The sequence below is a fragment of the Oryzias latipes genome, chromosome 4, assembly GCF_002234675.1.
Source record: "Oryzias latipes chromosome 4, ASM223467v1".
In the NCBI taxonomy this organism is placed as follows: domain Eukaryota; kingdom Metazoa; phylum Chordata; class Actinopteri; order Beloniformes; family Adrianichthyidae; genus Oryzias; species Oryzias latipes.
Window position 1 is genome coordinate 17,280,633 of NC_019862.2, and position 143,472 is coordinate 17,424,104.

Sequence of the window (143,472 nt, forward strand, 5' to 3'; positions counted from 1 at the left end):
TAATTATTAATTACATTGTAATAAGGCAAACTTATGTAACATATTCCTTGTTGTTATTTGTTTAACTATTTCTATTGGAGACGTGACGTGAATTTGGACCACATTCATAACTCTAATTATAATAAATATTTTCAGACTGTTTTATTGTTGTGATAATCGCCTGGCTTTGTGAAGTTCAGCTGAAAACAGATGTTCGTAATTTCCTCTCAAAGCGGAAATAATTCAGATTTATTGTCGCTTTCATGGCTCAGCCTGAGCAGGAGATGTGTGAACTTTGAACCGGGGAAATATTCCAAATATCCGAGCCTGCAAACACACGGAGAGGTGAGGCGCTAGAGAGGAGGAGAGGCAGGAGAGGAGGTGGTGCAGTCGAGCACACAGAGTCAGGAGAGCTCGGAGGCGGCAGAGAGGAGGTGACAGTGGAGAATGGAGAGGAGCACGTCCGCGCGGCGAGCTTTGACCGAAGAGAAGCCCTTCCCTTCTGGAGCGCGCGCGCCGAGAGACACCGGGAGGAATTAGCCGAGAGGGGAAGGAATGGCCGATCCTCTGCGGAGGACTTTATTAGCCAAACTCCGGGGGAAGAAGTCCAAGAAAGGAGCGACGCTCGGCGGTGGATTCGGCTCCGCCGCTGCGGCGAATGGGGGCCACGAAGGTAAAGCAAAAGTTTCGCGAGACTCCGACGAGGCTAGCGGGGTAGTTTCGCTCGCAGGGCTGGATCTCTCCGCCGAGAGAATGAGCACCTACGAGAACTGCGCTGAAGGAGCGACGCAGCCGAGCGGGGGGGTCGTGGTAGTCCCGCACAGTTGCGCAGCTGAGTTGGCCGCCTCACCGCCGAGCACCGGGGGCAGGGTTAACAAGGAGCTCCCGGGGGTCCCACTTCAAAGAGACGCAGTGTTAGGGGGGGAGGAGGTCGGGAGCCAGCCGGGGTTCCCGCACGTCCCGCGGAAACACTCGGTGTCGTTCCCGCGGCAGTGCAGGGTCGGGGACTCGATCGGCTTTGGGGACAACTCCAACCCTGTTTCATCGAGAGCGCAGGTACAGGCGGGGGCCCTTCAACCCACAGAGGGGAAGGGGGGGCAGCCCCCAGTGCAGGTGTTAGCATTACAGGAACCCAGCAACCAGATTCTGGAAAAAGACGACCCCAACTCCAGAAATATGGAAGTTTTACCCCCAGATTTGGAAAACTGGGGGCCCACACAAACTTTCTTCCCAACGCAGTTACATATATGTGTGTCTCAGGAGGAGCCCCTCCAGTGCCCTTTAGACAGTGAAGATGAGGATTACTATGACAATGAAAATCTTCCCTTTTATGAAACCCCCAGACCAAAATTGGACGGTGACAGAGTTGAGGGTTCAGAGCCCAGGCAGGGCAGAGGACAGGCTGAAAGCGCTCAGGAAACTGACAGGCTCAGAAACCGGCTGCAGGAGGCCTATTACCTCCTCATCAACGCCATGAACGATATCAACCTGGATGTCCAGCAGACTAACAGCGGCGTAGCTGAGCGGCAAGCCGCCTCCTCCTGCAGCAGCCGCTCCAGAGACAGCCTGTGCTCCAGGTTGTCTGTCAAAATCATCGACAGCGACTCCTGGTCATCAGGAGGCGACCACAGTCCTCAGCAGGTGTCTGACACTGACTCACTCCTTCTCTGCCTTGCCGGAGCTCTGGAGTCAAAGGGGAGGCTTATCAGTAAGAGTGTGACCAACCTATCGTTGACCAAAAGGCCCACGTTGTTGCGGTGTGCAAGTGATGGAGCCATCAGGTATCAAAGCGGGCCCTCTGCTTGTGCTCAGACTTCTGGAGTCCAACATGCACACGATGACCAAGAGGAAGCAGAGACTAAAAAGGATGATGGTGTCACGCAAGCAGGTGAGCTGTCTGAACCTCAAATGCTTTGCAGAGACGACAGCAGCGAGGAGTTGCTGCAAGGCTGTGGTGAGCAACTCAATGAGAGCAGCAGCTCGGTTAACAGCCTGACAGGGTCTTCCGACAGCAACTCTGAGGCTGCGCCACATCCTGGTCAGGACGGCAAGCAGGACTCAGTCCAAGTCCGAGCGCGGGTGTGTGGGTCAGCCAGCAAAGCCCACGGTGTTACGGTCAACAAGATGCAGGAGTGGATGCACAAGGGGCGCCTGCTGTCGTCCGAGATGAAGCAGCGGATTGAGGGCTCCTCTCTGCCCCACCAGGACCGTCTCCGTCCTCAGGCTCCCCCCGTCTGCTGCAAACCGGCGCTCCAAGGCGGAAAGTCCGCCAAGGCCAAATCGCCTCAACACCAGCCAGGTAGGGAGGTGATCCGGCGGGGCCTCGACTCCAGGAGATCCTCTGAAGTCAGAGAGACCTCATGCTTCCTCCTCTCCTCTTGATTACCGTCATCCTCCTCCACTCATAGTCAGCTCCGTCTGCTGGGGGTCCACTCCACTTCTGGATGCAAAGCAAAAGGACGAGACCCCTCAGACCTCTTGCTTTCTTTTAAAACCCCTTTCCCTGGTGGCGGGTTCTGTCCTTTACACTAATATAGGTGCATTTTAACATAAAATTAATCACACACCCGGTTGTAGGGCAGAATACTCACAGTGTACATCAGTAACTACTAACTCAAACGGCTGGTAGTGGGTTACATGTGGTGTTGGGTTTTGTGGGTGTGTTTATGTGATTATGATGACATGCCAAATGATTTAGTTCCAAACAAAAGCAGGTAAACATCTGTATCAGAAAACTGCATGGTGCCTCATTTTTCTGTTTGGAAAATCTCACTGATATTATCTGACTGAATATTGTTGTTTTGTTTTTTCAATAAGACTTTTAATCATGATTATGCTGTTTTTAGACAAAATCAAAAACGGGGACACAGTTTGGCATGGAGCAACCCCGCTCCCTTTCCCGTCACCCGTAACAGAGTTATCTGTATAAACGCACTCCCGCCGGCTTACAGCCCTTCACACCCCCAACATAACATTACCGGCGCATCAAAAATGGCGATCAATATTGGAGCTATGCAGATGCCAGCTCGGACGAGGAAAACGAAGACGTTCATGGATCTAGTCATCTATAAGTGGTTACATCAGAATGGAGCAGAGCAGGGAGCTTGTGGCCCACCAAAAGCATTTCTTATTTCATTTTCTTTTTCAAATGGCATTTTTTTTCTGCTCCTGATTCACTATCATTTGATCGAATAAATACTGAGAACTGCAATTTTAAGCGCAATTTTCTTTACATACTCCTCCAGCATCTAAAAAATATCACAAGAACTTTTTAAAAACATTTTAAAAACATCCATTTTTCCTTGGAGTGGGTCTTTATTGTGTGCTCCTTTTATTTTTGTAACAGTCTTGGTAAACGTCATGTTTGTCATTAGTCATGTTGGTTTCTGGAAGGGGTCAGAAGCATCAACTCTTTTCACAGAGCCATATCTCCTTTTAGCTTCCAAAGTGGTTTTGTATTAGCTCTTTTTTTTGTTGTTTACTACAGCAAAAAGATGATTTGCTCTGCGTGCCGCCCGTCCTCGCCTGCATTGTTAGAAACCGTGTGTGGCAGCTGGCCAAGGGGCATCTCTGTTGACTTCTTGCCACCATTGGCTTATTTCAGCTCCAACTACTCCGCTCTTTCCTTCGCTGGTTTTTATTTGAAATAAAGTCAGAGCTCTGTAGATATTAGTTTCCATGCAACCCTCAATTTTCCCTCTCATTTTTTCCCCGTTTTGCTTCGCTTTCCCTCCTTCCTTGTTCCTGCTGAACATTTCCACAGCTGTGGCCAGAGGCATCCAAAGTGGGGGGAAAAACGCTGCAGTCGTTTTCAGTGGTAGTTGTGTGTGTATGTGTGTGTGTTTGTCTGAGAGTAGGGGAGGGGGGCGATTGTGCTGTCATGTCCCCTTCCTCCCCAGTCATTTGCACTTGACAGCCCCATGGTAACATGCATTTTAAAGAGACTTTGGATTGAATTTTTCAGATGCCATCCCTGTTGTTTAACTTGTTTGGTTTGTGTCACTTAATTCCACACCATGACTGAACAAAATGAAGAGTGATTAAGTATTTATCAAGGTCAGCCTTGGGCTTATCGTACCACTGATGGCCTCTCAGTATCATATAAAAAGCCATTTGAAATAAAAGGCCAAAGCTCTCAAAGGCTTTTGTGAATTACTTGGGTTGGGTTAATCACCTTTTAGATTTGTGGACTTTTCTCTAATTCAAGTATGTATTTATGTACTTTTAGTTTTTTGAAAGCACAGCCTCTTCCTCCTCTGGTTTTGAAAGTTATACTAAAATGCAAAGTCGTTGAAGAACATATCAAGCTCAAGTAGTTTGTAGCTACCTTGTTCTTGTCCTGACTTGTCTTTTAAATTTAATTTAAACCTTCTATAATTGTGTATTTTTGTGTTGAGGCAAATTGGGAATGAGTGTAGGTAAAATCAGGCCACTGTTTACACATAGAGGATTTGCTACAATAAGGGGCTAGCTCGTCTGCAAAGAGATGGTCTCTAATGCTAATAATAAGAATATTTTACCACCAGAAGCTAGCATGTCGACGTAGCTCAGCTAACATCTTAGTATAGGTTGACAGTGCTTAGCTAAATTAAAGTTGACTAATTTGAACTAAATGTATTAATTCCTAGTTTACCTTGACTTAGGTAGATTTACCTAAAAATATTAAACCGCAGTTTACATTGTCTTAGCTTAACCATAGATATGGCTTAGTTTCTGGCCAACAAGTCATTTAAAGCCTCTTTCACACCATATAACACATATTGTACACCAATATTATCATTTTCTTGTTAGGATTTCTATTACTGCTTCTCTTAGCTTTGGGGTTTTTGTGTTAAATGTTTTAAATAAGAACATAAAAACTAATTATGACTTCACAAAAAAGATAACTAAGTAAATAAAAGTTTTAGTATGTAAACTTCTGAATTTTAAGTTTGAGGATTTTGTGAGGCTTTGGACACAATCACTGCTTTTTCGTTTGTTTCATTTCAAGCTAACTAGCTTGTAAACCTAAATTAGAATAATGATTTTACTTTAAATTATTTGATTCTCATAAACTATAAAGTGCATTGCAAATTAAATCCAGCATGTTATAAAATTCCTGTTTATCTGAACTCTGTAGTGCTGTAATTTATGCAATAGGTCTTGTTTGTACAGATGTTCAGGACTTTACACGCATATGCAGGTGACATGAAATCCCTTTAAACCGTTGTCGATTCTTGTCTGAAGGTTTCGGTATCTCGTTTCTACATTGTTCCATAAATATAAAATGTGCTGCCTCACATCTCTGGGGTATTTTTCTGTTTTTTATTTGGTATTTTGCACATTTTCAACGTGACTTGAGGAGGTACAATGATTTGTCTTGTCTCGTGTTTTGTACGCGGACAGATTTATGGAGGATGCTTGCTCTAAACACGGATCAGGTGATGGAGGACAAAGCTGAGGTATCAGGTTAATGTTAGATTGATTTACAACATATGAGTCACGGTAATGATCATTGCTCAGCAGCATCAGCTGCCTTTTTTATTTTTTTGGGAGTTTTGGACTTTCTTGTGTGTCCATGTGGGTGTTTTTTCTGTTCTCTTTTTCCGGTAGAATAGATTCCCCAAAACTCTACAAAGTAGAGAAGAATTTAGATTGGAAGCCAACAAACATATCAGACAGCTGTGCCAGGTCGCATCAGCGGGACGCAAGTGTTGACATGTGATGTAACCCCGAGCGATCCCAGCTCTGTCCTGGTGTAAAAAGAAAAATCGACACAGAGAATCTACATTAGCATATGAATGAGTGTCAACAGGAATGTATGGCATATAACAACAGATTCCCTCTGTAGGGGCTCAGCAGCCCTGTATACACAACAAAGTTTTGTTCTCTTGGAAAAAGAAAACTAGCTGGTGTGTGTGTGTGTGTGTGTGTGTTTGGGTCTTATTATAAAGGAGTCTGTAAAGAAAACAGAATTCAGGAAAGAAATTAAAGTCCTCTGGGAAAGTGGATCAAGTGCTTTGTCTTAGTGGAGGAAAAGATTTAGCCACTCACAAGGTTTAGACGTGTAAATAATTGGTCTTACTATCAGACTCACATGGCACAGGTCCACACAGGCCCATGCAACTCTATCCTTGATAACCTTCGAAAGTATAACATTCTTCACCGTGTCAGCACGATCGCTGCCTTTCTATGAGCTTCATCACAAAGAGCCTTCAGGTTAGGGATGTGAAATGGTTCGGCATCAAGTGGAAGTTTTTTCTTTTTTTTTTTCTTTTTGGTAAGCATCGTGTTTACATTCACAAAGAATGTGATGCTGAAACTTATCAGCATGTTTTTTTGATTGCTAGGTCCTATTCTTTCTGCTTGAGCATACATGGCACAGAAAACACCAATGTAAATTCCCCTAAATCGTCAGGCAATCAGTACTTTTATGAAGGGAATTGTTGTTAGCATTCATGTTTACATTTTTTACCAATCTTCTCTATACCAACAGAAGAAACCCAACATAACTTAAGAAAAGCTAACTGTGGTTGGAATTGGGTTTTAAAACCTTTTCAGACTTTGTTGTCAAAGTAAAAGGTTCTGAGTTTCTAGCTGAATCTTACCTTCAAGTGTTTTCAGTGAAACAGCATCTAATAAATGGTGGACACTGTGTGCTTTGCAGAAGGCTGTTTGTGCTGCTTCGTGTGGGTTGTGTCCACACTTTAGTCCATAAATAAGTATTCTTTGCAGAACTTAGATTTTGATGAAGTCTTCTAAGTCAATTTGTTGCCAGACTGCACTGAATATTTCTGCTTTGAACTGTGGAGGTGGAAAACCATGGTTTTTCTTAAAATGTTAGTTTTATTTGGATAAAGGTGACCTTTTGGGCACCAATTTTTAAAAAACCTTTTTCCTTTTTTGCTTTCCTGTTTAAATATTTTTTAAAACTTTATTGGAAAGCACCCTAAGACATTCCACTTTCAAAAAGTCCTGCAGAGCAAACAGCTCAAATCAAACATTAAAACACAGATGTGCTGCTATAAAAAAAAGGGAGCAGACACTTGGCAGCTTTTAAAAAAGAGTTAATGTCTCAATGATTAAGCTCAACATTATTACATATTAATATATATTTTTTGTTGGAAAAGCTGTTGCTCCCGCAAAGAAGTGTGACAGTGGAAGGTGGTGTAAATCTGCGGGCTGGAATGCTGTTCGTGTCAGAACACGCTTCCCTTTTCCAGCTAAGAAAGACCCCTTGGAGGAGACAGGCATTCCAGCAACAGCTCCACGCACAACCATCGCTTTCCGTCTTTTCTTTCTTCCTTTGCTGGGGCTGTGAGTGTCTGGAGAAGCTTTGGTTTTACTAGGTATCCTTTCCTTAAATTATGATGAATTTACAACAAAAAAAAGTGCTGGAAAAAAGACAAATTTTAGCTCGGGAAAGGTTTAAATCCAGCTGCTGTTGCAAGTTTCTTGTTAAATATAGAAGCAGAAAAGATCATCTTAAAAAAAAAAAAAAGGAAAAAGCAAACTTGCCTCTGAAAAGTGACAGAATGATAACAAGCATCTTATCAAGGGAAAAGGAGTGACACAATCAAATTTAGGTCTTCACTGATATTTAAGGATCAACAGAAGTCAGCGGAGCCCTACTCTGCTTTTGGATCTAAGTCCTGTAGGACTTTTCTGGATTTCACAACACAGAAGAACAGCAGCAGGTTTAATTGGCAAATCCCCTTTCACGTTTTCTAACGACAAAGTAACTTCTGTCCGAAATAATAAAAAAAATATCCCCCAAAACTATAACCTTCCCAAATGTATTTCCACCTAGAGCGGAGAGCTTGTCATTATTGCATGTGGAGGGGTTCGCCCGAAAGCTGGCAAGGATCAAAACAGTCTTTTATTCCAGGTTGCTATACAAGTTGGAGCAGGACCCTGCCCTCAGCAGCGCGAGTTCCCTGTCACAAACACGCATTTGACTACTTCTCTGGGCTGCTGCTCAACAAGGCCTTGTGTGTATGTGTGTGCGTGTAGGTATTTGACGAAAAAGCTGTTGACATACTTATGACCAGGCTGGAACTCCTTTATCCATGTCTTCAGGGCTTTTAAATGACCAAGTATCTACATTATTGAGTCTTTTCACCCGCCTACTTTATGTTCTCAGCAGTTTCTTGCTTTGTTTTCTTCCTAAAGCTAAAGCAGTTCAATGAGCACTTCTGTCAAGGAAGTCTCTAAAAGAGTGTGGCTCATTTTAGTCCCTTTAGACGGCACAAAACAGGCACCATGTTTGTGGTTTTCTGATACAGAAGTTCTCTTAAACTTCAAGGCTGAACGGGACTTCCTGTATTTCAATTTTCCTCACCGAATTTAAATGTTATTGTCTCCTGGCAACACTGCTTAAACTCTGTCTGTCTGCTTCTCCATCATTCTTTCAGCTTTCATTGAGAATGCCCAAATGGCGCACGCCAACGGTCGATCCACCAGCGAGCTCTCGCCATGGAAGCCACAGCAAATCAGCATCACTGTCTCCAAGAAACGCAACTGGCTGCAGCAGAGCTACCAGGCGAAGAACTTCTGCACCAGAGAGGATCTGCATGGGATGCTGGGAGTTGAAGAGGAGGACAGCCAGGGCTCTCATCAGCCACCGCCTCCCCCCAGTCTCTCCCCGGATGGTCTGAGATTCTCGGCAATAGTGCCGCCACGGCCAGTACGCCTGCAGCTACCTCAGGTTTGCTTCCCCTGCAGAGGTTGGAAACTTTGGTTTTAAAAAGCTCCTGTGGTAGCAACCTGTTAAGAAGTTATCAAGTCTTTGTTGACAAGTCCAAGTCAAGTCTTATATATAAAACAGGCGGTCCCTAGTCGCAAAACATCACTGTGTTGTGTCTGTGCTACCCCTTCTTCACAGTAAAGCTTTTCTTTTCTTGGTTTAGATGGGCGTCAGTCAGAAAAAGGTGTCACCTCAGTGTCGGAGCGTAGATCCAACAGAGGAAAACGATGCAGACGATGAGGGGGAGATCTGGTACAACCCCATACCAGAAGACGACGTACCTGACATCTCCCACCGACCCTCGGTGCGGGTGCTGCTCCCACAGGACCCCCACAGGAAACTGAGCAGAGGGAGGGATGCTGTTCAGGTTGGGAGGACCCTGGAGGGACCCAGTGGAAGTGGGCAGGAGGTCCGCGTGGAAGGCCTCGGCAGCAGTTCAGGAGATGTGAGCCAGGGGAATGCTGCACATTCCACACAGGCTCCACATCCCCACAGACAGATGCCTGTGTGCAAACCTCAGGAGGAGGGCGGGGCTTCTGCAAGTAGACTAACAGGTAAGGGACAACAAACTACCTTCATCCTTCCTGTGTTCGTTGACAGTTGTCTTCTCTGCTTGTCTGAGATGAGGATTTATGTCTTACTTTTGTGGTTTTGCGACCATCAATGACAGCTATCAAACTTCCCAACCAAGAATTTGCAGACTTGGACACCTATAGCTCTGAAGCACGCCCAAAACACCCTTAAAAGTTAAAGAAACATGTCCAACAGACCAGAGGTCAGGTAGCTTTTAGGGATCTAGATAATCTGTGACAATGGTTGTGCTTTGAGTTGTTGCGTTGGTTTTTGTGCAAACAGACAGCATCACGCATTTCCCGTCATATCCCAGGATATTTGGCGTTCCTCATTAGTTAAACTCAGACAGACATTGGACTGGAGGAATTCTGAGCTGACATTCCTGAGAGCAAACGGTATCCATCACCTTCTGACTGCGGACAAAAGGCTGGAACTTTTTTTTTAACTAACAAGGTTCTTTATCCTTTATAGAAGTTTAAACTGATTTGTTTTTAGTTCAATTATTAACTTATGATCCAAAATCTTTATTTTATAACCAATTTTTTTGGTTGCAAAATCAGATTTTGCAGAATTTGTGTTTAAACAGCGCTGGAACTTCAATAGCAACAATGACTATTTTTCAAAAATTAAAAGTTAAACTAAAGCATTGTTTTGTCTAATATAAATACAGCAATTGGCTTTACGGGAAACTGAATCAACAATTTGATGAATGAATATTAAAATTAAAAAAAAAAAATCTTCTAATTCAATTTAAGTATTTTCTTTCATTAAAATTCCATAAATACCAGTAGATAGATACATTAATATCCATGCCTTTCTGGCATTATTTGCATACATTTTTCTAAGTGCACTGTTTTGTTTGCCTGCTTTTGTTTCCAGTTTTTTCTGTTTCTTTTGCAGCCTGTTTTGTGGTAGCTTTGTTTGCATCTTCTTGGGTTGAGTCCATAACCACCATTATTTGGTATGGCTCAAAGCCAGCATGAATAGTCTGGTTAATACTTGACCTGTCAAGCTCACAGCAACCACCGTATAGCAGGAATGACTGCTTAAAAAAGACGTCTGAAATAATTTCCCTTCACAAATGCTCCAGCCTTTTGACTCTCAAACTAGATCAAAATTTAGATTTTTGAACCATTAGGAAAGCAGTTTATGTCTCAAGAAGTAACATAGAACAAACTTTTCCCTGACAAACATTTTTTTACTTTTCTGTCTTCATTGGCTGGCTTTAAACTCCCAGGTCCTGCCAGGTCGTAACATGTGGTTCAATGAAAACACCCGTCCTGAAAGACTTTCCTTATGGGATTAGGATTAAACCAGCCCTGAAAGAGTCTCACTGTACCGGCCCAGAAAAACCTCTGATCGGGCAGCGCAGAGCTATTTCAGTTCTGTTACTTCTTGTTTCTTTTAAGAAGTTGCAGACGCAATTCGCAGTGTTGGTGTCGTTCCAGCCTTCCGGGCTTCATAAGCGGATGAGTGGACAGAATCTGCAGCTTGTTCAGTAAATTAACTGCAGAGTAAATCTATCCTCTGAATTCTTTAGAGCTGTGTATCTCTTTCAGTATCTGTTTACGTGTTTATTTCTTATAGCAGCAGTCAATAGCAGCTCTGTGATCTCATTATTTTTACTCATTTGTGCAGCATTTTTTTTTCCTACTCCGGAACCGTCTCCCTCCCTGATATATGTTGACTTAGCCATTGATTCCTGCGGGTTTGGTGACGCCATCCCACACTTCACTGGAACAGAAAAAGAGCTGCACGCCTGGCGTCTTGTCACCAACACTCATTACTGGTCGTTTTGTGGATACAGTGGTTCCCTTTGCTCCACCTCCACTGGAGTTGCTACCTCCACAGTTTCCTGTGTCGCTGCGAACAGTTTGCTTTGGAGTGACTCTCTTCTTTTAACCAAAGGGGGGATGGTGCCTCGCGTGATCCAGTCCTTTGATTACAAGGTCAAACCATTACTTTGTAAAACCTCAAAGCAAAAAAAAAAAAAAACACAACTTACATCAAACTGATGGAATATTTATGGACGATTTGTAGATTTAAGAAACTGAATACATTTTTATGATCGTTAAGGCCGTAAAATCAAAATTATTGATGGTTCTTGTTATAGAACTAGGATCTTCATGGAGTTTCAGTTCATCTTCATGCCAGTTTCTAATTTAATTCTTCAAAATAAAGCTCATACTTCAGAGGTTTACAGAACATTTATATATCAATATATTTATGTTTTTTTTCCATTTCAGAATGTCTTTTTCTCGATTTCGTAGGAAAGTTTTTAAACAATTCTTATTTAAATCTTTCCAAAAGTGGAACTTAATTCATTAAAATTGTTCATGTTGAAAGAAAGAAAGAAAACCTTTTTTTCCAACACGATTACAATGATGCAAAACTGAATAAAGAATTTCATAAATATATATCACATATTTCAAATAAAGATATTTTTAAATTAAAAAAGTACTTTTTCAGGTTATAGTGCCAAGAAAGAAAAATAATGTCTCTCAATTTCTGTCTCACTCAGCAGATATTTAGAGGTTTTAACCAGAAAAAGATGCTGCACAGCATTTCACCAAATGTTTGTGGTCTTTATGTATGAAGTGATGACAGAAAGGTGGAAGCAAAAAAGCCTTTGACATGTTCTTTTCTAAAATTCACACACAATAAACAACAAAAGGTAAACACTGAAGTTTTACATATCCACTTTCAATTTTTTGTTTCTTTTTCAAAAGTGAAATAATCTGGGGAAAAGTTATCTCTAAACTATTACCCAGTGATATTGTGGTAAAGTGACATAGATTCAGCCAAATTTTCCCTTAGATCCCCCTGAAATGTGTTTTTACCATATAAAGAAGCATTTAACAACAAACATTCTTCCGTCCAAGATGACAGAAATGCCAACACAAGTACCGATGCTTTAAAGGGCAATATTTAGCAGAAGAAAGTGTCTTTCCAGTAGGTGTGCAGTAATGTGAGTTTGTATCTGAGGAAAAAGACCGCACGAAAAACATGATAACTTATTTGCAAAAGAAAGGACAAATTTGATTTATTGTTCATGCCAACTTAACTATGCATACAAGGTATTAACAAAAATGCTACATTTTACCAAACCAATGCAGCCAAATACAGAATACTTTTAATGATGTTTTAGGGGATAGTTGCTACAGATATTCAAGAAATACTTTCATTTGGACACTTTATGACAATTTTGGTGAAATTAATTAAAGGTTTGAAATTAAAATAAACAAAGAGTTGACAGAACAAATTGTTGTCCTCATAAATCAGTACAAAAATAGAAATATATTTAATGAATACAGCGTTCCCTCAAAGATTCCAGGGGTTACAATCTTGCAGTTATTCTTGATATTTTAAGGCTGTAAAACCCCTCACTACACACTTTATGCACTTTTTTTAGACAGACATGAACATTTTCACACATTTCTGTCTTATTTAAACAGTCTCAATGTTTAAAGCCTTGTAGAAAAACGAGTCCACTATTATAGAAGAAAGCCAAAGATTTGCTCGCGATTGAAGAATTATTTGAATTTCTATTTGAATTGAATTTATGTAAATGTGGCGAACTGAACGCACTCTGTACTGGAGACACAGCACGGGGGGACATTGATTGGCCATGGTCTACAGCCATTCAGGATGCAGAACACAATGCACTGTTAAAAAAGCATCCAAACTTCTCCTCTACGAGTTAGTGGAATCCTTTCAGCATCCGTAGATAACTTGTCAGCCTCCCTCTTTGGGAAGAGCTTCTTTGACTTGATGGTCTGTTATATTTGCCCATTTTATGGTCCCTTCTTTGACTCCATTATTCAGAATGAGTCCATACAGACTCCACCTGAATTGCAGGACAAAAAGACTTTGACAGAGCTCTCGTTGATTGAGCAAGAATAAGAGCGTCTGCTGAATTAATGGCGGCGTGTACATGTAGACGACACTGACTATAGTTGGCCTTCTGTCCGGATGGTTGCTTCTTTTTCCATCACCGGATACACTCTAGACTCCTCGTGTGCTGCCTATTGACTGACTTTTTGTCCATCTGAATGCTCTATTTGTATGGACAATAATGATTGATGGACTTTTCTTGGGGGGTGGGGGTGTTGATCTCAGCACTGCATTCCCAATCTCTTGTTCCCTTGAGAGCTTGTTTGGGGTATAAGACTTGGCCTGCTCTCAAAATGGGATCAAAGCTATTTTGGGAAAGGGGGGGGGGGGGGGTTGTTGTGGTCGCTCTGGTAGAGGCATTTGAGAAGTAGCTCTGGGGTGATAAAGTTACAGAGTGAGAACCTAATCTTAGCTGTTGACTGCATGGCTGGCTCCTGAGGAAGTCAACAACTCGAGTAGCACTTCCAAACCAGAGCAGATTCCACAGCTCATCGCTAGAAGTGAAGTTCAGGTCACGCCGTTTTTCTCTCTTGACCTTTTCCCTGGAACAGCAAAAGAAAAATACTGACTGTTATCGTTTTAATGTGTGAAGAATTTTACTTGCTAGAAATAGAACAAAACCATTTTTTTCAGTGGACAGAAACAAATTAGTTTTTGTCCACTGAAAAAAAAGCTTTTAAATATAAAAGAAATAATGATCATCATTTTCTATTGTGTATTATAAGAAGTAGTTTAAATCACAGAATTTCTTCTAATGGGGATGAATAAAGTATTATCTATCTATCTATCTATCTATCTATCTATCTATCTATCTATCTATCTATCTATCTATCTATCTATCTATCTATCTATCTATCTATCTATCTATCTATCTATCTATCTATCTATCTATCTATCTATCTATCTATCTATCTATCTATCTATCTATATCAAAGAAAACATCAGAGGAAAATTTATAGAAAAATCCCATTGGAAGTCTCTTTATCCTCATTTGTTTATCAGCACTGAGCTTTATATTAGACCTTTGGATGTGTTGACATTATACTTTCTAAACACCCATTCTTGAATGTGCATTTAGCTCAGGGTCTCGTATAATTCAGGCAAGAGTTTTAACCTGGAAGCCAGAAACAGGCATTTATGCACATTTATGTAGACTTTTTATTGAAAGTGGTCGCTAGAACGATCACTACCAAGGGCGGTGTGAGCATAGCTTTAGAGGTAAAAGGTGAGAAACGATTAGCAAGAATTTCATTGTCAGCAAGTGGCACCATGCCATTGGGCGCGCAGTGAAGTTGCACCATCTCTATGCCATCAGTTTATCCGAGGAACTTGACTTTTTGTTGCTTTGCTGGACTAAACCTCCTACTAAATAAATCTTTTATAGCTTCAACTTGGTGTGATCTTGGCTGTAAACTTGGTAAAACATATTTCCAAATTTCCATTTTTTTTAGGAGAGCATAACTAAAGAAAATGAGGCTTAAATTGCATTTTTGAGTATTTTTCCCCCAAATGGTTGTGAATCAGGAGCAGACAAAAAAATGCTGTTGTGAAATACACTGGGTGGACCGTATGCTTACTGCTCTGCTCCATTCTTATGTTTCCACTTGTAGACGACTATATCCATGTACGTCTTTGTTTTCCTCATCCGAGCCGGCATCTGAATCAAAACTGTTTGACTGGATGGTTCCAATATTCCACCTGTAATGTAAGATTGGGTGTGAGGGGCTTTAAGCTAGCAGGAGAGCGTGTAAACAGATGAGTGATAGAAAGGGGGAAGCAGGCAACAACTCAGAGGCACATTTCTAGTGAAATACTGCTGCTCTGCAGAAACAATGATGTAAAAAAACAACACCGGTATTTTTATTTTAGCAAAAAAACAGCATAATCGTAATCAAAAGACCAATGGCAACTCTTCAAATAGATCAAAAGATGGTTGGAATTGGTCCCTCTCAAATTAATGAAAATAATTGTATGCTCCCAAGCAGCATAGTCCAGCTGCTGATGACAGAAGAAAATGTTTCTCTCTTCGTGACCTCCTTTTGCATTACAGTGACGGGCGAGTTGGATGTGAGTTGATTCCGTCAGATTACACTTACTGGTCGATTTTAATTGGTGATGGTGACAATTGATTTTGATGTGGGTTTTTTTTTAGCTCTGCAAATCTAGTCTAAGTTGATTTTTATTTCAATAATTGTAAATAGTTCTTGAGCTGGACAACAACCAGCAAAGCAGCCTCTCTTCCGGCTGCGTTACAGCAAAGCCGAAATGCCAGCAGCAGTGGGTGAGCTCTGCAGCGTGGGGAGTGCTTTGGCACGGCGCCACATTGTGCATGCGAGATATATTAGCAGGGGTTTTGTAGCCTTTGTAATGAAACGACTGGACTCTGCAGGTCCTCCCACCACTGACTGATTCAGAGCCAAGAGGAGAGGAAGCTGCTCACCGCTGAGTCCCAAGTCACAGGGTGAAGAAACGAGAGGACAAACAGGCCATTTACACTTGTATTTGCTCTCTGCATGTTTGTCAGCGCGCACCCGTCTTTGCAGTTCTTTTTCTTTTTTGTGTTCGCACACATGCTTGGCTGGCACGCTCATATGCAGGCGTTCAAGTGAGTACAAGTGGTTTTACGGGGGCAATCAGGAACAACAGATCATTGTCTCCCTCTAAGGCTTATCTGAGTTTGCTCAGCCTAGTTTTCTCTCTCCCTCTCACACACACACCTACACATTTTTACAGTCTTGTCAACTCTGCGCCTAATATCTGTTTAATTGGATGACGGCTCAGATTACCTGATTATTATTTATATGGTGGGGTTGACTAAAGAGCTAATCTGTTTCCTGATAGAGGATGGCAGAAACAAATATTTGAGAAGTGTCAGTTGGTGCTTCACACACATACACACACTCATTCTGCACCTGTTTGGTGCCAGCGCTGAGAAAAGCCAGTGTAATAAATTCCTGTCCTTTGTAAGGAGTTGTCAGTGGCCGGGTGCCTGAGGGGCAAGGCAGGGTCAGCGGGGGTGAGAGTGGGTGTAGCTAAGTCTTTATGAATGCAGATTTACACGCACTCTCTCTTTTGTGTTACAGTAATATTGGAAGAGCATGTCAAAGAGCTGGGAGAGGGTGGGGGTGGGGGGCTGCCAGGCTCAGGTGTCACCCGGCGGAATGTGGACCTTTTGGCCTTTCTACCCCAGAACACGGCCCTGGAGGGCTAAGTGTCAAACCGTCGCTCCTGAACCTCAATCCAGGAGGTTTTGCATTACTTGGCTCGCTGTTGCCAAAAGGCCAAAGGCTACATGCGATCCAGCGTTGTGTGTCCTCACAAGGGTGTGGAGCCACAGTCATTAACATTGCAATGGTCATTAACTTAGTCAGAGGCGGCATCAGTGTTGGACTGTCTCAATTTTTCTAAAGCTTTTATTTTGAAAAACTTTACTTAAAATGTCAGATATCAAGTCCTGGATATAAACCCAATTTCACTGCTGCATTAGCCGATGCTCTCTTTGAAGCGTTCACTTTTGGATCATAGAGAATCAATTAAAGACCCACTCTGATGAAATAGAGAGGGAGAGGGTGTAAACATATAGCTCTTAGCTATGAGTGACGGGAAGGGGGGTGGGGTTGCTCTGCGCCAACACAACTAAGAGGCTAATTTCTAAAGAATTACTGCTGCTCTGCAGGAACTATGTCCAGGAAAATGACACAGATTTATTTAGCCTAAAAACGACATATACATACTCAAAAGACCACTGGGAAAGCTTTTGAAGTAGATTAAAAGATGATCAGAGCGGGACTAGCAAACAGCACTTTGTTTGCTATTGATGTATGATAAAATTTGAAAATAATATTTTGTTTTAATTTCATGGATTTGAAAAACATTTCTGTCTTTCGGAATCCTAAAATAATCTCTTAATTTTGACTTTTTGTGATACAATGATTCATGAATCTCAACAGAGTTAAGGTGAAGTTTTACCAAGTCAATTTTTTATACAACCTCCTTGCTGAGACATTATAGAAAAATGCTGGTTTTTCCTTTGTTTTTCTCTGACTCTCTTGTGTTTACATTAAAGCAAGTTCTTCAATGGGCAATTCATGACCTACAGGTTGAAAGAATTCTACGCTCATTTTACATTTTAAAACCATTCCATATATGTCATGCTGTTTAGTAAATTAGCGCCTCGAGAGCCCTCCACCTATTTTCTCCCTTTTCAGAGCGCCACTGTGTCTATGGCTGGCAGGAAACCATGACAGGGAAGGCTGCAAAGCTCAACCAAAAAAAAAATAGAAAGTGGGGTGGGGGACGTGGTTTGAGGAGGAATGTGAGAGAACAGCTGTGTTCATTTGTACGTTTACCAGCTGGCTTGCCAGCCTTCCAGTTGACCGTCAAGACCTCTCAGTGCATGGACAAGGGGGGCTTTTGTCCCTCATCTTCTGGCTACACCCTGCCCTGCTCCAGCCAAGCATCTTCCCCAACTCTCCATCCTGCTGCACCCGATCTGTCTCCTTCTTTTCACTCCCCAGACCTTCCGCCCAGAATAGCACAGCAGGTCCCCTCTGTAAATAGATGCAGGGATGTTGGGAGAGTCAGGCTGCTTGTGGACATTTGTTTATCTGACAAAACCGGAGCTTTTCTGAACTAACCAAAATCTAACTTATGACCCGTACGACGCAAGAACGGTGCTGGCTTACCAAAAGAGAATTTAATTTCAGATAAAATATGTTTCTATAAATATACGTACATAATTTGTTGACAAGCAATTTTAACACAACTAGGTAGAGCTTTTATTTGTAAAATTCGAACATTTTGCAAGTATTTTCTATGAGTCTTAACTAGAATAACATGTCACCTGGTTCTTATTTATCCAGCTAACGTTTTCTTGAAGTTGATTCATGGTATTTGGACTTAAAGTTTTCTTTCTTTGAAAGAAAGAATACTTTTAGTCCAGATGCCATGATTTAACTTCAGGGCAACTGTTATGCCTGTGCCGTTACACCTATGTCTTCTCAACAAGCAGTGGTTCTTTTAGCTAGGGCCTCAACTCCAACAAGACTCAACAGTCTTCTAGTATGACAGAATGTTGAAGATGTTGAACTCTATTAAATAAAACCACTTGATGATGCATTATATGAGAAAATTATACCTATTGCACACATTTTCTATAGTTTTATGACAATTATTTCTGTCGGTCCTCATGTACACCTTAAAATGTCCTAATATTTACAATTGTGCCTCTATGCCTCAGGTGCAATAAACTTTAGGGTTAAATGTGTTCGTTGCCGTGATTTAATCTAGTCCTGTCTGGTTATTTCCTCCCCAGAATGTCTTGACCTGCCCAATGTTGTTGGCTTCTCACCTCCTTCAAGCCCTAACCCGACCAAAAAGAGCAGCTCCATCAACTGGTCCTTCCCCGACAAGATCAAGTCTCCCCGTACAGTCCGGAAGATCTCCATGAAAATGAAGAAGCTCCCCGAGCTAAGTCGCAAACTCAGCGTTAAGGGGACCCAAAGCAGCAACAACAGTAGTAATGGAAGCAGTCAGCTGGAGCCCAGAGCCCAATCCCCGCGGGCCAACAGCAAAGGGTCCGAGGCTTTTGCACAGACTTCTGGACCTTTGCGGTTAGCGTCATCTGGAGTGGGCCAGGCCAGCTGTAATGTGATCTCGCGCTACCACCTTGATAGCAGCGTTTCCACACAGAATAGCTACAGCAAAAAGAAAAATAACGGCAGCTCAAAGTCTGCCAGTAAAGGAGGATACCTGAGTGACGGGGACTCACCTGAGCTGGTGGCCAAATCTGGAAAGCATGGTACTGCTGAGGGTAAGGGAGGGAGAACCAAAGAGACAGAAGGAGGTCTTGGGAGCTCGAGACTGAACGGCACAGAGCTGGACATTGATGCTTTCCGTCATTACAGCTTCACAGAGCAGCCCAAGTGCACTCAGTACATTTCTGGACTGATGAGTCTTCATTTTTATGGAGCAGAGGACCTCAAGCCCCCACGCATCGATTCTCGAGATGTGTACTGCGCCATCCAGGTGGACTCGGTTAATAAAGCCCGGACTGCACTCCTCACATGTCGAACAACTTTCCTGGACATGGACCACACCTTCAACATTGAGCTAGAGAACGCCCAGCACTTGAAACTGGTGGTGTTCAGTTGGGAGCCCACGCCCAAACGCAACCGGGTGTGCTGCCACGGCACTGTGGTGCTGCCGAGCATCTTCAGGGTGACACGGTTTCACCAGCTAGCGGTGAAGCTGGAGCCCCGGGGGCTGATTTATGTCAAGCTGAGCCTGATAGAGCACTGGCAGAACTCGCTGGACAGGGGGCCTGATGCAGACCGGGAACCACAGGTGTTTGGTGTGGAGGCGTGGCGGGTGGTGGAGAGGGAGAACACGGGACTGATGGTGCCACTGATCATCAGCAAATGCATTAACGAGATCGAGAAGAGAGGCTGCCAGGTGAGTGTCTTCCTTTGACCCCTTTTCTCAAATATTTGTTTTTCTTTATTGTAAAATTATTAAAACTTTTTCCAGATTTAACTGTTCTGTAATAATTTATTGTGGTCATCAAATTATTTCTCATCTGTGTTTACACAGAAAACAGGACACGTGTGTTAATGCTCAGAGCCAAAAACTAAAAAGAAAATGTTGTACCTTCTTTATTGTCTTCAACGAAAGCTAATGCTATCTTATTTTGAAAAGACTACTGATGGATTGCAACTATGAAAAGCTTTTTTTTATGGCAGTAAAGAATTTCTGCAGCATCCTTTTAGCATAGAGAGATGAGTGCTCTCCCTGCAGCAAGGGGCTGATGCACAGCAATGAGACGAATGAATACATTCAATCTGACCTCCTCCATGATTATCTAAAGAGACTGAATCTGTCCATCTGTCCCCTACCCCTTCCCTGGTGGGGGGTGCGGGCCCCTTGGCGACGGCGGCCGTGTCCCCTGGGTGCCGCTCCCTGGGCCCGGCGGTGCTCTCTCCGCACGGTGGGGGGGTTCATATTACACCTGAGCCGGGGGTGTTCGTGTCCCTGGGGGGTGGGTCCTGGTCCTTGCCCCTGAGCGCTGGGCCCCGCCAAACTTCCAACAGTGGCCGAGCCTGGTCGGGCCATATTTATAACACCCCTTGTGGGCCCCTGCCTTGCTCCTCCCTGGACCAACCGTGGGCCGGGTGGGTGGCTGCCTGGAGTGCGGAGCGGGTCTCCCTTGGGGGGGTCCTGGCTCGTACCTGGGGTCGGGGCGGGGGGATGCCCGGAACTCCTAGGTGGTGGTGGGGTGCTCGTCTGGGGCTGTGGGCGTCCTTCTCCGGTGGGGCCCTGCGTTGGGCTCTTCCGGCGCGGCGGGGGGCTGCTCTCCTGGCTGGGCTGGGGCGGCGCTCTCTTTCCCTCCGCGCCTCCCTGCTCTCTGGCTCTGTGGGCCTTGCGGCGGTCCTGCTGGCCCTGGCCTGGGTGGCGGTCTTGGTCGCCCGGTGGGCGGTTGTACCCTGCCTGTTCCCGTGTGGCGTTGGGGGAATTCCGGCTGCCGCTGCTGCTGCGGCGGGGGTCTGGGTGTGGGGGTGGCTGGGCGCTCCTCCTCCTTCTTTTCTCATTCCACCATCCATTTTAGAAGAACATAAACACTCACCTGAGCACTGGTGTTAGCTCACCTTTGCACTAATAGTTTGCATGATTGAATGAACGAAAGATTTCACACTAGTTGGTTTAAAGGCATAGGTATGCATTCGTGAACACTATCTGTTTTGTGTACATGTTGACATGTGAACATTGCATTTGCAGCTAACAGGTGTGTTGATAACATTTGAGTGTGTGCGAACAGGCCCCGCCCTTTTTGTACTACATTTGAACCGTACCGTAATGATAAACAACCAGTAAACCTGTCTGCTCTATGCTGCTTCATGGTCTTACCCCCCCCCCCCCCCCCCCCTCTCTAACATCCCTCTCTCTTCTTCCCTTCTTTCCTTTTCCGTCCGGTCCAACACCAAAGATTTTCAAACATGGTTGAAATGAATAAAGTTTGGCCTCAATTACAAAAGGGGTTTATTCAGTCATACCTTTGGTATTGTCTGAAGATTAATAACCCCTCTTGTTAAAGTAAAATATGTCCAACACAAGAGGCCCTCAGCTCTCATCTGCCTGCCTAGCTGTTGGACAGGACAAGTAAAAAAAAAAAAAAGAGAGAAAAAAGAAAAAAATTAATAAATAAAATAAAAGAGACTGAATCTTATTTAAAGAATAAAAATGAGACGCATGAGATCATCATTAGTGTTCACTTGTTTATTTGGTCCAGTATTTTAGCTCCATGGCCAACGCCATTTTGGTTTTTAATATCTTGAAAACCAGTATCACATTGTGTTTTCATCGGATTTTACGCAAAGTAGATCCCAAATGACCTTTTACAGTTGGGCAATATGTGGATGGACTTGTCAGAGAATACAGTCAGTTACTTGCCTGGGACTTGATCCCCTCACCATCCAATCAGCACACAGGCTGCTTAACCTTTGAGCCACAGGTTAAAATATTGTGTCCTATTTTGAGCAAAACTTTAATGTTAAATATTTAATGTAAAGTTATGTTCCCAAACACGAATTCAGATGTCCTGTGGTGCTTTTTGAGATCAGGTTCAGCAATTTTACGGCAGCACGTTGTGGGTGTCGCATCTTCGCAATGATTCCAGAGTTTAGATGTATGAACTTTGGCTCAGAGTTTCCATCAGATCAACTAATCAGGAACTCAGCTTTGGCCCATGAAGTTTTAATGAGGTGATCAGCGGGTGAAGTCCAAAAGCAACATGGAGGAGAAACTGTTCATTGTCTTTTATCCTCCTCCCAAACTTTATGGTATTTGTCTTATTTGCATTGAGACGATAATAGAAAGGTACTCAAATTTTATTCTTATTTTTAATTTTTGCGGGACAGCAAGTTGACAAACTGGGTCACAGAGAGACGGAAGAACTGCTGAAAGTGACAGTCATTCAGATGCAGCTCCGGCTGTAGATGGTGAACCTCACCGTATTGGAATAGTCTCCACATGATCTCATAGAACCAGACATGGAGACGTGATTACCGATGCTTTTGTACGGCTCTTCAACATCATTTATGTAGCGATGAGACTGAAAACCTTTCATGGTACCTCCTTAACCTCCCACACGTACCAGGAGTGTCACGTTTTGGAACAAATTTTTTGCACAAGTGTCAAACAGTGAATTTGACACTGTTTGAGTTAGTGAACATACATTTTTTGCAGAAATCAGAATCTGTTTAAGCGCAGTGGCTGGGTGGCTCGGTTGGTAAGGTGACAAGCTACCATGCAGGAATCCAGGGTTCGATTCCCGGAGGGGAATAAGCAATGGTACTGGGGTGCAATTACCATATCAATGTAGAGCAGTTAACATCACCCAGTGGGGGTCCTTAGGCAAGGCCCTTAACACTACTGCCTCCCGAGCGCAGTTCAGCTGCAGCTCACCGCTCCCCCAGGGGATGGGTCAAATGCGGAGAAGAATTTCCCCATTGAGGGATGAATACAGTATAAATTTTTATAAGGATCATTAAAAAAAAATCAAATCCTTGTCAACTGTCAGAGATCTGAAATTTTACTGAACATAAAGAAAATGTATTAGGCTGTTGGCATGTTCATTTCTGTTGTGAGACAGAACCATTTTAAACGAGGATGAATGGGGATTAGCTCACTGCATGACCTAAAACAGTGACTTGATGAACTGGGTCTTTACTTTCTTTTTTGATTGTGCCTCAAACAGGAAGTTTTGGGGTTGCCCCCTAATCATCCCCTATGTAGTGTCTTTCTGTTTTTTGTGCTTTTGCAGGAGAAAAATTAAAAGCACCAGAGCTCCTCCAAATGATAATTGAGAGGGCGGGTGTAAAAATGTGCGAGGACTGTTCTCGTCTGATGGCTTTTCGGGTGGGTGGGAGTGCGCCATCAGCGGCCAAACATTTAGTCTCATCAAAGAGAGTCTGTCAGATCAAACCCACTCATTCTACTGAATGTCAAATGTAGAAACAGGAAACTGAATTGAGATTTGCTTGACATAAAAGTCAAATTTATTATTGGAATTTCATAGGATATAAAATCAAAGAGTTTTAATAATATCTGTTGTACATTTTTTTACGTTTTTTTTATTTATCTTGACAGACGTTTAAGCTCCATCCGCCAATTACTATTACCTGAGCTTTTTCTTATTGTGCTGCCATTCTGTCTGTCTGCGCCTCACTCACTCCGACCTGTTTGTCTTCTGTCGCTCCGAGCATTTCTTCTGTTTGGAAGCGTTTTTCATTACAGAGATGCAAAGCAGACTGTGTTATCAGTCTATGATCAAGAGTGAGGGCTCCCCGAGGTTTCAGGCAGACAGGGGTTAGGCTGGGGGGTCCTTGCTTGATCCTAGAGGAATTTGCAAGTTTTGTGACCAAAGCACTCATGGCCAGGCATGCAGGACTGCAAATTCACAAACGGCTGCGGTCATGTTTTGCAGGCACTCTCAGCGTCTCAGAATTATGTGTCCTTAGGGCCTTTACGAGCTTTTAAGATGCTAGATGATTGTTGGTTTTGTGAAAAGAAGGCAGCTAATGTTTGAGTTGGAGACTGAAGATGTGAGTTGAGTTCCATTGGGTTTTTTTCAAAGCTGCAACCCCATAACCTACATCGTTGTAAAGCTTTTTTAAATTTATTTTCAACTTGTTCAAAACTAAAGCCCTATTCAGAGCATAAATCAGTCACATTGTTGCTTCTATATGTGTTTTTGCTTAAATCCTTACTGTCTTTACTCATCAAACATGACTAGGCTATGAGCAGAAGTGTCCCGGTACATTCAGGGAGACATAGCAGCAATACAAAAGAAGATAAAGTGAGTAATAGATCCTTGCTTTAAAGTGGTGCATCATCAAAAGACGTGAAATTAGTTTGAGAGCTTGATAAGCACAAAGCAATCACTCATTTGTGAAGGCTGTTTTACTGACTTGTTCTCCTAGTTTGGTTCCATACTTCATTGTCAGTTGATTTGATGTGGTTGGATGTAACCACCTTTCGTTGCACATTTTTCCTCACCAGGGGCCTCATTTATAAACGTTGCGTACGCACAAAAGAAGGCGTACGCCACTCTCTACGCAATAGTTGAGATTTATAAAAAGCAAACTTGACGGGAAAATGTGCGGTCCTCCACGCAAGCTCTGACCCAGGCGTACGCACAAAAACGGGTGAAATGAGAAACGGCGACGCCGTCGGCAGATGGAAGAAACACATGAAAGTGACAGTGTGTGCCAAATCGTGCTGGCATGTGCTGTGCTACACAATGTGGCATAGCTTAAAAACGTGCCTCTACCCCCTGGCGCTGATTGCTGTGTTGGCCCCGACCCTGAACCCCATCCCCACGCATTTGAGCCAAATGCTGCTGCTGTGCGCCAGCGTTTGGAAGTGATGCGTCGCTTGTAAAGAAAAAGAGGTGTGGAAAATATTATTTATTTAAGAATTCCCTCATCGTGCAGTTTATTTCAGTCAGGGCGATCTTGATTTCGCCCAACTCCTTGGCCACCTCTCTGATTGAACTACTGACTTCCCTCTGCATTTCAAGGACTGCATCGGTGAGGACGCGTCCACTGCTGGAGGGTTGAGAGCCGCGTGCCGTGGAGACGCTGGGGCCAGACGGCTGCTCAGCTGCAGCATCGTAACCACTGGCCCCGCTGGAACACCCAGCAACTAAAATAAAATTTTTCTATATTAATAATCTGTAATTGTGTAGCCTGCATACATGTGACTTGACTGCATTCATTTGAATTATTTCTCTTACCTGTGTCACCCTGACCCTGGCGCGTCGGCGTCCCCTCCGTCTCAGTCAGGTGACTGAGGCGGAGGAGGACGCCGATAAGGGGGACTTAATAGGGATTCCCCAATAATAGCGGCCAGTTTCTCATCAAGAGGGGTCAGCTCCGGTCCGGTCCCCCCCCACGTGGCGGACACACTCTGCCGATGCAGCGCTAGACGTTTTTTTGCCTCGACTTTGATGTCCGATCATTTCTTTCATTTCTTTTTTATTTCGGCCACGTCCGAGGTTGTGAGGCTACAGCATTTACGGCGTCTGCCACCGTTTGCCGCTCACGTGCCTTTTTGGCATTAGTAATGCCCACACTGTGCCCCAAACAACACTTTTCTCCTCTTTTCCACCTCGCCAACGATAACTTCTACTTCACATTGAGTGAAGTTACGTTTTTTTGATTTCCCCTCTGTGTTTGCCATGATTTAGCAAGCCATGAATATTAATTTGTGGGCGTTTCACGGACTATTTATGGGCAACTATGGGCGTGTCATGTAGCCGCAAAAGCTGCGCTGCATTTAGAATCGGTTGTGATTTATAAAGGGAAAGATGCGTAGGATGTGCGTGCGCACGGTTTTATAAATCCGAATATTTCTGTGCGTACGCACGTCCTATGTTTCATCCGTACGCCACTTCTGACGCAAATCCTACGCAAAGTTTTATAAATGAGGCCCCAGGGTGGCCCTCAAGATCCACCACCCCGCTTGTTATCCAGCCATCTCTATTCTGCTTGCAGCTGATACCTGGATTAAGGTGTCATTAGGCAGTCAGAACCTAAAATCACTTGGTTTAGTTAATCTGCCACGAGTATTTCAAAGATGGAACAAAAGTTACGACAACTGTAACTACAGTTCTTCAAAACTCTGGATGACCACAAGAGCGCTTTGTCATTAAGATCTCTAGAGTTTTCCCAAGATGACAAATAGGAACTCTGCTATATGATCTATCATGAAGAGGTCACAGAGGAGTTTTGTGTCAGTCGTTACCCAACCTGCGGAGAGAAGGGTACAGTTTGGATTTGATCCAGTATAGGCCCTAAACCGGACCTTTTAAAATGATTCTGGTGCCTCAGAGCATTGTACACGTCAGTCTTAGCCATCAAGTCATTGAAATATCTTTGTTTGCTGTGAAGTAAGCCAAACTAATGCTCGTTTTGCCATTGCCATTTTGACTGAAGCTTCGTGCACCCTCATGGCCTCACCCTTTTTGTATGGGCCCACCCACAATCGCTGGAAAAGTTAAATGGATTGGCTAGAGTTGTATAGAAAAACTGAATATAATACAGTACAAGTAATTGATATGTCCAAAAAGAAACACTGAAATCATGCACTGAATTAAGTGTTTTGTACAGTATTGGTACTACCGTATACGTCTGTACCAGTACCAACTTAAAATCAAGTTTTGGTACCCATCCTTAAACCTGCACACATGCATTAAGGATCATTGCTTAAAGCACTATTGCTGGCACTTAATAGTTGAAGTGAAGATGCAGTATAGTAAATCTTGCAATCCAGAGCTGAGCTCTTCCCTACAATGCTAGGAATTCAGCTCCATATGAGCTAAAAGACAGTAAGAAACTCTAACATAAGTATAAAGAAGGACCAAACGATGGACTACTACACCCACTGTCTCGTCCATGTTGGCTGATCATATCCTGGTGTACTTGCACCTCCCTTTGAAATAGTGGTGTCTCGCTCAAGTTCCAGATAAAAAAAAGCCAGTCTTCTATGTCTTCAAAAGCGACGCTTTGTCAGGAATGTACTGGGATTTTTAGAAGCTGTCATTTCGGTCACACCAGTCACATACAATCTTATATTCTAGCTCTAAGTTTTTTAACGGCCATAGTTTCAACAAACAGAGACTAACAGTGAAATGAATTACTCGTCTCTCACCTTAAGTTCAAAGAGGTTTAAAGCTACAAGTCACGGCCTACAACAAAGGCTCTGAAGGACAGTTATGGGCTGTATTCCTCCCATTTCTACTGTCTTCTAGAATTTTGTGACTCATGTCACAAAATTCCCTAGAATGCTTTGTTTTTCTGAGTTTGTGTATTTTTCTTGTGTTGTTTAGTGGGTAGAGGACAGGGGCCTCATTTATAAACGTTGCGTACGCACAAAAGAAGGCGTACGCCACTCTCTACGCAATAGTTGAGATTTATAAAAAGCAAACTTGACGGGAAAATGTGCGGTCCTCCACGCAAGCTCTGACCCAGGCGTACGCACAAAAACGGGTTAAATGAGAAACGGCGACACCGTCGGCAGATGGAAGAAACACGTGAAAGTGAAAATGACAATACTGCCTCTCAGAAATAACATGAAGACTTCACAAAGCAAGTCTCAAAATTGACAGCCTACACGAACACCCATTTGATCGATCAGCAGTGAAACAAACAAAAAAGATCAAACGAAAATTACAAAAGAAATTCAAATGAACACATATTTGCAGAAAGAAAAGTGAAATATGTTCTGCAATATTGGCATGTTGTGCAATTCATCCTCATAAATAATATAGTTAACAGAACGAAATAATATACAAAACTGATATTCTCGTCAATGTGTCCGTCTGGCGGAGCAGATAGGTGCGGGCGTGCGGACGGACAGATGTACTAATTGTCCACTGGGGAAATTTGTCTTCATATTAAAACATTTCTTCATAAGCTATGGAATTATGGTATTCATGCATATGCCTTTAGTTAGTTTTATTTTTGAAAAAAACATTGTATGGCGTATGTCTCAACCATTCAGAAAGCAACAAGAAATTACATTTGCGCTGAACAATTTCCCATTTCCACATGGATTATTGCCGACATCTGTAGCTTGTCAGATGTAATTAAATGGATGGAAATAGAATGCCCCATCACAATGCGTAATGACGCACAATGGCTGATCTTGCGCTCTTAGTGTGGAATGACGAGTGGCAATAGTTCGGTAGTTGGCAGCAGACACTTTTATTAACACTCCCCAGACACGCACATCAAACTAGACTGCCGTAGATCGCACTGTCGTAAATCGCACTGTCGCACAGTGTCGTGAACAAGCAATTCTGGTCTGCATCATTCATTACATGACATCTCCCCTTTTTTCAAAATAAAATAATTAGTAGAAAACATATTTTCAACGTCTCTCTACATTGTAAACCTTTCTGCATTGAACTTAAATTAAATTAGATTTTCTAACCCAACATTTTCTCTGAGAATAATGTTTATCTTTCTGCAAACTTAGCAAGCAGTAAAACTGTAGGTAATGATGCTCGAACAAATCAGTTGCAAGAAGCAATTAACCATCCTCAATGAACTACATTCAAAATTCACTTTTCAACGTTTATAAAACTTAAACTTAGTCCATCTTTATCTTCTGTCTTGTCTTCTGCTGTGTCTTCTCCCCCTTTTTTTTTTTTCGAAACACCCCCCCAAAGGCCATATTGTGCACATTGCACAGCATAGAGACTATAAGTCCAGTCTCTTGACAGGTTTGCTCATCCGTCCAGAATGTGTACACAGTCTTTAAAGCAGCTGCTGGAGAACTTGCAGTTGTGAAGACCTGAGGTTGAAGTGCAGTCTCTGAGGCAGGAGCAGTGGCTGAAGGAACAGGCTCCGCCTCAGACGGCTCAGCTGAAGTAGGAAGAGCAGCAGTGACAACCTGCTGAGGGGTGTTGCTGCGAAGATGACGACGGTTACGTCGAAACATCACACCCTGTGGAGTTTCCAAGAGGTATGATCTGGGAGTTATACACTCCTTCGAGACGACTGCTGGAGTTGACCAGTTCTTTTCCTGATCCAGCTTGGTAAGAACAGTGTCCCCTGGACGTAGAACAGGAAGAGGTCTGGCGCCATGACGACGGTTGTAGTAGAAAGCTTGTTTAGTCTTTTCCACAACGTCTCGTTGGAAAACAGCCTTTCTGTCAGGCCATTTTGGTTGGAGATTCTTCTCCAGGGTGAGAAGTGTTGTGCGGATCTTTCTCCCCATGAGGAGCTCTGCTGGGCTGACTCCTGTACTGGAGCAGGGAGTTGACCTGTAGCACATGAGAGCAATGAGTGGATCCTCCTGCCTGAGAATCTTCTTAGCGGTTTGCACTGCTCTCTCAGCATGTCCGTTTCTTTGAGGGTGGTGAGGACTTGATGTAAGGTGTTGGAAATCCATGTCTTTAGCAAATTCTCTGAATTCTGCACAGGAAAACTGAGGTCCATTGTCACTCACAACTTCGTCTGGAATCCCAAATCTAGCAAATGTGGCTTTTAGTCTCTGAATGACTTGGAAGCTTGTGGTGGATGGCAGATGTAATATTTCCAAGAAACGGGAGTAGTAGTCTGATACTATGAGATAATTATTCTTGTTATATTCGCAGAGATCCAGTCCAATTCTTTTCCAGGGACGATCTGGTAGAGGGGTAGAGATGAGTGGTTCTTTCTGTTGAGAACGCTTCTGTTCTTGACAGGTCTGACATTGCATCACTGTGTTCTTTAACTCTGCTGACAGACCAGGCCACCAAACAGATGAGTTAGCTCTCTCTCTGCATTTTGTGAGCCCTTGGTGTCCTGCATGAATTTTCTTCAGGATCTCCCCCCTTTCAGACTTAGGAATGACAATTCTACAGCCACGGATGAGAAGGCCGTTGGTCTCTGCCAGCTCGTTCTTAACTTTCATGTAAGCTCGGACATTTATAGGAACCTTGTCTTTGTATTCTGGCCAGCCTTTTCTTACCAGCTCGATGACGGTTTGAAGTTCCCTGTCTTTGGCTGTGGCCGCTCTGATGCCATCTATACGACTCGGAGAGGCAGGAATGCTTTGAACTACCGTGGCTACATAACATTCAACCTCGCTGTGCATATCTGTGGGCTCACTGGTACGAGCCTGAGGACAACGTGACAGGGTGTCTGCAACAACGAGGGTCTTGCCTGGTACATAGACAGCCTCTGGGTTATACCTCATGAGCCGCATAAGAAGGCGTTGACATCTCAGAGGAACGTCATCTAAGCTACGGCTGTTCACCAGGGGCACTAAGGGTCTGTGGTCGGTCTCTAGCCTGAATCGATCCAAACCTCGCAAGTATTTATCAAACTTTTCACAGGCCCACACGCTGGCTAGACATTCCTTCTCGATTTGAGCATATCTAGTCTCAGCCTCTGATAGGCGACGGGAGCAGTAGGCAACTGGCCTCCACTCTTCTCCATGAAGCTGGAGTAGTACAGCGCTTAGCCCATAGCTGCTGGCGTCTGCGGAAACCGCCGTCTGCTTCGTAACATCATAGAAGGTGAGAACCGGGGCTGTTGTTAACATAACCTTGATGTTATCAAACGCTGACTGTTGCGAAGGACCCCAGGTCCATGCATTTTTCGTTCTCAGGAGATCGAAAAGGGGTTGTCCGACCGTTGCTAGCGAAGGGATGTACTTGCCCAAGTAGTTCACCATGCCTAGCACCCGTTTCAGTTCCTGAACGTTTTGAGGTGGGGTTAGCTGGTTAATTGCCTCCACCTTCTCAGGGTCTGGCCTTACTCCTGACTTATCGATCAGGTGACCCAGAAATCTTAACTGGTTCTGCCCCAAGGAGCATTTCTCTTTGTTGAGTTTAAGGCCTGCTGAATCAATTCGACGTAGGACCCTTTCCAAACGCGCGTCATGTTCCTCCATGGTGGCTCCATGCACCAAGATGTCGTCCATGAAGACTTCGACACCCTCCAAACCTTCCAGAGTTTCCAGCATTTTACGTTGGAAAATTTCTGGCGCACTGGTGATGCCAAATGGCAGTCTTTTGAAGCAGTACCTGCCAAATGGTGTTATAAAGGTTGTCAACTCGCAGCTATCTGGGTGCAGGGGAATCTGCCAGAACCCGCTTGCAGCATCTAGAGATGAAAACACCGTGGCACCACTCAACTTAGATGTTATTTCATCTGATGTTGGAAGAATGTACCGCTCTCTTTTTACCGACTTATTGAGTTTTGTTAGATCGACACAGATCCTGGCTTTGCCTGTATGTTTCTTTAAGACTGGCACCATTGGAGCGCACCATTCTGTCGGTTTTGTTACGCGTTTAATAATGTCATTTTGCTCCATCCTTACCAGCTCCTCTTTCACTTTCTGTAGCATGGGGAATGGTACACGCCTTGCTGTGTGAACTGCATGTGGCACAGCACCTTCTTTTAATTCAATTTTAACTGGAGCCGTTTTTAAAATGCCGTGCTCCCCAAAGGGCTGGCTGCCGGTCGTTTGTTCATTTGTATAGTTTGCGATCTCATCTACTCTTCTCACGAGGTTCATTTCTACAGACAGAGAGCGGCTGAGCAGATTGTTGACTCTATGCCCATGCACTACATATATTTTTGAGGTGTAGCTCTTGTTTTTGTAGCTTACTGCAGCATCAAAGCAACCAAGGCAGGACAGTTCTCCTCCGGGACTGTCTAGTGGGAGGTCAGGTGGATGCAACACCTTACCTGTGTCGAGGGCTTGAAATGTGTCCTCATTTATAATATTGACATCAGCCCCTGTGTCAATCTTAAATTGGACAGGAACAGATTCAACTTGGAGCAACACCGTCCATGCTTCAGACTTTTTTTCTTTTGCATCGCATATGGAGCCGAGAAAGTAGGAGGTCTGCTCCCCTTCCTGTGCTTCAGTGACCTCATTCACTGACCTGCTGCTGCGACATGCTCTGGCCCAATGCCCCATCTTGTGGCAGTTATGGCATTTAGCTTTTGAAGCTGGACATTTCTCCTCCCCTCTGTGTGGCAGCTTTCCACATCTTCCGCATTTCTTCACAGGTTCCCCCCATTTACTGTGTGCATTTGACTTGCCTGGTTTATGCTGTTGTCTCCAGTTTGGGTTTTTATTTCTGTGCCGCACCTCTTGAACCGCCGCCGCGTCCCCTTGCAGACTCACTTGTGCTGCGACCTCTTCTGCTTGCCGTACAGTCTGAACTGTGAGCGCCAAAGTTAAATCCGACATCAACTGTAGCCTGCGTGAGAGCTCTTTATCCTGGATCCCCACCACGATCCGGTCACGGATGTGCTCCTCTCTGGCCGCTCCGAAATCACAGTGCTCTGACAGTTCATATAGTGCTCGGATAAAGCTCTCTGCTTTCTCCCCTGTCCGCTGCACGCGCTGGTGAAAACACGCTCTTTCGTGGATCACATTCCGCCGCGGGAAAAAATAGTCGTCGAACTTCGCTAGGACGACCTCGATTTTGTCTCTGTCGCCCTCCTCGTTAAATGTAAACGACTTAAAAATATTCTCCGCTTCAGCGCCCATTGCATAGATGAGGCAGCTCACCTGCACCGTCCCCTCATCCTTGTTGAGTTTCGTGGCGATTCTGTATCGCTCAAAGCGCTGTCTCCAGTCCGGCCATTCAGTCGGCTTATCAAAGGGAAAGTTGGCGGGCGGATTAAATTTAGCCATTTCACTCAGTTCTTTGTCTTCTTACTCCGTATTCGACGTTGGTTCTGACCTGGTCACTTCTGACACCATGTGGAATGACGAGTGGCAATAGTTCGGTAGTTGGCAGCAGACACTTTTATTAACACTCCCCAGACACGCACATCAAACTAGACTGCCGTAGATCGCACTGTCGTAAATCGCACTGTCGCACAGTGTCGTGAACAAGCAATTCTGGTCTGCATCATTCATTACATGACACTTAGAAGATGTGGCAAATGGAAGAATTCGGAGTGAACGCATCTTTAGACAGCAACAAGACTTGCTGGCAAACGAGGAAGAGTGGCTTATGAGCCGGTTCTGACTTCCTCCAGCCGTCCTGTTGGACCTCTGCGGGCTTTTGGGCCCGGCGTTACAGAGGAGCACTCGGAGGAACCACGCGTGTCACCCGGTGCATCTGGCGCTCCGGTCCCCCCGGCGCATGCATCTAGCGCTCCGGTCCCCCCCCCGATGGGGCGCTGTAGCCTCACAACCTCGGATGGTTGTGAGGCTACAGCATTTATGGCGTCTGCCACCGTTTGCCGCTCACGTGCCTTTTTGGCATCAGTAATGCCCACACTGTGCCCTCCAAACAACACTTTTCTCCTCTTTTCCACCTCGCCAACAATAACTTCTACTTCACATTGAGTGAAGATACGTTTTTTTGATTTCCTCTCGGTGTTTGCCATGGTTTCGCAATAAATGAATATTCATTTGTGGGCGTTTCACGGACTATTTATGGACAAATATGGGCGTGTCACGAAGCCGCAAAAAGCTGCGCTGCATTTAGAATTGGTTGTGATTTATTAAGGGAAAGATGCGTAGGATGTGCGTGCGCACGGTTTTATAAATCCGAATATTTCTTTGCGTACGCACGTCCTATGTTTCATCCGTACGCCACTTCTGACGCAAATCCTACGCAAAGTTTTATAAATGAGGCCCCAGGTTTGGAAGTTAAATGCTGTTGCACCACTTAGTGTTTGTTATCACATCCATTTGTCAGATTTAATTTTTAAACATGACAAATAATACACAAAGATACTTTCCACTCTCATTTACGCTTCAAACAATGTTAAATGAACCCTTGTAATTAAATTCTGACATTTTATGGCCCACACACAGTTAGCTTCTGCTTAGATCCTTTGTTCGTGGCATCTTAATGAGGTTTGGTCTTTTTCTGTCTTTCTGCAATATATTTTCATTTCAGCTGGTCTCATGCTGGGACCCCCATTTTCATATAGTTGTTAATCGTGACCCACTTTCTAACCCAGCTAATGTTTTATTCTAAAAGAACCTTTGATCATACAGATTACACTTTTAGGAGAACATTTGCATTTCAAAGCACATTGACTGATTGGAAAGGACCACGGAAGCTGCATGCAGTTTTCTTGCCTAAGAAATATGTCACAAAAATGTTTGTTTTACATTTTTCTATATAATCTACAGACACTTGCAGCTCATGAAGAAGTCTACAAAAAATGTCACAGACTTATAATGACTTTTCTGATTTTTTTCTACAAGTTGGATGTTGGTCAAGGTTATCACCAACATCAAAGTGGTTTTGGTCGGTTTGGTTGTTTTTTACTTAGTCCGTCCTTAGCCTAGAAGTAAGTCTTTTTTCATAAATGTATTTATGATTTTTCCTTCCAGTTCAGTTAAAAATTTCAGCTTCTGGTATAAGAAATCCTTGACTCATGGTATCAGGGCACCACAATGAAGGCAGTTAAGACTGGTTCACAGTTTGAAAACTATTTAACGACAAATCTTCAGACCCGTGTTTCTTTGCCTCTTAAATCACCCAGTTTTTCCTGTCATTAACACGGGGATGTTGGTGTAGTACTAATGTTAGCACACGGGGTGTACACTGCAGTAGTACTTCTAAGTAATCCTGTAGTTGAGTTAGGAACTGTACTAATTTGAAAGACCTTCCAGGTTTTGACACTTGCAGAGTTTAAACAAGCTACTTTCCATCTATCCGTTTCCTAAACTGGCTTTGTTCCCAATCAGGGTCATGGGGTTGCCAGAGCCCATCCAGCTACTGTTGGGTAGATTGGGTACACCCATAGAAGGTATGTGTGAACGGGACCGAGTTAATGTGGTTTCACCTATAGAAAATGACTCTAAAAAAGATGTCAATTCAGTTGCCATTTTTTCACGATATGGACGCTGCCATGTTGGAATCAGAAATCATCATCATCAACATTTCTATGGCAATCCCTTTCACCAATCAGGAGTGAGCTTGTAGGAAGTGGACGCTCCTTCCACCTGAAATCGGGCTAGATGACATCTGCCATTCAAACGTTTCGATTATCTGACACAAGACCAGCTATTTTTATTGAGGCATCTGATTGGTCATTTTATAAATTGACTAACTTGCACTACAGCAAAAATATTTTCAATATTCGGATTAGCAAGAATATGTTAAAAAAAAAAGGTAGCGGAGCAAAAATGCTTATTCCATCATCCACATCCACATCCATCCATCCATCTTCCTCCGCTTATCCGGGACCGGGTCGCGGGGGCAGCAGACTGAGCAGAGATGCCCAGACTTCCCTCACCCCAGCCACTTCCTCCAGCTCCTCTGGGGGGACCCCGAGGCGTTCCCAGGCCAGCCGAGAGACGTAGTCTCTCCAGCGTGTCCTGGGTCTTCCCGGAGGCCTCCGCCCAGTGGGACATGCCCGGAACACCTCTCCAGGGAGGCGTCCAGGGGGCATCCGGACTAGATGCCCGAGCCACCTCAACTGGCTCCTTTCGATGTGGAGGAGAAGCGGTTCTACTCCGAGCTCCCCGCGGGTGACCGAGCTTCTCACCCTATCTCTAAGGGAGCGCCCAGCCACCCTACGGAGGAAGCTCATTTCAGCCGCTTGTATTCGGGACCTCGTTCTTTCGGTCATGACCCATAGCTCATGACCATATGTGAGTATTGGAACGTAGGTCGACCGGTAAATTGAGAGCTTTGCTTTTCGGCTCAGCTCTCTCTTCACCACAACGGACCGATAGAGCGACCGCATAACTACGCTTATTCTGACAAATAAAATGACTGAGTGATAGCTGTTTATTTCATAATAAAAGTCTGTGACGTTGAGTCAGCAGGTACTTCCTGTTTGGAATAAGGGGGGGGGGGGTCACTCAGTCCAGTTCTCAAATACAGCCAATGGTTACACCCTAGACAGTTTGCCAGTCCATCGCAGGGCAGCACACACACAACACATTCACCTAGCCGGGGCTCAATACGGCCGTCTCACTATGAGGCGAGAGTGCTAACCACTACACCACTGTGCAGCTTCAAGTTACCCAAACATTCCTGGTCAACAGCTAATACATTACATATTTAACTATTCATTATTTGTCCTATTAAGCCACTTTTGTTGTTTGGCTCATTTTACTTTGCTGTATTTCACCATTAGCTTCTGGCTGGCACTGCCTGGTCTGTTGCCCAGTAGCCGCAGCACATAAGTGGGAGCTCTTTTTTCTCTCCTAACAGCTGTTTCCTGCCTTGCACTTTGTTTTCCCTCAAAGGGGAGAAACTCCTTTTTTTCTGAATGGACTTGTTGTTTATTGTGCCCAGTGACTTCTGTTTAGTGGCACACAAAGCCAAATCCCTGCCTAATCTGTCGTGCTCTCTCCCTGGCGTGTGCGGTTTGGAAAACGCCACAGAGTGCAGTGAGGAGAGCTTACGAACTCCTGACCGAGTAGGACAGCGAGACATTACAGCGCTCCTACGCTGGAGAGGCCGGCGTGTGCGTGCGCATGCACGCAAGCAAGCGTATTCGCTTTGGAAGCGGACTCGACCTGCCATTCACAGCCCACTGACCTAACACGTTGCCAGAGCAACCACACCAGTTGGTCTGCTACGCCACATACCAGACAGACACATGTAGGAGAAATTATGGTTTGTCTGCAGTCAGACCTAATCCCAACATAACAAGGAAAGCCAGGGGGGCTGAGTTTCAGCTATCGAATGTCTCAGTGTCTTTAGGTCACACTCTAAAGGCTTAGGTAAAGAAACATGGATGGGTTACTGCTTTCATTTTTCATGCTCGGCCGTCACCTGGCTTTTAAGAGTTTGTGTTTATCCCAATCAGTCAAAAAGCGTATGATGCTTCAGCAATTATCTGAGAACATCTTACTTTTTTTTACTTTGGATAAAGATGGACTCACTTATTGAGCACGGGATTTTTTAATTCCTGTATTTTCTTATTATGTTGAGGTTCACGTAGCCAGATGTAAGCTGATACCAACATACTTTGGACAGATGTTACTGTCTAACTCACATTCTTTAGTCAGTTTGGGTCCTTCATGGTACTTTGTTGGACTTTTATTTGGGTTGTGTATCATTAGCGCTAATCCATATTTACAATTCATAAAAATTATTTATAGTCTCTACATCATAAATAGTAAAGTATTTCTTTAAAAAATACAAATTCTTAATCATAAACTTCACCAGGAGCTCTTATCAGAAATGTCTCCATAACACTTCAATACTTTGTAACACAGAGCTCCCTCACGATATGGCAGTTCACCTTTTTTAATGCAATTTTGGATGGGGTTTTTTCTCAGCACATTGTTTTTCTGCGTCCTAAGTGGCTAAAGACCACTGTCAATCAATTCCCCTCTGCGCTTTGTGCATGCGTTCAGCTTGCCAGACTTACAAAAGATTTTGATAGTTACCAGATCTTTGTTTCCATTCTATAATACTGGACTTATTATTCTACAAAGGTTTGAACTTTGAAGGTTTAAAAAAAAAAGAAAACTTTATGATGGTTGTTCCTAGTCATGACTAGACAAGCATGAAAAGGACCTTGCTTAAAAATGGACATGCAAGGAGATTGGACAGCCTGAATCATTTGGTGAACCCAGACACAGCAATGTGCTTACTAGAGCTCTTCTGTAGCTTCTCGATAGCACACATGCTAATTAACCTGACCCAAATTCGTATGTGGTTTATTAACACTAACACATTTGGGACTAAATGTATCTGATGCTAATGTGCATTTTTATGCTGATGATTAAGTTATTTTTTGCTGTGGATCAACTCTTGATCAGGCCATTGAATCCTTGCAGAAAGCCTTTGGTGCTGTCCAGCAATCTTTACTTCAACTAAAATTAGTTCTCAATGCTGATAAAACCAAGCTTATGTTGTTTTCTAATTGTAAGAAGATGCCTCATACAATTCCCACAGTGTCCACTCTTGAAAGAAACAACATAGAGGTGGTTCATGAGTATAAATACCTTGGTGTATTGATTGATGACTCCTCTCACTTTCAAACCTCATGTGGATAATCCTGTCAAGAAACAGAGACTAAAATTGAGTTTTTATTTTCGAAACAAGCTGTGTTTTTCGTTTGAAGTAAAGAAGCGACTTGTAGCTACGACTTTCCTCTCTGTGTTGGATTATGGAGACCTGTTTTACATGAATGCTTCAGCTCAATGTCTTCGAATGATTGACACGGTTTATCATTCTTCTCTGAGGTTCATTACTAACTGTAAAACAATGACACATCACTGTGAGTTGTATTCTCGAGTGGGTTGGCCTGCCCTGGCCATACGGAGGAGGATTCATTGGTACACTTTCATTTATAAGGCACTGCTTGGACTACTGCTGACCTCCTCTGTTCCTTACCGTCACAGAGAAGGGCTGATTCTTATTCTCTTCATTCACACGATCATGTGTTGCTCTCTGTTCCATTTGCCCGCACCGAACTGGGCAAAAAGGCTTTTGTCCACTCTGCATCTTATGCATGGAACATGTTGCAGAAGGACTGGAACTTGACAGAGTTGATTTCCTTGAATGCTTTTAAAGTTAAACTGAGAGGTCTCATGGCTGACTCCATAACATGCACTTGTTTTTCATAATCGGTTTGTTATTGCCTGTTATTTTGCTCTTTATATAATTTGCTCTTTATATAATTATGTAACTGTATTTTAGTCGCTGCTGCTGCTTGGCCAGGACTTCCTTGAAAAAGACTTTCCTGGTTAAAGAAAGGTTAAATAAAAATAAATAAAAAATCACACCTAAACATATTGATGACTGAATTTGCTGTACAACCAATCAGCAGAGGCAAACTGCAAAATTGCTAATTGCATTTGTGCAATTGCAGCATGTAGAATGAATGAGCATCAGAATATGAGTTTAGCTTTATTTAGCCTACATTGCTTTTAACTATTGAAAACTTGCCAACAGTTTTCAAACCAAACAGTTTTCCGATTGTGATGTTTTTACTTTAAATTTTGCTCTCAAATATTTGGTGAGTTTTATTCCCCAAAGGTTTTTAGCTTCATTAAAACATCATTCTCATGCACCAAATCCCTGAAAAGCCACAGTGGGTTAATATAAATTGATATAGGATCAGATTTCACCGTAACCTTAAAAGATTTGTAATGTTTGCAAAACTAACAAGTCACAAATAAATAGGAAACTCTGAGTATAATACATGGAAATCCTATTTTAATTTTTTGTTTTTAATGTTTTCATTGTTTTTTTAAGTATTAAAATGCCTTGAAAACACACCTGGAGTCAGTGTGAAAACCCCTTTGCCCTGTGCAGCTGGCTTTACGGATCACAGATGCAGAATGTGAATGCTGCGGTTGTTAACATGCTGACCCCACTGCCCGTTTGCATGACCTGCACGTGTGTCTTTGTATGTGTGACTGCAGGTGGTGGGTCTCTACCGCCTGTGCGGTTCTGCTGCTGTCAAGAAGGAGCTGCGTGAGGCGTTTGAACGAGACAGCCACGCTGTGGAGCTGAATGAGAGCGTGTACCCGGATATTAATGTCATCACAGGTAAGAACCTCACCTGCAGCAGGAAGCACAGGGCCAGGTGTTCCCCTCAGTTTAAACACACAGAGAAATTGCTTTTGTTAAAAAAATATTGTTTAGGAGGCTTTAGAGAGGTTGTTGCTGGTTGCTCCACATACTCATCACACCAACATTCCAGCTCTTTTCCACCAGAAAAGTATGAGAAGCAGCAAACCATCACATTACATTTCATCATTCTACTGTCAAGTCTAAAAACAAACTACCAATGAAACACTTTAAAATCCTTTTTTATGACTGTGCTTAGAATGAAATGTCTGATTTTCTTTAGTCAGAGCACCACATCCAGTTTGAGAACATCTTATATGCTACACAATTACCCATAATGCCTAGCAGATATTTTCACCTCCTATTAGCTTCATAGGTGGACACTTGCTTTTAAAGTTGAAGGAGATCCAGTGATAAAGGCTGAAGATGTTTTTCTCTTGACTCAAGGCATAGTAATAATTGAAATCAAATTACTCAACACAATCATAAATTAAACTTTATTCCAATAAAACAAATACAAAGCATTTAAACATGAATGAACTGACATATATAGAAAAAAGGCAAAGCAAACAGTAGAAGCAGCCTTTCCTCTTTTGGAGGAAAGTATTGATCCAATGGAGTGGACGACCTGTCTGAACTGGTGTGACCGGTGCAAATGGGTCAACAAATGTGCTCCCTGTGTGTGTGTGTATGTTGTTCTTAATAAAAGCATTCCAGCAGTCAACATATAGATCAATGCCTGAGGGGGGCAAAGGCCCACACATACTCTACCAGGTCAGGCCACGCCTCAGCCCACATTCAGGTCATTCTTTCTCCCTCAGGTTTGCGGTTGAGACATGCCGTCCTTTCATTTCGTCCAACAGCTCAATCTGAAGATGTGGGCATTGTCCGGAAAGCATTTAGATGCTTTCACTGCTTTTGCCTTCAAATGCAGCAGAAATGCAGCAGAAAAAGGACTTTTCAGTGTAACAGATGAGAAGGCCAGCAAAGCTGTAGCAAACGACTTGGGTCAGGATTTTTTTCCCCCGCCCACAAAAAAAAAAAAAGAAAAACAGGAGGAAGACCATGGAAACCCCTGGGCATTGTAGGAGCAGCTGTTGGTTTTAGGAAGAGGCCCCATATAGGCGTCGTCCTATCATGCTGGCTTTGATCGACGTGCATTTGCTTGGCAGGGCAAAGAACACAGTTAACAGTTGAGCGGGTTTGAAAAAAAAAAAGGGCCAGCAGCGGCGCGGGTTGTTGGTTTTTGCTGGCCGCCTACATTTGCACTGCGAAGCGAGGTTGCTGTGATGGATGGGGAAGCTGTTGAACATCTAACAGAGTTATTACAACAGCAGACCCACAACCAACACCTTCTATTAGCATTGAAAAGCTCATTTTTAGATCATTGAAGTATACAAACCTTTTCTTTCAAAATTGCTTGAGAGTTTTCACTCATTTTTGTTGCAATATTTTCCCAGAATACCAATTCCATCCTGTGATTCACCAACAAAACAAAGTTAGTACAGCCGACGTACAAGCTAAGAGGAGTGGAGTGTCACACGGCTAATTTAAAGCACAGGCAGTGAAAGGGATTACCCCAGAGGTCACAGTTCAACCCGAAGCTTGCAAAACACGCTCGGTGCATGGACCTAACATTGTTTCCAAGCCCTGATCTTTTGTTTCATATCGTCGTCCTACTTCAAATGTGGTTTTAACTTGATAATGAAAGCAAACAATGCTATCTTCATCAGCAACTGCTGATGTGGGTCAACAGAGTTTTTACCCACAACACGTGCTGCACAGAAAATAGACGATTTCTCCTAATCAGTCTTTTTTAAATTGTCTTTTATTCCTTTGTTCGGTATTTTTTTGCGTTGTCATGTTTCCAAGGAAGGTCACATGACCTCACAGCGATGGATGCAAGTGTTTGTGACGGTTTATCAAAAAATATTTTGTAGAGGAATGTGATGCTGTCGAGGCTTTGGATCCATATTTGCCCACAGCCAAGTGGGTCACAACGACCCGCTGGTATAGATTTCTGCCTGACCGGTCTTTTCCACTGCCCTGTGTTTCATGTTTTGCCCTCACACTCCTGACGCTTCTTCAGTGAAGACACGGAAAGTCATTAACAAGTGTGTCCCCCCCCCTCCTTTTTGTTGCCGAACAAACACAGATGCCATTTGGCTCACGCATGGACGATTAGCTGAACCCCGGGTCTGCGGGTGTCACTATATATTAAAGCCCAGGCCAGGAACCCAAAGCGAGCCGCCGGCCCTTCTGTGGGGAACCAGTGAGATCATTTCAGGCTGCATGAAAGTTGAAGCAAGCAGCACGTAAAGTCGAGTCACTTGACGGGGCCCGGACACACACCGGTCTTCTGCAGGCCCCCCGGTGCTGCGTGGGCGTGCTGGATGGCGGGGGGGGTGGGGGGGGTGGGGTGGGGTGCAGGACTGAGAACAAGCCCCTGTTTGTTCTCCAGGCGAAGGCCTGACTGCAGCACTGACAAGAGGAGTGACCCTTCGCTTTGTTTGAACAAGAGGTCAAAGGTAGAGCCGTGCCCCAGTGCATTATGTGCCTTGTAGTGTTTGGTGGCACATTTTGCTCCGTCTAAATAGTTCGATCGAGCCACCGTGGCTGGGATTTCGACACACAGAGCTGAGCGAGCCGCTCAAACGTGCACTCGGCGGGTGTTTGTCATCCTGGCTGTGAAGGATTGGGAGGCACCTGCAGGGGAAGCACACCTGTTCCCCCCACCTCCCAACACCTCCAGTGTGCGAGTAAGCACGTGTGCATCCCTCCTGGCTTTTCTGTATGAGCAGCCAGGACACAAAAGTAAACAACGCTGACTCATAGCAAGCTAATGATTTACACAAATAGCTGTGCCCAGTCACATACACAGACCAACCCTTTCTATTCAGAGAGCCCAAACATGTGGCTCATGTTATTCAAACTCCAAATCCAAACAGAAGAAATGGCTTGTTTGAGTTCAGCTTTAATGTAAAACAGTCCCGCTGTTGTTGGGTCTAGCTGCAGCTCGGTGAAGGTCAGAAAAGCTTCCAAGGACGACTTCACGCTCTGAAGAGAGGACAAGTGCAGCACAGTCTTTTGGAAAGACATGTGCAGAGATAAGGATGGAAACAGAAGGGCTGCTTCTTCTGCTAGTCGTCTTTTTTTGTTTTTGAAGTGTTTTGTTCATCTGATCTGAAGTTTTATTGTGATTCCTGAATGGTTTTGATCTCCAAATGTTAACACTTGGATTGCACGGCGGCACACACACAGTCACAATACTAATCTGAGAATTTGCAGCCCGACACTGAACTTCTTTCACACTCTAATCCAAAACTACAAAGCCTCTTATTCTCTCCTAGCGGTTAGAAAGGAAGGCCGGAAATGGGAGTTCGTCCTCACTCAAAACTAAAAAAAAATAAAAAGTTATTCATGTATTTTGAAGCATTCATTCAAAATAAAGTTCATTTTCTCAAGACCCTGACAGGTGATGGGCCTACAATGAGCTGAGAAACAGGCTGAATGGCATTAAGCCTTGGGCTCCTTTAAAAAGCAGAGCAGGGACTTAGAGGGATTAAAAAGTTAGCATGTTAAGGGGTGCCTAAGGAGATGTCTGTGGATTTAAACCCAACTGTGTTGTGGAAGGATAGAATTAGAAGGTTAGACAACGGAAAGGAACCAGCACAGGTGCAAAGGAGGCCATCCGCTAATGCAGAAGTGAGGAGTTCATATGCGTTTGTTTGAGGGTCACTATTTTAGACAGTTTTAGTGAGAACATCCTGACCTTGGTACTTTCGCTCAGAAGTTTTTTGTTTTGTTTTTGACTTTCAGTGATGCCGATGTGATGCATGTTAATGTTTGCTAAGGGGGGTTTTCTGAATGGAACCAGATTTAATGCCAACTTTAACGATTGGTCCCACATGCATCCGTCTTTATGGATAGTGTTCTTCTTCCTGAACACCTCTAAAGATGTAGCTTGGATGATTTCCAGCACTATTCTCCTCTGTGTCCAGTCTCAAAGGTGAATCCTCTTCATCTGTGCTCTGAAACACTGCAGGATGGTACAATCCAGTTACGTGACTGATCTCCTCGGGTAAAACCCGTTAGATAATTATCAGTTCATGGGATGTAGGAGTCTGGTGACCTTTTTGGTCATTTATTTTTTTAGGTTTTCTTGATGCCACTCATCAAATTAGTTTTTTTTTTTAAAGAATGGCATCATTTTAACTACTTTGATTTTCTGGTTCTTAACTACTTTTCTTTTAAATCATATAAAAAATAATTTTTTACATACTTTTTTCTATTTTGTTTATAACCTGATTCCAGGTTGTTTATGGTTCATTTCATTTCTTTAAAATTGTCTTTAAATCTTCTATTTTAGGCTTGTTTTTGTTAGACTGATATTGAAAGAAGCAAATGTGCCGTGTTTAGTTCAGAAGACAGAAATTTCCAGTCATCCATCTATCTTCATCGACTACTCCCGCGTGACAGAGGTCTTCAACATTGGCCACCCTATTGAGAAAACTTATTTCAGCTGCTAATACTGTGGTCACTCGTTTGCAGAGTTTTTGCGATAATTATCTTTCCTGGCACGCTGTGTTCTGCATTCCGATTAGCTGTAGACTGCTGCAGATTGATTAATCCACGCCTGGTCTCCTAAGTAGAATGCGTTCACTTTGCCAAATCTACATAAATCTTCGATCGGGAACAGATCCTTGGTTTCCGTCTACAATACTGGCCTTATTTTTCTAAGAATGTTTGGACTTTGAGAGAGAAAACGAGAGAGAAAAGTAGGAAAATGTTCATGTCGATCTGAGAAAAATGTATAAAGCGTTGTTAGCAGCTTTACCGTCCTAAAACACCTGTAATTATTGTAAAAATAAAGTAACATAAATCTTGGATCTTATTCATTTGGTTGTGAACATAGGTGAGGGTGGGAACATAAACCAGTGACCAGTAACCTTTCTGTTCCTTTTTCCCAACAATGGTTGGATACAGTCAATGCAGTTTCTACACTTGCCAGTCTCACACTCCGTCTTTCCCCTTACTAGTGAACCCCAAGATACTTAAGCTCCTCCTCTTGAGGCAGGAACTCTCCACTGGAGGAAAACCAGTGGAGAACCGTAGTTTCAACTAGGGGGTTATTTCAGCTGATTCCCTCTAAACTGCAAACTGTCCCAGTGCATCCTGAAGGAAAACATTATCTGTATAAAGCAGGGGTGAAATCCTGACATCCCCAAATTAAACCGCCTCCAAATTCTACAGATCAGATAAATAATCTTAAGGGTTTCAGTTTTCATGGAATTGAGTGTCTTCTTACTTTTTGTTGGACAGGTGTGCATTACTTTGGAGTGCACCCAATATTGCTAATTACACATCCCGCAGCCTTCTCTGAAAGCTGATCTGGCTTCATGCAGAGGGCAGAAAAAGAGCAGACGCTCTTCACAAGGAGCTGTCACGCTGACATGAAGCTTTTTTTTTAATCCCCCTTCTTTACTTTTGGTGAAAAGATACACTGGGATTTCAGAGACTGCAGACAAGTTGAGTGTGTGTTTTTTTTCTTTTGTCTGCACTGTGGGAGGCTAAAGTCACAGGTGCGACGGTGCTGCCGGAGACGTCGAGCCGCCTGGCGCTCTTGGCTACCGACCTGCGTCTGACTCATTTAGTTGTCTTGGCAGACGCCACAGGAAGTACTAAAGGTTGAAGCCAAAAGACTGATGCAGGATCGTTCTCTATTCTAAGGTGTGACACAGCATCACTCCTGCCCTACTCAGTAATTGTGTGTTCTCTCCAACACTGCAGGAGTACTGAAGGACTACCTGCGTGAGCTGCCCTTCCCCCTGATAAACAAGCCTCTGTACGAAGCCGTGCTGGAGTCCATGGCCACCAAGCCGCTGAAGATGGGAGCAGCGGGCTGCGAGATCGAGCAGGCCGACTCAGAGCACACCGTCAGCCTACTGGAGCACCTGCCGGAGGTGGAGAGGGTGAGGAAGTGATGGAAGACTAAATTACCGTCAGAACGGGCTGAGCGTGGCCTGGATGAGGGTGATGCTAAAGTCGAGGATTAGTGCTGCTTGAGTGGAAGTGCGTAGGGTTTTAGTTGGGAGTGATAATTGTGGTGCTGTCCAGTCTGAAAATCTCTCAGGCTCTCATTTTCACTGACGTACTTTTAAGACAAACAGGAAAATCTGCAAACTAAAGCTACTTTACAAACACCTACTGCTTGTGGATTTGATGCCTTAGACGCATGCAGCCACACAAGGGTCGACCCACAGCGGGGCTGCAGGTATTTGGGTCGGTGGATCGTAAACCTGCTGTTCCCTTGAGGTACACCAGTCGTTAGTAAGGTAAAGGAGTACCGCAGGACTGTTGTTTAAGTATTTGCTAAGACCTGTCGCTTGCAACATAGCTGGAGAAAAAATGGGCATGAACATCTTTACAGGCTCAATGAGTTGTCTACAATCTTTACAATTCATTCAGACCACATTCCCATTTTTCACCAATAGACAGCCCTTTCCATCCCTAAAGGGAATAGTTCCAAAGGCATAAGGTCATGCTGCTGTTTGTCTCACTTTAATGGAATAATATTAACACATTGCCATATTAAGCCTTCAACAGTTTCCTGCACTGTTGTCCCTTATAACAAAAATACGTGAAATCTGTATATTTTGACCAAAAAATCCCTCCTCTTGATGTTGCATAACATGTTTCTTTATGCGACTGCAGGAGGATCTTCTGCAGCTACTAATCATGGTAATGACATGTCTTTTTTTTGTGTTCGTGTGTGTCTGTCTCAGATGACTCTGCGGACGCTTCTCAACCACTTGAAGCGTGTGGCGTCCCACCAAGACGTGAACAAGATGACGTGCCAGAACCTGGCCGTGTGTTTCGGCCCAGTTCTGCTCAGCCAACGTCAGGAGGCGTCCTGCCACACCAACCGCGTTTTCATCGACTCGGAGGAGCTGGCGAGCGCTTTGCACTTCAAAAAACACATCGAAGTATTGCACTACCTGCTGCAGCTCTGGCCAGGTAAATGTTTTTTTTTTTTGTGTCACTGCAGTCGAGTCATGCGCCGTTTCTTTAAATGGGTCTGCGGTCCAGCTCCACAAAGGACCGCTAAGGGCTGCTTTGATCCTTGAGGTTGTAGTTAGGCACAAGATCAGCAAGATGGCCGCCATCTGTTAGCTCCCCAGAGATGAGCCTCACACCACAAATGTTTGATGATGGCGGTTCCAGCCAAAGCCTCAACGTAAACCAAATGCAGGAGGCGTGGCTCTCCTGTCCTGAGATAGGTGACTCACTGAGTCCACGCTGTGCTGGTCATCTGTGTGCACGGCTACCATGAGACAGAAAGCAGACCAATACAGATGAAGAGGATTGATCACTGCAATTTTCTTCACAGCTTCTCATCTTCCAGGCCTTAGTTTTTTATTATTTTTAGTAAATCCAACCTTTAAAAGAGACTTTATCTCATTTAAACAAACGCCGTCTGAGGCTCCCCTGCGACTTCATCCACAGCTCCTCACTCTGGTCAGGTCTCTAAATTTAACTGCAGCGTTCAACTCCCACTCTGGACCAGTTCTGTGCAAACCGCATTAGAAAAAAAAAAGCAACCACTGCAGAAAAAACAGAAGTTATTTTCAAACTCCACAGGACCCATTTCTTTTTCTGCCCTCTCACTGCCTGTAATGATGCCGGCCAAGCTTTCCTTCCAGGTCCAGACCTTTTCTTTACACCCTTAGTGGCACCTTCATCCCGTCTTCCTCACACAGCGCTGGACTGCCGGACTATAATTAAAGACATTCCACTCTTAACCTTGCCCTGCAGCCCCCAGAGCTTCACCCTAACATTTCACAATCATTATGGGATATTTTCAGCCCTCACTTCACTCCTTCTCACTCACATACCAAGCCCCACAATGCATTGTTTCTCAGCCACACACCTTGGACATCCGAGGACTGCTGGAGGAAAGAAAAACAGACACTGTCTGCAGGAAGTGTGTCAAAGACGCCAGAAGAGTTGGCAGTTTTGGTCTTATTTTGGATAAGCTATTATATAAAAGGAAACTAACTGCAAGTTTTAAAATCCATTTTTGACAGGGTTTGCTGTTTTTAGAAGCATGGAGATGTGTAGAATGTGGAGGATTAAAAGAAAACACAGAAAAATATCATTTTAAGTGTTGAATGAGGGTTTATGATCAGCAGTTATGGATGCTGCATTTCCTAGCTTAGAAGAAAAGCAGTAGACTTCAGAAACTTTAATCTGATGCAAGCAAACGAGAGGGCAAAAACACTGAACACACAGTGGAATTGCATGTACATTAGCAACTAGTGATACCTAAATGTTTCCAAAGCTATTCATTCATCACAAAGACAAAAATGATGAACCCAAACCAATGAGCAGCAGGTGAGAATAGTGCAAAAGTGGAACAAGTGGCAGCAAAAACAAGCAGATGTCAGGCTGCTGTGTCTGAATTCCCTCCCTATTTCCTCCATTAGATTTCTATGCAATTCAGAATTGTGTACTACTTTTCTTTTTTTTAAATGGCAAATATAACATCATCCATTTGCTGAAGTAAATACCCAAAACATTAACATTTTACAAAGAATATTTATGAATATGCTTTGTTCTAATGATGAAAACTTGGTAATTTATAAAAAATAAATGTAAATCCATTTTGTTTTATGGAAAAATTATTCAAGCGCAATGCATTGTGGTTTATAGTCGTTAATCAAGTGAGCCTCGATCCACACTATTTCTTTTTTGCAAAGTATTCTGGGAAATTTCCAAGGCATTGGACTTTGGAAGTGGGGATTCGGACACCTAAACAAAATAGCGAACACGCTAAATAGTGAATAGTGAAAGGAAAACCAACAATGAGCTATACTGATTTAAGAAAACATTTTAAAGTTAAAAAACTTAAACCTCCACTTAAACCTGATGCAGTACAAACTACGTGTACATTTATCTAAAGTTGTACAAAACGGGTACATTTGTTCTCGGAGTAGTTTTTTCTGTACCATACTTTAACTTTTACTTCAGTGGATTTATTTTAATAAACCTGTACTGTGTTTCAGTTACAATAGACGACCCATAAGTGCATAAAAAGGTGAAATTGGTACGGGCCGGTGTGAAACTAGTCAGTGTTTTACAGTAAAACCACACGCTATGCATCAGTGCAACGAAGTTTAGCTGAAATGTGAACAGATGTTTAAAGAAGCAATGATCTGGTGTGTAATGTTTGTAAATCAGCAGTAATGTGTGGGTTTACTGGGAAAACAAAAGGCTGCATTGTTGCATATTAGTGAGAAGCATCCATGTGTTTTTAGCCCAACAAGTACTTGTAAAATGGCCGGAAACAGTCGGAAGTTCATCTTATTTATTTATGATACGATTTCAGCTTCTGCAAATAAGTTTTAGGCTGTAAACACAAGTCAGTAACAGTTACATAACACTGTAAGGAGAATAAATGTATATTTAAAAAAGTGTGTTTTGTCAAAACACATGACTTAACCTGGCTTCTATGTCTTTATTCCTGCCATCGGTGAATAATGTCTGTAATGAAATAACACTTAAGTAACACTCTCTGTGAACTGAGGATCACTTCTGTTTGTTTCAACTAATGATTCCTGGAGTCTGTAGCCTCAGGCAGGCTGGAAGGTGTGCAAACACTGCACATAAAAACCACATCAGTGATGAACTGACTGAACATGAGCCAACGACTCCGTATTCATCTCAGCCCTGAGTGAAAATGTGCCATTTGGAGAAAGCTCATACAGAATCTCTAAAGGTTATGCTTTAGCAGATTAAAAAGACTCCATATAAATGTGGTTTGCTTTTTATGTTCTTTTTGAGCGTGATTTATTGCCTTAACCGTTTTTTTTTTGTGGTTTTTTTATGCCCCCCCCCCCTCCATTCCAGTAAGGGAGATCTGACAGGGACAAGCGTAGGTACACAGAGATGAAGGCACGCAGGTAACAGGACTGTGCTGGAGTGCTCCGTTTCCCTTTCCACTGCTCAGTCAGATTCTATAACCACCAATCAGGCTTTCCCTTAAACAAATGTTTGCAGAGAAACAAAGATGGCAGCAAATCCCTCTCTCTGTGCGGTGGTGTGAAGTAGGAGAGCTTCTGCATCGGCATGTCCATTCACCTCATGATCCTGCAGCTTCATTTAGAGGAAAAAAAAACAGACTTTTCCTGTGACCGCATGTTTGGTCATGACTCGCGGAAATGAAAAATGTGGCATAAATATTCAACATTTATATGTATGTATCCATTGCTTTGTTATAGTAATTAGTTACATTTCCTCACTACTGAATCCAAAAAATAACTAGTAGCTCAATTACTCTTTAATGAAAGTAACTAGATAAATATTTGCGTTACTGTTAGTCAAAATTTTCATTATTTCTTTAATCAATTTTCACAAATAAGTTTAACAAGAAGGATGGAAACGTACTTCAATATAACCTTAAATAGTCACTACATATCAACAGGCAACTGGACAAGTAAATTACTGGAAGTCATTTGTCCAAGCAAACATGCAAATAACATAACGTTCATGTGTATTGTTGTGAAGTTAAATAACTGGTGTGGAATACTGAGTTTAGGTGACCCCCGTGACCTTCAGATAACAGAGACATCACTTAAAGCATTTTTTCTAACTGAATGAATAAAACTAACTTGATCAGATGCTGACTGCTTGGTTGTTGGGCAGAGGATTTGCTTTAAAGCTCCGTTGTGTTCAGACACCTTCGTTTGAAACCTTCAATTTTTATTATAACTCCCTTTAACGTGTTTCTGTTTATAGCGTAGTTATATGTAATTAATAATTTCTCTCTGCTGTCTTGTTTTTTCTCCAGTCGTGGATGCTCTTGACCCTGCAGTCTCCGCCGCTCCTGCGGTTTCTGACCTGCTGTCAGCTCCTCCTTTGCGGCGGAGAAAAGAGCGCCCCCAGGTTCTAAATCTCACCGAAGCGGAGATGGCGGGCGTTCTACGGCCCAAACCGGGACGACTCGACAGCCCGAGCAACCGCTACGCCGGTGACTGGAGCGGCTGTGGGGAGAGCTACTTCCCCTCGGAAATGCAGTTGCCTCCTAATAAAGAGGAGGCGGACTACGATGACGTACCCTCTGAGGACGTGGAGGAGGCGGAGGAGGTCCAAGAAAAACAGGAGGAAGCAGTAGAGGAAGACCAAGAGGAGAACATCTCGAAGGAGCCACTTCAGAGAGAAGAAGAGGTCACAAAGGAGGAGGAAACAGTGAGAGGAGAGGAGAATGAGGAGAAGGAGGGAGAGGATGAAGGCTCAAACAAGAGGCAGCCATTAAAGGAGGAGGAGCAGAGGCTAGAGGAGAGGTTGTACAGCCACATCCTGCCACCCCGGCTGCCTAAGGAGCACGCCTACCAGGCGTACATGAAAATCCAGGACATCAGTCCTGTGCTGAACAACAGGGTGAACCTGAGAGACCTGCAGGAGAGCATCGACACCCTGATAGGAAACCTGGAGCGAGAGCTCAACAAGAACAAACTCAATTTTGGATACTGACTCCCACACCGTCACGCACACAGCATATCCACTCCTGAAGCCTGATGAGGTCTGGGCAGATCTTCACCCAATCTAGGTGCTTCTGAACAGAGCCACACTGTTTCCATGGTAATCCGTGGCAGTGCGACATGCGTTGCTGCTGTGAAAACCTACAAGATGAGATGACAAGAATGAAAAATGGGGTTTTTGTTCCTAAACCACAGACATTCCGTTATTTTTATCCTTGGCTGTCTTCACGTTGTTGTTGATTTGCGTCAGTGCAGCTTTGTGCTCCTTCTTGTTATTGTTGCTTCTCTTCTTATTAGAAGAACCCATTGACCCTCTGGGGGTTTAAAAGGTGCCTTAATTTTGTGAAGGTGGTACGTTCAAAGGAAAATCCACTCTGAAACTAAATGTGTCACCCTCCTGTGAGTAATAGAAAACCAAAGGGCTTCCGAAGAGCTCCGCTTATTGATCTTTTTCCAAGTAGGAATTCAAAGTCAGTGCCGTTTTCTTCTATTAAACTGAGCGTTGCGTTGTTTTGTAATATTCAACATTTATTGTCACACGTTTGTGCTTTCGCCTGTTACAAAAGGAGGAAACCTAACATTCAGGACATTTTAACTCTGCAAAAACAATAAGCAGAGAAATCTCCAGACATTCTTGTCAGCTTGTTCTGGTTATGACGCCAAACGTTCCGATAGTGAATGAACCAATGCTTTGTTTTTGTTGGGTTTCATTTAATCCATTTTTTGAGCAATTTGATCTTTTTATTTAAAAGAATAATGAGAAATGCCAACACTAAATAAAAAAACAAAGGATTTTTGTTGTAATTTAAGACGACACCAAAGTAAAATGGAGCCAACTTGCTTGTTTAATGAGCAGTACAGTCAGTACTTGGTAATCCAGCCTGGTACTTCTGTCTTCTAACACGTGTAAAGTGTTCCGTTTAGCTCAGTGCTCCCTTGTTTTTGCAGGAGTTGTGTTTTAAAAAATAACCTACGCCAGGCGAAAACCAAGAAGTACGATTCTAGATGTTTTAATGCTATAAAACTCCTTACCACACATATCAGACATTTTTCTCAGACAGACTTCAGAATGTTATCTTTTCTCCATCTAGTTGAAACCCTCAAAGTTCAAACTTTTGAATAAAATTAAGTAAAAAGCATCTGCTTGCTATCAAAGATTTATGTCAATTTGACAAACTGAAGGCATTCTGTTTGGGAGACACAGCATAGAGGCGATTGATTGACAGTGGTCTACAGCCAATTAGGATGCAGAACACAATGCACTAAATAGATAAAAAAAAAAAAACAAATTGCACAAATAAACCTGCGAAAGGTGAACTGCGACATAGCGAGGGACTACTTTACACATTTCAAGTGGTTTGCTTTCTGATTCCTCATCCTCTATTCAATTTTCCTTTGTTTTTCTTTACATATTAACATAATTCTGGATTCTTGTGGAAATATAATAAACTAGCTGTCCTTCCTGTTTTCCACAGTCCACCACCTGATTAACAAACAGAATAGAGGAACTAAAGTAAAGGTTGTAGAGGTCAGGTACCCATGCTGCTATTCCTCTACTGTTTCCTCACACATCATTCAACCAGGTGTTGACTGTGACCTGCCAAGACTTTGGGCGGATTTTTCTTTCAGGGTGGATTTCCTTTTTGAGGCAGTGGAGAGCTTTTCTATTAAGTTTAAAAATGAAATATTGTACAACAAAAATGCACTTATTTGGCAGATAATTCTTTTAGAGAGTTACTTTAGTGGAAGCGATAAACTGAAGTTTTGCTCTGATGTCCACATTCAAATAGAAACAATTGAAACCTCCTATAAAGCATGAGATTTTTGCTTTGTCCATTGTTTTTTTACAGTGATGTGACGACGAGCCGCGGCATTAGCACCTGTGAAAAAGTTGATGTAAACTGAAAAGCTTAAGTTGCATTGAGTATTTTCTTTTGGATAAATTCACTCCTTCAGTTTCCTCTTCAAAGGCAATGAGAATACTAAAAAATTGGAATTTATGTTCGTCAAGGAGTTAAGCTGAGCTAATTGAGATAAAGGATCGATTAACTGAGCATAGCTTGGTAAGGAACAAAGAGAAGAAATCTAAACAAAACAACAAAAAATAATTTGCACAAACAATCGGTATATAGATTTAAAAAAAAACACGAGTATAATCATCAGTTCTTGTTTAAAAACATTGAAGCACACCCTTTACCCTGTGCTACAATAAGTTAGCTCAAATGTGGGATTACTCTTCTCATGTACAGTAAGAAAAAATAAGCTAGAGGTTCCAACATTTCACCAACATTCAAAACAGTGAAACACAAAATGTGAAGCGCATTTGATTTGTATCTAAGCGAGCGCCTCACTGAGGTACTTTCACTTAGCTAGCTGCCTAAATCGACAAAGGATGTTTTCAGGCGTTCCAGGGATTCAGATTGATCAGTATTTAACCCTATATGTATATGGATGTAACTATATATATATTTATATATATATATATATATATATATAAATGTATTCGGAGTATATTACTTTTACCGCTACAATTTCAGTCGGTGTTTTTTAATTTGTAAAGACTAAAGTGTTGACTTGTAGCATTAGTGGCTTGTCTGAACACATGTTGTTGTGCTGAACTAAACGTACACCTTTAGTTGTAAAAAAAAAAATACGATAACCGTGCTGTTTCAGAAAAAAAAGTGATATTTTTGTTATACTGTGTACATATTGGACATGGTTTTGTGTCTCTGGTGGACTCAGCCATGTTTCTGACTTTTGGTGTGTGCGTGTGTGTGTTTTTTTAAGGTACTGAACGTTGCATGGTCAAAAGCTTTATGGACCTAAGCAAGGCTCTACTCATCTGCCTTTGTGTTTCATATTTATGTGTAAAATAAGACTATTTTGTAATGTATGCTCCTTTGTTCAACCCCTCGTTCCTTCAATAAAGAGATGAATGCATTTTTTAAGGCTTTGTGTTTTGTAAAATATAGAAATGATATGATAATACTTTTGTGGTGACATGATACTGCGTGGTTTTTAAAAGCTTTATTCAAAATACTAAAATTGGGAAAAATAAAAAGTTATCATCATAATTCTCTGTATAGATCTAAAACTTAACCTCTAACCTTACATTTTTATATACACTACTCACCTTAAGTTAGGGTTATAGTGCAACACTGCTTGTTTCACTTCACAGATTTTCAGGATAGGGAAGCAACCTCAGAAACCAAGAAACCTCATTTTGTGTTTCCTCATAATGGTCTCACTGTGTACAGTGTCTCTCTTGTTGGTGCCAAAACAAAAACAAAAAGGTAAAAGAAAAACCTTTTCAGTGGAGCGTCTATTTTAACATTCTGTGGCTATCAAAATCGAATTTTGCCAGTAAGTCGTTCCCAGTTTATCATACAAACAGCCACGAACACACAATGTCACTTAACTGAAGAGCAGCGCCACATGGTCATAGTGCACCTTCGGGTTGGTAGTAGGAAGTCAGGTGTTACAGGTGAACTTGGTGAGTCTCAAAGTGGCATCAGCACACTTGCATCAAAACACAGAACTACTGGGAGAGTTTGTGATGGACTCAGGAGGGGACAGACCCCAACCATGACCGGTAAAAAAGGACCTTAGTACTCAGGCATGGGTTAGCAAACACCACACAGCTGTAGGCCCATTTACCATATGAGAGGGGTACCGGGGTTTCCAGAAAAACCATTTGAAACCAACTCCACCGCTCTGACTTGATGCAAGACGACCGTTGCAGGGGACTCCACTGACACCAAGATACAACCGTGAACACTTGTAGAAGACCATGTAACCTGGACAACGCAGCAATGATCTACTGTCCTGTTCGCTAAAAAGAGTCAGGTCACATCGCACAGAAATCTTCATCATCGTTGCTGGAGAAGGCGAGGTGAGCAATACGCTGAGTTTAAGTGAAGGAGGTGCAAGAGTCCGGGCAGGCATCACCAGTTAGCCAAAAAAAACACATTTTGGTTCTTGTAGGTTGCCCAGTCACTGCAGGTTCTTACCTCGGAGACACCAACCATCATCATCCCCCAATCCACCAGCACACCGCCAACTTTCTGTTCATGGATGATAATGCTCCACCACATGTTGTCAGAATTGTCACAGCTCGACTTCAGAAAGTGAAAGTGTCTCATATGGTTTGACCAATAATGTCCGCTGACCTGAACCCCATAGAGCACATCTGTGACCAGCTGAAGCAGAGAACGGAGGATTGTACCCCGCTACCAAGTGATCCGGCTGAACTACATGTAGCACTTGTTGAAGAGTGGAACACATTGCCTCAGAACAACATCATGAGGCGGTAAGGAGCATCAGATGTCACCGTCAAGCTGTCATTGCAGAAAATGGTGGAGATCCCCGCCATTTACGTGGTCAATTTTTGATTTTTGGGGTTGTTTTTATTATTAAATTTTGAGGTAAAAAGAATCAAACTAGTCAAAATGTTGTTTCTTCTCAGTCATTATTAGTAATGTTAACGAGAAACTTACCGGTAAATGTATTTCAATAAAATTTAGAACAAATCATAGAAGCATACATGTAAATAACAAAATACCTAATTTATGGTGTGTAGTCTAGATCTTTCTTGCAATGTATGGACCCCTTGGTTTTATCTTAGTCCATACTAAAGATGCAAAAACAAAAAAGTGATATAAATACTTGTTTTTGTATTTCCTTCTTTGACCTCTAGAGGAAAATTTAACCTGTGACACAAAAAGCCCTGTTTTACAACATACAAGCATCATTCCTGAAGCAGCAGCAGCAGAAGAAAATACTTTGAGAAAAGTAAGAAGCTGCAAGAAATACAGAAATATTTACAGTTGATGGAGGAGCAACTATATTTGTGTTGATGTGCAAAGAGAAACCTCTAAAAAGCGTAACAAGTTATTTTCTTTGGTACCCATCCATATCAGCTGTTTCCCTCTGAGTGATGGACAGTTCCAATTATTTTGCTAAAACTGGAGATAATTTTATGGTTTCATTTGTTTGTTGTTGTCTAAATGCCAGCTAAAATAGTCCTAAATGAGAGGGTGTCAAAAGTCACCCATAACCTTAACAAGTGTCCTTCTTTTTAAAACCAAAGAACAGAAACTTTGTTCCCACAGTCGGTGGCAGTGATTACACAGCTGCCAAAGGAAAAACGACATTCCTGTAGAAAAGAAATAAGTCGGAAAATTACAGCTTTTGGTGCTTTGGTTAGAGTCCTTATAATTCCGCACACAATACAAGCCTGGAGTTCATTCATAAAAAGTGAACTCTCAAACACATGGCTGGTGTTCTGCATGGCAGACACTGTTATTCAAATGATTCAGCACTGCAACCACAGCTTCCCAAACACCTCTGAATACAGCCTTTGTATGGTTCAGAAGTCAAAAGGAAAACATCATCTTAACTACAGGAAACTTTGTTTGGGATTCATCTCTTTGCTGTGGGAGCACTGGAACTCAGCTTCTGCAGAGAGCAAATAAATTGTTGGGGGAATTGCCCTCCTCGGCTTGTGGGAATCTCCCAAAACAACTCTGGGCTTCTGGGACATTCCCAGGATGCAGCTGCGTTTGTGCAGCCCATGAAAATCTCCTCTTCTGGAAGACTTGTCCTCCACTGTGTGTCAGAAAACAGGTAATAAAAGCAGTGCAGCCAACAAACAATTGAAAAAAAAAGAATGGTATTCAGTTTCAGAAATATAAAAGAAAAGAAAAAAATCAACCGAAAGGTGAAGATTATAAGAGTCAAACTTGCAGTGGGCGGGTAAATATAATTATATACACAAACATATTAAGCAACCCGAACAAAATCAATTCAGAACTGAAGGAAACTGAAACAAAAAAAAACAACATGAACCAGTGTAAGCAGACAGAAGACAGATAAGCCACATTAAACAAAGGATAAAAAAAGACTTAGTGATAAGATAAAGGCTCCAAACTAACAGGTGTGCCCATTACCCGACACCAGGTGTGAGCAGTTATCAGGACCAACAGAGAATGGGGTAGAAGCCGAACGCCTTTGGAATAGAAATCAAAAAGCTTCTTAATAATTATCCAGAAGTAAGAGAACAGCGGCACAGATATAACAGAAAGTTTCTCATTATTTTCAACAGAAAGCACAATTTAAAATCAAACAAAAGTAGAGTGATCAGTTTCCGGTAGAATGTCTCAAAAATTATTTCTGGGACATTTTTAAAAAGGATTTTGAATTTTTCTTTTTTCCTTTTGCAGCATTGTTCTCATTTTCCATGGTGGCCGGATTGCAGGCAGCTAAAAACAGCACGATGCAACACAGAATGTCTGCTGAAGGGAAACATTTCTCCTCAAATTTTCAGGCCACACAAAACAGAACGTGTGTTCCTTCAAAAGAAATGGGTTGATCAATGAAGACTACGATTTAACGATAAATAAACTTAATTGATACATTGATTTATATTCCTGTGATTCCAACTGCCTGAGGGAAGTTGTTAAGCGAATCGGCCTGAAATAAAATCATTTTAAAATAAAACACATCAGCTATATGAATATTGGAAAACAGCATTTGAATTGAGTTTAACTACAACGCAAAATCACACCAGACAAGAAACGGGATGCAGCAAAAACTTATGAAGCCATCATTGCAGTCCAGTGTGTTGAAACCCTTTGAATTTGGCAAAGACATGTGACCGTACAGTGTGGTAGATGTTCTACTAATTTTCCCTTTGGATTATTTTGATCTGAATAAAAACCAGTCTGGGAAACCTGTTGACATTATTTATTAATACTTCATAATAATTAATGAATCATCGTCTTCAGTAAGACTGTCACAAAATAGATTTTTTTTTGCTTTTTGTAAAAACTCTTTGAAGCCCAAACCGTTTGTATTCAGGTTGGGATTCCACCGAAATGTACTTGTATTGTGAAATGTTTTTCCAAAGGAATAAAGAATGTAAATATGACCACTCGCACAGCTCTGGCTGGGTTGATAGAAATCTCTGGCACAGAGTCTAAGAAGGCGAAGCAGCCAGAGGCCTTTCAGCGCAGCGTGGATTTTCCAGCCGTGTTTGATGTGACTGCAGCAGGTCGGAGCTTTTTTTTATGGCTGCGTGGAGCCGTGGGAGAACAGAGAACATGTTCTGCTTTTTCCACATCTATTGTCCATATATGGTGGAATTTATGTAAACGCCGGGTCAAAACATTAAACACGGGTGGTTGAAAATGTATATAATCTTTCAACCTGAGAGTGCTGTTCTTGTTAGGCTTTCAGGTGTTCTGTGGATTTTTTTTTATAAAGGGTAAATGGAAAAGGAGCCACTCCGACTGAGATATTTATTTACACATCTGGAACCAGGTTTTAAATTTAGATTCAGGTGCTGGCACTAAACAAGACTGTTTTTAAAAGTGCTTTGGTCGGGTTTCATTTCCAAAGCTGTTCTCTGAGTTCCAATAAAAGCAGGCCTAAAATCCCATATGAGGACAAAGTTAGCCATAATAACACAGAGTCCGTTTGTATTGTCAGGGTCATAACTTGATATCAGCCAGTCAGAAAAAGTGAACTGAGCTGAACTTTTGTTCATTTCTAATTCGGAAGGGAGGAGATAGGGTCTCGCGGGGTAAACATCCTTGACATGCCACCTGTATGGTGAAACGAGACCTTTTCTCCTCGTCTTCTGCTTCTCATCTGTTCCTTTAATCTCTGCTGACCTTTGAGTCGGTATCATGACTGGAAGTCAAGCAGCCAGACGCACAACACTCAGCCTTTGTTTGGCTTTTTCTTCCTCTGCCCCCTGCAGCTTAAACGGTGATAACAGTGATAAATGATGGGTCTTTATTGAGGGGATTCAAACCATCCAGTTTGTCCTAAAATTGCAATAACTATTCCATTATCAATCATGCCATTCAGAGAGATTTTCAATTGTTTTGTTTCAACATTTTCATATAAAAGTTTATCATTTTACCAAATATCAAAGAAAGAAAATCATATTCAACATGGAAGGTCAAGATAATAAGGATGTTTTTGTGATTTATGGAGGAAGTGAGGTTTGCTTTAATAATGTCCACATTCACTCACTAAAACTAAAAATCTGTCTTATGAGCACATCATTATCACTACAGGTTTAAACTTTTTAACAGAATTCAAGATTCTAAAATAAATCTCAACATGTCAAGAACCCAAAATGGCAGTTTTGATCATGTTTGACAGCACAAACGTGTACAATTAATAAACTTCAACATGAACAAACAGGGCAGAAAGAAAACATGTTACAAAGAAGAAGACCTGCTCAAAAATGAGCACTTAAATCTACTGAGGGTGATTGAACCTAAATGAAGGCAGCTGTGGGTCATTCGCACATGAATGCAGACTGTGGCAGGGAGGGGCAACAAGCTGGGAAACCAAGAAAACAAATCAAGACAAAGGACATTGAACTGGATTGGAAATGGTTTATTTCAAGCAATCAAAGCAGAAATAACACAAAAACAAGACAAACAACATACACTTACCTTACCTTTAATTCAAGTATTTCTTTTGATCATAAATAAACATATTTGCTCTTTTGCATAGTACATGACACAATGAGTATTAAATACTAAGATTGTCGAAAGGAGAACAATAGATTGCTTGAAAGCAAGTTATGTACTCCTGAGTACATAAATAAATAAATATATATATATATATATATATATATATATATATATATATATATATATATATATATATATATATATATATATATATATATATATATATAAACATATATATATATAAACATATATATATGTATATATATGTGTATATATATATATACATATATATAAACATATATATATGTATATATATGTGTATATATATATATAAACATATATATATATAAACATATATATATGTATATATATGTGTATATATATATATACATACATACATACATATATATATATACATATATATATACATATATATATACATATATATATATATATATATGTGTACATAAATATATATATATTCTGTATATACTGCTCTCTGTTCCTGTACTGCTGCCGCAATAAGGAAATTTCCCCATCGTGGGACTAATAAAGGAATATCTTATCTTATGTATAGATGTATAAAGAACTGCATCTAAACATATGCGTATGAACATATCTGATATATATCAGGTGCGCAGTTTATGGTTTTTGGGTTTTTTATTGAAGCCTTCAGTTTAGAATCATTACGACACCGGCAGGTTTGCTTTTTTTTAAATTTAGCTTAATTAAGCATCAGGTTCATTGATTTTATTTCTGCAGCAGTTCTTTCCTCACAAGTTTTTTGAGAGATATTTTGTTTCTTTAAATGATTGTTTTAGATAGTTCCATGTCTTGACTCCTTGAATAATAATTAAATAGACCATGTTATTCTTGTTTTGCTTTTATTCATATAGGATCTCCAAGTAACACATTTTTTAACAGTTTAGTAATTTATTTACATCATACCATTGGTTCATGTATTCAGCCTTTCTTGGACCACGTTTTCTATCTGTTCTAAATAATCGCCCAAAAAAGTGTCATCAGCAATTAAATTCAAATTCAAATTAATTAGATAAGATACATTTTAACCCTTTGGATGCACTAACAATGTCATTGGTATACAGATAGGATAACTTGGGCCCCAGGACAGACCCTTGAGTTACTCCACAAGTTATTTTGCAAAAAACTGATCTCAAATTGAGTTCATATAATATGCAAATAGTTTTAGGATTTACAGTGTTTGCCTTGTTAGTTTTATTTTTTTGTGTTTCCTAATCATTTGTTGTAAGCTCACTTTTTAATTGTGTTACTTGGCTCAGGCTTATCACCACAGCTGCTGTTTGTCTTCTCCTATCTTCAGTTGGTGTGTAATCAGCCGCTGTTCGCCCGTTCTTTTCCAGATTCCCACTGAGGTTTCTGTTCTCATCTCTATTTCTGGGCTGCTGTTTGTTCTCTGAGACTGAAAGCTATGCTTTTGTTTATTTTTTACGTTAGAGTCCAACTTTATGTAGTTCTGAAGCATTCTGATTTTCACTTTTGACTTGATTCATTCTTAAAATAAAGATTTACTTTCAGATTTTCCTCCTGGACTGAATTTTAAGCCCTTCACGCCAATTGTTACTAATTCACAATGTTCTATTAGACTACTGCAGAAATTTAGTATAACCATAAAATATATATAAACATAAATATACAGTATGTATGGTGTAAGCACAGGTAAACGCTACCTGCATGGCGTTTCCGCCTGACGCACCTCCGACGGTGCCAGTAGGGCAGCTGCAGGGTCACCAGCCGGGAGCCACCCTTCATTGATGTTTCGCTCCATTAATCCCGGAACATCTCGTGGTGGTGGAGCAACGGCAGAGACGTCTCCCTGCCGCCCCCCGCAGCTGCCCTTAGGACCCATCTTTTCCCCACGAACTGTCCTTCTTCCTCAACCATAGCCAGAAACTGGCTTTTTCAGCCTCCTCCGCCAAGTCCTTGGATGCCTTCTTCAATTTCGACCCAGTCACTCCCATCTTCCAAAGGAGGAGCTGGGTGGATGTTCCAACAAAGCCCCTGCAGCCGACCTCCACCGGGCAGATGATGGTTGACCACCCAGCATCTTGGCACTCAGCTACCAGCTCTGTGTATTTGTCCTTCTTCCTTTTATATGCAGCATCCATTCCTCCCTCCCAAGGGATTGTGAGCTCTGCCAGGATTACTGCTTTGGCTGCAGAGGACCACAGGATGATGTCTGGTCGCAGAGCGGTGGTGGTTATTTCTGGTGGGAACTTGAGCTGACGGTCGAGGTCCACCCTTAAGTTCCAGTCGCATCCTGGTGTTAGCAGTGATGTTGTCCCTCTCTGGTTGGTGTTCTGTGCTCCAGCCCCTTCTCCAACAAAGTGGATCAAAGATGGTGTCTTCGTGGGAGGATCTTTAGCTGCCTCCATCCTCCGTACTTCCAGGACCTCTGCCAGTTTCCTCAAGACCTGGTCATGCCGCCATCTGTACCTACCCTGGGCCAGAGCTGTTTTGCAACCGGACAGGATGTGCTGTAACGTCGGGCTTGGAGTCTTACAGAGATGGCAGTTTTCCTCTGAGCCAAACCATAGGCTCAGATTGCTGGGGCTGGGTAGGGTGTCATAGGTAGGAAGCTCAGCCTACGTTTATTTGTGAATTTGCAACACACACACACACACACACACACACACACCCACACACACACACACACACACATATATATATATATATATATATATATATATATATATATATATATATAGACTAATTTAGTATCACCTTAAAATATATATAAATATACAGTATAAATATACACAGTATATATATATCCATAACAATGGCGAGCAATTAGCATCACCCAGTGAGGGTCCTTGGGCAAGACCCTTAACGCTACTGCCTACCTCACAACATGAGAGACAATGAACCACATGTCAGGCCGGCTCAGACGTCGCCCGGCCAAACAAAGTCTGCGTCAGGTAGGGGACCAGAGCACCCTGATGGAAAGTGGGCTACTGGAACAAGACGGACTAGATGTGAGAACAAGGTTCTGTTAGAATGCTACTACTAAAGTAATCCCACCCAGAGGGGTTACATGCAGGGAATGTGGAATGAATGGATGCTTCGAAACCCACAATCAAGGCTAACTGCCAACACACTGGTAGCCCAATGCTGGAACATCCACAAACGGCAACTTCTATCCCAACTTGAGATTGAAGCGATACAATACAATTGCAATACCACGGGAGAGCCAGAACAGCAGGTCAGAGAGGAGGCTATATACTCCCACCCTGAGCTTGGGTACACAGCTCCAACAACTACAGATATGCTGAGCAAGGCAGCAACTCACCTGAAAGGCAATATCATGTCTAGAATGAACACTAGGCAACCCTGACACCAGCTACAACGGTTAGGTTGATTTACTGCCTGAAAGTTTTCTGGAAACTGTGAATGAAGCTTTGAGGGCAATTCCTACCACAACAATCACAGAAACCAATGAACTGGTTTACACTTCAGCAGCAGTGATCCTTGAGATGCTTGGCTGTAAGAGCAACCATGGAAGAAAGCAATAGCCACCATGGAAGCAACGGTTAGAGGCCAAAATCAAGGCAACTCGGAAGGATGTGAGTAAGTTGACAGAGGCTCAAAGAGATACAATGAGAAAGCAAGAACCTAAGAGATACAGCCAGATGCCTATACCTGAAGCACTGGAAACTGCCAAACAAAGCCGCCTAAAGAGGTACACAAGACACAATGAAGCCAGACGGATAAACAGGCTGTTCGCAACTCAGCCTGCGAAAGTGTACGCTCAGTGGCAGGGACAAAACAGCAGAACAGACCCACCAAGGCTGGAAACTGAGCAGTACTGGAAAAGTATATGGGAGAAAGAGACAGCACATAACAGCAATGCCCAGTGGCTGGTCTCTCTGAGAAAAGAACATAGCAACCTCCCTGAACAGAATCCAGTAACCATCACAGTGGCAGACATCCAAGAAAGAGTCTCAGGTATGAAGAACTGGACAGGACCGGGCCCTGACATGATACATGCCTACTGGCTAAAGAAACTCACCGCACTCCACTTGTGCCTGGCAGCACAAATGAACCAGCTGCTAAGAGATGGGACTCACCCCGAATGGGCAAACGATCCTAATCCAGAAGGATCCCTCAAAGGGTGCAGTCCCATCCAACTACCGGCCAATAACCTGTCTGTCCACAACATGGAAGCTCATGTCAGGCATCACTGCAACCAAGATAAATAGGCACATGGATTAATACATGAGCAACACACAGAAATGCATTGGTTGAGACTCCAGAGGAGCCAAACACCAACTCCTGGTTGACAGAACAGTCGCTCAAGACTGCAGGTCACAGCACACCAACCTGTGCACAGCCTGGATTGATTACAAGAAAGCCTATGACTCAATGCCACACACGTGGATCACTGAATGCTTGGAGCTGTACAACATCAACAGGACTCTAAGAGCCTTCATAGGAAACTCAATGAAGCTTTGGAAAACCACCCTTGAAGCCAATGGCAAGCCACTTGCACAAGTGTCCATCAAATGTGGGATATACCAGGGTGATGCTCTGTCCCCACTGCTGTTCTGCATAGGTCTGAACCCCCTCAGCCAAATAATCAACAAGACTGGCTATGGATACCGACTCAGAAATGGGTCCAACATCAGTTACCTCCTCTACATGGATGACATCAAGCTGTATGCTAAGAGCGAGCGTGACATTGACTCCCTGATCCACACCACCAGGATCAACAGTACTGACATTGGGATGTCATTCGGGCTCGAGAAATGCAGCTGGATGGTGACAAAGAGAGGCAACGTAGTCCACACAGGAGGGGTCTCACTCCCACAAGGAACAATAGCAGACATTGAGGACAGTTACAAGTACCTTGGAATTCCACAGGCAAATGGCAACCTGGAGCAGGGAACAAGGAAAGCTGCAATAGCTAAATACCTCGAACTAGGAAGGCAAGTCCTGAGAAGCCAGCTCAATGGCAAAAATAAGACCCGGGCAATAAACGGCTATGCACTGCCAGTTATCAGATACCCTGCAGGAATAATAAGATGGCCAAAGGAAGAGATACAGACCACGGATGTTAAAACACGAAAGCTCCTCACCATGCATGGAGGGTTCCATCCCAAATCCAGCACCCTGAGACTGTATGCTAGCCGCAAGGAAGGAGGCCGAGGACTAGTGAGCGTGGAAACCACTATCCAGGATGAAACATCCAAGATGCATGAGTATATCAAGTACAAGGCCCCGACTGACAGTGTGCTCAGTGAATGTCTCAGGCAATGGAGAGCAGAGGATACAGAGCTGGAGGACAGATCCTCATGGGAGGACAACCCTGCATGGGATGTACCACCGGACCATAATTGAAGTGGCTGATATCAAGAAGTCCTACCAATGGCTAGAAAGAGCTGGCCTACATGACAGCACTGAAGCACTCATCCTGGCAGCTCAGGAACAAGCTCTGAGCACCAGAGCGATAGAGGCTCAGATCTACTACACCAGACAAGATCCAAGGTGTAGGCTGTGCAAAGAGGCACCTGAAACAATCCAGCACATAACTGCAGGGTGTAAGATGTTGGCAGGGAAAGCATACATGGAGCGCCACAATCAAGTGGCTGGAATAATATAAAGCAGGGGTGTCAAACTCATTTTGGTTCGGGGCCACATTTAACCCGTCTGATCTCAAGTGGGCCGGACCAGTAACATAAAAGCAAAATAACAGCTTTGTTTTAGTTTTTTACTCAGTTGGAAAAAATGCCTCAATCAACACACCGTAGTAGCATAATCACTTGGGGCCAATGGAGCTCAAATAAAATTAATTTCAATTAAAGAAAAGTTGGTCGATTCAAATTAATACAGACTGAATATTTTACATCTGACACTAAAGCAATCCAGAAACTTTTCTTTATGGTAAGTCTCTTTAGTGGTGCTGAATGTCATATTCTTTGAGCACTGCGATGTTGATGACATACAAAGCATTTGGGTTTTGCATTCAGCTTCGTGAAAGAAAGAAAAAACTCTGTCCATTTTTCCTGGAAGGCTCTCCACTCCACTTCACGTTTGACAACATTTTGGTCATTAGGGTGTCGCTAATGATCATCCTTATAGCAAGATAACAGCGGTAAGGCTCATAGGGAACCAAGGTGAATCCTACCCAGACGCCGAGCTGTTATGTTTCGCTTTTGGCACGTGCAGAGATATGCTGTTTCAACTGTTTTTCCATTCCTTTGCTCCCTCTAGTGGCGGAAATTGCACATTTCTGTTATTTCTTTAAAAAATCATAACTCGCCAGAAGAATGGACTAGAAACTTGCTTTCTTTTTTAATCATCCTTGTGATTTTTACTCTTCATGTGTGGGCCGGAGTAAACCACCTTGCGGGCCGGATAAGGCCCGCGGGCCGTATGTTTGACACCCCTGATGCACAGGAACATGTGTGCAAAATATGAACTGGAAACCCCAAGGTCAAAATGGGAAACACCTCCGAAGATGGTAGAGAAAAGAGGGCAAAGATCCTGTGGGACTTCCAGATCCAGACTGATAGGATGGTAATGGCGAACCAACCAGACATTGTAGTGGTGGATAAAGAACAGAGGAAAGCCGTTGAGGTGGACGTGGCAGTGCCCAGCGATGGGAACATCAGGAAGAACGAACATGATAAACTGGAGAAATACCAGGGACTCAGAGAAGAACTGGAGAAAGGATGGAAAGTGAAGGTGACAGTGGTGCCAGTGGTAATTGGAGTACTCGGGGCAGTAACCCCCAAGCTGGAGGAGTGGCTACAACAGATATCTGGAAAGACCTCAGACCTCTCAGTCCAGAAAAGCGCAGTGCTAGGAACAGCTAAGATACTGCGCAGGACCCTCAAGCTCCCAGGCCTCTGGTAGAGGACCCGAGCTTGGAGGAGAAACCACCCGCGGTGGGTGAGAGGGGCGTTTTTTTTTTTAATATATATATAAATGGAAAAAAATGTAGGCAGAAATGCGTTGCAAGTAACAGACAAAAAAAAAGTAGTGAAATAACAGAGCCTGTACCCATCATGTTTTTTTATAAACCTTTGTTTCTGTGTTGTTTTTTACTTTATTGGTCATTTGATTTATGTATCTGAGTTTATATGTTTATGCCTAAACATTCTCAGTGGGTGGTGAATCACTCACAGGTTAACCTGTGTTACCTATGATAACAGATAACCTGTGAGTCAAAAGAGAATTCTTCCTTCCGACTCCAGCTTCCACTGGTCAATTAAGGAACTGCAGCATTTGGTATTTCCTTGTTTGATTAAAACAAATTCAGAAATAGAAGTTTGGGGACAAAAGGAACTTGCATTACTTTTTTTTAACCTAGAATAATTTAACACCACCCCTCTCACCATCTACACGTAGTTTATTCATGTAGTTTGTGGGCGGCCGTGGTGCAGCGGTAGGGCGGTCGTCCCATGATCGTAAGGTTGCAGGTTCGATTCCCGCCTTGCACGCCCATGAGTCGAAGTGTCCTTGGGCAAGACACTGAACCCCACCTTGCCTCTGGTGGTAGGCGGGCGCCTGTGCTTGGCAGCGGAGCGACCACCAGTGTGTGACTGTGTGTGTGAATGTGTGTGTGACTGGGTGAATGGGTCTGTGACTGTAAAGTGCTTTGGGCCTTGTAGGAAGAAAGGCGCTATATAAGTATACGCCATTACCATTTACCAGTTTATACAAATTTACAACAAAACGTACAGTTTAACGTTCTAATGTCCTTCAACTACTTGAAATTACTCGTCTGTCTATTTTCTGAACCCCCTTAATCTATTTTAGGGTCATGAGGTTGCTGGAGCCTATCCCTGCTACTTTTGGATGAACTTTGGGCACACCCACAATGGGTCGCAAGTCTGTCCTTAATAAGACTCCTTTTCTCTTTTAACTTTGATGCTATGAGTTTTTTTTTTTGTTTTTGCTATAAAACAAGTGTGACATTCGTGAAAAATGTATCAACATAATCTTTATTACAAGTGAAAAATTCCATATATGTCTAAAACATGTCAAACCATGTACGAACCAGTCAGACTGCATGCACAGCTATTGTTGGTTTTGTTTCTGTTCAAATCCATCATCGTTTACTGGAAAAACTTTGAAAGCTCATCGTTTTGTGAACGTTTTCCTCCCACGTGTTACTGTGCGGCCTGTCCATGCTCTACACATTCCATACATGCAGGACCTTCACTAAGAGGGCGATTAAACGCATTTTCCTGAGGGCGCAGCCTCTCTACTGTGCTTTTTGGTGGTGTGGTGGGGGGACTCTCCTTTGTTCCCATCCTGTCCAGCCCCTGTACTTGGCAACCCATCTGAGGGCCCGAGGGCAGATTTCTTGACGCCGCGCTGACAGATCTGCCTGTCCTGGGCCGCGGCGATGATGAGAAAACACCAAAGAAATGGGGAGGAGGAGGTGAAGAGAGAGCCAGAGTAGTGAAAGTGAAGAATGGAGGGCAGGAGAACACAGAGGAGCGGCTCTTCAGATCCTCGGGGGGCCGGGCCCCACACAAGGTGGAGCCTCTGCTCCATCCCGCCGGCCTCTGCCCTCCTTCACGTCCATTGCTCTGTCACTCAGGACTAGACTATTTCATTTTAATACGACTAATCCCTCCTAAAGGTAAGCTGCTCATCACCTCCTCTCCCTCCCTCCCCCCTCGCCTTTCAGCTCGGGGACAGGATGAGGGCCGCCCCTGCTTGATAGGACAGAAAAATGTGAAAGGTGAGACTGAGAAGAGGCCTTGAAAGCAGCCATTCCCCGACCCTGAAGGTTTGATAAACGTGCAGGTGGCACGCCTTCTCCTCTAAGCAGGCCTCAACATCTGGCTGATAAGTGTGGCAGCAACTTTGAGCCTGCACAGGAAGTAGAGGGATGCAGCCGGGATTTAGGTGTTTGCTATCGCCGTCCTGCTGTCAGCGCCGCACTCCCCAGCTGACAGCAGTCAAACCTTGTTTGTCTGCCTACCATTGAGGCACGACCAGTGACTGTATGTGAGAACTGGACTTAGTGATCCCTCTCCCCTCCCATTCCAAAGACGCAATGGTTCCCAGAAGCCAAAATCCCATAGACTTCTACTGAGAAATAAACAGTTTACTAGTTCTGTGATTACATCTTTGAGTGAATAATTAATTATGATTTGTAATTAATCTAACCTAAAAATTGCTGTGAAAAGCCACATTTTGAGGTGTCTACATTTAAATTTGTGACACGGTGGCACAGTAAAAGATTAAAATATAATTTAAAACGTGACTTTATGACGTTTTTTGTTTATCACAACAGACTTCCAACGTTCACTTTCACACCACCAAGGGGGATTTTTTTGGGTGAATAATACAGAAAAAAACATGGGACAACAAGCATCCAGAGTGCTCTAATTTATTTTATTTTAATTTCTTTCATAAGTGACCATGCTGCCCTTTGAGGTATCCATTATCAAAAATAATGGACTTTGTGGAAGTAATAGTCTGACACGATCAGGCCTTAGTGTCATTATCTGATAACAGAGACCTCCAGTTTCTCCCCTACATAATAGATTATTGGTTAAAAATGAGATCAACATGATTAAAACAAAAACGCGCTAATTTTTCTGTAATTTATCAATCAATCACAACAAATTTGACACCCCTAGTCATTACTAGTCATTCTATTGGTCAGAATAACCCTTTTTGCTCTGCTACCGTTTTTTTTAACTTGTTCTTGCTAATCCTATGTTTTTCAAGGATATGTGTTAAGTAGTAAAAGTTTTTCATGTTCTAAACTGGCCAGTCAGGTTCCCTCAATAAAAGTTTGTTTTCTCACGTTCATTGCGTTTGACAGATTCTCCAGAGCCCACCTTCAGTGGTAGGGGTGTGGCCTTCCAACAAGCTCACTCCTCATTGGTGAGAGTGACTGCCATAGAAATGTTGACTCAGATCGACTCAAACTAATTACTGCTTACTGACGATTTCTATTTCCAACATGGCAATAACTGTATTGTGAAAAAATGGCGACTGAGCTGACTTCACTTGGTTGGAGGCAGAAATAAACCATTTTCTATGACTGACACCACACTCACTCCCTCGGTCCAGTTCTCTTATACAGTCAATGGTTACGATCTGAAACCATTGTTTGCTAAAAAAAAAAGAGAATTTCTGCAGCACTCCACTTCCATCCAACTTCCCACATCTGAAAACGGATCTCTTAACCCAGATGCCTTTTTTTTTTTCTAACTTGTCTGTCGTGTCCAACAGCTGAGCAAGCAGAGCTGAGTGCCTCTTGTATTGGACAGACTTCATTGTTACAATTGGGGTTTATGGATCTTCAGACAGACTGTCTATTTGAATAAACCCCTTTTGTATTTGAGGCCAAGCTTTATTTATGAAAATTATATTTGTATGCATTCCTTGTTGGACCGGACGGAAAAAAGAAACTAAAGAGGGGAGAAAGAAACAGAGTGGTATGTCAGAGATGGAGGATAAGTGTTTAGAGTGGGGGGTTAGTCGATATTACAAAGTTAAAACATAAAAGTGTTGTAAGTAAATTCGCCACGCATGGGAGCACTTTCGTTTGTTGCTGGCAGAGCAAGTGAAAACAAGAGAAATCATCTTAAAACACAATTTATGAAAGAAAACTTCTCAATAAGTGCTTTAGTCAAAGAAATAACACCAAACGTATTTTACTGTTGCTCAAAATGTTTTGTTACATTAATTTAAATGTATCAACAAATTAACAAGTTGAATACTATTTCCTGTCCCTTTTTTAATCCATAATTGGATGAAGAGATTGAAAGATTGGAGGTTTTTCAGGTTAACTGGGCTTCTTAACTTTTGGACGCTCAAGGGGGGAAAAAACCCCACCAGGGGATGCTGATAAAATCACTAAGTATACGCTCTCCAAAAAGCTTTAAAACACAAAATTGAAAATAGGTCCAGGGGGAACATTCCTCAGCAGTGTCCTGGTCACCTGATCACTGAGGTCAGGGGTCAGTTAATGAAACCCACCACCAACCGCAAAGTGGTTTCAAGAAGAAACGGCTTCAATGATTAAAGTGATAAAACAAAGTTGTTTCAGTAAACGGAGCAAAGAAATCTCCCCACTTGTAGTAAAACTACATTTCACATCTGAAAAACGTTAAATACGCTAATAAAATAAAATCCCGCCTTAACATGAAGCGTACAGAATAAAGCCACGTCAACAGATTTGTGGAGGCAGAACTGTAAATAAAAAGAAAGAATTCACCCTACCAAAACCCCCACCCAGCACCCCACCCAGCAGGAGCCACTTAGAGGCCAGCCAGAACAATGCTGAGGCAGTGGCTTAATTCGCCAAGCCAGATTTACAGCCCCTCCTACAAAGCACCTGCCTGCATTGTTTAGCCGGGGTTCGGGCTTGAAAACTCTGAAGAGGCGGCAATAAAAAATACAAACAAGCGGCGGGCAAACCTTTCAGAGAGGACGCCCCCCTCAGTTACAGATCCCTTTTTTATGTTTGGGAAATCTTTTGGACTGAGATGAAGGAGTCAACTTAGGGCAATCTGACATCATGAATGCCCCTCAAATCATCTGGAAGCGCTGGGTTTATGGCGGCGCTGAAGCCAACATGAAAAGGAGCAGCAGACAGAAGCGCTCATATGTGTTTAGGCTGCATGCTCAATTACATAACATTTTTGGGGATCAGCTTGTGCAGCAAACATGTTTGTGGACTGGCAGCACATTCCAGCAGGAGTCTGGAAGAAACACAGTTCCCAGAGGGGTTTGATGGGAGGATGACGGGAGAGCGGAGGCCTCTTTTGTCACCAGGACCTTGCTGGTGCCTCAGGGGCCATATGGACGCCTGTCTCAGCGCGGCCTCACATCAGCCCATTCTTTAACCCCTCCTCTTCCTCCACTCTGTGACAGGGCCGTCCTGGTGAATGAGTCATGGCCAGAGTGAAGTCGACCCCAGCTCCCCTCCAGCTCCTCTGATTTCCATTTGGGTTTGTGTTGTTCATCTATTCCCTCTGCCCGCTCCTTTTCCTCTGGAGGCTCCATGGACACAGTGTGAAAACCTGGCAATAGACAGCTGCCCCTACATTATGCAGTAGCTGACCTGCACCCCTCCCACCTCGCCTCTCTACAGCTTCTGTTGGGGAAGGATACCCACTGTCAGCGCCCGATTAGAGGTTTTCTGTGATGCATTTTTGATCCCATGAAGAAGTGAAACTAATAGAAACCGAAAACTGCAACAACAGTCACTTTAGCTGCAAGTATTATGAAAAGAAAGAGGGAAAATGCATTTAAATAAAGAAAATGTATTTAAAATATATTTAAAGCCATAATTAATTCAGTTTTTGGTTTATTACTTAAACAGGGATGAACTTGAACCTTATTTTTTATTGTAATCAAATGTGATGTCCTTCATGACCAATTTTTTGAATCTAAAGTGTCATGGAAGCAGTTGTGCTACAGCTATGTTCACACCAGGCATGTACCGGTACTGTGTTCTTAAGAACCTGCTGTCAAGCAGCTTTTAGCATGTGGTGTTCACACTGGACCGTCGCCATCTGATAATAGTGCATGTAACTACATGTGGCTTAGCATGAAATGTCAAAGCCTTCAAAGCTCTCACATTCATGTTTTTAAGTCAGCTTTTGGGCTCTACACATAAAACATGCGGCCAAAGTCAAACCAGTTGAACTTTGACCAATCAGGGACTCCTCACTTGGTAGTGACGAATGGGTAGCGTCCTTCTCAATTCATGAAATGACAACCGTTTTCAAAATTGATCATTGAGGAGAAACTAATAATTAAAGTTTGAACCTTGTCAGAATGATATGACACCAAGTCTTTCTTGTATCAGACTAGAGCTTTGAAAGAAAAGGCCTGGAGAAAGATTTGTGAGATGTACACCGGTTCAACACTTCGCACTAAGCCTCTTCCAACTGTGACTACATGAGTGCATGTGTTGGTGTTGGGTAGAGTGAGTCCAGAGTGAACACCCTAAACTAAATGCTCTTTCAATAATCCTCATTCACACCGGGCATTCTTGACTGCCTGGTGTGTTTGTAGCATTACATCAGAAGTAAACACGTTTACAACCTTAATTCACCTTAGTGGTCAGATTTCAGCAAAATTGTAAGCAACTCATTTTTTTTACATACTAGCTAGTCATGCACAAAAAAGTTTTGGTGTTTGACGTGAACATGCTGAAAGTTTAGCTCTAGTTAACTTAACTTGGTATGTTTGGCATGGTGGCTTCCTGTGCTTCAAGGAAAAACATTGGAGATTGTCATTTTTTTGGTTAAACCAGGTTTTGTTTATTAGAAACCCCATCAACAGTGAGAAAATCCTCGCAAGGCGTGGCTATGAAACCATTTATCAATAATTTATCTAATGAAACAACATTTTTATAATATTACATCTAGAAATTGCAGAAAATTAAAAACTTCTAGGGGAAAAACTGAACTTCTCTAAATAGAATCTTATTCACTCACAACATTTCAGGCAAAAAAACGAAACAGAAATATTCTAACTGTTGATTAGTTTATGCAAGAAAAGACAGTTAACGGAGGTTTAAATGTCAGAAATTTCAGTATCTTTTCAATGCAAAGAATAATAATAAATTTGAGAACAAAAATACTATACTTGATGGACAATTAATCCATTTTGTGAATGGGATTACTGGTATTCTTTGAGCCAGCAGATGGCCACAGCCCCATTTCCTTTAGGATGCTTTCCTCAAACATCTTGAAGTCATTGTACTTTTTCAGCTCCTGTTCTTCAGCGGTGGACACGGATTTAATTGATCTGCTGGGTTCCTGTGCAGAAAAATCCCATGAGAAACAACTACAACCATGGAGCTACAGAAAAATACTTTACCACACGAAGGTCTTCAAATATGTCCTGTTACAGTAATGTCTTCACTTTGAAGAAGAGGGAAAGCAGAAGGATGTTTTGCCTGAACAGTGGCAAAGAGTTGGTTGAGCAATCACCAAACTTTTGCAGTTTATGTGGCCACAAGTTTAAAGGAATATCTGTCGGAACATAAACGACGCTTAATAACTTCCAGTTGAAAAAGGGGGAACAAAAGTCCTCATCCAATCAGTGATGCCCATAATAACTACCTTTTCTGGTTTCTTATTTAGTTTGATTCTTTTTAACAATTCATTTGAATTCTTGAAATTATTTATGTTTTCTAAAACACGTCATTTTATTATATTTAATTTTTCTGGAATTTGTTTTTGTTTTTTAAAAATAACATTTTGGTTTCAATAATGTTGTTTTGCTTTCTAAAATGTAATGTTGTTTAGTATTTATTGTTTTGCTTTTTTAATTGACTTGATGTTAATATGTTTTTTGCATGAAGTTGTTTTTTTATTTGATTTACACTTCAAGGTACCATATGAAAGACTGGTAAATGTGTTTTTTTCTGTTTATTCTAATTATTCAAATGTACACCAAAAAATTAAATTTAGTGTCTCAGATATTCAAATGTTGTTTAAGACCATCGAAAAGGAAGTAGCAGAAATGTTGCTCTTCTTAAAAGTGGACTTTTATCTTCATGAATTGCTGCAGAAATGCAGTCTGGTATGAAGCTGATCTGCTTACGCTTCTTCAAACAACATACTCCATACTCTGTGGACTTTAGCTCAGAAGGGTCACTTGGAGGGATACTACAGTCTATAAACACGGAAGTGGGATTTTTGGCAATGTTGGTAAGAACCAGGCCCTGCTGGAAAATAAAATGAGCATGTCTACAGAGGTGGGCAGCAGAGGGCTGCTTGGAATGTTCTAAAACGAGGGTCTCCCTAAATGACATGGAAGCTCAAAACCTCTTTTTTAAAAGCTACATTAAGTATTCTCTTTTTTTGCTGAGCACACTTGCAAAATTGTCTTACTTCTGGTCAAAAAAACTAAATTTCCAACAAGGAAACGTTGATATCATTAGCCACATATATAAAATCTCTTTTCTTCTGATCAGAGACTGAGACTGACGTAGTGATGGAGTGCAGAATCCTGGCTGTAACTCATGCTTTTGGTCTCATGTATCTCTTTTTTTTATTGTCTGTTTTCACATCGTCTGTGGACCGCAGGGAGAGTTTTTAGCTCAACAATAATAACTGCTGCTTACCACGTTTTTCTGTTCTGGTTTCTCTGCCACCTTCTTCTCTTTGGACCAGAGTTTTTCCTTATCTTGCCAAAACCTCAAATAGTCTGTCTCCATTTCAAAGTATTTTTCCATGCGTGAGAGCTGCAAAAAAATAAAGGAGAATATTGGTTCTTTGTGATTTTGTCATTGATGACAGTTTTTCATGTTGCTATGACATAAAACCTCATGGATCTATGACTTGTAATGATAAATGTTGTGATAGTTGCTGCTACAGCTCTGTACATTTAAATTTTGGCTCTAAAACCAATGCCCAGGAACGTCCGTGTGGACTTCAAAGCTCAAGGTGGGAAGCCCTCTTTAAGGTGGTGGAAAGGAAAATTAAAACTGGCATTTGCAAATAAACTAAGACTCATTTTTCCTGCATGTCAAAGAGCCAAACCCCTGTTAGGACTGAACAAGTCTGGTGCGAATGAGTGAATATTTGGGTCGTCTTACCTCATTCTTGGAAGGATGGTAGAGTGTCCTTAAAATCTCAAAGATGCGGAGACTTCCAAGGTCATTTGTCACGGCGAGGAAATGCTTCCTTACTAGAGGGTACAAAGCAATTAAATATCATGGGGCTCATGGTTAGAAACCATAACTAGAAACGTGGGTCTGTACAAAGAGGACGCTGAAAGCGCAGCCTTCAGTGCACCACAGTTAATGCTGAAATGTCAGGGGGTCTCTACCAAGTGTCCAATTTGATGAAGCATGCATTTGGACTGTGGAGAAAGCCTATGCATGCACGAGGAGAAGATGCAAACTTCTCACAGAAAGGACCCAGCTGGTGTTGAACCAGGAACCTCTCCCTGTGAGGCGAGAGTGCTAACCACCATGCTACTGTGCAGCCATCCATTGATAAAGGCAAGTACAGTGTAGTTTCAAGGCTCAATTTAATAAACAATGCTTTTTTCCTGTTCATGACGACTGTGTGGGCACATATTTGGGGTATGGTTATTTGATAGGCTAGAGTAAACAGAGCTCCAAACTTTTGGAGGGACCTAAAGTCCAGTTCAGGCTTCATTTTTCACCATGAAGAATTCTATAGCGAGTGTCAGAGGTTATTCATCCTGTTAGGACTGTCTGTAGTCTACCAACAGTTTAAGCTTACTGCTATCCCTTAAGCAAAACCTGTGAAAAACTATGTAACATCTCTAATATTTGTGCACCTGTTACCATGAAATCATGCATATTCACTTTGCTTTATATTAAAAACTGGAGTCATGCCTTCCAACTGAAGAAAGCATGTATGCAGTACTGAGAGGATGGAAACTCACAGGACATAGCCCAGGGTTTGAGGCAGGTGATCCTGGAGCTGGTGATATGCATCTGGACATGCACAGGTTTGACGCCGTTTTCTAGCAGGTTCCACACTTCCAAGCAGCCGTTGGCTTTCCCGATGAAGAACACAGCGGGCCGTGACAAGGACCAACATCCCATGGTGATTTCATCCCCGCTCCACTGAGACTTGACCAGGGGGCCTTCCTGTTGCAGCATGAAGCAAGTTTGAATCTATTATGTAATGTTCACACTGCCTTCACCAATGGACATTCAAGCATTTTCAATGAGAAGTCTATGTATGTGCGCTTATATGTACGCTTTGGGCTTACCCACCTGCCTACACGTTGCCACGCACATTTTTAAGTCCTTTTTTTGGCTTTATGTACAAAACACTCGGTCATTGAACGCACGTTGAGAGTTAAACTAGTTGAACTTTGACCAATCAGGGACTCGGTTTAAGAAGTGACGTATGGATAACGTCCTTTTTAATTCACAGAAGTACAAACCATTTCACTTCAACATTTCGCACCAAGCCTCTTCCAACTGTTGATACATACGCAATTGTTGGGGAGTGACAGTCAAGTGTGAACACCATAATGCTAAAAGCGTATTCAAGAATCCATGATGTGAGCGTTCTTGAATGTGCAACATTTATCTGTCAGCTTGGTTTGTTTCTTAAAGAAAAGTCTAACTTCAACCTTTCTAGATATAAAGCTTTCTCTCTTTTTTGACATTCAAACTGCATCTGTTTTGAATGAACAATACATCTTAAATCAATTGAAAAATGTAAACATCCTTTCATATTTGTTACCGTAACGCCCTCTTTCCAGATAGCAAAGTGCAAGGGTCCTGATGTCAAAATAATGTCCTGGAAAAAGGGGGATCTCTGCACTGTGTTCACCATCATCAGATGAGCTCTCACGCAGACGAGCGGCTTTGGACCTGTGAGAAACAAGACACCGCTTTCCCAGCATTCATCTCAAGAGACATCAGAAGCTCTCCTGTGGTCAAGGAAGAGCCTAAAGATTTCACAAAAACGTCTGACGCAAACTGCAATCCAAACATCCTAAGATGGAAAACTAGAAACTGTTACCAGATAAAAAATATTATACTACTTCTGTTAACAATGACAGAGAAAAAGCACTCACTGAACTGCTGCCCAGACTCATCCTTTCCCACTTTCCAGTCAATGTAAATGATCTCCCCATCCTGCCAGTAAAAATGCAAATATGGTATTAAAACCAGAGCACGAAACCGTAAAATAACCCTGCTCCTCCTTCTCGGGTGACGGGTCAGGGTTATTGACCAATGAACTGACAACAGTATTTCTTTATCAAGTAAAATCCTTTACAAAACCTCAGTTCCTGCGTAGAACCTTGTGTTCACATCTTCCAAAACCCTCATTTCATTGGCTGGAGGTATTCTGAGCTGACTGTAGTCTGGCTGGTTCTCTGAAAGCTCCTTTGCTGTTGACAGGATTGAAGAGAAATCGTGTTTGGACAGACAAATCCTTTTTTACTTGAAAAATAAATTGCAGGTCCACAGCTGACGTCTTTCACCGATGCATTACTGCCAAAATCAGGAACATCCTGTGTTGGAGTGATGCAGAAAAAACATCTCACGCAGTTTGTTATTTCAAGGCTGAAGTGAAAGAATCCTACGTCCAAAATGGTTTTGTTGAAAGTCTTTGAATGATCCAGAATTCTGCAGCAAAAGTTCAAATGGAGGAAACAAAACAAAAACGTTTTTGATTTCTGCTGGATGAAACATCTGGTTATACTGCTACACAATTAGTTTGATTTTTTAATGGTTGCCCTCAACAGAACAATAATTTGTGAACAAATAAAAAAGTTACAATTACAGCAGTTTGACTGAAAACATTCTGAGCTGATTATATCTTCAAATTATGCGATTTTTTACCCCGAAAATGTTTTTTTCCTCTTTTTGCCTGAAGAGCCCTGATTTTACCCATTTTTAGCATTTTCACAATATAATTATCTTTGAAACATGTCAAAGTAAGGAAACCGGGAGAACTTGCTCCTGCCAAAATAAAGGGTTAAAGTAAGGAAACAGTGACACTGATTCAGTCCGTACTGTAACCTTAGACAAAATGGAAGCAAAGGGAGGGAAGAGGAAATGATAAAGCAGCCAGAGGGGGAATAAAAAGGAGAATGTAAAAAAAAAAAGAAAGTAGTGAGAGTAATGGAGACAAGACGGACAAGGCGTAAAGGATGAAGGTGCTTAGATAACCTGGGCAGGTAGAATCGTTTCCATGACAAAAGCTCGACTGTCTGTCAGGGACAGTGCGTCTTTGTCTCTTCGCGGTCCTTCATCTAGCAACTCCTGAAGGTCAGATCAGATAACCCAATCACACATCTTCTGAATCCACTTTGTTCCACTTAAGATGTGCGTGACGGCACGGCCCAGATGATGCCCAGCCGCATCCACAAAGATCTCTTTTTAGCACGGTGTGATGACGCTAAACTGTCCCCTAATTTCAACGGTCCTGATGTGGGTAATTATGTAAAGTGAAGATGAAATGACAGCAGCATCTGATCTGACAAGCAAAATGCTAAACACATTCAATATGAGTCAGACATCAGACCAAAATATGAACCAAAAGGGATTTTTTATTAAAACCCTAATAAGGGACTGTGGTTAATTCTATAAACATCCAGCCACCAGAGCTTTGTATACAGACGCCGGACAAAGACAGGCCTCTTTGTGAGCAGCCAGGTCACACATGGTCATCCTCTCCTTCTCCAAAAGTCCGAGCAGCATATTGCAAACAGCTGACAGTCGGCTAGCTCTGAGCTCCGCAACTATGAAGGCCTTGTTTTGGAAGTACGGTATTACTCAGATGGGGTTGTTTGAAACCAAAGACCAAAGACGGGAACAGGGGGCCTGAATGAGCTCTGCACCGCTGATCACTGTGCTTGACAATGCAAAACAAAATGTCAAGAATCCAAACCTGCCATTTATTAAAAAATAACAAATAAAAGGATAGCAACTCACACAAAGCTGTCACATAGATCAGATAGTAACGTTAATCTTCAACAGACAGTCCCCATGTCATGATCACAAGTCAAGATGCCCCACATGCCGCCGTGAGTTCCCACCTGTGTTCCTGTGGCAGGTGCACAGATCCATGCTAAACTTCACAGGAACATGTTCATCACTGAAATCCATCTTCAGCAGAAGGAGAAGGAGGGTCAACAAATAAACATGACTAGAAATATATCCAAAATTCAAAATATTTGAAGAATTTTCTTTGAATGAACAAATATTCTTCTTTTAAGAAAAAAATGTCTAGTCACTAAGACATGTTTTGTCAAACTAAGATTATTTTACTATTGAAAAATTTACTTAATAAGATTATTTTTCTTGCAAGACAGAAAAAAAGGGTCTGTTTACTTCAGGATTCCGTTTTTGCAGTGTTAACATTACTCCATATCAATTTTAACATCTGAAAAATATTTGTTTTTCTTCAAAATGTTTAGAGTAATGCTGTTATCACTTTAAAAATGTAATTGCATGAATCACATTAACAGCTAACTTGCTTTACTGATGGAAGCCTGACAAAAATAGTGAATAGACCTTGAACAGAGGTTTCCATGTGGACCTCAGGTGTTTGAAGGGTTGAGGGACACTCCAGCTTGTCCCTGTGGTCCTCTGGTCCACTTCCTGCTTCGTAGCTGCCAGTGGCTGCTCTGGAACTGTTGGCACTCTCAAGTCCCAAAACATAATGGTGCTTTGAAGCGGGAGTAAAACATACACAGTATTTAGTCAAACATGCCTTCAAACAGAAACACTTAAGAAAGTCCTATTCTGCATTTTTACTATAATGTATCATCGGTTCTGAACTCATCTGAATTATTTTCATTCATACAGAATTCACAATGGCTTTATTGTGAATTATTACAAAGTCATCATAAAGTGTAAAGAAGAAAAAGAAGAAAACAACAACCCAAATTTAGGTTTTACTTTTGGATTTAATGGTAAAACAAAGTGTGTCATTTGGGTGGGAAAGGTGGGTTTGATTAACAGCACCCGGTACTCATGTTTAAATCTGAAACAATAGGCTGCATCTGCCACCAAGAAAGGGTTGACAGAGCAACGCTGTCTGCTCCTGCTCTCCAAACATCATACTTTTACCCGGTATGTTTGTGAAAAACAGTCCGTTCTGAACTAGTAACGATACCAATCCAGAATTTGTTCAGTACATACCCATCAAGGCCACAGGTGACGATCTGAACAGAAATGTTGGATGTGTTCTCCACAGGCACACCTGCTGAACTTACCTTACCAGAGAAAAAAGTGGATCAACTCAACACACCTGACATTTAGTGATGCTAAAGCTTGACATTAGTAATTTAGTGGCTTTTCTTTTCTCAGGATGAACAAAAGCAGATCTAAAGATATATGAAGATGAGAGACCAATCATAAAATAAAATTACTCTCCTAATAAAATGTATTAAATCAGAGTATGACCAATGGATGTCATTCATGCCTCTATAACTGCAAGTGTTGTTTGTTATTTCTATTCTTTTTCAATAATACAGCAAACACTTGAGTTCAAGTATTGTACTTTAAGTGGAAATTAGTGCAGTAATAAATCAGGACATTTTTTATTGGGAATAACAATATTATAAAGAAACTTTTTAAAGTATGAACAACTGTAACTTTTCTATTTGCAAAAGTATTGACAGTTTTTATTGATGGTAAGACTTTCCACTTTTAACTTGTCGTCCTAAGTGTTCATTATTTCGCAAAGGGGTTCCTTTTTGAGGGTAAACATTTGGACAAATTAATAAATTTGTGGAGAAAAGTATTTAACATTTCGGTACAAAAATAGCACTTTTGATTGCTATAAAATAAGCTTAGACTTCAAATAATGGAAATTGGGCAGATCAATACTGTTAGGCTCTTAGCTTTTCGGGTTAATTTACCTGAACTGATGGCAGCAGCCAATGGATATCAGTGATCCTGGCTTTGTGGGTGGCTTTTATATCAGACATGGCGGAGAAGTCCACAGTGGGAGTCCCCGCTTTCTTCTCATCAAAGTTCTGGAAGGAATGTAACCACAAAAGGTTAATTTTGTACGGTTTCAATACATACGCTTTCATAATTAAGTCATCTTCATCATTCAGAAGATGAAAAAAACAAGATCTCAAAGACATAAATCCAAAAGAGTGATCTCAAATTACCACTTCCAACAAGTCAAACTTTTTACCACAGATGTTTTAAAATGTCACAGTTGATACATTTAGTCTATTTGTCTGGTAAAACAGTAACAGGTGGATGTGGAGCACAGACCTAACATGAATCTACATCTAAAACAAAGCTTGTCCACATAACAGTACCACTCTTCACACACACAACTGATTTATCAAGAACAAGCCATGGTGGTGGTGGGAAGGGGACTTGTGTAACAGCTGGCAAATGGGAGCTGTTGCTGTTGACTCTGGGGAATTAAGAGCAAACAAGAACAAATGACTGAGGGCGTAGAGGGCGGGGGCGAAGCAGAAAAGGAGAATAAGAACGCCAGGAGAAAGATGGAGACAGCTGCTCCACTGTGGAGGCAATAAAAAAAAACGCACAAAGCAAACGCAGGCTGCATAATAGAGGCGCACTGTACCTGTCTGTTTAAAGACAGTGGTCGGGTGGAAAGTGTCAACAGATGATAAGACACTTTTAGGGTTGGGAGTTCAAACAGGGACGTTACCTTACTCAATCATTTGTTTGCTTTAGAGTTATCCCAGATGTGGAGCCCAAATGGGTAAAAATGTGTACTTTAAAAAAGCATTTTGCACATGTGTGGATCAAGTTGTGACGGGCTGGAAAAGCATCATTGAGTAACTACATTCTCTTCTAATGAAAGAGTGAAGATGAGAACCCAGAAGGAACCATATCATCATCCAACTGGGTTACACAACACCTCTGAAGCTGTTTTGACATTCTTGACACTGAGGTGTTTGAATAATATTTAGCTTTACTCAACTGACATCACTGGATGTCAGTTGAGTAAAAGTAAAGTATTAGAAATGCAAAAAAATAAAAATAAAAAACAGATTTAAAATATCATTTACCTTTGCAGGATTTTTCCAACATAGGAAACTAGATATGGATACTTACAAATGTGTCTTTATTGTCTGAGGAATGTGTCCCGCTGGGCTGGGTACCCTGTAAGCACGTGACGTAAGCCGAGATGTCCCACAGCACAACCTGAGACAACAGCAGTTTAACAAACCAGTGACACCAAAGAAATATTTGAGCCACCTGAGAAATATTCGGAATGTTGTTTGAATGCAGGGGAAGAAATGTGAAAGGAAAAAAAACGACAATCGAAAAAGCATGATAAAAGTAACAGGGTTGACTGCCAAAAACAAAAACCAGGAGATGCAGTGGACTTTGACGTTCTCACCTGTCCGTTTATGCAGCCACCAGCAATGACATTTGGATTTGAGGGGCAGAACTCGAAGCATAAAATGTCCCCAGGGCTTCTCAGCAGCAACTACCAAAAGAAAAGAAAAAAACAGGAAAATCACATAGAAAATATTAAACTTCTATCATAAATATTTTTTTTATTTAATTTGAACAAACTACATTTATAACTAACTTTATTGTGATTTTCTTCCATAAAAGGTTTAACTATGGTGAGCTAAGCTGGCCACAGGTGGAGCTACAGTCTGGAGAAGGGTGTGTCTGCTGTGCTGCTTCGGAGTACAACAACGATCACACCGCCCTCGGAAAGTGGGTTCAAGTGACTGCTTTCAATGTTCAATGAAAAGTTCATGAAAACAGGTGTAAAAGTGCGTTTTAGGCTTCAAAACTCTCGCTTTCGCATGTAACTATGTAGGTTTATATGATTGTTTTGGGACTCTTTGAATCTTTGAACCAGGTCAAATTTTGACCAATCAGGGCCTCTGACTTGGTAGTGACAAATGGATGACGTCCCCCCTTAATTCAACCACATAGACCACATAGAACCACATAGGATAAATGCACATTCAAGAATGTGTTTTTAGTGCGTTCTAAAGCACACATCACATCCCCACTATGAATGTAGCATGACATGATAAAACCTTGAATTTAACAAGATTATCAAGAACTCGTCAGTTTTTGTTTGTTTGTTTTGATCTTTGATTGCAGTGGATGCAGTTTATCTTTTATGGACTGAAATGTTCCCATGAAAGTTTTTATTGGTTGTTTTTTTCTTTGTGGAAGATGACATAATAAAGTAAACTTCATAGAGGGTGGCCGTGGTGCAGAGATACAGCAGTCAACCTTTGATGGGTAAACTGCAAGTTTGGTTCCCGCCTTGTGTCAAAGACACAGAACCCCACATCACTCCTGGTGGTCATAGGTTGGTGCCAGTGTTCAGCAGCAGAGTGTGAATGTGTGTGTGTGAATGGGGGAATGGGACTGTGACTGTAAAGAGCTTTGGGCTTTCAAGTAAGGTAGGAAAGCGTGATAAAAGTAAATGCCATTTACCATTTGCTGCTGAAAACCCCCCAAATATTCTGTATTTATTTTGTATTCGTTACAAATGTTGTGTACAAGCCTGTTTTTTTTTTAATGGAGGTTTAACCAAATATAGATAACTTTAAAGTACAGCAATGTGTAACTGGAGACACTGTAAAACCATTTCACCTAAAAGTGAAAAGCAACTCAAGCTCAGGCTCAAAATTACAGCTGGCTTATAAATATTGGGGCGGCTGTGGTGCAGCGGTAGGGCGGTCAACCTCTGATTGGAATATTGCTGGCTCGATTCCCGCCCATGTGTGGAAGTGTCCCTGGGCAAGGCACCGAACCACATCTTGCTTCTGGTGAAAGGTTGGCGCCAGCGCCCGGCAGCGGAGCCGCCATCAGTGTGTGAATGTGTGTGTGAATGGGGGAACGGGACTGTGACTGTAAAGCGCCTTGGGCCTTCGAGGAAGGTAGAAAAGCGCTTTATAAGAATACGCCATTTACCATTTATCTCCCTCTGCTCCCATGTGTGTTTCAGTACATGGAGAGGATGGCAGACCCCACCCCACAAGGAGTGTATAAACTAAAAACAGGCAGCAGGAAGTGAGAAGGTCGACCAAGAAGAACAGAGCTGCCATCAATGTACACCTAAAATAAGTATTTTAGCCTCATAAAGTGAGATGTGAGTACTGTTTTTAAGAAATGTTAATGGATAAAAAACGTCACAGAGAGATAAAAGAAACTGGTCCACCCTTTGTTCCCTGCCCTTACAAACACTAAACGGATGGTCTCTTTCTCTCCTTCTTTCTGTTTATTGATTGGGTGCTCGGGTTTAATCAATAGGGTCACTCAAATTTTCCTTCGTGGAGCTCGATCTGCAACGAGATGAGCATATCTTTCACGACGCTTGCTGAGAAAGCATGGATCGGATGAAGGTGGGAGGAGAGGCAGTGAGGCGTCTCTGCTTTCATGCAGCTTTTTGCTCTCATCTCACCTGGGAATTAGTGGGGAAGGAGAAGCTGTAGACGACAATGTAAGAAGGTCGGGAGCCAAACACGGCAGAGTCGATCAACTCTTCCCCCTTTTTCGTTGTCAAAGCCACAGCTATCACACCTGTCGCATCAAGAGACACAAGGTTTCAAGCTGGAGTAAATATAATCAGCACAATGATGTGTTCTGTTGGGTTCAATCCTGATGCAACCAACACGTTTTTCACTTAAGAAATATTACAGAATGTATGTCTCTGGACTGAAAGGTCTGAAAGGTCATGATTCACCAGGGATGGTTGGATGCCAGTTCACGCAGCTGATTTTCCTGTCTTTGGTGTGCATTTTGTCTGTGAAGCCCTTGTGAAAAACCAGCAGGTCAGACGTCTGTCCTGGGAGGTCGCCAGCATCGGCTGCTGTCCCCAGAGCCTCAAAATCATCAACAAACACGTCTCCAATCTCCTGCTGTTGAAGGGCACACAACACCCTACAGAAAAAAAAACAATCAAACCACAAATAAAAGTTAGTGATGCAAAGCAGAACACTTCTCCCTCCCTGAGTTCTTGTTGATTATTCACTTCTTACCTCAAAACCAAGCACACTAAACACGACTTTGGAGAGTGTGAGATCATAGAGCAGTTTCTCGTAATGATCTCACACTTTCTCACAGCAATAAAAGCTAAAATGTACTGGACTGCTCTTTTACTTCTAAACTGCCTATAGTACTTCACAGTCTGCTTTGAGAACATAACAACGCTCCTTTAGCTGCACTAGCAGACACGTTTCTTTTGTGGTTTTGGTGCTTTTTTGGTTGAATGTTGTGTCTCAGCTTGTTACCACAATAAAAAAAAAATCCTAAAGAAGAAATTCAGTGGATATACAGAAGTTTTACCTGGGGATCACTGACTTGGAAAAGTTCTTCAGACTCTCGCTCTGAATGATGGCTTCTTTTTCCTCCTGGCTGAATTCTTGAGGACTGTACTGAGTAAAGTCGTTCTTCTTAGGCTTCCTGCAAAAACAGAAAAAAAAGATACGTTAGCTACCCTGAGCTGACAAAAATGTCTGACTCTGCACAAAGATTTTTTTCGAATTGTTTTTTTTTTTTTTTACCATGCTGTTTGAGTGGCATCGCTTTGCAATCTGGAAACTGCCTGTATCCCACAGTCCCTCTGCATCACCTTGATGAAGGATCTGTTGTCTTGGTAGGAGGGAAACTCCACATAGTTATGCTTTGAATCTGCAACGTTGTAGTCAGACAAAGAGACTGGGGTCCCCAACTCCACCTGCAGTCTTGAGAATTTCAGCCTCAGCTGTGAAGACAAAGAACCGAAATCGTTGATGCTCAGCCTGCGCACACGTGTTATGGAGAGGAAACCCTTTTCACGTGTTTAACAGGTCTTTGTTTGAATGGAGCAACACCTTTTCTCTTTCCTTTACGGATTCCTGCTCTATTTCCTTTTCGGTGATGAAAGATGTGGAATTCTTTGGTTCTGGAGTTTTTCTCATTTCATCCTCAAACAGCTCAGAATCGTGAAGCTGCAGGACAGACAGAGTTCAACGTGAATCCCTGGAGTTGTCACAAGCGGTCCTCAAAATGTTTTTGATTGGAGCAAAATGGTAAAGCATCGAAAAAAGATTGGAAGAATAAAACAAAGACTTTGACAAAGACTGCATAAAAATACAGACCTATAGCTAGCAGAATCCCTATTACCAGTGTCTACTGACTTTGGTTAATCTGTGCTTGGCCTCTGGTGTCAAATCCAAGTAGAAGCTTTGACCAAAAGCGGAGTCGTTGTCAAAAACCAGCAGAATCTCTTCCTCTGCATAGTCCTGCCAGACAGAATTACAGCATTCATTTTTGCAGTATAATGTGCAAAAGGTTAATTATAGACTGCATGAAAAAGTAGTCGTTTAAAGGAGATAGTTGTTGGTGATGATTTCAGACATGAAATACGGGCTCTGAAAGTCAGACCTTTGATGTTCAAACTTTTAAAAACAGGAGTCAGAAATCGACTGGCTTGTATCAAACACCACAGACAGAAGGAGAACGGCCTCTCACTCTGCGTGTCATCATAGCGTGTTTTTGTTTCCTTCATCTGCAGAACAATTGAACTTCCCACCACCTCTCCATACCAGCAGGATCTGCTCCACAGGGCTGAAATCAGACACCGCAGCTCGGGTCTTTATGTCCTGTATGATGGCGTGTTTTCTTAGCAGCTTATAAGGGCGGTCCCTGGTGACATCCTCATCAGCACGACACTCAAAAAGCTCCTGCGTGGCTGACGTCAGGGCCAGAGGATAGATGCAATGAGGCTGGCCTGCATGGTAGAAGAATGAAAGACACAGGAGGTCATATGTGGAAGCTGGATCTGAATGGACACAAGTCAATTGTTTAAAGCTTCAACAACATAGCGGAACCTTTCCAGAATCTTAATCGGATTTAAATTCCTTTTCTGCACAGGAATCATACATTGAAAATGTTTGATGAAGATTGCATCTATTGCAAAAACAATTGTAACAATCTGTAATATCAGAAGGGAAACTTTGGGAGATGAGCATTTATTGTGAGGAAAACACAACTACTATTATCCAGGACAATGTGTGTTAAGGAGGATTTCAGGAGTTTAACTAAACTTCTGAAAGATAAAACAATGATTCAGATAAAACAATGACTGATAATGATGATAAGTCCAACGATGCCTGTGTTCCATGGTTGCTGCTGCAGGCTGGAGAGTTATGTCATAACTATATTAGACTGAAAGGCAATATCAGTGAGTAGCATATCAGCAAAGTCCAGCTGAACTGAATTCCTGTGTTTTTACAGAAATGGAGCTCACATGATACCACCAAATCACAAGATTTCTTTGTCCTTTTTTGTACCGGTACTTGTCCATATTTCCGGCCAGGCTGTGCCCAGAACAGCGTTAATTCAACACGGCTCTAGGAAATGACCTGTATAGGTTGCTGAGGGGGATGCTGGGAATGTTCAACTTAAGGAACCACTTCCCAGCTGGGCGTGTCGAGATTTTCCACTCACAGCACTTTACGCCTCACGCCAGATCATTGTAGTGGAAACTCACCCTTCATTTCACAAAGAGGTGAGTCACCTGCGGCATTCGGACCCCTGGGAAATATTTTGTGTAAGCGACCAAACGAAGAACCATTTGCAATATTCCATGTTCTTAGATTATGAAAGCACTGCACATGTTTGAAAAAAAAAGTGTGCGTATGTGGGGGGTCAGACTAAGGTAGGTGTCTCAAAGAATGCCTGCAAGTTCATCAAAACAAATCTGCTTTCCATCAATTGCTAACTAGGGGTTTGAGCTATGAGAGGATGAAATCAGTGAAAAAATAAACAAAAGCTAATCTGATTTTAAAGAATCTTGAAAGAATTACCAAACACATGGACACAGTACGGGTCTATGTAATGTCATGTCAAGAAAAACATGAACAAAGAAGATGACATCTCACTTTTCTCCTGTCTCCTTGCAGCACTTCTGGACCTCCGTTGTTTCTTGGGTGCCATTCTTGTCTATAGACAAACACATTCTGTGGATAAACAAAATGCAAACATGTTATCAATGACTTGATCACTTGGATTAATGTCCAAGTGATTTAGCACAAAAACTTCAGACTGTCTTTCAAAAAAGAATAATCACGGAGGTGGTGCCATCTTGTGGAGAATATACGAATTGCACTCACTTTGTTTTAGTAGTGATTCCATTTCACTGGAGACCAATTCACGGTGACTTAAGACACCCATTAATTATTCTTTTATTTAAAAAAAGACATCTTTCAAACTTTTTGGATGAAAAAAGATGACAATTATAAATGCTGTCCTCCTCAAAATTGTCTGCAAAAATGCACCAATGTATCCTGTCTAATTTATGACCCTAAAAAATGTAAATGAATAAAACAGAAATAATAAACACCATTATTCCTACTGTACCATTAAATTTGACTGCAAATAGATGGAATGCAAAACACTTGTTACTGTGTTATAAATGACTAACTTTTTTCCTCTGCTCCTTATGTTAAAATATTTTTTATTTATTGATAGTGATATTTATTTATTTATTTATTTTTCAATTTTAAATTGTTTTTTATTCCCGAACAGTTGTTTGTCTTTGTTTTTGGTGTGAACTTCATTAGTTATTTCTGCATTTTGAAAAAAATTGTAATGTTTTTTTTACAGTTTACATGTTTTGCAAACCGCATGTTTTTTACACTTTTGCAGCTGTATTTTATTTAATATTTAATATTTATTTCTTTATTTAATTAGAATCTCATTTTTGATTATAATTTTTCATAATAATGTTAGTAATATTTTTAATTATTTAATATAAATGTCATTTGTGATGTCCTTTATTGATGTTATATTATATAGATTATTTCTGAATGTCGTGTTGCTGCCACAGATAAATGAAATTTCCCCATTGTGGGATTAATAAAGTCATCTATCTATCTATCTATCTATCTATCTATCTATCTATCTATCTATCTATCTATCTATCTATCTATCTATCTATCTATCTATCTATCTATCTATCTATCTATCTATCTATCTATCTATCTATCTATCTATCTATCTATCTATCTATCTATTAACATTGTGTGTCTCATAGCATCCTTTTCATCTGCACAATTTTTATAAAACTCTTTAAAACTTTTTACACTAAACCTGACTGACACATTTGGGTGACAATTCTATTATTACATTTTAACAAGCCAGCTAGAAGGCTGAAAAAGTAAAATAAGCCATCTAGTTGATATTAAACAATGCATTGTTTAAATTACTGCCGATAATAATAATTTGTTATTATTAGCAGTAATTTTAAATTAATTAACTTAATTTTAAAGTATTTTTTTAGAGTAATTGTATTATTATTATTTTTTTAGCTAAAGTTATTATTTTTCTTTTCTTTTTCGAACTTTAATGTCAAATATTGCACATACAGAATTTTTTTACCGTACATGACACTCCATACACCTACTGTCAATTCATTGGAGTAAAAAAAATTACAGCAGATTGAAAGGTTATAAGACAGAAAAAAACAAAGCTACCTAAAAAATAAAAATAAACTTTCTCATCTAAGTTGCGAACGAGACCAGGCATGAAGCCTTTCAACAGCTTTTCTGTAAGTGTAGGATAAGGATTCACTCCTGAGCAGCGACAGTCAAGTTAGTAGTAGCAGCATTTAGCTAGCTAGCTTTTAGCTAGCTTGTGATCAATTGTTTGAAAAGCGTCAAATATTAAATATTTGCACCGATCCAATCTTTACTAGAACATTTGTTTTCTTACCGTAATTCCAAAAATAGGTTGTGTTTAACTGTCTCCACTCGTAGCCTGTGGTTTTGGCTGGTCAGAAAGCACCAACTTTTCTGTTGCCATTGGTTACGAGGGAAGCGGGAAATAAACACCAACTGACTTGATGGACAGACGTTGTAGCCAATAAGATTCAACTAGATTGCTGACGTAAAAGTTCTACTGGACTTGACACTCCAGGTGCTTCGGACGTCACTTCAGTTCGGTCTTTTAGGCGTAAAAAGAAGTCTTAATTTGTGATGGATCATTGAGATAAAGATATGTTCTTTTAGTTTTTATGTTTTAAACGGCTGTTGGTTTGAAGTCAAGCCTATCGAGTGGCTTTTCTGGACGCCAGGTAATGTTTTCTTTCACTGTGTTAGTCCTTGCGCAGACGTTTTTCATTCTGAGAGACTAATGAATAATTTAGTTTCGTTTTTTTTTTTTTGATCGGGTTTCCGAACTTAAACTATGTTGTATTATTTAGCACACTTTTTTGTCAGTTAACATGTTTCCATTTCCTTCCCTTCTTTTTCATTATTGACTTCTGTGTCAGTATATTCATTGTAGTTTGCTTCCTTAAAGTGCAAACAAACTTTAAACTCAGACAAATTCCAGATGTAAACTAGCAGGAAACAAAAGGATTTCCATAATGCTATCCTATGACCCCACCCTTACATTGATGTGTTCTCCCTACCATGACAAAGGTGGATAAAGGTGGAAAGATTTCATGTAATCCATGGACACCAGTGAAGATCACAAATCATTGAAGAAAAAAGGTTCAGAGCACTGTCTGGTGGGTCTAGATGACCCAACTCCCAACGTTAAAGTGCCTAGGATAGCACAAGGGTTAAAAGCAAGGAGGTTAATTTCAACACAAAAGTTAAAGAGTTACAACTTTCAGACATTTCCTGTTCGTCTAAAATCTGTTTGTAAGGGAATCCTTTTTGGTCTGTAACTGAGATGCTTTGCTGTGGTTTCAGACATGGAGGAATCCAGGGACATTTACGATGTCTACGACTCCAACACCTCTCCCTCCTGGGAAGAGCACCAGTCTGAGCATCTGGAAAACCTGGAGGAAGTGGAAGCCCTCAGGAGAAAGATCAAATATTACTTCATGAACCCCTGTGAGAAATACCACGCACGAGGAAGAAAGCCATGGAAGCTCCTGCTGCAGATCATCAAGATTGGGATCATTACCATCCAAGTACGTCAGCTGGTACAGGATGGATCTTTTTATGTCAGCATCGCCACGTTAGTCATGTTTTTCTGTTGTGGTTTTTTTTTTTCCCCCGTAGTTGGTGTCTTTTGGACTGAGCAACCAAATGGTTGTGGAGTTCAAAGAAGAAAACCTGATGACGTTCAGACACCTCTTTCTGAAAGATTACGTTGATGGAGACAAAGAGACTTATGCTATTTATAGACAGGCAGATGTTTATGACCAAATTGAATACATAATCACACAGGTAGGGGCTTTTGGTCAAATGTCCGTAAACACGCATGATTTCAATTTCTTTTTTATGATTATGCCACATTATAGAGCTTTTCCTTTTGCATTTGTGCTTGTGTACGTTATTGGAACATTACGACTATCAGCAAACGGCAAGTTTGTCACGAGACTGGACTTTGAGCACTTGACTTGTAGATCTGCTGTAAAAGTAATTCTCCCTCGAGCTCAAATGTTTCCATATTCACCCAGTTCCTCACATACATATTTAAACGGCATTGTTTGGGTTTTATTCTGTTTTTCCTTCCAGTTTAGACTTCTGCACAACAACACAGTCGGCAATCATGAATTTGAGAAGAACGGCACAGCCTACTCGCCTCTGCGGCTGTGTCAGGAGTTCTTCAGGAACGGCAGCATCTATCCCGGGAACGAGACCTTTGAGATCGACGCCAACGTGGATTCTGGTGAGAACGCTTCTGTTCCAAGTAGAGCTCAAGCCCATTTTGCAAGAGCAGTCAAAAAGAAATATTCATACACCACACAGCTAAAAATAAATAAATAACACTGAGAAATGGGCTATTACGACTGCATGTGCATGTTTAGTGACAGGTGTTGTTTTCTAAGCCTCATGTAAGGCAAGAAATGGGCAGAGCTGTGGTGTAAAGTGCTTGTGGCTTAAGTTAACCACACAGAGCAGTAACTCATTTAACCCGTGTGCTATCTTAGATGACCCCACCCTTACATTGACGTGTTCTCCCTACCATGACAAAGGTGGATAAAGGTGGAAAGATTTCATGTATTCCATGGACACCAGTGAGGTTCACAAATCATTGAAGAAAAAAGGTTCAGAGCACTGTCTAGTGGGTCTAGATGACCCAAATCCCAACGTTAAAGTGCCTAGGATAGCACAAGGGTTACAAAAAAATCAAATTATGATTGGAGGCAGGCAAAAAGCACCAATATCAAAATGTAAAAGATACTAGATACCTTAAGACAGTTGTGTTGGCAGGTATTGCTTTATTCAATTTTATGTCAATAACACATCTTTAATGACAGTGATCCAACAAATAATACAAAAATTAGCTTCATCAAGATATAAAATGTGTCTCTTGCATTTAAAGTAAAGCCCACGAAGATTACTTTCCAAAATGTGACTTAAATAGCAAAACAAAAGTCAATAAACAAACATGCAGAGTGATTAAGGTGTGTTTGGCAAACAGCAAACATGTGATCAACTCATTAAAACCCTCAATTTATGTACTTCCTATAAAGATGTACGCTGTAAACCATTGCAAAACAATAAAAAGGTAAGGAAAAAAAGATGTGGCTTCACATAGAAACACAGCTGTTTTGCAAACATCAGCCAAACATTTGTGTGTGACCCTGTTTTTGCCAGAATGCCTCGATGTGTATCCCATGTTTACCCCATCAGCAAAGGAGATCCTCCAGCACTTCAAAGTGCATTTCAAAAGGTAGGCAGATGCCAGGAACACGCCGCCGACTTCATCCAAAACTGAAGCACCTGTCAGTTGATGGGGTATCCTCGTCTTTCAGGTTACTCTCTGTGAAGATCGTCTTCGTTCTGAAGGCCATAAACCTGCAGACCGTGAGACACCGAGAGCTGCCCGACTGCTATGACTTCACAGTTTTTGTATGTGACCAAATGTTTCTCCATGCCATAGCAAACTGCAGTAATGAGCATGAGATTTTGTGTGATGCATCAGATTATGTGTGTTTGGTGGGGGACATTGTGCGGGTTTTGAACAAAATATTTGTTGTCTAGTCTGTTTTGTTTTTAAATTTGATTATGTTTTTATGTAAATCACTTTGAGGCATCTGAGTTGTAGGAGTGCTAAAAAAATAAAGTTTCATTTGATTTATTTCACAAAAGTTGTTTAAAAAAATACATATAACATTTGATATTTGTTGTTGAGATCGGTGTGTTTTTAAAATACTGTCCTCTGGTTAACAGATTACTTTAGATAATCAAGCTCACAGCGGCAGGATCGCAGTCCAGCTGGAAAACGACGTGGAAATCAACGAATGCCGGGACTGGAAAGTGTCGGGAGCCGGTAATTTTCCTAAAATTCTCCGAGATGCTACCAGTTTACCGCTTCTAATGATCCGTTTGTCTATTCCCTTCAGCTGGTAAAAGTATTTACCTGACGGTGGTGTTTGACTGCCTCATCATTACAACCTGCATCATCTCCTTCGCCCTCTGCACGCGCTCAGTGGTTACAGGAATTAAGCTGATGCTGGTGAGAAATAATTTTAAAATATTTCATAAAGGATGAAGCAACAGAGAAGCCTAATTCTACTTATCTTAGTGTGAAACTGGAACACCCAAAAGACACACAAGTGTCTGGACTCTGAATTCAGAAGCAGAGGGAAAACACTTTCGACCCTGTTGCTGTTCATTAGTGGGCAACAGAAGTCTAAATGACCACACGTTCTTAATAAACAGTGCTTGTTTGCAAATTTATGTCCTCTTTCTTTGTTTCTATTATTCCTGTTCTTCTGCTTTGACTTACAATAATGTCACTATTTTTTCTCATAATCTACAGTAATCTAATTACTGTATCTATAACAGTAACATTGTTATTGTCATATCATATCAGGTAAAGAATTACATTTTATTGGTGTTCAAAGAGGCCCTGTTTTTAACATTTTAATGACCTTTCTTTCACTTAAAAAACTTTAAAAGATACATATTTACTTATTTTCAGTCACTAAGTATTCACTGTTGGTAAAAAGTTTTAATTCCATGAAGCGCCTATCATTAATAACGTTTTAACAGGACAGTTCATGTAAAACAATGAACTTTTCTTGGTTATTTTTTTGTGGTGTACAGCACTCTGTGCTATATAAATAAAGTTTGATTAGATGTATTTTTCCTACATCGTCATGTAATTTCAAAATGTAAAGTGTATCTGATTGCCTTCATGTTTAAAATCTGTTGTCATCCATTTATTGTCCAGGAATGTGAAAACCTCTGTAGTCATGTGTAGAGGAGATGCATTTGTTTTTGAGTAAACTGGTTGATCTAGTCTAAACTTGTCCTATATGCATCGTCATGTATTCATACGTGTCTAAATGAGACTTCCATGATCAACAGGATCAGATTTCAATCTGAGCGACCTTCCTGGAAGCATTGCAACACACACACACACACACACATTTGTCATAGCTCAGATGTCTTCTTACATCCGCCGTACTTTTCTTTGTAAATTAGCTTTGGCCCCATTTAGATTTGCCCTAAAACAGTCTGGCTTTCCAACAGGAGTACAGCCGCTTCTGTGACAGACGCTGCGGCAAAGATGTTCCGTGGTCAGACAAGCTGGAGTTTGTGAGCGGATGGTACATCCTCATCATCGTCAGCGACACGCTCACCATCACAGGTTCAATTCTCAAGATTGAAATCCAGACCAAAGTGAGAATCATTTATTCTGATTTTTTTTTTTTGCTCTGTAAATTCTCGTCTGAATCCATCTTTAAAAAAATAATTATTTTCACTTCTAGATCCTCACGACTTATGACGTGTGCAGCATCTTCCTCGGCATCGGCACCATGTTTGTCTGGATCGGTGTGATCAGATATATGGGTTACTTCAGGAAGTATAATGTACAAAAACATGTTTATTAGCATCGTCTTAATATCTGTTGTGTTAGCAGAGATGGACACGCTTCAGAAACAGTGATGCATCTGGAAACCCCGGAAACCGTCTTTTGCTGCTTTCAGATTCTTCTTCTGACACTCAGGGCAGCTTTTCCCAACGTGATCCGTTTCATCTGCTGTGCTGGAATCATATACCTGAGTTACTGTTTTTGTGGCTGGGTTGTCCTGGGCCCGTATCACGAGAAGGTACTGTACCGGTAAACAGCACAGAGTCTAAAGAAAACACGGACACCGCTGGGAAGGTTCTCGCGATTTTCTCTGCAGTTCCGGAGCTTGAACACCGTGTCGGAGTGTCTCTTCTCCCTGATCAACGGAGATGACATGTTTCCCACCTTCAAGGACATGCAGCAGAAGAACAACCTGGTGTGGATCTTCAGCAGGGTTTACCTCTACACCTTTGTGTCTCTCTTCATATACATGATCCTCAGCCTCTTCATCACCATCATCACTGACACATACGACACAATCAAGGTGACAACTGCACTTTTATGATCCCACATTCCAAAACAACCCACAGGTTTCTGTTTACTGCTCTGACAGAACATGCACGTGTTGTCATATTTACACACAAATTCTCTGATTTTCACGACTCAGCACCAGCAGCAGAGTGGAAACCCAACGTCCGACCTGCAGAAGTTCCTGTCGGTTTGTAAAGATCTGCCCAAATCTGGACTTTATAGACTTCAGGAAAACAAAAGCTGCCTCATCAACTGCTGCGTCAACAGGTAAAAGCATTTCAACCATCATCAAATTTGACCAAATCCTTTGTCTTTATATGTCGAAGGAAAATAAAGCAGATTTTATTTTTAATTTTTTTGCATTTCAGATGGAAACGGAATCAAGAAAGACTCACGTCTGAGGCATGACAGGTTTAAGGGAGTCCAGCACCTTTGATTTGCACGTTCTGACCCATTTTCAGAAAAATACAATACACACATGGTCATAGAGAGAGGACATAATAGAAGGCACATTTTAAATCACTTTTTTTTTAAGTTTAAATGCTGATGCAGGGCGTCCAGCATTCAGCACATCGTCAATCTCTAATGGGCTTTAAGTGAAAGAAATACAACAAATAGGACTGAATATGGAACATATATGAAGCCTGCACTCAAGTTTTTTAAACTCATAATTAAAGAAATCTTGGTGGATCAGCTCTTTTGAGCAACATCATTTTAAAAATTCAGAAATGAAGGAAAAAGCAGATACATCAAAACGTTTACTTCCAGTTTAAAACAGAAACCATGTGGAAAAAAATAAAAAAGAGTTAACAGAGTAGCGAGCATAGACGATGTGCCATAAAAGCAAGTTAGTTCCCATTCACTCTGGTGTAAACATTTTCCACATTTTGGAAAGGAAATAGCTATCAGGGGTTATTTTGTTTTTAAGAAACATCATTTGAAATTTGGCATTGATGCACACATGGTGACACTTTCTTCTAACTCCTATGTGATCTAGAAAGGTCTGACTGGTTCCTACAGCTGTCAGGTTTGCTTTTTTTTATTTAAAGGCAGATTCAATGACATCAAATAGCAGTCAATCCAATACTATCATTTTTTGTGTACAATTCTCAGTTTGGACACCCCTGCTCTAATAAATATGTTGAAATCTCCTGAGAATTCATGATTGTTACTCCAAAGGCTAAAAGTTTGTCTTCCTAAATACAAATCATCCTTAAAATGATCTTCCAGTTAAAAAAATATGATCCTATGTCACTTCAGTAGGAGCCTTACAGCCTTTAGCGTAGCAGAAATCACTCTCTTTAAATCTCAAGGAGATTGAAATATCCCGAAGGGGTTCCTCTGGTCTCCAGGTGAAACGGATGCTGCACTTTATTTCCCCACAGGAGGTTTGTTGTAGAAACTTTCCAATAACTTACTGCTGGACAGTTTGAGGCTGAGCTCAAATAAAAGCCGTCTCCCTCCTGACATGTCATTGTTTCTGTGCAGTGGCCGCGTGACACTTCCAGTTTAAAAACGCCGATTCAGCTTTCATCGAGAACAAATAGATTTAGAGTCCAACAAAAGCTGGTATGATCCGGTTTGTCATGTAATGGAAGCTCTGGAAAAAAGCTAATATGTACTGTAGGTTGGTCCAAGACATCTGTGCCCCAGACCAGTTATAGCTCTTAAAAAAAGTCCTGCATCCTTGGAGAAGTGTGTGCTTTTTCAGAAACCTGAAAGAATATTTCAAGGAAAATAAATAAAAAAGGTCTCATCACATCCTGGGATACTGCTGTCCTCATGAAGTCAGCCTGGTTTGTCCAGAGTGATGCTGGCGGGAGGCGGGACTCGCTGCTCCTCCATCCTGTTGCCTTGGGAACGTAGAATGAGTGCGAAAAAGTCCTCGTCCGGAACGGTCGGCCCTTTGGGTTCGGGAGGCGGAGCAGAACTCCTCTGGTCGTTCAGCCTGGAGCCCTAAAACACAGACGTGTGGTGCACTGCTTACACTATGCTTCAGTCTCACAAATGGAAAACAATCCTGTCTTTTTGTTTCTGTTCAATTAACAGGAAAACAAATTATCAACAAAGGTTTTTTTTCACAACCATTATGCAATCCAATTCTTAAAAAGTACTATATTTCCCATAATCCTAATCTGAAAGGAACACATTCAGAGTTTTTAGTTGGCACCAACCTTGATTGGAATTGTAGAAAATAGTTTTTATCTTAGGAAAATGGCGTTCATGTGAAAGGTTTTTTTGACTGCCACAGTACTTCCGAAGCGTCGCTCTTACCTGGCACTTCACCAGCATGTCGAAGAAGACGTCGTCCGCCTCGGGCGGCTCAGCGCTAGCCTCAAGGTGGCTGTACTGGGAGGGAATATGAGGGCTTTCTGGAAAGCAAACGCACATTTGTCATTTTTGGGAGTCCACCCTGCTGAAAGCAGGATGAGTCTCATAAAGAACCTTGGGGTGGTGCAGGGTCTGTGCTGGAGGTGGAGGGTATATGAGGCGGGTTGCAGGTGCTGAGATGTAAGCCAGGAAAATGGCTGCCGCTGGCCCGCTGGTCGTCCAGACGGTGGGCCTGGCAGCTGGCCAGCCGCTCCAGGAAATGACCAGGATCCTGCGATGCTGCGTTTTGTTCTGAGGCAGCTGGGGAAAAAACCGTTTGTGTAAAACAAAAGATTGTCCTTAAGTCCAGTTTATACTTGAAATTTTTTCAATTAGGAAAGTGGAAGGTAAGCCAATGCCTTTCAGACATTTGTGGATACAATTCCAGAGCTACTTGGGTGTTTGTCAGTTTGGGTTTGAAGCAGCACGTCCGGATGAACACAAGCTGCACTGACCTCCATCAGAAAACCCCCAAAGTGGAGCCTCATTTTTCCAGGTTGTCAGAACTTCCAAATGGTTCATGCAGCCTCATCCTGATTGTCGTAGTCTATGAATACCACGCCTAGAAGGATTCTACGTGCATCTGTGCTTCCAGCAAAGAGGAGACTTTTCCAGGGCATTTCCACAAATGCTTGCAGACAATGGGCAGAGATTCTTGCTGTCGTTTCTGGAAGCCAGTGATTTGCATATTTTTCCCCATCTGACAAGGGAAGTATGCTGCTTCCAAAATACTCCCTAATCTGGTTTACTCTCTAGTGGACGTCTTTTTAAACATAAAAAAATAAAAATGTCAAAAAAAACAAAAAAAAGGACAGATTCTACAGTGCTAACACAAACAAACACAAAAACATTTGGGGTCAACTGTCAATCAAGGCTCATCTGGGACAAACACTCAAATGAAGAACGGTTCTGAAGATTCTGAAATTGCACCAACGCCACATAGTTGTGGATCAGGACCTGCTATTTTCAAATCCAGACTCTACCAAACAGTTCTTTTTCGAGTTGTATTGAAGGAAGAGGGGAAAAAATGATTTCATGCTTAAATACACATGACTTAGACTTAGTGTAAAACTAACAAAAACACATGATAGACTCACAATTTCCTTCAGCTACAGGTAAGGAAGAGGTAGGGGAGGGGTGAGCAGGGACATGGCTCTGGCTATCCAGTGAACACCTTTGGTCGTCCAGTCTGTTGCTCTGGAAACGAGAGAGGACGTCAAAGAAGCTGTCCTCTCCAACGGTGTCCTGGTGTCTTTGCTGTGGAGCCAAAACCAAACGCATCAGATGACAAATCTGCAAAAACAGGCTTAAAGATAAATAACTTATCGAAGAGTTTAAGGAAAAAAAAAACTCAGCAGGTGCAGAACCTCATAGCAAAGGTCTACCAGAGTCAGTAACCACTAAGGCAGGGGTCGGCATACCTGTGCTGGGGTTCTCTGTGTTTCTGTAAAATAACTATCATGTTCTAAGATTGTCATGGTGCCTTTAACACGTCAGGTAGTGCGAGCGGACAGGAGGAAGAGACCAGCGTGAACGCGGGGGGGCGTGTCTGCAGCTGTGAACGCCCACCACAGACTGTTATGGGATGGAAAGTTCTTCTAATAAGACAGTCAGTGGTGATCTTGTATGAGATGCATAAGCGCCCCAAAAAAAAGCCTCCCCCCCCCCCCCCCCCCATTTCCATGTAAAACTTGCGTCAGGGCGCCCCTAATATCCTGTCACCTTGCTGCTTTGATGACCGTATGTTGCGCTGTGTTGAAAACATTGGAGGGGGAGGTTGCAGGCGGGGGAGAACAACGAACAGGTAGGGAGGCGGGGGCGGGGCTTAGACTCACTGCTTATGATTCCAGACAAACTAACAGCTGCTTCCTAATAAAAAATAGTTGTCATCCTTAAAATTCATATAATTTACTGGGTTTACTGGATTTAAAGGGAACAATTTTTTTTCTTTGTTTCCATCATCTCACTTATTTTAACTCTGGGTGTTTGACAGACGGAAAAGTCTGTTTAAGGTTCTGGAAAATGGACAAAAGATCAAAGGAAACTTCACGCTCATAAAGAATAAAAATAATTAAATAAATATCCTGACAGCATTTTGAATCAATACAAGTATTGCCAAATGAACTATCGCGATATATCGGCTAAAACATTTTTTGTAACACATCTAGTGTTGCGGCTCCCTGTGCTTTCATCTCAGTGGGAAACGGTTCTTTGTTAGGTAAAGGTTGCTGACCCCTGCCCTAGAAGCTATAGATTCATCACTACTGATTCATGTAATGGGAAACTCTCTTAGCACTAAAATGTGGAAATTGAGCTTAGGCAAAAATTTTATGGCTGTCCCCAAATGTTCTGTTTCTGATCTTAGTTTAGACAAAGCCAGTAAAAATATTCTTCACGGTGACACTTGAGTTGATTTTCCAGGCTGTGACAGTTTTTTTCACTCTAGCTTAAACGAGTTCAACAAACCGACTTCAGCTAAACAAAACAATGGGTCACAACTTTAATCCATTCGTTTTCCACTCCTGGGCCTGTTTGGGATAAACAACAGTGAAGATTTTGGCTTGTAAATGTATTTTTGCTTTGAGCCCATTTCTTAAAGAATAAATAGTAACAAACTTTTGTGCACAGAAATATAAAATTGAAACAAAAATGAACACGTTCAATCAAAAAAGACAAAAGCAATTGAAAACAGAGAAGTTTATATTTTTGCAAAAACAGAATAGTTTTTAGATCAAATAATTTATTTGCATTTAACGAGTAAATATATACATTTTTAAGTAAAAGGTGATCAATGTTTAAAAGAACAAACCTCTTTTCCATCTTAAATAGTAAAAGCGCATCCTACATTCTTAGAGCAGTAGTTAGAAACGGTTCATGTTCACAGATTCTGAGAAAGTTTCAGGCTTTTGAAAACATTTTATTACAGTTTTAAAACAAGAAAATGTCCAATGAGTCCAGTTAGGCTAGCACATGCTGAATAGTTCGAGAATAGAACGGCAAAATGAAAACAAAATCAGTGTGCCACTATCCAAATATTTGAAGTGAAACAGCCGTTCCTTTTTTTATTAAAATTCCAGTGACCAAAAGCAAAGTGGCAAAAAAAGACCCCATGTTCCCTCTGAATTTAAGACAATTTGAAATCTCTTAAGTTCAATAATATTTTAGCACAGTCCCCTGTTATTGTAACCAGACGTACCTTAGGAGACACCGGTGAGTTTGGATCAGCGACGGCGTAGTTGTTCTGGTTTTCCTCCTGATCTTTTGCAAAAGGTTTGCTGTTCTTCTGCTTCTTGCTGCTCAGCCGCTGGAAGAGGAAGAGTCTGGTCGATGCTTTGATCGTGTTGCTTTTAGATGATCCGGAGAACAAATCTTCCTCCTTGTCCTGCACAAACAGACAGCTGTTACCTTGACGCATCTGACAGATTCACATTTCTGAATTGTGATATTTGTCCTCTTCAGATTAACTCACTTCCAAAGAAATTAAAATATTGATAGCCATAAAAAAACGAGCGGACATTTCCAAAACAGCACTTTAGCCTTCAAGCCTGGTTTTTATTGAACTAAAACTTTAGTTTTTATCTTAATAAACCAAAGGCGTGCTAACAAACATTTTAATCAATGTTTAGTAAACAAATATGACATGAAATCAAAAAAATAATACTTTTTAGTCATTTAGATGTCGATTTTCTATAGTAATATTTAATATTAGCTTTAAAAACCAAATGTGGAAACAAAAGTGATGAGAGATGGAGATTTATGGATGCAAAACTGAACCAACATTATCCAAAAATAACACGCGTGCCCTTTTTTGAAAATATTTTTCAAACTGATATGTTAAAATGAGTTTGCCTGAAACTTTTGAAACTTCATTTTTTTGTCAAAGATGGTAAATGGCTATAATTGTATAGCGCTTTTCTACCTTCCTCGAAAGCTAAAGCACTACAGTCCCATTCACCCATCACACACATTCACACACTGATGGCGGCTCGGCTCCACTGCCGAACACTGGCACAGAGAGGCAAGGTGGGGTTCAGTGTCTTGCCCAAGGACACTTCGACGCATGGGCAGGCAAGGCGGGTATTAAACCTGCAATATTCCGATCAGAGGTGGATCGCCCCACCACTGCACCACGGCCGCCCCTGATCCGGCAACTTCAGACACATCAAGCTTTATCCTTTAGTTTGCTATGAATGGGGTCAAATTATAACGTACTTATTAGTCAATTATTATTTGAAATAAGGATCGCTGGATGATGTGAAACCAGAGCTCTCTTTCCTCATTTTGGTGACCTGCAGGGAGACTGTTGGGGGCTTTTAGGCATTTTTATTTCAGCTAGACTTCAAAGTCAGGAGGCAGAAGTCATTCTTCATACCAGCAGAGCTTCTCACTGTGTTCAAAGCAGGCGGATTGTGAAGCCCACCCGCTTTGTGGCAAACAGTGAGTCAGAGGGAAAAAAACATTCAACGTCACAAAAATCTTTTATGGAATCAGTGCAGCTTTCATAAACACAACAAACAGCAAAGATCAGAAACAACAGGTAGGTGTTGTTTAAAAGAATCTTTTATCTATCAAGAAAGGAACAAAAATAGACAAAAAAAATGTTAAAACACATCAACACAACTAAAATGTGCATAGATTAGGTGCAAGCGACAAATAAATGTAGAGGTTTTATGCAGTTAAAACCTCCCGATTAGGACAAAACTTACTAAATCTGCTGGGAGACCTTCAGTTTGCCTCTGATGCTGACCTGGGATCACCAGAAGGTTTTCTGCGCTGCCTCTCCTTAATGAAGTTCTCACCCCTAAAACAAACAGAAATCCATCTTTGATCTAAATAAAACACGTTCTAAAGAAGCTGTTCAGATATTACAGAACATCAAGCAAATTTTTAAATTAAAAAAATGCTAAAAATTTATTACGTTTCATTATGATTTTTCTAAAAATGAGGTAAGATTTCTCAGCTCAAGTTTAGATTTACCTGGCAGGATGAGATGACTTGGTTGGGTTTCTAAAGGATCGGGGTCGTTGATTCTGTTGTTGGGAAACATGTATTGCATGCTGGGATTGGACTTGGGTCCAACAACCAACCGTAGATCTGCCAGGTTCATCCTGGCGGTCATCTCTCCGCTTTTATCTCCAGTCTGTGGCATGAACATCAACAGAACTCCACGTTTAGACGGGTCACTCACTAACAGAAAATGCAGGGGTTCGATTCTGCAGTTCACGACATGAACACTAGATGGCAGTGTGTCTTGAAAAAAAGCAGCACAGACAGGAGGTAAAAGAGGAACATTCACCCGTTTTGCAATTTCCAGATGTTTTTCAGCAAAGAGCATTGCCTGCTCGTGATTCCCTAGGGCAGTGTGGGCATTTCCTAAACTCCAGTACGCTCTTCCTTCACCAACGCTGCAGTGAGGAAGAAGTTAGGGTGATCAAAACTTTGCCACACTATCAGATTTTTCTGTAATAACAGATTAATCCTCACCATAAACATTAAAATCAACAGCATAGCCGTACAGATTACAGATGAATCAGATATTGTAAAGAAATAGCAGCACTTCTAGTTATAGGAGAACCGTAAAAAGACCTGTAATCTGCTTTACTGTTTTCAAAACAGCCAAAATGTAATACAATTGTTTTATAATGTAGAAAAGAACACCTCAACCTTATGGATTAAGAATATTAGATAGAATTTATTTAAAAAAGCTTTAATTTTGAAAATCCTCCAAGAGGCAGTAATCCTAAATTTATGAGAATTTTCTCCAAAATTATACATCTGATGCTTTTCGACCAAGTAATATTTTGAGAATATTAGATTTGTCCCTTTTAACTTGCTGCAGTGTTTGCATGAGTGCTTTAACGCTGAATAATTAACATCCTCCTTCCAGTTTGATCCTTCAAAATAAGTTGTCGATGGTCTACCAATCCTTGAGGTCCTGGGCGATGACCAGATGTTTGAGGTGGTAATCGATGGCCCTCTCATAGTCCTGCAGTAGCGTGTAGGTGTTTCCCAGACTGTAACAAGCCTGAGCTTCCACCGCTCGGTCCTTCAAAAGCCTGGCCAGCTGCAGAGTCCTCCTGGGGGCACAGAGGAAGGAGGAGGAGGAAGGTCAAAGAATGAAGGGTGGGTGCCAGAAAATGACAGTAATCTGCTGCTATCTTCTCTTCCTTTCTGCTTGTTTGACATGAAGGTCTGCATCAACAAATTGCTCATTAAAAAAAAATACTAACATTCAAGTGCAGAAACTGCATTTACCTTTGTCATCATTTTTGTTAAAAGGAAAACTTCTGTTGGGAGAAAACAAGCACCGCCTGTCAGTACAAAGCGGACTAAGACGCAGTCTGAACTGTACTCACTTGTAGTGATTAGCTGCTGTTTCAAACTGGCCGAGGAAAATGTGAGCGTTGCCAAGGTTGCAGTGGGCTCTCCGCTCGGCCGACTTATCCCCAAACTCTTTAGCAATAAGAAGCCGCTGCCAAAAAGCCCAAAGAGTGGCATGTCGGTGAAGGCCAATACAATACAATAAATAAATAACCTACAACCAAAGATGACCTAAAAAAGTATTAAACAGCTACTTTTTCTTGATTTCTTCTTACCTTTTCATGTGCAACTATTGCAGATTCAAAGTCACCCAGGAGATAGTACGTGTTACCGAGATTCCCATACGTCCGGCCCTGAGCAGCTCGATCCCCCAGCTCCATCACCAGGCTCAGGTTAGCTCTTTATGCAAAAATAAAACATTTAGGTTTAAAGGCCCTCTGTGGCTTTTTTAACTCCCTTTTTATTAAATTTAACAGAGTTAAACATCAATCCTGCGAGATGTTGCAGTCTTTCCTTTTACCCCTCAGTTGTGAGTGAAAGCTAGAGTTTGAAGCCGTCACCTGGGAGCTGCATCACGCTGTGGCATCTCCATTGAAGATGGAGCCAACACACAAAGGATATATACTGTATATGATACTGGATGTATGGCTCACACAATTCCAACCTCACATTAGAGCAGAACACAGAAAAAGCTTGCCTCCTGTTTCGTTTACTCACAAGAAGAAAATAAATCAAAATAAAAGGACTTATATTATCCTAGTGCCAGTATAACCCCACATTTCTGAAACATTCTCGGCCATGTTGAACAACAAACTATTGATTTATTTGCTATTTATTTTATTGAACACCAAAACAGTAAACTAAATGACATTTATTGCAATAAAACGTCATGTGACCTTCAGAGTGTGTTTGAAAGAAATATATTTTCTTCCAAATAAACCAAAAGTCTTACTTTCTTTGCTTTATTTCCAATTGAGAATCATGAAGCGATTTTTAACTAAACAATCATAATTTCTCCTATGAATGTTCCAAAAAACCACCTTCTCATTCAGACTTTTTGTCCTAAACTGTTGCCATGTGAATCAAAAGGCCCAGCTTTTACTAACTGAGTGGAATTTCTGCAAGGTCATTTACGATGAAAATAAAATCATGTTAAGGGCGACTTGCTTCTAAACCTTCTGATTTTCTTCCTGTAGCTGAAATGATTAAACATTTTTATCAGATAGACCTCGCAGGCTACAAACACCTTGACATTGATAAGATTCTTATCCGTAGCATTTGGCAGCTCTCAGCTTAAGCATCTTAAGCAAAGAGAACTTGAGGTCAGTTCTGGTGTTTAACAGCTGACTTTTCAGCTTAGGGCTCCGGACAGCAGAGCCACCGCTACCTTTTTATGCAATTCTGCAGGACTTTAGAGGTGTAGCATAACACAATCAACACCCAGAGATAAGCTGAGATACCAACTCACTCATAGTAGTGTGCGGCTTTCCTCAGAGCGGTCCTGGCCTCCTCTGGAAACTCCCCCGGCTTGGCTCCACTCCAGCAGATGCTCTTGCCTTTGGCGTGGTAAACATTCCCGAAATTATATAGTGCTCGCGCTTGGCCAACCTGCAACAGGCCCAGCAGACTTTCACAGCCGGAAAGCCGAGTGACCAATGCTGTAATTACACTCTGAAAATACATCGACAGCCTGGTTCTTTCGTTTTTACACCAAGGCTGGCAAACTATTTTAGAGGTTGGTGTGCTGATTCTATGCACCGCCTTTTATGTCACAGGCTTGACAGGGAATCTTAGAGATGAACAGTTTTAAGGGTTAACAGCTGAAATGTAGGCATTTAGCCCAAATCTCCAAAGTTCTTAAGGTAAAATCTTGATGTAAACTCAACAATCTTGCAGGAAAATGTAACAAACCTTGTCATAAATGGCTTTTGTGATCTCCAGATGTCTTTGACAACAAACCACAGCCTCATCGTAGCGCCCTAAAAGCTTTAACGTGTTCCCAAGGTTACCGCTGGCTTTAGCCTCACCAACTTCATCTCCGATTGCTCTGCAAATGCAGCGAAGGGGGGGGGGGGGGGGGAATGCAAATATAACGTTACAGTTTTATTAGATTCATAAAGTGTATAAGTGTGAAAACACAAGAGAGATGAACACAAATTACAGCTGCAAGCAGGAATGCTGCTGAGTCTAGCCTGGCAATATTATAACAGAGAAGGAAATGGTAATTAAAACTCTAAGAAACTGATCTAAGAGAGACACTGATCTGATTGTATTTATCTAAAAATGTAAGAAAAGATTTGTAAAAAGTCCATTTTTAGCGTTTTTAAGTTTGGGACTTTCTTTACCTGGTGAGTGTGAGGTCATGCCGATGGTATTCCAAAGCTTTGATGTACTCCTGAAGGTGAAAGTAGGCATTTCCCAGCTGGCTGTAGATGGCACTGAGAATTTGAAGGTCCTCTGTCCCCACCTGAATGGCAGCTTCAAAGAAGGAGACACCTGCTCTGTAGTCGCCTGCCTTACAGAGCCGCTCGCCTTCCAGAGCCAGATCCAGACACGACGACTCCATTCTGCAAGGAACCAGGAATGCTGAGAACTGAACTGCCTTTTTATTTTCCCTCTGAACAAAAAGCTGGCAATTAAATATCATATAAATATGAAGTGAAAACACAGAATCAATTACTTTGTTTCTAAATTAACATGGAGGACTTAACAGCTGCACTTTAAGGCCATAAATAAGAATCCAAGATAAAGGAAACCTTTATGATGAAAAACATAATTTGACATTTTTCTGCTCAATAGAAGCTGTGAGAAAAATCCGTATTTTTGCATGTTTTAAGTCATAACAGGATCAGAAATGAGGATTTCCTTGTATAGTTCGACACACTGGAAACAAAGTCAGAAAGTTGTGAAATTTGCCGAGAAAGGAATGTGTGAATATGACTTCAAAAATCAAACATAGAGTTTGGTGGACTATGATAGCAGGACGGAGGATCCGTGTGAGTGCACATTAATAAGCTTGTTTATTTATGTTTTTCTTTAATAATGACTTTAACTAAGAACGTTTTTTTTTTTTTGTTTGTGCAGTCCTGGCCACCTCTACAGGACGTCCCCCCGCTCATCGGCCTTCCCCACTGACAGCCAGGACAAACCACCCGGCAGGTCAAAGGTTAAGGGAAAAAAAAAGCCCAAATTTAAATCCAAAAATGTTTTCAGGTGATTTGTAAAAATAATCTGTTGAATAAATTAGAGACTTTTAAGAGACAGATTTTCTCTGATGCCTCCATGTGAAGATTCTCTCTCATAACTGGTCATTTCGGTCAGAGAAAACAGCTCATGATGGGAAGTTAAAACAAATTAAAGTATTAAAAAAAAAAAAAAACAGTAAAACAAGAAAAACTACAAAAAATAGCACATTTTTCCGTGAGCACAACGGTCTTGAAAACACCACAAATACCATGGAATGAAAATACAAACCTCCATCCTAGAAACACTAAAGTGTCCCAAATGTGGTTCAGATCCACTTTTTAACATCCTTCCTAACTTTTACCAAAGGAAATGAAAACACCGCCAGACAACAACGTGAGCCACCTATGATGCTCTTTAAGAAGTCAAAACAAGGTTTACTAAGAAAGTCTTTCAATAAGGATTACCTCAGAGTAACCTCCTCATGTGATGCATGACTTCAGTCTGATTCTGGAGGCAAAAGCCTATTTTGATGCTTTTGAAATCATGTTTGGCATTGAAAACTAAATCAAAAATACACTTCTGCAACTTTCAAACGAGTTTCATTTAACTGAAAAGGTTTTGATTCCTCTGAAAAAAATAAATAAAATAAAATAAATGAAAGCCCTAAAATTCAACACTGAATGTATTTTTTTGCAAGACAATGAAGAAAGCCCGTTTGTAATTCTGCTTAAAAGACGTCTTAACTGCTGGGCTCGACTGCATTTTGCGTCTGAACAATTCATGACTTCACAGAAATGTTATTTAGTGACTGCATGACTGTCATTACCTGTAAAACCCATCAAAAGCTTACCAACATTTAAGCATCACCTGTGGCTGCTGTTATGGATGATTTACAGAAACCCATCAGCAGTTCACCGTGATGCTGACAGAACTCTAAATGCCACTTCTTCTATTGAAAAGTAAACATGTCTAACATTAAACTTTCCCCAAAAGGAGGTAGAGACCTTGAGAACATACAATCATTTGTATTTCTTTAAAAAAAATCCATCAAAACCAAAAAGATGTAGGTCAGATTATTTTTCAGATTTGTGAATGACTTTAGACTGGGAAAGTAAGAAGCCCATCAATTGACTTTTAAATTAAGCAGCCCATTTTCCAACAAGGCATAGTGAAAACAGAACAGCAATGACTGCGCTCTCATACAGATCTATATTCACGTGCTTGAATGTCTGTCATTTCTTTAAGATTAACTACTGATCTCTGACATGTGTGCTGAAGCTCTCCTTTTAAAGATTTCAGCCTCAAATCATCTGGAAAGCATTTAAACTGTAAAAATACAAGAAATGTTCCCCCATAATGCATTTGGGGTTTCCATTGATATATTCTAAAAGCCACTTATAGCATCTTTTCTGCTCAATTCTGTTCTTATGGATTAAAGTAGTTCCTGGTATTTTTCCTCAGAGAAGTCAAACTTCGCACAGGTTTCACCCACAATCATCACAAACCTGTTCTCACTCAGACATGTAAACACTTGACGAAACAGATCCATAAAACAAATGCAGTCTTGTCTAGCTACAGAGAAATTCACATACTGCAACACAGCAGCATTAAGCACCCAGTAATCCTAGACTTCAGAGACTTTGTTTTCTTAAATTTAAACAGAAAAAAAGATTATTCATAAAATACTGATTATTATTTATCTAAACCAAATCTGTCAGACTGAAAAATAATAGATTTAAGAGTTTAAAAGAGCACACAAAAATGTCTTTCTGTAAAGAAATAAAAGAAAACTAAAATCCAGTTAGGCTAATATATATTTTTTTATTATTATTAACACTTGATCATCTTTATTGTTTTATTTTGAAAACTGTCTCCATCTTTGAGGCTGTTCAAAGCCTCAGCTGAGAATTGTTCATCTGCTGACAACAATGTGAAAAGTTGAGTACAAGCACCGCAAGCTTACTGTAGTATTCTTGTAGTAATCTTGATAAATGTCATCTGAATGGTTGATAGTCCACCACACACCAAAGTGAAGCCAGAAATCCAGGTTTTTACTTTCAGGTTTTAAAAACAGCTCGTATAAATATAAGAAACAAATACTTAAAGCAAACTACTAATATTTTAACCAGTTCCAGTTCTATCTTATTCCAATGCCTGGCAGCCACGCTTTTTCAAAACAATAGGATCATGTAAACTTGGGTATCCTTTAAAAATTAGTTAATAAAAAATCAACACACCTTTTAAATAAACAATGACTTTTTTGTGACAATTTTACATATTTCAAAGTATTATTTTATGTGTAAATTGGATTCTTGACACTTTTCTGAACCAAAAATCTGTAAAAGATGACATCATGAGCAAATATAAAAGTAGGAGTTTATTTTCCTTTCTAGATCGACAGATTTTTATTTTTTCGCATCAAACAACAGAAACGGATTCCTTGAGTCAAACGGAGGTCATGCCCCCAACACACATACCTGTTGCCTCTTCCCATTCTGACACACTCAAAGCAGGTGGACACGACGGACATCTCAAGTATTCTCTGGAGCAAACGCTGCTCTGACTAATACCTGTGACTGTCTCTTCTGTCATGTATATACACATAACGCAATCAGCTCCTGCCAAAATTTCAACCCAAAAAAAAAAAAAATAAGGAAAAAGAACAAAAAATACAAATCAAAAACACACTATCCCGCTGGAGCCTCTTCTGCAAGCACTCTAACTGGTTGTAGCAGCAGAACAAAGGACTTAATCCTCCCTGAGCTCACATCGACCTTAAAGACCAGGTGCCGGGTAGGAGACCTTTTGTTCAGGTGAACACGGATTAAAACCAACTTGTCACCAAGCAGAAATGTTTCAAAGTGAGAACAGTCGGCTACGTTGCCATGTTTAGCGGATTACTGTCTTTCTCCACCAAGTAGGCATTGGTTACCTGCATTGATAAGTCACCCGATGGTATGTGTCACTTCCAATTAGTCCGGGCTTCAGTGTTAATTATAGCCATGTTAAGTGGCTCTGCTGAAGCGTAAGGCTATTTGTTCCACACTCCACACATAAAAAAAAATAGTCATCCGCGCAGCTAGAACAGCTGATTTTGTCCTGCACACCACTAGGAATATTTGAAACAATGAATGCATTTTCTACAACAGCTTAATAAAAGGTGGAATTATTGAAAGGTTTTTGTATTTAACTGCATTGGGTTTGATCTTGTGCACCCACAGTCATATTTTATAATCATTTAAATTAAAATATGGAGCATTATAACTTCCCTCTTGGATTGATAATATTCTGATTCCTAGTAAATTCCAGATGGTTTAATTTAGCAAGTAGAATTGTAGTTTATTTAGGCAGTTTTAGATAGCAAGTTACATAAACTAGGTGATTCACTGTGGCAAACCGTAAAAGAAGCAGCCATTAGATTAAAAAAAAAAAGAATTTAAACATAAAGGTATGCAGAGATGGGGCACAACTGTTTACTCACACTTTTTGTCAGTTTAAATACATGTGCTGTGACTTAGAGGAGACCTCCTGTAGTCAAAATCTGCTAATCATTATTACTATCATAAAAATATGTGCAAACAAAAAGCAAATTTGAAATAATAAAATGAAAGATCGGAACAAAATGGCTCTTTAGAATTTGATGTATAGTATACCAGGTGCCAATAAACATAATAAAAACATCTGAAATGTATGTTTTAAGATAACTTTTGATACAAAAACGGCCAACTTTTGAATCTTTTCTCTTCTAAAAACTGCAAAGCAATGCCACTCATCTGTTATAATGAAAGAAGGAAGAAAGAATAAACTGCATAAGGAATTCCCCATTTTAGCATCCTGGAATAAGTGCAAAAGAAGCGTTTCTCTTGACATCTGAAACTGCAAACAACCAACACAAGCCTTTTATGGTAGGAGACCTTTATGCATGGATTCTGCTCATCACAGCTCTCTGAATCTGAGGAGTGAACACTCAACATTTATGCTTGTGATAGTAAATACCCCAAATCATTAGCAAAAACTAACCAGAAATCAATCAAAAAGACTAGGGAGGAAGGATGCAGATGGGAATGTATTTGAGGTAGCAGAGCAGCACTTTGTAATTATACCCACCAATGCAAATGCAGACAAACATTTGCTCAAGTTTACCCCTTGCAGGTCTTTCTTTTCCCCAACGCAATAACTGCATCATCTCTCATGTCCAATAAAACAGCAATATGTGAAAACACAATTTTTAACAATATTCAGAGTGTACTGCAAGAGCCCTCCGTGGGTCTAAATAAAATATGTAAGCACTGACCTCATTTGCCGGACTGTTTTTGCTAGAAAGAAGCCTCTCCATTAGTTGTTGTTGATTGCATCATTCCCTGTGTGTGTCTGAGAGTGATGGCAGTGCACAAAAATCCTGAGGGTGCAGTCGTGTCTGCAGACAGGATCAAAATGTTTTTAAAAGAAAACTAGCTCTGCAAGTTCAGAGTTGCACCGTTAAAGGGCAACCTGATTCCTCTGCTTTTTGAAAACACGATCATCTGTTTACCCGTTGACCTATTTTGTGTTGTGTTTATAAATATAACCACAAAGACAAAATATGATGATTTTGGGGGGAAATCCTTGTCCTGAATGTGTGTCTGAGGGAAACAGATTCCTTTGAAACGGATTCACGATTTACAAAGATCTTGTCACATGTCTGTCAATTGTCCTTATTTATTTATCTAAACTTTAGACACTAAAGGCACACACTGGGTGTGGGAAACATCTTAAGCGTGACAAAAACAGGCTCACCGTGATATTGCAAATCCAATCACAAACTCTTCCCAGCACCAACCAAGCCAGGGTTTGCATGCTAAAGCCCCACAATTACAATATGAATGAAGGCATCCCATTAATTAAACTCTCCATCCGGTGATGTTTGCCAGGGGAGGCAAAAAACTTTTTCTATGGAACGACGCTGAAGTTGGCTTCCGATTCACAGCTTCCGATTCGCAAGGGCACTAAAGGAACATTCCGCTGTATTTTTTGCACTAAGATCACCTAAAACCGGGTCCTGTTAAAAAACCGCTGGACCTGGACTGCTCAAACCTGGATTAAATTATAATTTAGATAGAAAAGAACACATTAAACACAGATTCTGATTTGTGAAACCTTCCTCTGATTTGTGAAAATGTGAAATAGTGAGAAAAAGGCGATAAAAATAAACCTGAGTCCACTTCAGACAAGGTCCTGTTCAAAAACCGCTGGACCTGGACTGCTCAAACCTGGATTAAATTATAATTTAGATAGTAAAGAACACATTAAACACAGTTTCGGATTTGTGAAACCTTCCTCTGATTTGTGAAAATGTGAAATACGTTCATTTTATCGCATTTTACGCACTGAGTCCACCTTAGACCAGGTCCTGTGCAAAAACCGCTGGACCTGAACTGCTCAAACCTGGATGAAATTATGCATTAGATAGTAAAGAACACATTAAACACAGTTTCTGATTTGTGAAACCTTCCTCTGATTTGTGAAAATGTGAAATAGGTTCATTTTTATTGCCTTTTTCTCACTGAGTCCACTTCAGACCAGGTCTTGTTCAAAAACCGCTGGACCTGGACTGCTCAAACCTGGATTAAATTATAATTTAGATAGTAAAGAACACATTAAACACAGTTTCGGATTTGTGAAACCTTCTTCTGATTTGTGAAAATGTGAAATAGGTTGATTTTTATTGCATTTTACGCACTGAGTCCACCTTAAACCAGGTCCTGTCCAAAAACCGCTGGACCTGGACTGCTCAAACCTGGATTAAATTATAATTTAGATAGTAAAGAACACATTAAACACAGTTTCTGATTTGTGAAACCTTCCTCTGATTTGTGAAAATGTGAAATACGTTCATTTTATCGCATTTTACGCACTGAGTCCAGCTTAGACCAGGTCCTGTGCAAAAACCGCTGGACCTGAACTGCTCAAACCTGGATTAAATTATGCATTAGATAGTAAAGAACACATTAAACACAGTTTCGGATTTGTGAAACCTTCTTCTGATTTGTGAAAATGTGAAATAGGTTGATTTTTATTGCATTTTACGCACTGAGTCCACCTTAGACCAGGTCCTGTTCAAAAACTGCTGTGTGAAATAATATATTTTTATCGCATTTTATGCACTTTAAGGACAATAGGGACAAGGGAAGGACAACTTACATCAAAACACCAAAACAGGAACTTTAAAGTAAATCAGAAAACAAACCAAGAAATATTGAACAAAAAAACTAAACTTATGTCAGAGATACATGCTAACCGTGACCATAACTATGTATCCAATCTGACATCTGTTTCTCAGTTTATTTTGTATTTTGAGATTTTGATGTCGCCTCGTCTAGCCTTCTTGGATTCCTAAAGTCCATCGTAAAAGTGCCAGCTTTTGTCTGGGCCAAGTATGTGGAATGCAACAAAGTGATTTTGCGCACCCAGGTTAGGGCCACCGGCTCGTACCTGTGTGAACACATACAATAGTAAAATCCAGTATAAAAAATAAAAATGTTAAGGAATAAAAAAATACAATTCCACCCAAATTACATGAACAGGACCTGGTCAGAGGTGGACTAAGTGCGTAAAATGCGATAAAAATCAACCTATTTCACGAATCAGAGGAAGGTTTCACAAATCAGAAACTGTGTTTAATGTGTTCTTTACTATCTAATGCATAATTTAATCCAGGTTTGAGCAGTTCAGGTCCAGCGGTTTTTGCACAGGACCTGGTCTAAGGTGGACTCAGTGCGTAAAATGCGATAAAATGACGACGCTGAAGTTGGCTTCCGATTCACAGCTTCCGATTCGCAAGGGCACTAAAAGAACATTCCGCTGTATTTTTTGCACTAAGATCACCTAAAACCGGGTCCTGTTCAAAAACCGCTGGACCTGGACTGCTCAAACCTGGATTAAATTATATTTTAGATAGTAAAGAACACATTAAACACAGTTTCTGATTTGTGAAACCTTCCTCTGATTTGTGAAAATGTGAAATAGGTTCATTTTTATTGCCTTTTTCTCACTGAGTCCACTTCAGACCAGGTCTTGTTCAAAAACCGCTGGACCTGGACTGCTCAAACCTGGATTAAATTATAATTTAGATAGTAAAGAACACATTAAACACAGTTTCGGATTTGTGAAACCTTCCTCTGATTTGTGAAAATATGAAATATGTTGATTTTTATCGCATTTTACGCACTGAGTCCACCTTAGACCAGGTCCTGTGCAAAAACCGCTGTACCTGGACTGCTCAAACCTGGATGAAATTATGCATTAGATAGTAAAGAACACATTAAACACAGATTCTGATTTGTGAAACCTTCCTCTGATTTGTGAAAATGTGAAATAGGTTCATTTTATCGCATTTTACGCACTGAGTCCACCTTAGACCAGGTCCTGTGCAAAAACCGTTGGACCTGAACTGCTCAAACCTGGATTAAATTATGCATTAGATAGTAAAGAACACATTAAACACAGTTTCTGATTTGTGAAACCTTCCTCTGATTTGTGAAAATGTGAAATAGGTTGATTTTTATTGCATTTTACGCACTGAGTCCACCTTAGACCAGGTCCTGTGCAAAAACCGCTGTACCTGGACTGCTCAAACCTGGATGAAATTATGCATTAGATAGTAAAGAACACATTAAACACAGTTTCTGATTTGTGAAACCTTCCTCTGATTTGTGAAAATGTGAAATAGGTTCATTTTTATTGCCTTTTTCTCACTGAGTCCACTTCAGACCAGGTCTTGTTCAAAAACCGCTGGACCTGGACTGCTCAAACCTGGATTAAATTATAATTTAGATAGTAAAGAACACATTAAACACAGTTTCGGATTTGTGAAACCTTCTTCTGATTTGTGAAAATGTGAAATAGGTTGATTTTTATTGCATTTTACGCACTGAGTCCACCTTAGACCAGGTCCTGTTCAAAAACTGCTGTGTGAAATAATATATTTTTATCGCATTTTATGCACTTTAAGGACAATAGGGACAAGGGAAGGACAACTTACATCAAAACACCAAAACAGGAACTTTAAAGTAAATCAGAAAACAAACCAAGAAATATTGAACAAAAAAACTAAACTTATGTCAGAGATACATGCTAACCGTGACCATAACTATGTATCCAATCTGACATCTGTTTCTCAGTTTATTTTGTATTTTGAGATTTTGATGTCGCCTCGTCTAGCCTTCTTGGATTCCTAAAGTCCATCGTAAAAGTGCCAGCTTTTGTCTGGGCCAAGTATGTGGAATGCAACAAAGTGATTTTGCGCACCCAGGTTAGGGCCACCGGCTCGTACCTGTGTGAACACATACAATAGTAAAATCCAGTATAAAAAATAAAAATGTTAAGGAATAAAAAAATACAATTCCACCCAAATTACATGAACAGGACCTGGTCAGAGGTGGACTAAGTGCGTAAAATGCGATAAAAATCAACCTATTTCACGAATCAGAAGAAGGTTTCACAAATCAGAAACTGTGTTTAATGTGTTCTTTACTATCTAATGCATAATTTAATCCAGGTTTGAGCAGTTCAGGTCCAGCGGTTTTTGCACAGGACCTGGTCTAAGGTGGACTCAGTGCGTAAAATGCGATAAAATGAACCTATTTCACATTTTCACAAATCAGAGGAAGGTTTCACAAATCAGAAACTGTGTTTAATGTGTTCTTTACTATCTAAATTATAATTTAATCCAGGTTTGAGCAGTCCAGGTCCAGCGGTTTTTGGACAGGACCTGGTCTAAGGTGGACTCAGTGCGTAAAATGCAATAAAAATCAACCTATTTCACATTTTCACAAATCAGAAGAAGGTTTCACAAATCCGAAACTGTGTTTAATGTGTTCTTTACTATCTAAATTATAATTTAATCCAGGTTTGAGCAGTCCAGGTCCAGCGGTTTTTGAACAAGACCTGGTCTGAAGTGGACTCAGTGAGAAAAAGGCAATAAAAATGAACCTATTTCACATTTTCACAAATCAGAGGAAGGTTTCACAAATCAGAAACTGTGTTTAATGTGTTCTTTACTATCTAATGCATAATTTCATCCAGGTTTGAGCAGTCCAGGTACAGCGGTTTTTGCACAGGACCTGGTCTAAGGTGGACTCAGTGCGTAAAATGCAATAAAAATCAACCTATTTCACATTTTCACAAATCAGAGGAAGGTTTCACAAATCAGAAACTGTGTTTAATGTGTTCTTTACTATCTAATGCATAATTTAATCCAGGTTTGAGCAGTCCAGGTACAGCGGTTTTTGCACAGGACCTGGTCTAAGGTGGACTCAGTGCGTAAAATGCGATAAAAATCAACATATTTCATATTTTCACAAATCAGAGGAAGGTTTCACAAATCCGAAACTGTGTTTAATGTGTTCTTTACTATCTAAATTATAATTTAATCCAGGTTTGAGCAGTCCAGGTCCAGCGGTTTTTGAACAAGACCTGGTCTGAAGTGGACTCAGTGAGAAAAAGGCAATAAAAATGAACCTATTTCACATTTTCACAAACCAGAGGAAGGTTTCACAAATCAGAAACTGTGTTTAATGTGTTCTTTACTATCTAAAATATAATTTAATCCAGGTTTGAGCAGTCCAGGTCCAGCGGTTTTTGAACAGGACCTGGTCTGAAGTGGACTCAGGTTTTTTTTAATCGCCTTTTTCTCACTATTTCACATTTTCACAAATCAGAGGAAGGTTTCACAAATCAGAATCTGTGTTTAATGTGTTCTTTACTATCTAATGCATAATTTCATCCAGGTTTGAGCAGTCCAGGTCCAGCGGTTTTTGAACAGGACCCGGTTTTAGGTGATCTTAGTGCAAAAAATACAGCGGAATGTTCTTTTAGTGCCCTTGCGAATCGGAAGCTGTGAATCGGAAGCCAACTTCAGCGTCGTTTCTATGGAGGAGAACCATCAGAAGCAGACGTGACAAATCAAACTTTGAACTGCTCTTTTCTAAGGGTTTATCATAATTAAGTTGAAGAGGATAAGGAAAACCCTATAAGAAAATAAAAAGTGTTTTTTACTGCTGATATAATATTAGTATATCGTTGCTACAGGATCATTCAAGTGTTCATGTTTTTAAGCTAGCTTTCTGTCAGTTATTATTATGACTGTACTGGGGGGGAAATTATGAGGCAATCGACACTCGTGCCACAACACGCTCCCCGTCTGACTTGAGGGCAAACGGTGTTTTTGAGTGAAACTTTTACTGAACGCAACGGGAAAAGAAGCTAGCTAACTTGAAGTAAAGGAGGAAGGAACCAAAGTTTCCAAAGTCAAGAAAGAAAGAAAAAAGAGACAGTCAAATGTAAGGAGTAAATTATGGACTTACCGGCTCAGAGACGACAGCTCGCACACGACACAAACATGTCCCCAACTTTAGGAAACACTGGTTCGAGCTGTGGAACTGGAAGCTGATCAATTTTAGTCGTTAACGTCGCCGAGTCACACTGGGGGTGGGGGTGGGGGTGGGGTGTCCCGGGAAGCAGTCAACGTGGAGGCCCCTCCTCTTCTCAAGTGGGGTGCAGCGGGGTGCTGTATTCAGGTGTCGTGGGAAACTTTGACACTTCTGGAAGGGCGGGCTAACTTTTCACACGTTTTACGTTCAGGAACCAGGAGGCGGGCATATCCCCATCATGTTCATCTAATTTAGAACAGGCAGAAAGAAAAGAGAGCCAAGAAAAGTTAAATAACTTGTTGAATCCTTAAAATGAAATGGGACATTTTACCCACTTTAGGGAATCGTGTTTTCTTTATTATTTTAAATATCGCGTTTAAAAATAATTATCACAATATCCAACATTCACCTGTTAAAATGTGTAGTTACAAAAAATAAAATAAAAAAAACACTAATTGTAGTAGAAGAAATCGCAGTTAGTCATCTTTATTTTTATTTGACACTATAAATATTATCACAAGATGCTTAACTATTTTAAAAATAATTTTTCATAACTGCATTCATGTTTTCATAATACAAGCCTCACTATGTGAAAGACAATTTCAATATACGTTTTTTGTTTTTTACTAAACTGATAAAACGTTTATCAAAAATTACCTTGAATAAATAGTGCATGAAATTGATAAAATACAAAAAAGAAAAGGAAATAAACAGTATGAAGGTGAGCTGCAATGATATGAATTTAAAAGTGGCAGAAATTTCAAAGAAAAAACATCTAAACGACAAAAATGTAACCCTATTTGATGGTTCAACTGAATATACCCAGCTGGGATTCAAAGCGGGCTCGTTTTTTACTTTGTGGTGAGCCACTACTCCACAGTGTATCCTCCCAAGTAATTTTAGAGCCTCTATATGTGTTTTTTTATGTTTGTTTCATATCAAGGGGAAAAGAGTGTCCGTGTGTTTTGGTTTTGCAATATCAAGTGCGAAGGCTAAAAACATGTAATTTATTTATGTTACATTTTTGAGAGAAAAAAAAAATGAAAAGATTATTAACTTGGATAAAACTAGCTCTTTAAGGCAGGAAGGGTTACAGGTTCACTGACATTTGAACTCGCCTTCCTCTTGCTTTTGGGGATTTAGCAGCACAGCAGGAAACCAGACTTAGAAAGGCCAGTTTACTCATTCTTTCACTATTGCTTCCAAGAAAGCACTTGCAAACAAATGTAGAAATCTTGAGAATTCTTGGATCTTTGGTTTAGTTTCTCTGTTCACATGTCTCATGCATGTGTTTGTCTGGTGCGGGCTGAACGGTGTTCAGGACAGCAAATATCTCTTTAATCCCACCTCTCAAACAACCTTTTCTCTGGGTGAAAACAGTTTTTTTCTTTTTTTTTTAACACAGTCCTTTAAATGAAAACATACTCATGCCTCCTGGCCTGCGAGGGTGTGCTGCATCTCAACCACATCATCCTTTAACAGGTCCGTCTCTGACTTGGCTTTTATTTCTGTCCACTCGATTTATTCATTTGATTTGATTTTTTTCATGGTGCAACATTTAGATTTCTTCCCCAGCGATTAATAAAGTGTAACTGTATTAAACTGAGCAGCCTCCTGGTCATATATTTGAGTGTTTTCTCACTCGCTCTGTTCAAAAAGCATTGAGGTGCCCTTTATTAAAGGGTCCCCAGTGTGTTTCTCAGCCATGTAGAGCATACCTTTTTACATTAGCACCTACTCTTTCCTCTGTGCCAGTGAGCTCCTAATAGCTCATGCTGCTTTGTTGACAAAAGCCCACTTTAGGAAGCCGGGAGCTTTAAAAGCTTTCCTGGAATGTTTGTACTTTTCTTTTGCTTCAGCGTTATGTGGCACGGCAGGTCCAGCAGATGATATGATGGTGGATGACAAACCCCTTTTAATAAAAAGTAACAAGAACTTCACCTCACATGAGTGTAAAAGGTTTAACAGTGAGAGAAAATTGAATGGTTTTTATGTCATTAATAATTTGTAATCACCTTTTTTATTATATTTTAGTTTATTTTCTGTCAAAAAATCCAATCTGAAGTGTTCTTGACTAAAAGGAACCTCACCAAGTATACAAAGATGTGTAAAAAATATCCTCTGAAATGTTTTTTTTCAACAGTAAAAAATGCTCAAGACTTGAAGAAACAAAAAAGATCAACCTTTTTGCAAATATGTTTTACCATAATAACAGAAAATATAGAAATCAACAAAGGAGACAAGAAAGATAAGGCTGTTTCGGTTGCGTCTGGGGGGGGGGGGCGGCTTTTAATGGGAAACTACAGGTATAGTTAAGATAACCGGAAAACATTTTTAGGAATTTTTTAGTAAATTATCCATATAAAAAAAAAATCAAAACTTAGCTTTTAACATTGAAATTTAGACACCTCAATTCTATCCCAAAGCAAAGTGAATCAGACAAAAGAAAAATATACTTTTCTAATTGGAAAACACATTTTATCCATTATAGCACAAATCAAAACACCCACGTCTCTACACAGCCCTGTGGGAAGCTGCTGCATCAGCACAAAGTCCACATTCTGCATAGAGATTGTGTATATGACAGCAATTTCAACTCGTTGGTATGTGCTGAGTCCTCATACTTGCCTGCTGCCAGGGACGGGTGTTTGCAACCCACAAAACCAGCAGGCTAGTCTTGGTTTATGTCTTCAGAAATGACACCAATGACTTTATTTTGTGCATAAAAACATACTCACATATTGTAAGGGTGTGAAAATTGAAGATCCTAACCTCAAATGAGCAACAATATGAGACTTCATCATAATTTATTTAAAAAAAATGGATGGACCTGCAGTCCACATGCGCAGCAAATGTGTAAAACATATTCATATACATCCATCACTGAGAGTGAAAGGTGAAAAGCTCTTGACTAACTAATCATCATCATCTGCTGTTTAATGGTCTTAACTTTGAAATCTTTTGATAAGCTATGATTACCAAGATGCAATTATTGATTTATGATGTTTCACACAGATTTTGAGTGTAAAATATTACCATAAAGATGATTTTTTAGTGAAGAGATTCCCAGAATCGGGTGGTCCAGCAAATTCAAATCAAGGTTAGACATTGAGATTTAGAAAATTAAAAAAACAAAAACAAAACTAGAATCACAGTATATCTCTTGCAGGACCTCAGAGGTCAGAGTCTACTGCTTTGGACAAAAACTCATGTACAGGCTGTGCAAACATGCCCCCGAGATAGTTCAGCATGTACAACCACAATGTTCAGTTATTACTCTCATCTATTATTGTCCTTGCTTAAAATCACAATTACTGTTATTTAACCAAAACAAACCAAAAAAGAAAATGACACATGAGGACATGTTTAGTACTTCAGTAGGGTTTAAAGGTTGGCTGCAGATGGGGTTAATGATCAGCTCTTAATGAACTGATTTTCAGCTTGTTCTTTTAAAAACAGGAGTTTTCTGGTTGTAGCATAGAGTAGACACAATGCCAGAAAAAAAATACTAAAAGCAATTGATGCAGCACTTTAATCAGAAAATTCTCATTTATTTCTGTACATTAAAAACATTAGGACAGAAAGTCAACCTCCTATTCTAAAACAGTAAAGACATTTTTAGGTTGTAATGTTCAGTGCTACCTTTGGCAAAAGAAAAACGAAAAAAATAAATAAAAATAACCATTTTGCAGAAATTCCTACCAACTGTGAAACATGGTAGTGGAAGGGTGATGATTGGGGTTCATTTTCTTGGTACACCACACGAACACTTTCACTGCAGTACTTAAGTTGTGAGACTTAAGAAAAGAACAAAACTCATTACCATGTTGGATACTTTTCAAGTATCAAGTTGCTGCATCACAGAGTGAATTTGAAAACTGTAGAAGTTCTTTATTGCAGTTTTTTTTACATTTTTGCTTCAGTTTTCTTGAATAATTAATAATTCCTTAAATAAGTTGCTATATTACAAATTTGAGGTTGTATTTTCGGATGCTAAGAACCATTATACATTTTGATGATGCTTTAAACTCAATGTGATCAAACAACAAATGGGGACGTTTGCTGCTGATGCTGTTAAGAAGACTGGGAGTATAAAACATTAAATGTCCCCAAATGTGGTTCCCAAAAAACATTCACTTCCCAAACAAAATAAAGATGGATATTTTACATTTATTCATTTATTTTATTTTTTTATTTTTTCTAACTTGTCCTGTCCAACAGCTGGGCAGACAGATGAGAGCTGACGGCCTCTTGTGTTGGACATATTTTACTTTAACAATAGGGGTTATCAATCTTCATACAAACCAGAGGTGTGACTGAATAAACCCCTTTTGTAATTGAGGCCAAACTTTATTAATTTCAACCATGTTTGAAAATCTTGGGTGTTGGACCGGACGGAAAAGGAAAGAAGGGAAGAAAAGGGAGGGATGTTAGAGAGAGAGGGGGGTAGGAGGGTGATAATAGGAGGGTAGGGGGGATAAGACCATGAAGCAGCATAAAGCAACAAGTTTACTGGTTGTTTATCGTTACGGTAAGGTTCAAATGTAGTACAAAAAGGGCGGGGCCTGTCCACACACACACTCAAATGTTATCAACACACCTGTTGGCTGCAAAAATGTCCACATGTCGACATGTACACAAACAGATAGTATTCACACGCATACTTATGCCTTCAAACCAACTAGTGTGAAATATTTCAGTCATTAAACCATGCAAACTGTTAGTGCAAAGGTGAGCTAACACCTGTGCTCAGGTGAGTGTTTATGTTCTTCTAAAATGGATGGTGGAACGTGAAAAGAAGGAGGGGGAGTGCCCAGCCATCCCCACCCCAAGACCCCCGCCGCAGCAGCAGCGGCAGCCGGAATCCCCCCAACGCCAAACGGGAAAAGGCAGGGAACAACCGCACCCCGGGCGACCAAGACCGCCACCCAGGCCAGGGCCAGCAGGACCGCCGCGAGGCCCCCAGAGCCAGAACAGGGAGGCACGGAGGGAAAGAGAGCGTTTCATAAATGATAACATTTATTCATTTATTAATATTAACCAACATTTCTACAACCTACATTAACATTCAAATTTTAAACAGTTTAATAATTACAATTTATTTGAATATTTTGATTCCATTTCATTGTGTGAGTTTGTCATAGCATAGCCACAATTTAAGCTGGGAGGCTGTTTCAGGATCAACTTTCCTTTTATTAGCAAAGATTACCAGTCATTAATGAATAGGCGAAGAATATTTATTATTTTTTTTGCTAAGGAAATCATTTACAAGCAATTCGATTTTTTGCTACAACAGCTTTGGTTACACTGTGGCATATCGAGATGGACCAGGACATGACCGGAAAGGAGACGTCCCGCTGGGGAACTCAGACAGGAAAACTGGTTGGTGAGAAGGTGGATTCTCCATCAAGGCCTGTCGCTTTTTACGGTCCCGCCTTTGGTAGCGAAAGTTGAAGGGTGGACGGAGAGCCACAGGACCTCCAGTTTCTTCAGAGGACGAGTCAAGTGGCCTTGGATTGGCTGGGTTTTGAAGGTTTGGAAGAGTTTCTTCAGACTCGCTGGAAGAGGAAGTGAGGGGAACAGATGGTTTAACTGCAGTCGATGCATCTGAGGGAATCTGGGGTGCAGCTGTAGGGTCAAGCGCCAGTGGCTGAGCCACAGTGGGTGATGGGGGGTCAGCAGTTGCAGGCTGTGCATCATTTCCTGGGTTATCGGGCGGAGCTGGAAAGGTTGGTGTCTCCGAGGTTTGGAGGAGTTCGTGACCCTGTGGCTGCAACGGTCGAACCACATCCACATTCTGTGGGCAAACAAGGTTAAACAGTCAAAGTCTCATCCAGGAGGAAGAAAATAAATCATATGACAAACCACAAAAGGAAAATATACTAAAATAATAGCAGAAGCATATTTTATCCAGACATAAACAAAATACAAAATGCTTAAGATGTAAATCTAACATTACATTTTGATTAGAAAACTTTTTAAATGTTGTAACTTATCTCTGAGATGGCCTACAAAGTAAAAATTACCGTTGTATTTTACGTTTTTTACTTTTATGACTTTAATGGGTTAAAATCCCACTCCAATCATCTTTTGACCTATTGTAGAAACCTTACAAGTGTTCTTTTAATCACTATTATGCCGTTTTCAGCCTAAATCCAAACACCTCTGTTGTTTTCAAGGACAGGGTTTCTGCAGAGTGGCATGGAGTAAGCCCATCCCCATTTTCCATTATTGATCTGTTTACACACTCTCCTACTAGCTTACAGCCCCTCACACCTCCAATAAAACTTTACCGTTACAACAAAAATGGCGAGGAGTATTGGAGCTATTCAGCCATAACGTTTTGAGTCATATGCCAGCTCAGATGAGGAAAAAAAAGGCATACATTAATATATTTGTCTTCAAGTGATTGCATCAGAATGGAGCGGGGCAGGGAGCCTGTGGGCCGCTGACTTTAACAGCTACGTCACTGCTACAATCTTTTTTAAATGGAATATTTTTGTCTGCTACTGATTTACCATGATTTGAATAAAGAAATACTCAGAAATGCAATTTTAAACTTAAATTTCTTCACCAAAAACATGATTTTCATTGGAGTGGAAGTAACAATGCTGTAAAAGTTTATATACCTGCAATTTGAACATCTCACAGGACACTTGAGCATCAGGAAGCTCATTCATGTCTCCGAGCAGAGATCCGGTACAAAAACCTGCAGTCTAAAACAAGACAGTAAAATCCTATAATTTACCCTGAAACACCATATCATAAAAAACAGCAAAAAAATGTCGAAAAATAATCAGAATCCTGTCAAACCCAGTGACTAAACTATACAGTTATTGAAGACTGTTTTATTGCAGCATGCTTTAATCATAGAAATTACTCTGTCATAGTAAACAGACACATCTAGGAACTGTTTCAGCGACACAGAATAAGGAGCATGCTAATCAGTGTTTAGAGTTTTTGCAGCAACATTAATTAGCCTCACTTTGTCGGCATCTTTTTCAGTCTGACATTAATTAAGCCTTTTCACACACACTCAGTGGCCAAAGTTTATACTCTTCAACAGGATCCAGGTCAGTCTTTCCCCGCATTCCACCTCTATGCATTTTCCAGCTTTTGTTGTGAATAATTTATGCCGCATCAGTTATTTCCATGTATATGGCTTGGGCCGTAATAACTAGCAGGTGTGCTAGGGCACCTCTGTGTCAGAGTTGAGCGTCGGCCGCTGGCAGGTGCCTCTTTCTGTGAGTCCGTCGGGACACTCCTGCACCGTGTACTCCACAAAGACTGCTTTTACTGGAACATCCTGTCAATGAAAAATATGTGTCAAATTGTAAATATAGAAAAACAATGGCAGCGGCAGAATTGGTTTGATTCTGTTCTGTCATGTTTTGTAACTTAGTCGTTCTTTTGGCCTGTCAAGGGTGCTCTGCTAAAATAGACACATACGATATGCTTTGAACCACGATACTTTCTTCATTTCAGACTCAAATGTATTCAAAGTATAGAGTTGTACGATTACATAGTGTTACTGATGTCTTAAGGGACGTGCACACCGTCCTCTACAACGCACATTTGAGCGACCACTTCCAATATAAGTCCATTTAAATGTTTAAATGCATGTTTCAGGCTTCCGCATTCAAAACTCTCGCATTAACGCGTCACGATGCAACTTTCTAAGACCATTTTCAGGCTCTAAGTACAAAACATGCAGTCATTGAACGGGCGATGAAAATTAAACCAGGTTGAACTCTGACCAATCAGGGACATCAATTTGGTTATGACGTACGGAAGTGCCAACCGTTTGAAAATTGATCATAAAGGAGAAATTAATAATTGCGGTTTGTGCCTGGAATTATATGATACCAAGTCTTTCATTTATCAGAATAGAGCTGTGAAAGAAAAAGCCTGGAGCAAGATTTGCAGGATTAGCACCGCTTTGACATTTCACACCAAGCCTCTTCAAAATGTAGGTGGTGTGAAATGCGCTGGTAAAAAGTAGAAAAAAAAAAGAAGAAGCCCCTTCCTGCTTGTCCAGTGTGAACACCATGCTAAAACCACACTCTTGAACGCATGTCACAAGCCTGTCAAGTTTACATTAAGCTTCACTGATTTTATGGGAAATCAATGTTCTGAGTAAACTTATTGAGCCCCGGAGCTTCAGTTCCAACAGAGGTGACTAAAGTTGTACCTGAGATGCTGCTCTGGTGATATTTTTCACTCCGAGCCCGGCACTGAGAGTGGACTGTCTCTTGTAAGTAGCCAGAGTGATCTGTGCAGTGGCGATGGCCTGAGGGCTGTCCACAGAAAGAAGGAGAGGGCAGGTGGGGCAGGTCTGCTGAAGCTTCTCTGGGGCATCTGAAGGAACCAGAAATAAAAGACTTGTACATCAAAATCCATTCAAAGGAAAACTTCAAACCCTCAAACTTTAGAAAGAAAAAAATTCATTAAAATCTGTTCAAAGAATATTAAACAAGCAGAAATATTTAAAACTTGTGCTGTGATGTCCTGCAAGTAGTTTTAGAGTCCTGCTTATAGACATTCGTGCATTACTTTCTGCTTCTGCACTGTTTTTTATTAGGGTAGGGGAGAATGTGTGGTTCCCTAAGGACTGTTTTTATATTGAGACGTAAGATTTTCAGATGTGATATCAATGACTGGTGAGAACAGATGAGCTAAACATCTAGAGGCCATTTGCAGACCCCTTTTTATTGGATGTTTTAAAGAAAAAATAATTTTAATTAATTAGGATGATGCTAAAATCAATAAACACAAAAAAAACAAAAACACTGTGATTAGTTGTACTGAGCAGCCGTGCACAAAGTTGTCCTTATTGTAATTAGTCACACCTGTGTTTGAAAATGCCCTGCGGGGCCTCTCAGAACTCACCTTTTCCCCTTTAAATTCTCAACATTTGCAAAGTTTCAGACACACAAAAAAACATTTACAACATTGTTCAGTTAATGTTGTCAGAACTTGTGTGTTTTGTATGTTTAAAGAGCAGAGATGTTTCCCATTGGCCATCTTTGAAATGCTGCGATCAGCTTGGAGTTATGCTTCCATATTTAACAGGGAGGCAAAGATTCACTTGTACTAAGATTCGGTTCAAACCTTGATTTCTGGGTCATGGTTTCGTTTCGGTTTGATTTATGATTTTTATATTCCAAAACAACAACAAAAAACGAAAAATTCACCAAAATCATTTTTTTAAATTTGCTAGTAGGCAAGTAACAGTAAAGGAAATTCTTTCAGTTGGCTTTTGATTACCCTGATGTAATGTAATAAAACAATATAAATAATGTATATTGTAAACATATGCAAACGTATGCAGTATGAAGGCAACAATTCACTGTCCCACAATTTGGTTCAATGGTGTACCACGTGGTTTGATTTTAAACTGAGAATTGTGGCACCCCTAAAATATCAGATTATATGATTATGAATTGGTAAATAAAAAATGGATTACCTGGTACGAGGGCACAGTCATAGCTGTACAAGTAAGAGAAACCCTCTGCCGTGTGCAGGATGGTGGTGTTGCAGTTGCCAGAGATTTGCTTAAGGTGATTTAAAAGAGAGAGGTGTTTGTTGGCAAGATCACAGCAATGCTTGATATGAAAAAAAATTACACAGCTCGTGAAAAAAAAGTTATGCCCTTTGGGGGCTTCTGGGATCAGTCTGCTTTTGTTTTAAAAGCAAAACCAACACCATGAATTTTTCAGAGTTTCTAAAAATGGCAGTGATCTGAGGGAGAATGGGTCTGCGTTTGAAAAGGCTCTAAAAACCGTAAAAAAAACAAAACTATTTTGTATTGGAATAACTCAAACAATAAGCATAAAAAACACAATATGAAAAATATATATAATGTCCAATTGCTTTGACCTATCTGTTTTAATAGATTTTTCTGTGCTTTTCCAGACGCTCAAAGCGCTTACAATGTATCCATCATTCCTTCATTCCTTATTCATACTTGGTGATGGTGAGCTGCTGATGTAGCTGCAGCTGCCCTGGGGAAGACTGACAGAGGCGTGGGTGTTGGTATGCGCCTATGGCCCCTCTGACCATCACCAGGACATTCACACACATTTCACACCAGTGGAGCCACACTGGAGGCAGCGGGGAAATAAACTGCGACCCTTTGCGATCATTGACTATAATATTACCTTTAAAAAAGGAGTTGCCAAGATAGAAATTCCCCTTTTGAGGGTAATAAAATCACAGTTTAATAACTGTCACGCAGTACATAAAAAGAAGTACAGATTACAAAAATACATAAAGCTAGAGCAGGGTTTATTGATTCTAAGCCTGTTTAGGGCCATAGGTCAAGGTCAAGATTAGCAGTCAAGATGGTGTGAGTCACATGACCTGATTTTTAATTGCAATTCATGTTTTGCCGTACTTTAAAATCAGTTAGATAGTCAAAAAAGGACTTGCTTCAGTCAAAAATACAAAAAATCTGTACAGTTTAGAAAAGAAAAGTTGTTTTCCAAGCCCTTATATCACTTTTAAAGAATTTCATGCTCAGGTGTGTACATGGATTCTCCTCATGTGTGACTGTGTGTGACCCACTGTTTCCATGAATGGCCTGACATCACAGCGTTTCCATGGTTTCGGGCTGCGTGTGTGGCACTTGGTCTCCAGGACATCCAGGTCCAGATAATAAACGTTGCCTGCTGGGCCCTGGCATTCAAAACGCAAACACATGTCACACACAGACGGAGGAAGCTTAAACTCTTCTGCACAGATTCCTGCAACACTACCAGTTTTAAAAATTTGTCATCAAACTAAAATGTGTCAGCAGTGTCTTGAAACACGTGCTCTTCAGATGACATTTTAAGGTGCAGTTCAGGAGGTGCTGCGTGACATTACCAGAACACCTTGCACGTTATTGATCTGAACCCCAGCAAAACAAATGAAATTGAGTCCTATGAAACAAGCTCTGCCTCACGACAGGTCACAGCAGTGCCTGACAGCTTGAAAAAAGCTTGTTTGTTTCAGAAGGCCTCACTAAAGTGATCTGGATTTTTATTAAGTCACTCCAGCCCTACAGGGCATTTTTTATGAGGCGTGGAACAGGATTGATTCTTATTTCAGGACATTAAATAACACAGTTTTATCTGGGTCAGCACATCATCACAAAATTTTACAGCAAAGCAAAAATGTTTACATACATTTTCTTTGAGCAGCAGCAACCTCTGCTGCTTCTGTTCACTCACCTGTGCATGCAGGTGGACGTTGGTGATGCGGTTCAGGGCAAACTTGTAGCCCTCCTTGCGGTCCTCGTTGATGTAAGTGATTGCGAGACGAGACAGCTTCTCCACAGCTTTGTCGTTACAGGGGACAGGAGCGAGTTCAACAGGCATCAGCACAAAATCCTCCCCACACACAAACAGAGTGTGGAGACACAGGAGGGATATTATCAGTCGTAAAATGCAGTTCTTCATGGTGGCAGAGGTTTGAAAGGAGGCAAACAGACAAATCCGTTCCAAAGTGAAGTTTGTTCTTGTGTGTTTGCTTTCAGCCTTAACAGGTGACTTTTGGAACCAAAACAGGATGGAAATGTTGAAATAATGCCAAGGACAAAGTTTCTGTGAAGCCAGAGGGCTAATATTTGTGAATACAAGTACCATGGGTTCATTTAACCCAACAAAGACATGCAGAGCAAATGTCAGAACTGCCACTTGCTGCAAAAGTAGATCAAAAAGTGCACAACCACCTAGAGCAATGGAAACCTGCAAGCTGGAATTGAGACTACTAACCATCTGAAGGCTGTAATGCAGTTTCACTACCAGTAGGGATCACTGCTTGGCTGGCCATCTGTGGTGACAGGGTGGTTGGTTAATGAATCACTAATTCACTAGGAGGTTAATAATTCCCTAATGTACAGTTCAGCTGAAGACAACTGTTTCAGGTTGATCAATAAACTAAAATAAAGAGACATAAAGTGGACTACATATACGATATATACATATATATATCTATACATATATATATATATATATATATATATATATATATATATATATATATATATATATATATATATATATATATATATATATATATAAAAACAGTATATATATACCTAATATATGAATTAAAAAATTATTTATACATAATTTTTTTTTTTTCTTTGTCGAATGAGTATGGGATGATTTCTTGTTGATCTTGTTTTCAGTGCTTTGTCAGAACTGGTTTTATTCCCAGGTTCTGAGCAGAGAGCCAGACTTGTCTGCCCCTTGAGTGGGTAGGTGGGTGATCACACTTTTGGAGGAGCTTCATTGGTTCCATTCTACATGACAGGATCGATTCATGTCTGCATGTGCAGCTCAGGAGGGACAGGAGAACGTATACGGCCTCTACCTCCTGCACTTCCTACATCTTCATTTTTTAACAAAGAAATAAAAGAAAAAGGTCGTTATTAAAAAAAAAAAAGTATTGTAATGCATTAAGGTTTACCCCCAAGTATTTATTTTTGTAAGCAACAAACAGTAAAAGCATGGAAGCATTTTGCTCGTTGAATATTTCATGTTTTGCAGCGGTGCAAAGTGTAAAAGCCCTTCTGGTGACGGAAAATTTGCAGCATTAGCAGCTTCTGGTGCTGAACCATCTTAGATTCCTTGAAATATTCCAAACTGAGAGTGACTTTAAGTCTTCAAAAGAAACTATAAAAACAAAGTTTATGCACTTGATTCTTCAAGACAAAAAAAGCATCTTTACACAAAATTAATAAAGGAAAAATCAGTGGTTGGTGGTTTTTATAAAAAGAAAACTCAGACCAACTTTGCTGGTCTGATTGAAAATAAACTGAGTGAAAACTGGATTCACATTCTATTCTATCCAGGAAAAGAGTAAATGAGAAGAAACGTTAATGAGAGGCGACTTTTCACAAACAGACACCAAAATCAAAACAGGAGCAAGAAACACTTAAGCAACATTCCTCACCACCCTCCTTTTTAAACAGGAAAGTTCTCTTTATAACATCTCCTCCACATCCTTTAACCAATCTATAAAGCAGCCCCTATTTTTTCCCCCCTAATTAATTTAGTACGAACCAGTGGGTGTTCACGTCTTCAATTCTTCTCACATTCTATACCAAAAGAAAACATTTGGTATTTTTTCCAACTTTGGAATTGGAATTGGTTTATTTCAAGCAATCAAAACAAATAAACCTTCAGAATCAGACAAAAAATATATATATATATATATACATACATACATATATACATAATGGCTCAATCATAGACAGACCTTGCTGCATGTATACATACAGTACAGGACACATTGACTCCATGAAATGTGAACGTTTGTCAAAAAGAGTTAAATTAATTGCTTGAAAAGGAGAGGGAGGAAGAAAATGTATTTAATCCCATCCCTATTAAGCTTACCTAACTATTATTGTTATACTCAGTCGACATAACCCGTCACATTTTACCAGTCCACGTGTGAATTATTGTACGGTACATTGTATGTTTGTTTCTTACTTGCAGCAGAGAGATTGTTTTAAAGAAGACACAAGTAAGTTAAAGGAATAAATGAAAAAAATTGTTTGGATGATTAAATATATAGTAATCCCTGTTGAAAATAGTCTTTGATCAGCTGGAAAACACAATATTAACAGGAATAGGCAGGAATGGAGAAATGACAGAAAGAGAAAAAGAAAGCTCCAACGCCTTCATTGCAGTAAACCATACATTTAATGGGTGCAGTGTGGACAGACAGGATTTTTATTTCTTTTAACCTCACTGGAAAAAAAATAAAAAAAAACTTTTTTCCGCATAGTAAATGGTACCTTGGAGTAAGATTACAAAAGGTGAGACTTACAAGGATAAACACATTTCAAAACAACAGATATATTATTTAAACTAGACACAGCAATAGAAACCTTGTGACGTTCACTTTTGAATGATTTCTGAGGCATTTCAAACCAGCCAGGACTCAGATCTGATATGGATTTGAATAGAAGACCTTTTCAAGAACTAAAATTGGCCTTTATAAAATGTAAACTTGAAAGAAATTTACAGCTGAGCTAGAAGCAACCAAATTTCAAGCATATTGAAGCAGTTGGTGCTACCAGTTTTCCATCTAAAGTCAGTATAATTGCAAATCAAACACTACCAGAACAGTAAAACATGATCTCTGAACTTCAAGCTGCTGTCTTTCGTCTTGAGGCTGAAATTGTTGGAGAGAACAAACCTGTAAATCTATTTGTGAGCCGTTTCTCGTGGAGGATTTGTGCTTTGATGGTGTTTTCTTGTTGCTTCCACCTTGAGAGACTTCAAACACTGAGCATCACATTCAAATGCAGAGTTCCCTTTGCAAGCGTCCGTCCTGGGATAATCATTTAATCCATTTCAAATAATAACTGAAGCAGGTTCCGCTCTCTGCAGAGGCTGGTGGAGAGGGGGAGACAAAAACTAACTCAGCAGAACCGATTCTGTCTGACTGCTGCGTGTCTACATGCACCTTTGTGCACGCGTGTTTTCCATAGTGGAGCACGTGAACTGGGGTTTGTCTGCGTGCACATTACAGGCTGTGCCTCGCATTCATGTGTCAGCTGTGACCGGGAGCCAACTGTGCTGCAGCAGAAAGCCGAAAGAGTCTGTGGGGGAGAGATAAGAATGGTGAGGGCTGCTCCAAGGCCCCCGCTCGACCGGCACAACACCAGACCCAAGTTAGACAAACCTCCTTTGATGTGAGCAGTAATTTCCTCCTTGTGCTTGCTGTGGAGGGATGCAGTGATGCTCAGACACAGATTTGAGAGGGGCTGCTGCTCTTCACCTTGTGCAGTGATCCCCCTTAGGAGAGATAAGCCACCCAGACGTGATGTAAAACAAACAAATTGTTTCTATACAATTAATTATTTTCATGGAATTGTTTCTCTGTTAAGCATCCAATAAAAAAAAAAAAAAACTGCAGTTTCAGTTTCTGTTCTGTCTTCGCTGCTACTCTTTAAAACTGTGTCCAGTTTGTAGCACTTCATTTGACAAAATTGTCTGCCTGCTCTTATGCAATTGTGTTTTTTCACGATGCAGCAACTTTTCCTCTTTTATCCTATTGGTCACACTCCGCACTGCAAAGGAAAGTCTTTAGAATGGGAAATGAAGAGGAAGGAAGTTAATTCCCACAACTTAATTGGTATCAATCACTCCTTGTCCCTTCTAGAAGACCCACTTCCTGCTCTGTTTGTGGCCAAACCCTGGACGTTCAAGCTCAATCCAATTTCACTGTAATTGGTCAAAGCGGGAGCTCATGTTAGCGAAAGCTTTCACAGCTGAATGGCATTCTCCACACAAGCAGCCACAAATCCCGGTCGTTTGGATCGGATGAGGAAGCCAGCTTTTGACGCTTAATTTCCCTGTCATGTCTACAAGATTTTGCTTTTTGCAACCATGGACAATGAAAGAAGCCCAGCACCACCAAAAATAGTTATGGCAGAAGTCCATGAAGTTTTTCTGCACTCAGGTAGCAGCAGCTGCCATTGGGTTCCCAGAAAAATCTGAAATAATGAGCCAACAGCACTTTAGTCTGCACTTTTACTGCAAGTTTACAGCACTTTTTGTGCTTTCCTGTTATAATTGACAACAGGTTGAGGACAGATAAAGCCTGTTGTAAAAACCACTGACAGAATCAACCAAGAAACTCCATGTGTAAAAGTTTAGCAGCTAGATTTGTGTATTTATGCTAAAATCAATACAATTTTAAACATTAATGTAATTAATCTTATTTAGTGGCTAAAATCTAAATTAAAATAGCTTTTTTTCCTGGTTTAGTTCTCTTAATCAATTTCTTTGCACCTTTTTTTCTTATAAAAGCAAAAATAAAAAGGCTGGGTCCTTTATCAGAAATTCTACGAAACACGTTTCTTGCTTTGCTGATGGATTTTCAGCATTTTTGTATCTTTGTCAACTGAAAATGTTTTAAAGGTACTAACAAAAATACAGTTTTTTGGTTCCATGCAACACCTTGTACTCAGATGAGGGAATTTTCAAAAATGTTAAAGACATTTTCAGAATATTTGTTTCCTCAAAATAGTGTAAACGTGAACCTGTCCTATATCATATTAATTTCAGCCTTGGTGTGTTTCAGAAAGTGCATGGACTAACTGTCCTGAGACCCTTGTCCTCAAAATGTTTGCATTCTTGTCTATATAAGTATACACCATTTGTTGAGAAAATAATGTGTGCGTACTTGAAACACTAAGATTTTGGGTGGAGTTTGATAAGTCTTGGCACAAATCCGATTCAGGTTTGTTTGGGAACAATTAGGACATTCTGCTTGGAGTGGAGACATGAGCTGTCAGAGTTAAGTGAGTCCTTTGAAAGACATTCTCCTCAGTTTGCAGTCTGAGCAGACAGCAATGATGGCTTGAGAGAAGTCTCCTTTTTTTTGGCAAGCATTTGACCATCTAGCATTACTTAACAGTATTCTTAACATTTATGATTTTGTTTAACAATAAGCACTTTTGTTTGCTGATGTAGTCCCAAATTGCAAACATTTTTCCTGTGCAAAGGTTCATTTCTGTCTTGAAAATCGGTTATTAAAGAAGACAACTTTCTCTTGGATTCTCTCACTACAATAGTTGCCAGTGAAAAATGCAAAACTATTTGCAGCTCCAAAAATACTGCTGATGTCCTTTTAAATCTCCAACCACACCTAAAGTAAGTTACAGTGAGTGATTTAATATATGTGTTTTTCTTTTCAAATGAGCCAATTACCAAATATTCTATGATCATTTTGGCGTTGCTTTGGTGGTGCTGAACAAAAACCAAGGTTTACGTGTTAACCCAAACAGACGCAATATTAATACTGCAGCTTTTTAAATAAAGCTTTCAAAACAAACCTGAACCAACACTCTCACTTGTCCATTTTATTGTTTACATTTACTTTTTGGAATACACATAACCCTTGTGATCTCTTAGATGACCCCACCCTTGCATTGACGTGTTCTCCCTACCACGACAAAGGGGGATAAAGGTGGAAAGATTTCATGTAATCCATGGACACCAGTGAAGATCACAAATCATTGAAGAAAAAAGGTTCAGAGCACTGTCTAGTGGGTCTAGTTGACCCAACTCCCACTGATAAAGTGCCTAGGATGGCACAAGGTTTAAATTGATTCTCGAAAAATAATTGTACCTTATTTTTTTAGAGAATAATTTCCTCCTGACAAAAGGTCATTATTGTAAATCTGGTGCTTGAAAAGTATAACAGTGAACAAGCAATTGGCAGTATACAAAGAGCAATCTTTTTTCTCTTGTATGTAATTGCTCAAATGGGATCTAAAAAAGGGTCCAATTCTAAGCAAGATAAAGTGTGGTTGCACTTACATAAATTGGCCACCAGATGTCGTTGTAATCGGTCAAACTGAAGCCTCAAAGCTTTGAGCTTTTTTAAATAAAAAGGAAAGCTGCAGAGCTTCACAAAACCTTACTGCACACAACTAATTTGCTTTCCCCCCCCCTTATGGTTTCCATTCTTTAGAACACAATAGTCTGAGGATTTCTGCCCACTTTGTGCCTCCATATAACCATGTTTTTGGTGTTCTTTTACTTTGTTTGTATTCTTCTTCTTTTCTAAAACTACTTTGCTACTTACCGTAGTCACCTTCCAGCTGCAAGACTGTATGTTTGATTATCTCCGATACTGCCTGCCATTTTTGTTGGGGTTGTGAGGGGCTGTTTATGAAGGCAATAATGTGTCTAAATGGACAAGCTCGTAAATTAGATGTGAGAACTTGTAAAACAGAATGTGAGAACTTGCGCACCGAAAATCTGAATCTGTGTGTAAAAATCTTCTGCTGTTAAGTTTGACAAACAAAATCACAACTGACAAATTCCCATTTGCATGTGATTATTTAGAGTTAGAACCTCAAATCTGTGATTACAACTGCTCAAATGTGCTTCTGCGTGTGAGCTAGCGGGAGAGAGTAAAAAAATGGATGGCGGCAAGCAAGGGAGGTTTACTCCAGGCCAATAGTCCCACCCACAACTCAGAGCCATATTTCCTCTCCTACTGCTCTGCAGAAACCATGTCCTTGAAAACAACACAGATTTTTGACATTTTGCCTAAAAACGGTATGATCATATTTAAAAGACCACTAGGAATGCTTATACAATAAGACAGAAATAGACAAAAGATAATCAGAGCAGGGCTTTAAAACACCAGTAGGATGAATCAAGGCTAAAAGAATCAGTTATGTTTAATGCGGAAATCTTCAGCTGTGAAGCAGTGAGAATTTGCAAACATGTCAAAGGGAAAAACATATAATGTGGCCTCATGATGTCTGAAAAAACACATTTTCTGGACTGTCAAAAAAAAAAAAAATTAAATCTTGGACTGCTGACGTTTATCTTGTGCGGGTTTACAGTTTAATGACATTTTCGTGGAAACCAGATGCTCCGCAGCCTTTCCAGACGATGAGACAGAAAGTTCAGGACTTAAATTTGACTCGTGGAGAGAAAATACGCAGGAACACTGATATGTCAGGGAGTGTTATAGAAGCTCAGAGCTGGAATGATGACGCACAGTATGGGAGACCAGCTCCAATCACTGAATGTGATTGAAGTGCCATGTGTGGTATTTCAAACTCTGGCACTCCTGATGCATTGCCCACTCCTCATTTTACCTCCTCGGCCAGCTCTCTGATGCATCCCCAGTGGTCACCTGCTACCCTCTTCAGGCTGGACGTCAGTCACAGCAAAAAGACACAAAAAGGAGCAATGATAATTTAGGTGTGATATTGTGACTGTTTGGGCAATCTTTTCCCCTTTATATTCAGACATGTGCTAGTGCATTGTGTTTATCCCGTGAGCATTTTGTTGTCTGCTTGCATGCATTATCCCTCTCATTTTTGCATGCCTGTTTATTTATTCCAACGTCTGTAAGAGGAGAGAACAAACAGGAGAAAGGTTGCAGAGAAGTCATTCTGTCAATACATGACCTTGTTTAAGTGACTGCGATTCAAACTTGTGACAACGAAAACTTTTTTCAGCCCTGAAGCTTGTGTGCACATCCATGAAGGCCTCTTTGATGTTGCCACTTAAAAGCACGGCGAACACACCCCTGAGGAGAAGCCTGGCTCACAGGGGAGGCTCCACATGTTTATATGCGCACACGCGCATGCAATGTTCCGTCAGTGAGAACGCAGGCAATTGTGTGGATTTATTAATGTCTTGCAAAATACTTTGTTTTTTCCCTTCCCAATTTTCTAATACCTTTTTTGTTAATCTGCTCTGACATCTGTGGAGACATTTTGTTTCAGAGTACAACATTTGAATCATCTAACTCCAGACTTATTTTCTCTCAATCTGTCTCGGTCCATTTCAAATTACTACTGTATTAGTGTCTTTGCTGTCCATAAGCTGTGAATCTGCTCGCTTGCATTGTTCTCCCTCATTCTGTTTTACTGTATACACCCCAGCACCCAGTCTGCACTTGGCAGCAGGCCATTTCAATTATCTTTCACTCCCACTTTCTCCAAAGTAATCTTTTAATCTTGCTGCTATCCACCACGGTGTCAGCACAGTCTTTGAAAATCACTTAGCATTTTTTCCCTCTCTTTAATGTTCATCAAATATTGAATTTTTCTTTTTCAATTTGAATGTGCGCCTTGAATGTTCCCACTGAACACATGGTAACTACATTGAGCGAGATGTTTGTTTTCGGGAACACCTGAGAGCCGTTCTTTAGCACTGAATAAATATCCATCAGTAATTTGACTTCTTCTGGCTTCATTCCGTATGTGTTGATTTTACAGTGTCAAAAGGAGCGAAACCCAATCAAGCTCTTTAAAATAAAATTGGAAAAAAAGATAAATAAATGAATTAAAAAAATAAAAAAATAAAATTGGAACTCTTGATGATAGGGCTGCATGGTGGCGCAGTGGTTAGCGCTCTTGCGTCATAGCAAGAAGGCCCCTGGTTCATGTCCTGGGGGACCTGAACCAGAAAATCAAATTCAAATTGATTTTATTTATAAAGCACCTTTCATGTCAAACAGACAGCTCAAAGTGCTTTCCATAAAAAACAAACAAGAATACAATAAAAACAATCCCCACATATGAAATAAAATCATTGAATAAGCCACCCATAATAAAACACACAAAAACAAGCATAAGTAAAAGAGAAATGACAGAGCTTAAGAAAAGAGAACCCAGAAGGCGCCGTCCGCCCTGTCCTCCTGTTGGCCGGGGGACCTTTCTGTGTGGAGTTTGCGTGTTCTCTCCGTGCATGTTTGCAGCTTCCTCTCACCATCCAAAAACATGCTTCATAGGTTAAGGTCATAGGTCACTCCAAATTGTCCATAGGTGTGAGTGTGTATAGGTGTGTGATACTGTATGTGTGACCCTGCGACAGACTGGTGACCTGTCCAGAAATGGGCAAAGGCAGAGGTGCCTTCTGGGCAAGGGAAGTGTCTGGGATAGGCTCCGGCAGCCCCATGACCCAAAAAGGGATAAGTGGAAGAAGATGAATGAATGAAACTCTTGATGGCTTTGTGGTCAAAAAGGTCCAAACCACCACCGTGCCAACAACAAAGAATGGGGGTGTAAAACGTTTTTAGAACTCTTTAACCTTTTAACTCCAGTGATGTTGCAGGTGACATCTAAATGACACGCTAAATGACATGATTGCAATTGTTATTTATCAGTGCAAGGCTAATTTTGTCTACTTCAGAATTTACGATTGAAGAGTTACGGTAGTTGAGGGAATGTCGACACTGGAGCTAAAGCTCTGGTGTAAAAGGGTTAAACACACTTGAATGCCTTAGACACAAACCTGCTAAAACCTTTTGAGAACTAATCACATCCGTCACACAACAGTGTTTCATTGGTCGCAACTGCTTCATCATTGAAGCGATTTTTTGGTAGTTAAATGTCAAAGAAGCATAAACAAATATGTATCGCCATGGTTGTTGCATTGAACCATTTAAAGACATGGTTTATATGTCTTTTGTATTGTTTTTTCATTCGTAAACTAATTTTATTTTGATAAATTTTCAACATCAGATTACAGGACACTTCTTCCTTTATTGGGATTTTTTCTTATGAAAGCTGCTCAGTATTTCAGTTTGTGTGGATTTGCCAACTTTATCTTTAGGACTGGACTCAAAACTTACTTTTTTAAGTCAAACATAAAGCAGAAATATATTTTTTTAATTATTATTTCCAGTAGTACAGGAACACCTGTTTTCCATCCTCACCAAGAAGGAAGTTCTGCTGCTAATTTGGTACTATTGGAGTATAATAATTTCAGGTAACTATTGTTTTTTTTTGTGCTCAGGTTTCTTGAACTTGAGCTGGTCTTTCTAGTGAGTTGAGATTTGATGAAAACTGACTTGAACAATTTTTCCTTTTTTTCCTTAATAACACAGTTTAATCCAGTTCTCCTTAATACTCCAAGAGGACCGGGCCGCAGACACTAATGTCCTTGACCGGAAATGGAAGTCCACCCATATTGCTCGAAAACAACTTTATTTCATTTTTTTTTTTCCATATTAAGGTTTAATAAAAGTTTTTCTACAATTCTAAACACTTTTGGGGTAGGGTTATAGGGTAAATTGTGAGATTTCCGCTTCCGGCCGATGATGTCAGGCGCCATCTTGTTTACACTCAGGTCACACTCAGTTTCAGCATGGTTTTACTTTAAAAATTGATTCATATTCTGTGGAAGCTGTATGTGAGACCCTTCAAACTGTTAACAGCAGGAAACGTTTCAGATTCAAATCGTTTTTTGAAAAATTCATGTTATTACATGTTAGTTGACAATGCCCTCAAAAGCTGTTGCATCTAAAACTTTAATTACAACTTCATAAAAATCGTTACCTTGGGATTATATTTGGTTTTAAGTATAAAATAGATGACCTACAGCACAAAAGCGGTGAAAGAATTCAGACTTTCTATACTTGACTTCAACATTTATTTCACGTCAACTGAACTGATCCTCTGTTGATGTTTGAATGAAAATGCCTGCTTTGGGCAAAATAGAAATTCAGCTCCCAGCACCACTCCCACCCAGTCTGTCTCTCTTTTTGACTGCTGTTCCTTGCTTGGCTGCATCTGACCAACCATCTGCCTGATTGCGCTCCTTTTCCTTCCCTCCCTGCCCATCAGATCAATGTTGCTCACTGCCAGAGAAAGAGGCTGTGTGAAAGGCTCACGCAGAGAAAGCAACCCCAGGAAATGCCAGCCAAAGAACGACTGAAACAAGGAACTTGTGCCTCTGCGGGTGTGCATGGCTCCGTCAGCAAGCCATGCATTTTTCTTTATGTGATGAAGATCTGTGTGTGAGTTTCATGGCATTCCAGTTCTCCAGTTTTCTCTCTCTGCCTAATTATCCCCTTCAGTTAAATGGGTGACACCCTGACAGCGCTCTCATGCACGGCAGGACGTGAAACGCCGCGGTTAAAAGTGAACGGCGGTAAATATGCCACCACATTTGCATGCAATAGAATACCTAAACTTAAAAAAACAATCTCCAAAATCAGAAATAGCTTACAGCTAACTCCAATCTTTAAAAAAGCTGTTTCAGTGCTGTGATAAAAGAAAAGTTGTGTCCTCACAGTGATGTTATGTTAAACAGGGAAAGAAAATGAATTCCACAGCTTTTTAACCAAGAACCTTTGATTTTCAAACCGGTATAAGAAAGCATGCAATAAGTGGGGAGAGGTAGATGATGGACCAACAGTAATATTTGTGAGATGAATAACCAAAGAAAAATAGAATTAAATCAATTTTAAAACTGTTTTTACAGCATCAGTTGCAGTCTAGAATGATGGATTTGACTGTTTTCTGGTTTCATTTTTCCTTCTACTTGTTCTACTTTATTATTATTTCTGAACAGATTTAATTGTTTAATTTAATTTCTTCACTGAAGCTAAAACATTCCATATTCTCACATGGGAATCTCTGCTAAATAACTAGAAGTAAATCTAACCCAGAGAACTCAGTTTCAGTCTGTGCAGTCCTCTAGAGATTTCACATGTATAGTCATGCTGCGTACATAATTACTAAGTTGTGCTCTCCCGCTGCAATCTCCAAAAAAGTACTTTTGTGTATGCAGCCACGAACAGATTACACACAAAAATTTGTGTCTGCAGTCGTTAGCTAGCGAGCATTCTCATCAGCAATAGCTTTGGTAATCTATTCAGTGTAAATGCAAACCCTGTGCATGAGGCATTGGCGCAGGGTCAATGAGGGACCAATATTTACTAATTACTATGGTGCTGTGTAAAGGGCACTATACGACAGCATTACCAGTATGGCATAAGTGCGTGTAACTTACATTATCCTTACAAATACTTTATGATACACGTTCCACACAAAGGGCAATGGTACGTTCCATTTTCATGACGTTGCCGCAGAAGCCACAAGGGAGCTGCAAAACACACCTGTACTCCTCTTAAGATGCGGTCACACCTGTTTACAACCCTCTTTGGGCCCAGACAACCACGGAACTATAGCTTTAGCAGAGTTTAAAGAAAGCGGTTTATGGCAGATCATGTTGTAAAGGGGTGGAAAAAGTCCAAAAAGGATTAGCAGGCACGCCACTACACTCAGTGTGTGTAAAGAAAAGCCTGTATTGTCAAAAGAACAGCAAAACATAAAAGCAAAAAAACAAGTAACCTAATACAGAGCTATGGTAACTAGCAGCCTACTGTGGCGCTGGTTGGATATTAGGACATTCCTGCAATCCTGAATGCAACATACGAAGATAGCTTAGGTGCCAACAGACACTTTTGAAATCAGCATATGACAAAAACCTTCACGGATTTAAACATCAAAGAAAAGCAAGTGTTTGTTTTAAAGAAAGTGAGACATCACTATTTTTATTTTGCAGCTGAAAATTTGGTGCCTCCAGGTTGGGCCATCAAAGGGGGACCACAGGTGAAGATGCAGGGCCGGTGCGGCAATGTAATAAGCGGCAGCCATTGTGTTACTGAATTCATAATTGCGCATGAAAACAATAAAACAGGCCTGAACTGCGGGGGTACCTCCCACTGTGGTGCCAGTCCCTGTGCTTCTACATCTGGCCTCAGCTTTGAAGTGGCAGGTGTGCCATCTATGTGCCCACACACCTGTACACACAACCACACACAGCCTGACACAGTCAGCCCCACACTGGTGAAATGAGAGCTACAAAACATCTGAAAAAGCAAAATTAAAATAGCACTTTTTGGATTATGTGAGGTTTAACAAACACTAGCGCAGTTGTCTCTATAACATTATTCTGAAACCGACGTCTTGACTGGAGTTTCATGAATGAGTGGAAGACTTGATCCGGCATAATTTCACCTTCCAGCGGTGCATTAGAGTAAACACAGCAGAAGATGTGAATTAAAATGACTCTTTCTGCCAGGTGTCACTGTCGCACAACAGCTGTCCTGCACATCTGCATGACTGGCTTTGGTTTGAGCTTTTCAACAAGACAAAATATTTGACAAAACTGTTGGATTCTTGCGTCTTTAAAATATAATTTTCAATTGTTGAAAATGCAATTTTCAGCGAAAATGTTTTGTATCGACTTTTTAAGTGTTTGTTTCATTTCTGTAAAAGGGGGAACAATTATTTCTAAACCTGTTTAGCCTGTTTAAAAAAAATTATTCTTGCCATTCACCGATTGCAACAAAAAAATCCTGCTTTGACATAATTAGTCTTAAAAAGTATCTTAAGCATTATCAAAGGGTTCCTTTCAGCAATCTAAATTGTTAAACCTCTGTGGAAATCCGATTTTTATTTGTCTCCTAATGCTGTTTTATTTTTTGTTGATTAATTGTAAGAATGAATACAACCCATTGACAGCTGTGGTTCACTTTCATGACCCTGAAGGAGATGAACTGGAAAATAAATAAAAAAGATGGGTAACTACAGTTTGCTTGAAAGTGGTCCAACCAGAAAACACACCATGTGTGCTGCAGCTTCAAGGAAAAAAAAGGAAAGAAGAGTGAGCTGAGTGACTGGATTGGGTCATGCTGAGAGGAAGATAACAGAAATTTGAGCAATCTATTTCACAGACACAAGGTAAAAGAACATCTTAATGCACAACGCATAAAACTTCAACTTCCTTAGCCTCAAACTTACCGTGGTAACTGGCATAACCTGCTTTCTGGAATACCCCTGATGTCATTCAGAGTCTGATGATTCTATTTTTGCACTTTTCATTTGTTTTCAGAACTGAACTCAGCTATTTTGAAAAACTCAAATAAGGAACATTAAATTTGTTTACAGATTTAATACTTACCAAGATTGTTTTTTCTTCTTCTCAAACTTAAAGAAAATTTTGATAATCTCCACAAAATATCTCAATGCCTTTAATGAAAACTGTTGCAAAGTTTTCTTCAGCTTCTGGATCTCTGTCAAGAAATCAGCCTTGAAAGTGACAAACATGCAAAAGCTAGCTTGTTAGAGCCATGCACATAGTTATACATTTGAAAAAGTCGGACGGGGTGATGAAGGTGCAACCAGTAAAATGCACGGTGAGTGTGGGGCAACATGATAATCGCAGCCCTGATTGTAAACAACGTGCAGAGAAACCCTCTTGGAAACACTGGTGCTGTTTTAAAAATAACCAAAGTCTAATTAGCCTTCTGCTTTGTGGATTTGAATGTATGTGTGTGCATATGTGCATGAGTGCTTGTGCATGTGTGTGCATATGTGTGCATGAGTGTGTTTGCATGTGTGTGTGAGGGCAGGAGAAGGCTGCAGCAACAGAGTAATTAAGAGAAACAAGTCTTTGATCATAATGAGGCTTTTCTACTTTTGTCGGGAAGAGTACACATGCAAGAGGCTGTTTGTGTTCATGCTCCAACAGCTTGTAAGGAAAAGCAAAAAACTTCCTAAAATGAACCTTTATTGCCTGAGAAAGGAATTCAGATTATCTTGAAAGCATCAGGAAGAGACTGGCCTGGCAGTCTGGGGTCAGTCTGAACATGCCACCCTTTTAAAAAGAGAAATTTAGGTCATTCTGAGAGCAAAAATCAAAGGTGCTGCGAGCTGGTTTCCCTTCAGCTACAAGACTAATTGACTAGAAGATCATTTGAATGCCGAGCAGTGACAGCAGGAGACCATTCTACTCAACGTTGAGACTGATGCATCCAAACAACACCAACAAACGTGGCCTGCAATCACTCCAGAGGGGGTCCTCTGCTCCCAACATCATTACACACTGTGTCTTGTCTTTGAAATCAAAGCAGCTTCCTGGGCTTTGATAAAGAATCTGAGCG

The 143,472-nt window shown here is 40.9% G+C and overlaps 5 protein-coding genes and 1 long non-coding RNA gene across 11 annotated transcripts; 2 read left to right on the forward strand and 4 right to left on the reverse strand.

Moving 5' to 3' along the window:
* Positions 1-314: 314 nt before the first annotated feature.
* Positions 315-53,674, forward strand: syde2 (synapse defective Rho GTPase homolog 2). 3 transcript variants are annotated; one of them, XM_023954338.1, is made up of 9 exons: positions 315-2,278; positions 8,373-8,665; positions 8,868-9,258; positions 18,486-19,624; positions 39,047-39,173; positions 44,985-45,166; positions 45,980-46,211; positions 49,104-49,156; positions 50,044-50,149. In XM_023954338.1, the coding sequence occupies exons 1-8, from the start codon at positions 535-537 to the stop codon at positions 49,115-49,117; spliced, it is 4,122 nt and encodes a 1,373-aa protein (XP_023810106.1). In that variant the 5' UTR covers positions 315-534; the 3' UTR covers positions 49,118-49,156; positions 50,044-50,149. The 3 variants fall into 3 exon arrangements, with proteins under 3 accessions (XP_023810106.1, XP_023810105.1, XP_023810107.1); XM_023954337.1 differs by lacking the exon at positions 49,104-49,156 and having other exon boundaries at positions 323-2,278; positions 50,044-53,674; XM_023954339.1 differs by lacking the exon at positions 49,104-49,156 and having other exon boundaries at positions 331-652; positions 50,044-53,674.
* Positions 53,675-72,490: 18,816 nt separating this feature from the next.
* Positions 72,491-89,497, reverse strand: wdr63 (WD repeat domain 63). 2 transcript variants are annotated; one of them, XM_023954340.1, is made up of 22 exons: positions 89,387-89,497; positions 87,556-87,633; positions 86,218-86,402; positions 85,810-85,914; positions 85,504-85,620; positions 85,195-85,394; positions 84,977-85,093; positions 84,375-84,571; positions 84,093-84,211; positions 82,053-82,142; positions 81,764-81,853; positions 80,578-80,694; positions 79,856-79,929; positions 79,226-79,379; positions 78,748-78,817; positions 76,985-77,094; positions 76,777-76,837; positions 76,440-76,570; positions 75,625-75,832; positions 74,804-74,895; positions 74,330-74,449; positions 72,491-73,016 (listed from the first exon to the last, which is right to left on the reverse strand). In XM_023954340.1, the coding sequence occupies exons 2-22, from the start codon at positions 87,608-87,610 to the stop codon at positions 72,855-72,857; spliced, it is 2,574 nt and encodes an 857-aa protein (XP_023810108.1). In that variant the 5' UTR covers positions 87,611-87,633; positions 89,387-89,497; the 3' UTR covers positions 72,491-72,854. The 2 variants fall into 2 exon arrangements, with proteins under 2 accessions (XP_023810108.1, XP_023810109.1); XM_023954341.1 differs by lacking the exons at positions 86,218-86,402; positions 87,556-87,633; positions 89,387-89,497 and having other exon boundaries at positions 85,771-85,879.
* Positions 78,239-78,741, reverse strand: LOC110014953. The gene is made up of 2 exons (XR_002289988.1): positions 78,644-78,741; positions 78,239-78,558 (listed from the first exon to the last, which is right to left on the reverse strand). It is a non-coding gene; the product is annotated as an uncharacterized LOC110014953 (long non-coding RNA).
* Positions 89,498-89,531: 34 nt separating the features above from the next.
* On the forward strand, positions 89,532-96,122 carry LOC101169350 (mucolipin-3-like). The gene is made up of 14 exons (XM_004068080.3): positions 89,532-89,747; positions 90,373-90,596; positions 90,688-90,855; positions 91,147-91,300; positions 92,233-92,308; positions 92,391-92,487; positions 92,809-92,908; positions 92,982-93,094; positions 94,117-94,266; positions 94,356-94,457; positions 94,575-94,697; positions 94,776-94,982; positions 95,106-95,236; positions 95,338-96,122. Exons 2-14 carry the CDS (start codon positions 90,375-90,377, stop codon positions 95,375-95,377), a joined length of 1,683 nt encoding a protein of 560 aa, XP_004068128.1. The 5' UTR covers positions 89,532-89,747; positions 90,373-90,374; the 3' UTR covers positions 95,378-96,122.
* On the reverse strand, positions 94,978-117,397 carry LOC101169597 (G-protein-signaling modulator 2). Of its 3 annotated transcripts, XM_023954343.1 has the most exons (16): positions 117,190-117,397; positions 111,141-111,263; positions 106,006-106,227; positions 105,572-105,707; positions 105,129-105,268; positions 103,936-104,059; positions 103,696-103,811; positions 103,261-103,416; positions 102,636-102,744; positions 102,317-102,479; positions 102,046-102,140; positions 100,536-100,721; positions 98,437-98,596; positions 97,415-97,600; positions 97,244-97,341; positions 94,978-96,925 (listed from the first exon to the last, which is right to left on the reverse strand). In XM_023954343.1, exons 2-16 carry the CDS (start codon positions 111,143-111,145, stop codon positions 96,758-96,760), a joined length of 2,064 nt encoding a protein of 687 aa, XP_023810111.1. In that variant the 5' UTR covers positions 111,146-111,263; positions 117,190-117,397; the 3' UTR covers positions 94,978-96,757. The 3 variants fall into 3 exon arrangements, with proteins under 3 accessions (XP_023810111.1, XP_023810112.1, XP_023810110.1); XM_023954344.1 differs by lacking the exon at positions 111,141-111,263 and having other exon boundaries at positions 117,190-117,395; XM_023954342.1 differs by lacking the exons at positions 111,141-111,263; positions 117,190-117,397 and adding an exon at positions 109,324-109,490.
* Positions 117,398-122,427: 5,030 nt separating this feature from the next.
* On the reverse strand, positions 122,428-128,770 carry LOC101161535 (alpha-2-HS-glycoprotein). Its single transcript, XM_004085581.4, has 7 exons — positions 128,469-128,770; positions 127,822-127,932; positions 126,722-126,809; positions 125,447-125,613; positions 124,454-124,561; positions 123,885-123,971; positions 122,428-123,052 (listed from the first exon to the last, which is right to left on the reverse strand). The coding sequence occupies exons 1-7, from the start codon at positions 128,694-128,696 to the stop codon at positions 122,558-122,560; spliced, it is 1,284 nt and encodes a 427-aa protein (XP_004085629.1). The 5' UTR covers positions 128,697-128,770; the 3' UTR covers positions 122,428-122,557.
* Positions 128,771-143,472: the final 14,702 nt, after the last annotated feature.

What these genes read in the sequence shown, in the direction of transcription:
- syde2 (XM_023954337.1), top strand. Translation starts at nt 535, where the DNA reads ATGGCCGATCCTCTGCGGAGGACTTTATTAGCCAAACTCCGGGGGAAG. An exon ending in TCGAGAAGAGAGGCTGCCAG is followed by an intron (nt 19,625 to 39,046) that starts GTGAGTGTCTTC and finishes GTGTGACTGCAG; the next exon opens with GTGGTGGGTCTCTACCGCCT. An exon ending in ACCTGCCGGAGGTGGAGAGG is followed by an intron (nt 45,167 to 45,979) that starts GTGAGGAAGTGA and finishes TGTCTGTCTCAG; the next exon opens with ATGACTCTGCGGACGCTTCT.
- wdr63 (XM_023954340.1), bottom strand. Translation starts at nt 87,610, where the DNA reads ATGGCACCCAAGAAACAACGGAGGTCCAGAAGTGCTGCAAGGAGACAG. An exon ending in CCTTCCCCACTAATTCCCAG is followed by an intron (nt 82,143 to 84,092) that starts GTGAGATGAGAG and finishes TTCTTTTGGTAG; the next exon opens with TTGCTGCTGAGAAGCCCTGG. An exon ending in TGAGTCTGGGCAGCAGTTCA is followed by an intron (nt 76,571 to 76,776) that starts GTGAGTGCTTTT and finishes TGTTTCTCACAG; the next exon opens with GTCCAAAGCCGCTCGTCTGC.
- LOC101169350 (XM_004068080.3), top strand. Translation starts at nt 90,375, where the DNA reads ATGGAGGAATCCAGGGACATTTACGATGTCTACGACTCCAACACCTCT. An exon ending in CAGGAATTAAGCTGATGCTG is followed by an intron (nt 93,095 to 94,116) that starts GTGAGAAATAAT and finishes GCTTTCCAACAG; the next exon opens with GAGTACAGCCGCTTCTGTGA. An exon ending in GTTACTTCAGGAAGTATAAT is followed by an intron (nt 94,458 to 94,574) that starts GTACAAAAACAT and finishes TGCTGCTTTCAG; the next exon opens with ATTCTTCTTCTGACACTCAG.
- LOC101169597 (XM_023954342.1), bottom strand. Translation starts at nt 109,376, where the DNA reads ATGTCCGTCGTGTCCACCTGCTTTGAGTGTGTCAGAATGGGAAGAGGC. An exon ending in CAAAAGCCATTTATGACAAG is followed by an intron (nt 105,269 to 105,571) that starts GTTTGTTACATT and finishes GGCCTGTTGCAG; the next exon opens with GTTGGCCAAGCGCGAGCACT. An exon ending in AAGGTCTCCCAGCAGATTTA is followed by an intron (nt 100,722 to 102,045) that starts GTAAGTTTTGTC and finishes CTGTTTGTGCAG; the next exon opens with GACAAGGAGGAAGATTTGTT.
- LOC101161535 (XM_004085581.4), bottom strand. Translation starts at nt 128,696, where the DNA reads ATGAAGAACTGCATTTTACGACTGATAATATCCCTCCTGTGTCTCCAC. An exon ending in TCACCAGAGCAGCATCTCAG is followed by an intron (nt 124,562 to 125,446) that starts GTACAACTTTAG and finishes TTTCATTGACAG; the next exon opens with GATGTTCCAGTAAAAGCAGT. An exon ending in CGCTCAACTCTGACACAGAG is followed by an intron (nt 123,972 to 124,453) that starts GTGCCCTAGCAC and finishes GTCTTGTTTTAG; the next exon opens with ACTGCAGGTTTTTGTACCGG.